The sequence below is a fragment of the Podarcis raffonei genome, chromosome 2 (genome assembly GCF_027172205.1).
Source record: "Podarcis raffonei isolate rPodRaf1 chromosome 2, rPodRaf1.pri, whole genome shotgun sequence".
Classification (NCBI taxonomy): Eukaryota; Metazoa; Chordata; class Lepidosauria; order Squamata; family Lacertidae; genus Podarcis; species Podarcis raffonei.
In genome coordinates, this window is record NC_070603.1 from 34976190 (window position 1) to 35097500 (window position 121311).

Consider the following 121311-nt stretch of genomic DNA (forward strand, 5'->3'; position numbering starts at 1 on the left):
ACTGTAAGTGACCTGCAGGTTTTGGGAATGGTTTTGCAAGGTGACCAGAAGAATGCCAATTACAAGTGGAATGGAGGCTCTTATTCCTAAGAGTAAAGGTAAAGGTAAAGGGATCCCTGACAATTAGGTCCAGTCGTGACCGACTCTGGCATTGCGACGCTTATCTCGCTTTATTGGCCGAGGGAGCCAGCGTACAGCTTCTGTGGCCAGCATGACTAAGCCGCTTCTGGCAAACCAGAGCAGCGCACGGAAACAGCGTTTACCTTCCCGCTGGAGTGGTACCTATTTATCTACTTACACGTTGACGTGCTTTCGAACTGCTAGATTGGCAGGAGCAGGGACCGAGCAACAGGAGCTCACCCCGTCGTGAGGATTCAAACCACCACCCTTCTGATTGGCAAGTCCTAGGCTCTGTGGTTTAACCCACATCGCCACCTGCGTCCCTCAATTCCTAAGAGTGCCTGCCATTTTTGCCCTCATCCAGCCTGCAGTTGACCTCTGATCGCAGAGCAGCATTTCCTGTTGACCACCCACTCCTTCCATGAGCGACATTAAACCTCTGTCTTCTATGGTCGCCCTTCTTCAGCTCTTCCCCTCGCCTAGCAACACCATGAGGCGCATCCACAGCAGAGCACTGAACAGCTGCTCCAGAGCCAGTTCACTCCACTCCTTTGGGCATGCTCAGCAGCAATGGCCCATCCCTCACTTGCTCTGGTGCGTGTATTTGCCTCCAATCCACCTGAGACGACTCTGGGTGTCCCTTCCAACTCTACTATGAGCCTATGATTCAGTACGGCAGATCTGAATAAAATTGACATGAGTAGCAGCCTCTTCAGGCCTTTTATTAAGGGTTCCAAAGGTTCAGAGGGTGACATTTAAATCTAGACAGCTGAGACACAGTCACAGATGAGTCATTTCCAGTTGCTTCATTTGCCCCAAGAAACTCAAATTTTCAGTGCATGTAAATATTTCTGCAATTTGTCCACTCAACTCTCTATCCTTGAGGACTGTGCAACGGAACCTAAATATTTACTAGTAAGGAAAACATAAAGGTACAACTTCCTCCCCCTTGTAAAGTTGCCAGTTTTCCAGATGTTCCTTTCTGGGAAAGAAAGGAGCTGGAAAGAAGAGGTCTACAATTTATTTTAGTCTGTTAGAATGGAATAGAGGTTGTTTTTTAAAAAAACCATTGTGTTTTGTTGGTCTTTGTTTAGAATGTTATTTAATGTATGTGACTCTGAAGTGCCAACATCCTTGAGCTTTCAAAAGAGTCACAATAAAATATACCCCAACAAGTCCTGTAGGAGGACCAGCTTACATCTGAGTATTAGTCAAGGACAGGCAACATACTTTATACCCACAAAGAAGAGCTCATATTTTCCTTTACTCCAAAATACCTGATTATTGGGGGGATGGGGACACGGGTGGCGCTGTGGTCTAAACCACAGAGCCTAGGGCTTGCCGATCAGAAGGTAGGCAGTTTGAATCCCCGTGACGGGGTGAGCTTCCGTTACTCGGTCCCTGCTCCTGCCAACCTAGCAGTTCAAAAGCACGTCAAGTGCAAGTAGATAAATAGGTACCACTCCAGTGGGAAGCTAAACGGTGTTTCCGTGCGCTGCTCTGGTTCGCCAGAAGCAGCTTAGTCATGCTGGCCACATGACCTGGAAGCTGTCTGCAGACAAACGCCGGCTCCCTTGGCCTGTAAAGTGAGATGAGCACCGCAACCCCAGAGTCGTTCGGGACTGGACTTAACGGTCAGGGGTCCCTTTACCTTTACCTTTATGGGAGGGTGAATTTCCTGATACTGACATACCTCTTAGCTCTGATAATTTGCAGATGACTGCATTAGAACATCAAGAGAGCCAGTGACCCATGTAGTCCAGCATCCTGTTCTCACAGTGGCAAACCAGATGCCTGAATGAAACTCACAAAGTAAGATTTGAGCACAAGAGCACTCTTTCCCCTCTTCTGGTTTCCAGCAACTTGGTATTCAGAAACACTGCTGCCTCCAACTGTGGAGACAGGACATAGCCATCATACACACAGTCTCAACACAGCCCATTTGAATGGGAATGCCCATCAACTTTGTGGGGGTCCAGCACCCTCACATGTTTTATTGTGGGGGCCAAAGGCTAGTACCAACTGATAGCCTACTGATAGCCCCAGGGCAAGCAGGCTTTATAGAGCTGCCTCAGAAACGGGGGCCCACCTTGCTGCCATTTCAAGCAGCCCTAAGCAAACTTGGGTTTAATTCTGGATTGTGGTTTATTACCTTCTTTTATGTATGATATGAGGTAGTTTTGTGTGTGTGTGTGTCTATTACAAGCCTGGAGGAGAAATGCATTAACCAGTGTGGTAGCTAAGCGGGGGCTAGCCAGGTTTTTTGTTTGCCCTGGGATGCTATTGAGATTCCCAGTCTCTCTCTGTGTGTACACAACTGCATGTGGGTTTTTCTTTTTCTGCCAAACTGGCTCTTTGACCCGAGTGAAATAAAGTTTCACTAGTTTCGCCCCTGCATTAACTTACCTATTACTGTAATACTTATTTCTTCCTGAGCTGGGAAATGTGTGTCTGGGCTGCGAAGCAAGGGTTGTTTCCCTCCAACAATAGGAAACGTGTGATGCTGGGAGCAGATGGGAGGCAAGGTCAGAATCCTGACATGCTAGTTTTCTATGTGCAGCGACATTTTGTTTGGTGCGGAGTACCAGTTCCATCAGAGAGTGTGCTCTACAGGGGTGTGGAGTTGAATAAAATATTGAGGGGGGGGGGAGAGGAAGGTAAGCCCCGCCCCGCATAATCGATCACATGACATGGCACACACCCACACACCTCATCTGAGTGGGAATTCCCCTTAACTTTGGAGGTGCCCCTAAAATATTTTATTGGGGGAAAGGGGTGCCGAAGGGACCCCTAAGATTTGGCTCCTATGGTGCTATAGCAGCACTGGGCTTCTCCCTGCTCAGTTATGCAGTTCAGTGGGTGACCTTCGGCCAGTCCCTCTCCTCCCCCCCCTCTCGGCCTCACCTGCATAGGTGAAACGTGCGTAAAACGAGGGAGACGAGAACCACCTTTAGCGAGGAGGAAGGGTGAGATAAGCACGTACAAGTCCCCCACCTGCAACCTGAAGCGACACACAGACACAGGCTTGCCACCTCCATGAAATCTAGGACCTTGAAAACAACTTTTGGAAACAGATCTATAAGGCATGCGGGGCGCGGGGGGGGGGTGAACCAAGGCAGATCCCACGACCCCAATCAAATTAAGCAAAAGTAACAATAGGCTCCTCTCTCCTCCTCGCCACCCTATTGAACAGGACCCGCCCTCGGGGCTCCTCGCCTGACCTCGGCCCCCTTTGACCTCAGCCCGCCCCGGGCTCCTCTGGCAGCGCGCGACGCTCTCGGATCTCCGGCTTCCAAGTCTCCTCCTCCTCTTCCATAAGCAACCGAAAGGGAACCGGAGTCGAGAGCTCGGCCGGCCCTTGGAGGAAGTGGAGCGGGGTGGAGAGCGGAGAGGAAGGGGCCACGGGGTCGCCCCTGGGAAGGGAAGGAAGCAGCAGCCCCGCCTGGGGGGCGTGAGCAGGTGAGCAGGCGGCGGATCGGCTGGGGAACCCGATCAAGATCACTACGAGACCGCGGGAGGGTGGAGGGGGGGAGAGTTCTTAAGATCCCAGCCTCTGCCCTGCACTTCCTTATGGGGATTCTTCGATCACCCTAGCTGAGGCCAGAGGGGGATCCCTGGGGGGAGTAAGGATGGGGGTAAAGCGCAGAAAGGATCCCCTTCGTGATCGAAGGACACTGGATCGAAAGATGCCTGGTTTCGATTTCCTGTTTTCGAGAGGGAAAGGAACGACGACGCCCCCTCCCCTCCGCCCCCGCTGACACCTGGTCCGAAACCGGAACAATCCCTTTCTCGGGCGACACCAGAGTTGAGAGTTGCTATAAGCCTTCTCAGGATCCCCGAGGCGTGCAGGGATCTCTCTCGGGTGAGCCCTTGGAAGGAAGCTCCGTTTCGAAATTGCCGCTGCTTAAAACGGCGCGGGGGTCGAAGCAAACCCACCCCTTTCTAATACCGCTTTGCAAAAAATCTAAACTGAATCGGACGCTTGTCTGGATGGCCCTTTTTCTGATTCCGTATAGACAGGAAAGGAGGCAGCCCTGAAACTGGCTCCAAAGAACCACATGGGTTGGTTTGAGCAACAAGTTATGGAGTTCCCGTTTTGTATCGCTGTTGGTGTTTTTAAAGAGGCAGCTGTTGCAGCTCATGACTCCAGAGATGCTGTGTTGTGTACCGGCAGAGAGCCAGAGCAGTGAACTTGGGCTCAAATTTTGTCTCAGCCTCGAATTCACTAGGTCTCAATTCTCTCGTCTGCAATACTGAGATAAGAGCACTGGGCTTTCTTTACAGGTAAAGGTAAAGGGACCCCTGACCATTAGTCCAGTCGTGACCGACTCTGGGGTTGCAGTGCTCATCTTTATTGGCCGATGCCGGAGAGTGTTTGTTGTGGGGGAGGAAGGGAAAGGAGAATGTTAGCCTCTTTGAGACTCCTTCGGGTAGTGATAAAGCGGGATATCAAATCCAAACTCTCCTCTCTTCTTCTTCTTGTCCAATCAGTTTTCAGCACCATAGCTAAGAAATAAGGGGATTTGGTGTTCAGGTTCAAAAGAACCTCCATAACCCCTGCCTTGGGAACTTGCTGTAGCAAAGCACCAAGGAGGTCACAATGTTCTGCATTCAGCACCAGCGTTACTATGAAGCAACACGAAATGGGCATTTCAGGCTGCAGAATCCATAGAGGGTGACCACCTTCCTGCTTTTGATTCATTTACGTGGCATTAAAAATTAACTACCACTACTTCTGGTGAAATTTTGAGGGTTGGAAAACAGACTGCTGGCAACACATGATCCCTTAAATACCTAGGGGACAACTACACTGGCTAGTTTATGGGACTCAGGGGAGAGGAACATACAGAAGAAGGCCTGACAGCTTTTAGGCATGCATCCCAACTTCTTCCTCCGACTCTGCCAGCAAAATGCCCTGTCAGGTGTGGCAGTAGAATAGTGGGCCAACCATGCATTTTTCAACTGGACCAGGCCAGTCCTGACCCTGCTAGAGGTCACCTAGATAACACCCGTGTTCCTTTGTACCTGCTTCTGCTGACCATTAGTAGCTCAGAGTAGTGAGGGCACCACATATTTTATCTGATGGAACAAATATTGCATAAGTTGTTTCCCCGTGTTCACTCCTGCATAACTGAGTGGGGCATTCCAAAGGAAACAACCAGTGGTCTCATTTATTTATTTATTTATTTATTTATTTATTTATTTATTTTGGAGGGCACCTCCAAGTTTCCACTATTTTGGGGGGCCATTCACTCACATACCGGCAAATGCAGGTTACAAACTTGAGCAACAAATCCCCTTCTCAAAAAGACTGGACATTTTTGTGATGGGGAAAGAAAATGCACTGGGATGGGTGGGAATAACACTTGCTTTGATGTAACATCAACTAACCTCCCAGAAAACAAATCGGGACGAATGCTCAATAAACAGGTCACCTGGAAGCGCCCTGGACCCCTGGAGCTACCTGAGTTGCCCATGTCTTTTCTTTGCTGTGGAAGCCAGTTCAGGAAAAGGGCTCTCCTTAAAGTGGTTTCACACCCAATGCTTAAAACAACCTTTTTTGGGGGAAAGGGATCTCTTGTGCTTTTTATGTAGGCTGGACGGGAGAATAAATGCATTTTGTAGAGCAGGTGTAACTTGCAGACATTGTAAATATTACATTAGAGTTAAAGCAAATATAAAAATCAATGCAGATGTAACATGTGGACATGTCCTAGGGGCCTTTCTCTCCACTTGAAAGTGAAAGGCACTTTCTGTTCTATCCTGGGACAAACAGGGCAACTCGGACAGGAACCTGTGCAAGAGCAGTCATTATAGCCTAATTCTCAGCAGAACTGTATAGACTTTACACTGGGATTGGCATTTACGGGCAGAGCCTTCCTCTCTTGGCACAAGAATTTTATGACATTAGATAAAGGCAGCAAGGGGATTCCACTGACCAAAAGCAGGTGAAAGGGAAAACTGGCAGGGTGCTGGTGCTGAGTAATACCAGCTAGCTCTTTCCTCACTGGAGGTGTGTCTAACATTATACCTAGAAGCATTCATAATCTTGTGAAATAAAAGGAGACGACAGACCTTTCTCAGGCAGGCTGGCGACACCAGAACTGAGAAGCTCTCTAGAGTAGCACAACAAATTCTTCTATTCTTCAGCAACTCTTTTTTTTCTGTCTTCTTTGCAGCTGCTGCATCACTTTCGTTTGTGCATTTTCCTCTAACGAGGCTTGCTCAGGAAAAAAACAACAATGTCCAAAGAAGAAGAGGCAGCCGCTAGGATCTCCAAAGACCAGGATCGAGGATGGGCGTGGGTGGTCTTAGTAGCCACCGTGATTGTTCAAGGGCTAACGCTGGGCTTCCCTTCATGCACTGGGGTCTTCTTCAAGGACCTGCAGCGTGATTTCCAGGCTAGCAACAGCCAGACATCGTGGTTTCCTTCCATCATGACAGCTGTGCTCCATGCAGGGGGTGAGTGTTTGCTTTTACTTATATGAACATCCTTCGCAAAAGGCACCCAAAGTCAGTGTTTGAAACTCCCATTGTTCTAGGCATATTTTGTGACAGGGAATTTCATTAGCACGAGCAGTTTCTGAGCTCTGGGCACAGTACTACGCCTAAGATTTCGATTAAAACTGCAGAGTGGAAGGAGGACCTTTTTCTGCCTCCCCACTTCCAGCTACTCTCTGGACACTGGAGAAGAGACCCTCTTAAGAATATTAGGGGGGTAGGCAGGGGAGGGACTAGACCATGTAAAAAGCAAACATAATATTTTAGCTGCAGTTCATTCATTTTCAGCTTTGTATTCTTGTTATAAAAAAAGCATGCCTAGCCATTCCGTTGTTGCGCCCATAAGCTAGGTTTAAGGCGCAATGAAGCTCCTAGCTTTTATATCTCAGCTTCTGACACAGCCCAAAGTACAACTCACGGAAAGCCCTCAGTCAATGAAACCCATCTAAAAGGTGTTGCTGGACTGCCTTTAGCTTCCTGATCTGTACAGACTTGTCTGTTTCAGCCCACTTCACTATTACTACACAGATATCAAATATAACCTGGAGACATAAGGAGAGCCCCGCAGGATCAGGCCAATGTCTCATCTAGTCCAGCACCCTGTTCACACAATGGCCAGATAGATGCCTTTGGGAAGCCTACAGATAGTTCTTGAGTGCAACAGCACTCTCCCCACTTGTGATTCCCAGCTACTGGTAGGGGAGTGGGTGGGGCTGTGGTCTAAACCAGTGTTCCCCAACCTTGGGCCTCCAGCTGTTTTTGGACTACAACTCCCATCATCCCTCGCTAGCAAGACCAGTGGTCAAGGATGATGGGAATTGTAGTCCAAAAACAGCTGGAGGCCCAAGGTTGGGGAACACTGGTCTAAACCACTGAGCCACTTGGGCTTGCCTATTGGAAGGTCAGCGGTTCAAATCCGCACGACGGATCAACATTCAGCTTTATTGAGTGGCCTCAGGTTCTAGAGCAGGCTTCCTCAACCTCAGCCCTCCAGATGTTTTGAGACTACAATTCCCATCATCCCTGACCACTGGTCCTGCTAGCTAGGGATCATGGGAGTTGTAGGCCAAAAACGTCTGGAGGGCCGAGGTTGAGGAAGCCTGTGCTAGATGGGAAAAAGGGAAACAAAATTACAGAACATCCAGTGCTTACCTGGTTTTATTGATATATGACACCTCTATACAACAGATTCCTGATAAATGCAACAGCATGTCTTGAACATGCCATTAGCTTACTGTTTCCTCAGGTTAGGTATTAATCTGTGCCTTTGGCTACTATGTATTTTGCACCTCAAGCAAAGGATGGAGGCCATAAACATGCAATGAAGTTATAGCACAGAGAAATTAAATATTAAGGTGGTGAATGGGCTGTGGGAGTGTCTGGAGGCAGTGGGAGGATGCGTGGCAGCTAATGGGATGAGGTTGCACCTTGACAAGACAAAAGTATTGTTTCTGGGAGACAGGGAGCAGGTAGGTATGAGGGACTCCCTGGTCTTGAGCAGAGTAACTGTGCTCCTGAAGGACTAGGTGCACAGCCTGGGAGTCCTTTTGGACTCAAAGCTGTCCATGAAGGTTAATTCTGTGTCCAGGGCGGCTGTCTACCAGCTCCATCTGGTCAGGGCATAGCTAGGTGCTCCAGCACCTGGAGCAGCGGGGGCGGTGGGGATCCGCCCATGGGGGTGCTGCAGTGATCCATGCATGGGGGCACTGCGGCGAGCTGCCCACAGAGCCCACCTGGTGGACGCAAGCCCCTCGCTGCCATTTTGGGCAGCGCGGGGCCCCAAGCCACTGTGTCACTCCCAGGAGAGACACGTGGCTCGGGTGCGCTACATGCCAGGCCCCATGGTAAGTGCCGACCCCTGTGGTGTGTCATTTTGTCACCCCCTCAAGGATGACACCTGGGGCAGGCCATGCACCCCACACTCCCCTTCCTATGCCCCTGTATCTGGTGCACCATCTGAGATCCTTTCTGCCTGCGCACTGTCATGATAGAGTGGTACATGCTCTGGATATCTCCCACTTGGACTACTGCAATGCGGTCTATGTAGGGCTATCTTTGAAGGTGACTCAGAAACTGCAACTAATCCAGAATGTGGCTGCCAGACTGGTGACTGGAAGCGGCCGCCGGGACCATATAACTCCAGTCTTGAAAGACCTACGTTGGCTCTCAGTACATTTCCGAGCACAACTCAAAGTGTTGGTGCTAACCTTTAAAGCCCTAAATGGCCTCGGCTCTGTATACCTGAAGGAACCTCTGCACCCTCTTCGTTCAGCAGGACATTGAGATCCAGCTCCAAGGGCCTTCTGGCAGTTCCTTCAGTGTGAGAAGTGAAGTTACAGGGAACCAGGCAGAAGGCGTTCTCGGTAGTTGTGCCCACCCTGTGGAATGCCCTCCCATCAGATGTCAAGGAGATAAGAAACTATATAACCTTTAGAAGACCTCTGAATGCAGCCCTGTATAGGGAATGGTTTCTTTTTTAAAAAATGTTTAATGTTTTATTATGCTTTTATGTATGTTGGAAGCTGCCCAGAGTGGCTGCCCAGTCAGATGGGCAGGGTACAAATTAAATCATCATCAAAAATTCCTGCTGCAATCAGAGCAACTTTTTCCAGGGAGAAAAAACCCTTGAAGGATTTGAGCTCTTAGGCTACCCAGTCACACTGACCTGGCACTGCCTGCCACATTGCTCTGTTGCTGCAGCACTCAGCGTAAATTTAGTCTGCTCTATATATGTACCCTCACAGTCCACATGACTAGGAGGTTTACATAAACTAGAGATAAGGTGGAAGAGAGATTTAAGCAGTCACAGTGATTAATCATGTAATAGGATCATGTTGAGCTGAGCAAAGGGAAAACACTCAGATTTCTTCAAACAGCAGCGTGAGTAGGATTGCCAACTTGTTCCTGGCAAGGCTGCTGTGCCTTTAACACCTGGCAGTTGAAAGCACAAAGCCCTGCCCAGAGAAAAAGTTGGCAGCCCTATACCCCATTCACTTAACCTAGAAAATGGGTAAAAGTTTAACGTCACATAAGAAAAATAAATGTATACCTGGCTCCTGTGTTAATCTGGGGTTGGCAATGAGCCAGAAAAAGGGACTGTGCCTTTAAAAGAGTTATTTACAAATCAGTGGGTGACCACGTATGCCCTGAGGTCTGTCTAGGGTTGCCAACATCTTTGTTAGCTCCTATACATTTAACAAGCAGGATGTTTCCCAACACCCAGAAGCTGTTCAATGTGCTGAAATTTCCTAAGGTCTTAAACTCTTAAACCCTGGCAGGAAAACAAACCAACCCCCAAACTTTTCCAGTCCAGCCTGTGCCTCTATGTAGAGAAAGCTAAACTCAATGCCTTAGGTACCTTCCCTCCTCAGGGTCAGCAAGAGCAGGGTTCAGATCCTGCACTTAGCCATGACACTCTCTAGGTGACTTTGGGGTCAGTGTTAGTCTCTTAGCCTAACCTCCCAATAAACCAAGTAGTTTTGTTGTTCTATAAATCTGCCCTTAAAAAAAAAAAGTTTCAGTTCAAGCTATCTGTGTGCAAGGGTGAAACCAATCCACCCATCCCCAGGACGACATCCACCCTTCCTTTGTGCTGACTAATTTTTATTCATTTTTGTCTGTGGGTGTTTCTTCCCTGTGCTCACTCTGTAAACAGCGTGAGACTAGGGGAAAGGAGGCAGGTGACACCTGGGGCTGAACCTTCCCCTTCATGCTCACCAGTCCTGGGAAACGTGAGCAGTTAGGAAATCCCAAGGCCACTGAAATATACTCAGAGTCGCAAAGTGATTTCATGCTCTTTATTCAGCTCATAGTGGTGAGGAGGAATGAATGAATGTCCCCTCAAAGTATCTGCTTTATATACATTATTTACACAATGGGCTGCACATGATTGGCTAATTCCGGAATTCTACTGTAAGCCAATCAGGTTGTGGATTCACTTCTATCTGGAGCATGATTGGGTGGTTCCTGCCAACCAATCATACTGCTGCATTGTTCTAGGACCAATCAGACTGCTGCATTCTGAATCCTATTGTTCTAGGACCAATCAGACTGCTGCCTTTTGGATCCTATTGTTCTAGGACCAATCAGACTGCTGCAGTTTGGATCCTATTCAACTCAGTACATAACAGCCACACAGGAAGAAGCAGGCTGGTGCTTGATCTGTTCCAACCAGGGCCCCGCAGATGAACTGACAACCTCATAAGGAAGAAACTACTCACTGGTGTAAGAATTCAAGTCCGTACAGCATTGCTGGGTCTGAGCAGAACCTGCTCCTGCGCCTTTAACAGGGATCTGGCAGGCAATTTCATGAAAAACAAAGGGCTCCCCCAGGCAACCTATTTATCAAGCATTTGCCTGGGTTGCCCACACAAATGTTAGATTATATCTGCTATTTTATTGAGCATTTGTTCTGATTTGATGTGGGGTGCTTAGATGATAACGGGGGCATTTATTCTGATTTGTGTTAGTCATTAGTTCACCCTGTACTTTTCTTGTTGTGCTTTCCAACCTGCAAAAAGTCCTGTTGCTTTGTTTTGTTTTGTTTTGTGTTTTGTTTTGTTTTGTTTTGTTAGCTGGGGCTGATGGGACTTGTAGTCCAAAGCATCTGAAAGGGCATCAGGTTGGCAAAGGCTGCCCTAGAGAGCATAAGAACATAAGAAGACTGTGCTGGATCATACCAGTGACCCATCAATTCCAGCATCCTGTTCTCACAGTGGCCAACCAGATGGCAATGGGAAGCCCGGAAGCAAGGACCCAAGTGCAACAGTGCTTTCCCCTGCTGCAGTTTCCTGCACCTAGTAGTCAGAAGCATTCTACCTCCAGACATGGAGGCAGAGCATAGTCATCATGACTAATTAATAATAATAATAATTTTATTATTTATACACCGCCCATCCGGCTGGGTTGCCAGCCAGACACTGGATCAATGGCTAGTGGCCATTGATAGCTTATGTGCACTTCAATCCACTTTAATTGCACATATTTCAAGCTCCGGTAACTGCCTGAATCCCTCTTGCAAAATACTGGCAGCCTGGAGGCACTCATCACCTGGTTATTTCTCCAGATCAGACCTCTATTAAAAGCTCAGGAGCAGCCAGGCTAGAGGGCAACCTTAAACGTTAGGCTTTGCGCCAGCTTTTGACTCACCCTTCTTCCGGGTATTAGGTAAGAATTAATTTTAAAAGCCTCTTTATGAGGAGTTGGGGTAACGGTCCATCTAATTTAGCACTATAAATGAATGGCAACAAGTCTGAGATCTTTTCTGGGCCTAGCGGATTTTATGCTCCTTTAATAGTTGCACAAAAACCTGCTGTTAAAGGTACAGGAGCCCTGCCAGGAGTATTAAAGCTCTTAACAACCCTAAATGTGCTCATTTGATGGTACTGGGGTTGTTATACATGATCCCACATTCAATGCTGTTTGCACTTGCAAAAGTTTTTGGGGTGGGCATACTGCTTCATTTCCAACCAGTGCGTGTCCTGTAGCTTCCTGCTGAAATCTTCTAACTTTTCATAGCATAAATGTTCCTGTGTTGTTGTTAGTTTTTGTCCCGCTCTCATTGCACTGTAGTGCAAGACCCAAGTGCCCTTCCAGGCAGCAGTAATGTGGCATCTTTGAATCTCTGAGGAAGCATTGCAGAGCAACTAGTAAAGTGAAATTATTTGTGCGTGGCCCAGTATATGTTCACCTCCAATACACAATTATTGTGTCAATGACATGTTTCATAGAATCATAGTGTTGGAAGGGACTCCAAGAATCATCTAGTCCAACCTCCTGCAATGCAGGAATCTTAACACGTGGTCCCCGATCCAATTTGAAATGGTACCGGACCCTGCTTAGCTTTACAAATGTGCAAGCAGTTTTATTGCTGCTCCACTCTGTTGCAGAATACATCTGTCAAACAATTTTTTAAAAACTCTGGATGGAGGGACTCTACAGTTTTTCCAGTCACAGACCATGCTTCTACATCCTTTTTTTTTAAAAAAATAATTTTTAATGAATGATTTTATATTACAAAAAACATTACAACCATACTACCACAAAATACAATTGAGAAATAAAAATTACATACATCAGTATTTTGTTTATTCCTTATTTACCATCTTATTTCCTTCCAAACATCCCATACAAAACACACACACAGAGAGAATAATAATGAAAATAAATATTTCCCCCCTTTTATCTTACAAAATCTTTTCTTCAGTTTTGACTTCCTGTCAAGTCCCTTCACATATGTTTTATCTTACAATTGAATGTACACAAAGCAATAAACCTTTCTATATAAATTTTCCAATACATTCAGAAAACATAATAAATCCTTAATTGTTATCCACCTCCTTTTACTTCCTTTGTCACTTGAATGCTAGCACGGAGTCAAAACTATTATTGTATTTTTGAACATATCTTCTATAATCATCTCATTTTTCCGCAAATTTTTGCTTTGAGTTTCCTCTGAGTTTGCTAGTCAATTGAGGACCATGCTTCTACGTCCTACTTCCTCCTACATGAGGAAGAAAAAAGGGGTCTCAAAGGTCACTGACTCCACGCTATTAAGACTTGCTCATAGCATTCAGGCTATGATCCCACCCAGGCACCAGAATTTTCCAAGTCAGAAGCTGGTGGCCTGAGAGCAAAGGGCCAGCCCATGCCCTTGTGTCCCTTAAAAACCTAGAGATCTTAAAGCAGAGATAAAACCTACAACCTCATATATGCAAGGCTATATATTCAACCAAGGAGCCTCAATCTGTGAAACTGAGGTTGCCCAAGGAGTCTTCTTAGGAGTATTCAGGCAAACACCCCCTCACGTGCTGAGGGGAAAAGCTGGACTGTGCCCCACCAGGAACATCTCACCTGTTGGTTATGTATGCACTGACCACACCTCTGCTAGTCTGTGAGGACCTATATTGTAAGAGGGCTCATTTGAAACCCCCCCCCCCAAAAAATGTCATAGCCAGCTGCAAATGAAGCCTCTTTGCTTCAGAAAATTGCCTTTGGCCACGCCTCTCCTGGTATGTACCACAGAGGAACTTACGGTCTTCAAATAAAAACATCCTGAAGGTCCCAGGCCACAGAGAGGTTAGGCTGGCCTCAACTAGAGCCAGGGCTTTTTCCGCTGCGGCTCCAATCTGGTGGAACGCTCTGTCACAAGAGACTAGGGCCCTGCGGGACTTGACATCTTTCCGCAGGGCTTGCAAGACGGAGCTGTTCCACCAGACCTTTGGTCAGGGTTCAGTCTGACTCCCTCTCCCCTTTCATAAGAACTTGCATGAAAGTGGCCTCCCAATTTTTCTCACAGGCCCATATAAGTTCAGCACAAACAGTTGGGCCTGGTGAGCATTTAAGGTCCCCAATGCTAATCTGCGGGTTGCCATCTGATCCTGCTCTGATTTGAGGATGTATTTTAATTGATTGTCTGATTTTATGTTAATGTGTTATACATTTGATGTTAGCCGCTCTGAGCCCAGCTTCGGCTGGGGAGGGTGGGATATAAATAAAAATTATTATTATTATTATTATTATATAAAAGTAATGAGAGAAAGCTTTTCAATAAATGTCGGGGATGGGTGGGAATATGTTGGGTTATTGACAGGATTTGAATGGGGCTGGGATCTATTTCCTCTGAAAAAGATATCTCCTTCACACACAAAAACACAAACACAGAGGAAGGTCACGTTTAAACAGTAATTTAAGCCACTGAAAAAGTCACATAAAGGGCACACGCCACTTCCTGTTCTTCTCCTGCTTACCTGAGAACTTGCTGAGGAAATCAAGTCCTGGGGGGAAATTCCTGTTGGACCAAAAAAAGCTATGGTATCTTAAATATGCTACTGAATATATTATGTACCCAGGTAGTTGGTAGCCCAGTTGTCATCATTATACAGTACTGTATATATGTAAGGCAGTTCACAGACCACAGCCTTCCTCTCTTTCGCTGAGGAGCATATTTTGCTTGAGTTTGTTTAGATCTTGCCAAACAAATCACGCTTATTCAGATTGCTCCCCAGCTCCCTCCTGAAAAGCCATATTAGTTTACAGAAAATATGGATTCATCCCTTCCTACATCTCCCACACTGAAACCCAGCTCATTGTTCACCACACGGAGGCTTCATTCACATGTCCTGTCTTGCCCACACTGTAAGTGCTGCTACCTGTTCCCCTTGGCATTTGCTTTTATTCTGAGTGGTTTGTACACAAATTGCGGTCCACATTATCTTCTCTGCCCCCGCCTCCAACATTTTCCCACTTTGGACTAGGCCTACTGCATGAACTTACCAGCGAGAAGGCATAAATATTTGCTTTGGAACATTAGTGTTGATACTCTGACCAGAAAGTTTAGACAGTGGTGCAGGAGTATCTTCTTGCCCTTTACAATTCTGTTTTTGCATAACATAGCCTTGGGTTATGTGGGTGACGACTGCTATTACCTGGGAGGGGCCCACAGCATTGTATTTTGACAGCGCTCCTCCTGCTCTGACTGACGCTGAGGTTTGCTTTTTCAGGGCCTCTCTGCAGCATTTTGGTAGAACGATTTGGCTGCAGGACCACTGTGATGCTTGGAGGCCTTCTCAGCGGGGTGGGCATGGTTGCCAGTGCTTTCTCCAAGTCCATTAGTCACCTTTACATAACAGCAGGATTCATCACAGGTGAGTAGAGCCTCCAAGTGGGTTGGTATGCAGAAGCTTTGTCCTGGTTTTGTAACACTGGTGCCCCAGTTCACATGCAGCACTCAGCCAAGCCGTGGCTTAGCACAAATGAGCAAATGTGTGGGTTCCCAGACAGGAGATGGGGGCTGCTAACCAAGGGCTTAACCATGGTTTGGCTTAGTGTTATGTTCCAAACTGGGCTTGTGGTTTGCCTCTCTCAGTAGAGACTGTAACCTTGGTTATAGCTCATATTTTGTCTGGAATGAAAGATTTACAGTGGTACCTTGGGTTAAGTACTTAATTTGTTCCGGAGGTCCGTTCTTAACCTGAAACTGTTCTTAACCTGAAGCACCACTTTAGCTAATGGGGCCTTCTGCTGCCGCCGCTCCGCTGGAGCACGATTTCTGTTCTCATCCTGAAGCAAAGTTCTTAACCTGAAGCACTATTTCTGGGTTAGCCGAGTCTGTAACCTGAAGCGTATGTAACCTGAAGCATATGTAACCTGAGGTACCACTGTATATGTAACGTGAGGCCAAACCATGGCTTAGCCCTGGGTAGCACCATAACAACAGGATTGGGGAAGGAGCGCAGTGTGCCAGTGGAGGTATACATTCACGGAAGAGAAGGAGAGGCGATTCTTGCCATTTGGGGGACCCTCCACAACAGATTTATTTTGGGGAGGTGGGCATTGCTTGAAGGATAGGGAATAGTCAAAAATTCCCTCGCCTCCTCCTCCATATGCAGACGCCTCCTGGTAGAGCAATTAGTGTCTGTTGTACATATTTTTTCTTATAAGCCCATCATATTGTAATTGGATTTCAACACAGCTCTGCTCAATGAACTGTCCTTGAGGATAGTTTAGTTTATCATACCATTTAATAGTACTTTTCAATATAATGTGGAACCTTGGTTTTCAAACGTAACCCGTTCCGGAAGATCGTTCAACTTCCAAAACGTTCGAAAACCAAAGATCAATGGCCTGGCTGCAAAGTTGTTCATCTTCTGAGGCGCACCCGAAAACAGAAGTAATTACTTCTGGGTTTTCAGCATTTGAGTTCTGAATTATTTGGCTTCCGAGACGCTTGAAAACCAAGGTTCCTCTGTAGATTGAAAATAATGGTATCATATTTGGAAATATAAGACCTCCTATTTCATAAGATTTTTGTCTAGTGGGCATTGTGACTTGCGTTTTCTCTTTTCTGTTTTTGTCCAAGCATAGAAAAGTGCAAATACTTTTTTCTTTTTTTTTTGCTAACCTTTAAGTGCATTCATAAATAGGAGAGTTCTTGACCATATACATTACTATTGTTTCTATAGTTTTGATTGTGTACAACCCTTGAGGTGCTGTAAAATATAGCTGCTCTTGAGTAAAGATCTCATGTGGTCTGAAAACTGGGGCAGGGAGACTGTTTTGCCTCCATCCTCCTTAGACTGCCCTGGCCTTAGAGGGCCACTGAACTAATTCATGGAATGTGTTCTGAACACCTTAAAAGTGCTTGATAAACACACAATATATCTAAAACTCCAGCATTCCAAATTCAATTCTTGAATCTCTTCTTTCTTTAAAGGCTTGGGGTCATGTTTCAGCTTCCAGGCTGGAGTCACTGTGCTTGGCTACTACTTCATACGCCGTCGAGCCCTGGCCAATGCTCTGGCCTCCACAGGTGTCTCCATTGGCCTCACACTCTGGCCACTGTTCTCCCAGTACATGCTTGACGAGATGGGCTGGAGAAACACTTTCCTCATCTTTGGCGGGGTGCTGCTGAACTGCTGCGTTTGTGGGGCTGTGATGAGGCCGGTGGTGCCAGACCAGCTGCCTGCCCCATTATTGAAGCCCTACCCTGAACAGCCACCTGAAGGGGCCTATTTGTCTAATGGAAACACTGTGCATCCTGAAAAGGAGCTGCCCCGGCCCAGGTGTGCCGCTTGCATCCAGACCCTACAGAAGTACCTGGCTTTTGACGTCTTCTGCAAGAACAAAGGCTATCAGATCTACACCATTGGCGTGTCTTGGATGGTGATGGGTTTTGTGCTGCCCCTCATCTACCTGGTGCCTTACGCCATCTTCAATGGAGTGCCGGAGCGCAAGGCAGCCCTGCTCATCTCCATCATTGGGTTCATCAACATATTCATGCGCCCCATGGCGGGCCTGCTCTCAGGCCTCAACGTCTTCACTGGCCGGAGGATCTACCTCTTTAGCCTGGCTGTCCTCCTCAACGGCCTGAGCAACCTCATCTGCGCAATCTCAGCTGACTACACCGTCCTTGTCTTCTACTGCTTGGTCTACAGTGTCTCCATGAGTGTCATCGGTGCTCTTCTCTTCCAGGTGTTAATGGATGTGGTAGAGATGGACAGGTTCTCCAGTGCCTTGGGTCTCTTCACCATCTTGGAGAGTGTCACCATTCTCATTGGACCCCCTCTTGCAGGTAAGATGTGGGCAGGGCCTGAGACATTGGGTATTCCGCAAGTGCAAGAACTTCAGCAGAATTTGGCAGGGGTCATAGACTTCCCTGCAGGTAAAACTACTACAACCTTGAAATGGCAAGCACTGAGGCACAGTGGTTGCTTTAGACACTCCATGTTGGCTATCCCTTCTTTTGATCAGCCTTTCCCTAACCTGGGATCCTCCAGTTGTTTTGGACTCAAACTCCTATCAGCCCTGCCAGCCAGCATGGCTAATTGTAAGGGCTGATGGGTGTTGTGATCCAAAATATCTGGAAGTTTGGGAAGGTTGCTCCAGATTGTGGAGTTGTGCAAAGAATTGGCAAAAATAACCTTTCCCCCACTTTTCTGTAGGTGGGTGCTGGGAGTGCTCTTTCTATGAGCAGAACTCAGCTCATGGGAAGTTTGGATTCAACCCTACATGTTTACCTTTGTATTTTAATGTACTTGAGGAAGAGCTGAAAAAGTTCAGGCCAGTTCCATCCTAGTACAAAAGAACCGCTGTGGATAGTTCCATTCCCCACCCCCCCTTGTTGCCTAGTGCGTTTCTCCTATTCCTACAATTTGTGCGTTATTCACTGCAACAACTGTTTGGGTACACACATCCAACACAATTGGCTCATAGTATGAATCAGCCATCAGACACTCTGGCTATTCTTGCCTGTTGCCATGCGGTTTGAGAAGCCAGATGGCTGTTTTCGATTATCTGGTGACCTTTCAGAGCCAGAGTTTCAAGGCTCTATGGAGCAAGCAAACATGTGAAATTCAATGCATTTTTTAAAAGACGTCAAATAGAGATAATTCTTTGATGAGCAAACTATGATGCAGCAGTTTTACCAGGCCTTACAAAAATAGACCAAAGGGAAGGAAATATCAAATTGGTTGACTGCCCAGGGTTTTCTATTACATGCAAGGAGCCTCCATGAGTACAGGAGACTCCCTGCTTCAGAAGTTCACCTTCCAACTTGTGCAATGTGATGGTGATGTAGGGAGGAGGCAGAACTTAACACACTTGCCTCCCCACTCAGCTCTTGGGTTTTATGTTTAAGCAAAATGCCTGAAAAGGGCTACTGGTGCAGAATAATAATAATAATAATAATAATAATAATAATAATAATAATACACTTTATTTTTTATTCTTTATACCCAACAGAACATTAAAAACACAATAAAAGATCAAACATTTAAAACTTCCCTAAACAGGGCTGCTTTCAGGTGTCTTCTAAAAGTCAGATAGTTGTTTATTTCCTTGACATTTGATGAGAGGGCATTCCACAGGGCGGGCACCACTACTGAGAAGGCCCTCTGCCTGGTTCCCTGTAACCTCACTTCTTGCAGTGAGGGAACCGCCAGAAGGTCTCAGATCTGGACCTCAGTGTCCGGGCAGAATGATGGGGGTGGAGAGGCTCCTTCAGGTATACTGGGCCGAGGTCGTTTAGGGCTTTAAAGGTCAGCACCTAGCAACATAAAATAACCATCTCACTCACATAAGAATGAAGAACAACTGTAGACAACCAAACCCTGACCATTACTGCCATCTAAATATCTAGGAGAATGCAAATGTCTTAACTGAAAGGATGATAAAGACTGTGCTAGGCATGCCTCTCTGGAGAAAGCATTCCACAATTGGGGGGGGGGGGAGGCACTTACAGAACAGACACGTTCTCTCCTTGCCAGCTTCCAAATGTCTCTTGGAAAGAAGCAAACAAAGAATCACCTATTGGGCTGTAAGAAAGTGATGAGGCAGTGGTTGGTTGCTACCAACACCATGGTGGCAAAGAACAGATACTAGGACCAAAAACAGTTTGGTCCTATCTTCACCACAGACTTATATAACTAGTCATTCCCTTGCCCTAGGGATCCTGGAAACTAGTTCTTCTGGGAATGGGGCATTAAGATTTGGAACAGATCTGAGCAGATTCGCCAAACCACAATTCATAAATATATATTGTGGTGGGTGGGGAGGCAAAGACAGTTAAATTGGGATCATGTTTATAGTGTAGATATACCTTTCAGGTGGGGAGACCAGAGGCAGCTGCATTTGCTGCTGGATGAAGTCATCTGTACAGTGAGGGGGGAAAGTAGTTTTTTTTTTTGTCCCTGACATCCTTGGACAGCTCTTTGGTCTTTGTCATGGTGGCTAGTTTGGAATCTGCTGGATTGTTGACAGGTGTCTTTTGTACAGGTACTGTAATGAGCTGGGATTACAGGTAATACCTCTCTCTCCTTTACAGCAGGTGCTTCTAATCTCAGCTCGTTATATACAGTGAAAATACCAGGTACCCTCACATCTGGCTGGTTGATAGGGGATCAAATACTTATTACACTGATTATAATGCACATCAATCTCTAACTTTCGTCTTCTGGGTTTCTGGGGGTTTTCCCTGTTGTTATTCTGTCTCTCACAGCTACAATAAACCTACCATTACAATTATGGACTGGTCATTTCTTCGTCAGAGGGCAAATTTAGCAGGGGATCAAATACTTTTCCCCCTCACTGTATGTGGTTGTGAGCATTTTGGAGGAGAATGGAATCCTATTAAAAAGCGGAAGGTTGCACTTTTGCATGCCATTGAGATTTGAACTTTTTTTCTGTTCCAGGTCTTCTTGTGGATATCACGGGCCACTATAGTTACGTCTTCTATGCTTCCACCTTCTTCATGGTAACGTCTGCTCTCTTCATGGGTCTTAGCTTCTGCACTATGAAAGCAAAGAACAAACTGAAAGAGACCCATAAGCTGCTATCCCCAGAGGTCCCCTCCAGGGGAAAATACATGGAAGTGCCAACAGAACAGAGGCCAAACAGAAATGATCCTCCTGCAGTCATCTATATAACAAGCATCTGAGTCCAGATGAGCTGGAGGGACATTGGATTTCTCACAAATGAAAAATATCTGGAAACAGAAGGGGGAAAAACAAGTGCCTCATTTTTCTGGTTCTCCCGTCCTCCCTACTGCGACCTCCTACTCAGCTGTGCTGGGCTCATATGAAGGATCTAGGTCAGAGGATATGAACTCAAAGCTATCCAGAAATCTAAAGAGCACTTTAAACAAAACATACATGGTGTAAGCCATGGGGCCAAAGAGGGACATTGCCCTGTGGCAACATCTGTATTATTACTTGAAGCTTAATAATTTTTATCACCAGGTTTTCTTTATACATTCCAGTTTTTCAAGCTGGAAGGATTTCTTCACCCACTGGGTTATATGAATGACAATGGAACCTGTAGAGAAGGGCAAGTAATAGTTATGCGGGACTTGTTTCCGAACATGTCCATTTGCCACACTTAAACAGAGCAAAGTCAACTAATTGTCTGATTCTCTCCTAGTCCAAAAGAAAAGTTATTCATTAGGGAGTTTTACTGCTGAACATGAAGGCTTTCTTTCCTGTTGCATAATCTCAGAGCAGTTGCTGTTTGACCATATTACTTATCTCCCTTACAGCAGCCAGATTGCGGATGAGTAGAGTTGTATGTGCAACTAAGCAAAGTGAATCATTTCTGCATTTTGAGGTTATTTTTTTTGGGGGGGGGGGATAACAGATGCTCATATCTTGAAGCTGGAGAGCTCCAAAGTGCCTATATATTCTTGCCAATAGTGTACTGAAATCCTTTGCATTCTCCTTTGAAATATATGCTGCAGTAAAGAAAAGGTGATGCTAATTAAAAGAGGTGGCTATTCTGTCCACCTCCACAAGGAACAGCAAATGCGAATACAATGGCATTTTAAGTTTTATCTCCAGTGGGCATTCCTCACCATTGTAGGCTTCCAGTGTCTTATAGAGCCAACTCAGAATGGGTGTATAAGCTATAATAAGGGTAATATGTTACATGTTGGCAAACTGACATCTATGCAGATGTATGTTGGTGTAAAGAAACATGAAGAATGGCAAGTACTACCCTTTGCTGCATGCCTAAAACAGCAGGTCAGATCAAGACCATCTCTGCTTTGGACTGAAGGTCTCGTTTTTCTTAAGGATATGCAGAGAAATATAATTAGGAAAATGGCACTCCAGTCTGGAATCTTCTTCTTAAAACAATAGCTTCATGTTACTTTGTGTTAAGACAAGCCTTGAAAATGACCCAGGATGCTTACTGTGTTGGCTGGGGAAATTGCAGCTAACTTTGCCAAATCTTCTGTGTTTGAGCCATTGGGCCTAGGCTTGTTAAAACAGCCGTGTTTGACCTGGAACACAACTGTGTTTTAATTCTGATACACTTGCTTGCTTTTCGTAGTTCCAGCTCCCCAGCTCACATTGTTCTTCTGATTCTGGTATTTCTTTCTAAACACTAACTTTAAGGTTTGTGGAGGATGTGAGCCAGATACAGCTTGGAATGGCAGGGATTTGTCGTCGATGAACTCCAGCACTTTCAAAACCAGAAAGCTTTAAGAATATGCATGAACAAGAAGTTGTACAGTTGTAGGGTTCCGACCTGACAAGTCTATATTAATCTATTCAAATGACAAGGAACAAACCAATGAAATGTTCATGCAGGACTGAACTACAATGGTGCACTGAAAGAGGGAATCCAAGTGGGTATTCCCTGTCTCCAGCCAAGTAACATGGGGTGCAATTCATTTCTCCTGCACAAGCTTCAGTAACATGAGCGAGAGCTGTTCATACTCTTCTCCTTACAGAGGAGCTTCTCTTCAGACGGGCTTTAAATCCAGTCCACTCCCATGCTATCTGTAACGAGTGGGGGATCTGCGGACCTCCAGATGTTCTTGGACTACAGCCCCCACCATCCCTGACCATTGACCACGCTGGCAAGGCTAGATGGGAGTTGCAGTCCAGCAGCATCATGGGGAAGGCAGACATGCATAGAAGCCACTAGAGAAGTTTAAAAAGCAGACAGTACTCAATTTCCTCTGGTCTTTTGTGGGGTGAAAGGATTTGCCATGTCTGAGAAGCATATGACCAAAGTATAAATTCAGCTGACATGCACACAAACATAGTTCTGAATACTCCTGTTCTATAGAAAGCCAAACCTCTTTTGGATTTGGGGCATTATAGTAGATGGCAGCCTATCGCACTATTTGCATTTAAATATTCCTGACCAAATATACCAGGTAGAAAGTAGAAGAGAAGCATTTAAAAATAGAGTGTGCATATCCATACCATGTTCAGGACTGACATGGGACGTGCAAAAATGTGTTTTACAGGCAAATCTGGTACAAATTTTAGCTGCTAGCTTAGATGGTTTTTTAAAGGTGTGTCAGACAAATTCACGAAGGATACTGCTAAGAATGAAGTGGGGCTTCCTAGGACACTTCCAGACTGTTGCTGTTTTCAGATGGGATTCAACCACATACTTGCAATTTCAGGTTGCACAATTATAGCTGACGGGGCAGTCTTGCACTACAGAACTGCTTCATCCAAAGATGGGTCATTTCATGATAAGGAAAATGAAAAGCACTGGGAAATCCGAGCAAACAGATCAGAAGGTATGCTCATTAAGTTGCCAGTGTCATCTAATCTTCCTGCAAACAAGCTAGGATAAATGCTCAATAAATAGATTGTTTGGAAGTGTCCTTAGTCTACAGGTAGGATACCTACCAGTAGTGGAGAGTTACTGCCTTTATGTCCTACTTTTAAATGTCTCAAAGTCATCTGGCTGGCTGATGTTGTAAAACTAGATGGACCTTTGCATAATCCTCTTGGTCTCTTCCTATGTTGCTTCCTTAGGTGTGTGTTTCGTTTAGCCCAATTTATCCCTTGTGGGTTAGCAGCTTTCACTAAGCATCTCTAGATAGACTGGGCTCCTTAAAAGCACTGTAAGGAAAACACACACACACACACACACAGAGACAGACAGACAGACAGAGAGAGAGACAGGCAGGCAGGCAGACAGACAGACAGACAGACAGACAGACAGACAGACAGACAGCATATTCTCAATCCTACTCCTCTCTACATTGGTGAAAACAGGTTCAGAAATAGAATATAGGCAGCTAGATCTCCAAAGTATCCAGCATGGGGTGAGTTTCCTCAAATAAAAAATATCATTAATTGGGTGCAAATTGCTCAGTATCATTTAATTCCACTCCCACCCCCCCGATGCTGCAGTGGTGTTTAAGTAACATACACTGAATGAAGCACTTTTTATTAAGACTTCAATCAGAGGAGGCAAATCTGTGGCCTTTCAGGTGCTGTTGGATGCCAAGTCCCACTTGTCCCAATGGCATAGTCAAAGATCAGGGAAGATGGGTGTTAATAGTTGTCCAACAATCTCTGGAGGACTACAGCTTCCCCATCCCAGTCCTAAAGAAACTGACAGTTGGACTAGAAGATTGGCATCAATTTAGGCCACTGTTGTAAAGCAATTTCTTTGCAATTTTTTGATCTCAGGACTGTGGCCAGTTTGTTACAATATGCTCTTGAACAAGATTGCTGCATTATTGCTTGGATATATACGTGTAGTCTTCTTTTTTAAAAAATAATAATGTATTGATCCAAATGCACTTGGTAACTTTTGTAAAGCTGATAACATTAAAGCAAATAGGCAGACTTAAGGACTTTGAACTGTAATGCACACCGACTTTTGTGCTTCCTTCAGGAATTGTGGAATGCTTTTTCTTCTTTCAGAATACACCATTTAAGAAGGGACCAAATATTAGCTTTTTCTATCCTTGTCTGAATAAAGAAGCTAGGAAGTAAGACCTGTTTTGTTTAAGGCATTTTTTCGTTCATGAACTCTCAATAAAAATTTTAAACTTAGTATTTTAGATTCCCTGTTATTTCTCCATATCATTTTCCTCCGGATTAAGGGGAAACTGTTAATAAGGTTTCACATAGCAACTGATGTTGGTAGCCGTAATGTTGGTGGAGGAGGAACAAGGGTAGAACTGTTTCTGGAGCCTCTTGAACTAAATTCAATGTTGATTCTAGAGGAGCTCTATACGTTTCCTTCTTGTCAATTACAGCTTTCATTTTGCTCCTGTTGGCAACGGCTGCATGAGTTTCCTAGTTGGCAAGAGGAGTATTAACATTCCTGGCTTCATAACAAAATTGGTGGAAACACAGCAACTTAGTATTTAGTATTTAATAACTTGAGACTGCTGTCCTTTATGCACTTAACCTGGAAGTAAGAAACACTGAGTTCAATGGAATTTACTTCTGGGTAGGCATGCCTAGGATTGCACAGAAAGTAACATTAAAATACTGGTTGTGTTAATGGTGGGGGGTATTGTGGTTTCAAATTCACTTACGACGCACCCCTTCCACCTCACATTAAATTCTTTCCCCCTGCATCACTACTACCTCCACATATCTTTACCTCTCAACATGATTGATTTTTTTCCCTAAGTGACAAATTACAGTACAACAGCTATGCTCCTACAGATTGTTTAAAACCAGTAATTTCTCTATTGCATGAGCACAAGTATAGTGCTGGACATCTGAGGTTTTAAATAAAATGTCTGGCAAAGGTAATAAGTCACAAAGATTTCTTTCCTTAGATTTATACCCGTGAAAGGCAAGTTCTGCTTGGTCACTAAGCCATGGAACAGAACTGGCTTCTTCAAGACTTTCTGGGTAGGAAGTCAGGGGAATTAAGTTTTAATTAAATTCAGAAGCCAGGGAACACAAACACAGCTAGTTTTATTATACAACATTGAAAGCTAGCTAATCTGGAGAAACCAGCCAATAAAAAGACACTCCCATTCTCCATGACCTTCTTTCATGCTTACTATTCCCCTCCTCACCCCCCAAAAAAGCATTATAGGCAGACTATTTTCTAGAGAAGGCATGTTTCTCAAATAGCACAGAACCGAGACAGAAAAATATCAATTGTTAAACTACCTAGGGATTATGTCAGTGTAGATGATACTGTGATGATGGATCATTGAGCTGCCTCTGTAAGGCAGCTGCCTGTGTTTCTAAATTAAAGTTCATTACTTCTTAATAAATATTAAAAGTTTCACTGATGTTAAAATAAAAAGGAACCTTATGTGTCACCCCTGTGCAGATAAGGTGGGGTTGCTCTGAAACATACCCATAGGAGGACTTTCTTCCTCATCTACAACTAGTTGCCCAAGAAACCGGAATTAACAAACACCTATTCCTCACCCAACTTGCTCTGAGAGCAGTACAAAAGACTACTCCCTCCTCCTGCCTCTTCTAAGAAGCTCTCCAAAATATGCCCATTTCCTGTTCCACCCCACCACGCTACCAATTAGTAGGTCACAAGTAGGAACCTACTCAACAGGAACCTACTCCTGGCTAAGTGCTTAGGCAGGCCTTTCTCAGCCTCGAGTCTCCAAGTGTTCTTGAACTGCAACTTCAGTGCTGGGTAGCTCAGTAGGTAGAGCACGAAACCCAGCCAGAGGGGTGGGGTAGAAATAATAAATTATTATATTATTATATCTTTTAATCTCAGGGTCATGGGTTTGAGTCCCACATGGGGCAAAAGATTCCTGCACTGCAAGGGGCTGGACTATAGGACACTGGTGGTACCTTCAGTTCTACAATTCCATCATCCCTGAACACTGGTCAGATATTTGGGGACTCAAGGTTAAGAAAGGCTGGCTTAGATTCTAGTGACCATAGCCTCTTGCTCAGGTGTGGGGAACCTTTGGCCCTTCAGATGTTGCTGATCCTTGACCATGCTTGCTTGAGCTGATAAGGAGTTGTACTTCTGCAACACCTGCCCTCTCCTGCTCATTGCTTCCTTGTTCACATTCCAGAAAAGAGATCGCTGTTCACCCTCTTCGCAACTGGACCACTGTTCCCTCTCTGGTTCACGTGACTCGATTCCTTACCTCATCCTTCACACTTTCCCGCAGGAGGGATCCCGTTCCTGGGTCTTGTGGCTTAAGAAGTACCCTCCCCAACCACATACTGTTTTTGCAGATCCACGATCAATTTCTCAAACTGATTCTGTGTCACTGTAAACCACCTCCCCTAAATATAAAATATATACATGCAGTGCCTAGAGTGGATGGGAAGATTGTGAACTTTATTTTAATACTTTTGATAATGGCAGAACATTTCATTATTATACAAATTCCCAAAAAAATTATTATCATACCCCCCACTGCCTCTTGAGTACTTAAAATCTTAAATTTTGTCAGCCTATAAGCAAACAGGTGAGATCCTTAGATAATTAAAAGGAACGTCAAGGGTGACACTGTTTGGACTGGGCTGACCAGCTCAAATTCTCTTCCTTGTTCCACACAAGTAAATCAACCAAGGTAAGGGACTGTTACTCCGTTAACTTGTACTGGGAAGACAGTGGCTGCAATCATTACAGATGCTTGCAGGGAGACACAATTGTTCCTACAATTTATTGTCCAAGCTTTTGAAATGGAAATTTGAGGACAGCAGCTCTCAAATCCCACCCACCTTGCAGACCACTCAGAAATTACTGGCTGTCTCAGTGGACTGCTTAGGCTGCAAAGTTATACCCAATTAGCTAGAAGTAAGCTACCTTGAAGTCAGTAGAACCGAGTATAGCTATATGTAGAATTGACTCAAAACTTCACACTAAACAATTCCAAAGAATTTGGGTAATATATTTGCATCAGCGCATCATTTCTGTTCACAATCACTTTTACAGCTATGATCCAACTGCAGGAATTCATTCATGTTTCAAAATAAACAATTGTGCTTCATTCAGTGATTAAGCAGACACACGCCAGAAATAGACATTCATTTGTCTGAACAGTGACCTAGATGTTTCTGCATAGGAAGCAAGAATATTGTTCATCTCTGAAATATTGTCTGAAAGCAGGGATATATTTCGCGACTGGACTTAATTGCCAGGGGTCCTTTACCTTTATACACGATTACCAGCAAAACCAAAAAGAAAAAAAACCACACAACTCATATATGAAATGTTTAGGGCAGCCAAGACTCACCAAAACATGGCAAATTTTTGGAGTCGTTGCAAGACCACTTGTGCTAAATCATATGCTAAAAGTTGCATTAAAAATCAATGCAAAAAACAATACGTAATCTTAGGTTCCCTCAGACTCAAATCCTTATTCTTATGGACATTACATGCTCTCTCCCAAGAACTCTCAAGTTAATTAAGATAGGACTTGCTCAAATCCCGCTGAGTAGTCCAAGCCCAAACACGCCTGTAAGAACCAATGGCATGGGAGCACAGTCATCTAGTCCATTTAGTCAGGTCTCTGTCTTTCCTCAGCAGTAGAAGGCCAATTACGGGGCTGTTTTCTTCTGCGCCAGCTCAGCCAGTTGCTGCTGGCGCCTCTGCAGCACCTCCTGGCGTTTCTTTTCATAGTACTCATACTCCCGGGCACGGATCTCCTCTACCTCAGGGAAAAACCGATGTCTGCAGTAAACAGAGGCAAGAAGAGAGTTAAGCAAGCCATGCAGCCCAACTCCCGACCTTTGCTTATCAGGCGTCCCTCAACAAAGCTCTATCCTGCCACCCACAGTGCATGTTAGTACAGTACACACAACCCATTCCTTTTCTGGTTGGGGAGGTTCTAAAACATAGGACGAGTCCTAGCTAGCAAAGAACCACACACCGAAAAGTTCTTGGAAAAGAGAGTAATAAAACTTCCTACGGCCATTAGACTGATTGAGACTTCATAAAGAGCTATGAATCTGTGTGGGGTGGGAGACTTGGGGAAAACTCCAGTCAGTCTTATGCACGTTTACCCAGCAGAAAGCCCCACAGAGCAATGGGGCTTACTCCTAAGGAGCGCTGCAATGGGTTTGCAAACCTGTTTCTGCAAAAACACAAAGCCTTGCAAGACTCGAGAGACCAAACAGATTGCATATGGCACAAACCTTCCGAACCGAAGGAAAACCCAACCCAGCAAAAGTCTGTATCGCAGCAGATTCGCTAGCTTTTAAAGGCACCACAAATACACTTTTTTTGGGGGGGGGTGTCTCCTTTGTGAAGTCCACAAAAATGGGATCTTGCAAGAGGACTGCCGCGGACTTTTTCACGGTGCAATCCTATGCGTGCTTATGATGCAAAAGTTCGGCGGGGATCACTCCCCAGAAAGTGAGCCGAGGGCCAAAGCCTTAAGCTGAAAGGTCAGGGAGCTGGAGAAGCTTTCTGGACTGTGCACTTTGTTTCCGACCTCAGCACCAACCCCTGCCAGGCTCCTTGAGCTCCTCCTCCCTTTGGACTCCTGCCCAGGCCCTCTCACGGCACCTGTACACGAAGGCGGTCGCCAAGGCACAGAAGATGCCCCCAAACAACAAGGGCTTGGACAGACGTTTCTTCGCGGAGAAGCCCGCCATGGCTGGAAGGGACTCGGCGGCGGAGCGGTAGAGCGGACTCTCCCACCTCTAAAGGGTACTTGTTCCCCGCTAGGGTGCTGCCCTTAGTGTAACTCTTCTGCCCGTTCTTCAACGCAACATCCGGTTTCCTGCGCGTTCCTGGAGTTTTTTTCCGTGCGTGCCGGCGTGTCTCGTCCGGAAGTTCCGTGCGAGGTTTTGCTGTGCCTCCACCGGCTGGGCGATAAAGCGAGGCCGGTGCGGGCAAAGGAAGGAGCCATCCAAGGGCAGCAGGTAACGAAGTGGGCGGGGAAACGAACGGAAATACCCAGGGTTAGATTCCTATGGCAATATCCAATCCTAGACCTCGGTTTACCTGTAAGCCGCCTGGAGTCCCTATCAGGGGGAAAGACGGAGTACAGTATAAGAAAATACAGTGGTACCTCGGGTTACAGACGCTTCAGGTTACAGACTCCACTAACCCAGAAATAGTACCTCGGGTTAAGAACTTTGCTTCAGGATGAGAACAGAAATTGTGCTCCGGCGGTGCGGCGGCAGCGGGAGGCCCCATTAGCTAAAGTGGTACCTCAGGTTAAGAACAGTTTCAGGTTAAAGACAGACCTCCGGAACGAATTAAGTACTTAACCCGAGGTACCACCGTATAGACGACTACTACCACCACTATTAGTAGCAACAATAATATGTTAACCTAGGTCTTTTTCAGCCATGTTCTGGTCAGGGCAGCCTTCCAGGGATCAGAAAGTCTTCCAGAATAAATATGGGAAACCTGATCCATCATATGACATGTTTTCCCATGGTGGGGAGGACACCCCAAAGGAGAGGGGAGTGGCAGTTGTTTCATGGGACCATTAGATCATACACACGGGTGACGCTGTGGTCTAAGCCACTGAGCCGCTTAGACTTGCCAATCAGAAGGTTGGTGGTTCGAATCCCTGCAACGGGATGAGCTCCCATTGCTCTGTCCCAGCTCCTGTCAACCTAGCAGTTCAAAAGCACACCAGTGCAAGTAGATGAATAGGGACCGCTGTGGCAGAAAGGTAAACTACATTTCCGTGCGCTCTGGCTTCCATCACTGTGTCCCATTGTGCCAGAAGTGGTTTAGTCATGCTGGCTACGACCTGGGAAGCTGTATGTGGACAAACACCAACTCCCTTGGCCTGAAAGTGAGATGAGCACCGCAACCCCATAGTCGCTTTGGACTGGACTTAACCATCCAGGGGTTCTTTACCTTTTACCTTAGATCATACACAGGTAAATACTGGAGAAGTGGTGTTTTAAGGACACATCTACACAAGTCGCAAAGTGTTGCCCTGGTGGAGTGGTAGGTTATAGTCACACAGGCTCATTTATTTTACTGGGAGCTTTTCCATAGTTATGTGGAGGAACTGGAGAGTAGGAATACTAGTTGGTGGGGGCATCGATTGAATTTTTGTATGCCCTGTGTCTTCTAGTTCCCTGTTTAGTTAATATTTAAAAGAGGAAGTAGTGGGTGTTCTTTTAAAGGACATCGGAGAAATTGGCAATATTTTTTGCTGTAATTCTGAGTACACAAAGGTGAGGAGCCTAGTCATGCTTAGAAAATGTTTTATGTCAAATGGTTTCCTGCCTCACTGAGAACCTAAGAGTTGTCCTGAACAAGCACATATCAACCATATCCGTGTTTTAAAATACTAAGGGATATGAACAGAGAGTTTGTCATACGGCAGTGTAGGAAGCTTGGAGGGAGAATGTTATATGCAAAGATCTACCTTGGAAAGTTTAGCTTCATGGTTTGTTTTCAGGTCAAAAGTAGATTTGATTCTACAGACATGCGGAAGTACTTTTTTGAGGCAGTGGGATTTTCCTCATTTGGGAGATGGAAAATGCTTTTTCCTGAACGAAAAGTAAAATGCATTTAGGAAGCCTGCCCAATTCTAAGAATAAAGCTATAGTTTATTCACTGCTCGTATAAAATTATTAGCTTGAAATTATACGTAGTCTAAAGAGGCTAAACATTAAAGACAAGGAAGTTGGGATTGAAAATGGAGAAGAAATCTTTCACAGAACCTTTCAGGACTCCTGTAATAGTACGTCCTTCAGAATATTATTTCAAATGAAACTCTGCCTTTTCTTCTAGCAGCATGTCCCAAAACCACAAGGACCTACTTGGTCTGGGTCGCCTTGAATACCTACAGGCCCTAGTCACTGAATTCCAGGTGACTGAGAGCTCAGGTGAGTATAATTTATTGGCCACTAGCTGCTTTTGTTCTATGTGTATAAATGCCTTGCCCATCTTAGTTGCTTCTTTCCTCCTCTCAAGCGTTGTTGCTTTGGTAACACAGTTTTTATTCATTTTCATCTTTAAACTGTTTAACACGGTTGCATTGTATATATTTTTGTTTGCATTAGAGCATAGGACATGCAATATTACATAAAAATCAAACAACCACAAAAACTCAAATAAACGTTTCTGAATATATTAACAAAGTTGTGTCAAAATTTATATACCAAAAATATTACCTCAAGAGTTGTTTTATATTATTTCAGAAGCCAAGGAGCAGGTGTTGGCCAATCTAGCTAATTTTGCTTATGATCCTAAGAATTATGAATATCTCCGGCAGCTGAAAGTATTGGACCTGTTCCTAGATATGCTCAGTGAGGACAATGAAACGCTTGTGGAATTTGCACTTGGTAAGGCTTGGGTTTAAGCTTGATGCTTACTATGAATTAAAGCAATTTTTAAGAGCTTCTCTCGGCCTTCACACTTGAAATTATACTCCCACATCACTTTAGGGATAGTCAAGTTAGTCAGTTTTGGTACATGGCAGTGGTTTTTTTACCTTTACCTTTATGGTAGTGGTTACAATGGTAAGCTGGGAAGGCCTCGTGGTTCAGCCATTAAATCTCTAACTGTTCAATCCTGTACATGTCTGCTCAGACCTATGTCCCACTGTTCAGTGGGGCTTCCTTCTGGGTAAGCAAGCATTGGATTGCAGCCTGTGGCCTTAAGTAAACTTCTCTCTTTCTCTCTCATCAGCCTCAAACCCCCATTTAATGTTGACCTCTCTTACAATGTGTATAAAAGCAGGATTACTAAGAAAATGTGTGTGAAACATTTTAGTGTTCAATGCACTATATAAATACTGAATATCATCATTATTAAAATCTGTATCCTCTGTGGGGGCAAGATAAATCTTCACAATTAGAAGAAATTTAGTCAGAGCAGCCAGCTAACATTGTAAACTTAGGAAAAGAGCAGTTACTGTGCCATTCCAGTTGTTTTTGGACTCCAACTCCCCCAGCCAGCACGCTCAATGGTCAGGGAACATGGGCGTTGCTGTCCAGCAAAATCTGGAGGGACATAGGTTCTCCATACCCATACAACAGTATCACTTGTTAAGAAAACACAATGGGTTAAATGTATCGGCCCACACAGTGTGGGAATAATTGTTTACTTTTATTATCATCATGCTAATTACTCAGCATCCAAAATCTTTCAGCAAATGATTCAGTTTTATTTCTCGAAGCCATGAGCAAAACAGTTGGTCCCCATAAATCACAGGACCTGTTAACATACAGGATATCCCACTTCTTGTAAAAGGCTGCTTAGTCTGATATGCGGAGTTGAAGGAGCAGGTGAGACACTGCTGAGCCAATAAGAGCAGGAAGCAGACGAGTTTTGAAAACAAAGGAGCATTCTCTTATGCAGAGGCTGCAGCACTTACAGGAGTGCAGAGTGCCTTCTAGTGTTGTGTGTGGGGAGTTAGTATGAATGCTTTGGTTGGGGAAAAAACAGGAAGGCTTTATCAGAATGAAAACAAGGTAAATAATTGCAATCAGAGGGAGTTGTTATGCGGATAAAGAAAGAAAACAAAAAAGTTTTTAAGTTAAACAAGAACCCAGTGGTGTTCTTTTATTGCAGATAGCTTAGTGTGTAACCCCGCTGGGTTCTTGTTCCACTTGTTTTCTTTCTTTTCCCTCTCATAAAAAAACTGTGTGGTAAGCTAATGAGGAACCTGTGGCAGAGTGTGAAAATAGTTTAACATACACTAGTATTGCCACCAGTCAACTTTGCAAGACATAAATTACATCGTTCCCAGCCCATAATGCCCTATGCCTCTTGCTAGTTCTTCCCTTCAGCATCTTGTCCTTTGCCAACAGATTCCAAATTCTTCTTAATCTCATTTTGTAAGTGGCAGATCCCCCCTTTCCCCCCAATGTGTGCAATGTTTACAATTAATTCTGATGACAGAATCTGAATATATAATAGAAGTTTTAACCTGTGTCTGCCCGGCTACAACTCCCACTGAAATCTCCCCTCCCTCTAGTAACCACTGCCTTCGTTGTGGATGTTGGGGAAAGAGGAAGGGAAAGTCAGGACAGTGCAGAGGCAAGCATGCAAGCTACATAGGGAAAGACTTAGATATGGTTTCCCAAACTTGGGTCTCCAGCTGTTTTTTGGACTACAGTTCCCATCATCCCTGACCACTGGTCGTGCTAGCTAGGGATGATAGGAGTTGTAGTCCAAAAACAGCTGGAGACCCAAATTTGGGGAACCCTGACTTAATAATAAAATTAATTTATCCTGCCCATCTGATTGGGTTTCCCCAGCCACTCTTGGTGGCTTACAACATACATAAAAACATATCAAACATTAAAAAACAAAATATGCTGACAAGCAACAAACAAACCACTAAATCAATAGAAACCAATAACAACAATAATAAACAGTTTACAGTTATACCCAAATTAAAATTACCGCCAACTTCAACTAAACATTTAACCAACACCAACCCAACAAAAAACTGAGGAACCAAAATTAGAACAGTTTAAAACATTTTAGCCAGTTGCCCCAGCCCAAGAGTTGTTCCAGCAATGTCCCTCCGGCCTCACAGAAGCCTCTTTTAGCTGTTCCGGGTGAGTCTGGGTGACTTCGATGAACCTGGTTGCCTCAATACCTATGGCAGTGATAAATGTGAAGTAGATGAGAAGGCTGGTCCTGTCTTTACTATCTCATTCTCGTACTTTAGGTGGCCTTTGTAACCTCTGCCTGGACAAAATCAACAAAGACTATATCTTGGAGGCAGATGGTGTCGCAGCCGTTGTCGGTTCCCTCTCCAGCTCCAATGAAGAGACTGTGATGTCCGCAGTCACTACTTTAATGTACTTGACCACCCCCCAGTCTCGCCAACAGATCACAGCTCTTCCCGTAGTGGAATGCATGCTGCGCTTCTCCCTCTCAGCCAACCGGAGGCTACGAAACCTGGCAACCATCTTCCTTGAAGATTACTGCACCCCTCATCAGGTAGAGGCGGCCAAGGCCCTGACCGAACACACCGCCCTAGGGATCCCCCTGCCAAAGGACTGATGTGGCACGGAGGGCAGCTGGAAAGCTTTTCTTGGAAGAAGCAGCAGCCCTTGTGTTGGAAAAAGCCAGCCCTCGGGTGAGGAAAATCATCCCCAGAATCTCACTTTAAAAAGAGACTCTTCAGGAACTGTTAAGCACCACGAGGCATGCATCCGATGCTGTCATTTTTAGGGGCTCCTGAAATATTTTGGCATCTAGTCACATTACACCATGCTTTGGTGGGAGGCTAGATTACGCCGAGGTGTCCTGCTGCCTAGCTCTCTTGGGTAAGCCAGCCTTCCATCTGCTGGGTGGGCTTCTCACTGGCACAAGACAGCAGGAAGCCCCAAAACAGGGCATTGCAAAGGCAAGGAGGGGCAAAGTTGAGCCAGTCCAGGATCTGCTGGATCCTAAGCTGGTCTTAGTACCAAGATGCAGTGCATTCAAGGTGAATCTGGGCCCACTTCCTACACTGACCTGGAGATGGTGCAGCGATCTGGCCCAGTTCAAGCCTTACTGTTCTCGCCCCCCCCCCCCCCCGCTTTGCAGCCAAAGTGAGCTGCAATTTTACTGATGCAGTATGGGCTCTATTGCTTGGCCAAGCCCTGCCAGCAGGGTTGGGAGTTTAGATTGCCCCTTAAGCTTGTCTTTCATTCTACTGTAATGAAAGTCAGTCATTCTATTGGAATGAGCGTGGGATTCCTTGCCAATAGAAGTTCAGCAGGAATCAGGAGATGTACCACAATTATGCTTAGTTGTCTTGTTCCGTTTTGTTATACATCTTTAAAAATCCCAATGCATTTTTACTTTCTTCCTTTTTTATTTTTTACACTTCCTTTCTTTTTTAAGGAAGCTTGGCAGAGTTCCATTACTGCTTTCTTTCGATTGCCTTTGCGAACTCTGCATTGTTCAGACATGCTTTTGGAGTGTGAATTTTTTTAACCAACCAGATTTGATTGATGGCTTTACTGTTGTGGTGGTATTTTGTACCGCCTTGTTATACTTTCTGTGAAAGCGTGGTTTATAAATATTTGAATAAAGAACAGAGATAAAATATTGTTATCTGGAGATTTAAATCCTGCTACAGGACCCTAATAGCTATTATAGTGGATATACCTTGGAGCAGGAGAATACAGGTGGGACTCCTGTTGCCCTCCAAATATAGTTGGGACTCCAATTCCCATCAGCCAGTGCGGTCAGGAATGATGGGTGTTGAAACATTCGGAAAGTCATGGGTTGCACATCCCTGCTTTAGCTGGGCTTTTTTTTCTTTAAACAGCAGAATGAACAGAAGACAGGTGAGCAATAGCGAATGGCTCAGTTGGTTAGAGTGTGGTGCTGATAATGCCAAGTTTGCAGGTTTGATCCCCGTATGGGACAGCTGCATATTTCTTGCATTGCAGGGAGCTGAACTAGATCAGAGCTTTCCAAACTGTGTGCTGTGACATGTTACTGTGTCAGCTGCAGTGTGTAGGTGTTGTTAGGATCGTCCTACTCTCGTGTAGGAACCTGGTAGAGACACATGCCCGACTGGCATGTTCTCTCCCTCCTGGTCGGTCGTTCGGGAGCTTCAAAAGCTTTCTCCAGCCCGAACATCACAGCGACTGATACCAAGCATCAGCACACTTAGGGATTCTGCAGAATATTTGCAGTTTGCGTAACAGACTAAATAGCTCAGCATCTTGGCTAATGTACGTTTATTTACATATAATACACTCGGAGCATTCTGCCTTAGCTCCTTCCTCTTTCTCATCAGACAGCAAAGAGAGAAGGAACAAAGGACAATAGTCCCACTTTCCAGAACACAGTAATACCAAAACATCCTGTCTCCGTCACTTCCCACTATGTGGAATGAAAACATACACCGTCATGTGACAGACAACAATCTCGTGACTGCAAATACGGAGCAAGAATCCTAACAGGTGTGTCACACGAATGCTCCTCCCAGGACTGGAGAGTGGTTAGTTTAACCTCCGGTTTGCTAATAAAACTAAAGTACCGTGTCACAAAATGATGCATGTCTAAAAAGTGTGTCGTCAACATGAAAAGTTTGGAAAGCTCTGGACTAGATGATTCTCAGGGTCCCTTCCAACTCTACAATTCCACAATTCTATTATTGTACCCTAAAATCTTAGTGCTTTGAGGTTCCCCCGTTACCTTTCTGGCCCTGCCGTATACCAGCTACTGATCGTTTGCACTTTTATTTATCTAGATGCATGACAAAGACTCCACACAGGGATTTAACATCTTTATAACTCACATTGTTGATGTTTAATTAGGACAAAACAGTATTCTCTTGCAAATAGGAAATATATTTCCATCTGGGCCGGCTCACTGGGTGGGTGTCTTGCTTCGTTCCAGTGGAGTTTAATGACCAGTGTTTTGGGTCACTTTCACTGCCTGTTGAAGTAGACACCCCTTTCTTCAGCCATCACTTGGAGCGCTTGCTCTCCAGTATTGCCCTCCAGTCATCAGTCCAAGACTCGAGTCTCCTTCGTGGGGGTTGCAGCTTTAGATGCTTGTTATGACAGCAAGAGAACAAGATGTGCTCCCAGCTCGGATTAGGCTCAACCCCTGAGAAGAATGAGAATGGGAAATTGCAAGAGCGACCATTTCATCACTGGAGCAACGGTAAAGCGTTTGGATCTGAAAACCTCACTGCACATTCTCGTACCTTTAACGGCATCCTTGTCATCAAAGAGCAGATCAGCAGACACAACTGTTTTATCTCTGGTCAGAATTATCCGCTCCACAAATTTGGGACCCAAGTGCTTTTGAACCCAGCTGTACTATCAGGTGAAGAAAGATCAGTATCAGAAGAATTTTAATTACCGCCTTTTACCAAAAAAGCAAAGAAGCCAAAACACTCGACTATATCCGACTGGTTATTTAGACAGGAGAGTCAGAGAAGACGTAAAATTATAAAGCTGGTATGAAATGTTTTCTACAGCCTTTGACAGACATTTTCTCATTTCACAAATTGCTTAGGCTGCAATCCTGAACACACATACTCAGGAATGAATGCAGTGGGGTGTACTTCTTAGTAAACATGCAGGTGATGTCTTTTTTAATTGGGCTTGTAGAGCAGAAGCTGGTGGCTTCCTGAAGCATCTGAATACCCATAGCTTAGGGGGTAGAAATTCTTGTTAACATAGGTATTCCAATCATTGTACATTTTGGTCATCCAACAAAATGCAGATTCTCATGGGGTTTTTTTCACAGAAAAGGGGAAAACATTTAAATAAATTGGGCCAAAGGGCAAAAAAATGCAAGATGTTTTGTGTTACCTACAAGATTCACAACACAATCTTGTGCACGTTTACTCAGACATAAGGCCCCCTGTGTCTTCTTCCTAGAGTTTAAGAACGGACTTCCAGTATGGATTAAGTTCATAAACCAAGGTACCACTGTACTATAAAAACTATATGCTTGTGTTTCGTGGGGGTACATATCCTACTTTTATAACCAGCAAATACATTTGCTCCTTTTCCAGTGCAAGGTGCAATAGACTGTTCAACTGACTTGTGCCTGCAAGTTACCATTCCAAAGCCTCTGAAATACTGCCATAGGTGGGAGATCTACATCAGAGCAGGTAACCCAATGGTGTGGAAGGGACATGAATAGAGCCTCACCTCGACAATGAAGCACATAAGCCACTAGTATTGAAGATGAGGAACATAGAAGCAAACGAGGAAAAAGCAAAAATAAGGAATCTGATGGGAGGCTCTGCATAACACAAGGTTGGAGTCAGGGTAAGCAAGCAGAACAGAGAGAGAGTAGGGGACAGCAAACAATTGCCAACCTTCTCTTGAACGCAGTATTCATATTTCCGGATAGGGCTTGTGCAAATAAACACTTCTGTGCTGAAAAGACATGGGTGTTATTAGTCACTATATGAAAATAAACCATGGGGGCTAATCGCAAACCATTCTGTGTTCCGAATGGGCCTTACTTGGGCATTTGAATCATCTCCTGCATTGCTTCGATAGCTCCTGGAATGGGATCCAAACCCAGAAAGAAGCCTGGTGACTCGTACACACTGGCTACCTTCACCTGAAACCAGATGCATGGAATTACACTTCTAGTCTAAACAGAGCTCACCTAGTTGCTTAATATTCAATCTACTATGAGGAAAATAGAAGAAGGCTCTCTTCTTCCCCCCAAGAAGGGCTCAAGAACTGCTTTAATTTTCAAAACCACATCCCATGTACGTGGTCAAGGAGTGCCTTCTGGAGCAAGGCACTGGGGCTGCCGTAGAAACCCAGGCTGGGCAGCAGAGGGGTTGAACTGAGCTGCAGGACCACTGCTGCTTCCACAGCCATTGCACGCATGCCAGCTGGGATGGGGTGGGCTTGCAAATCAAGCCACAGCAGCGGGGCTGGCTCAGCTCTGTGAGCTGCTGGAGGGGGGGGGTCCTGTTGGCAGTACATGCCCCCCACCTCTTTTAGCAGGTAGAAGGGAGAGTTCTGGGACACCTCTGCCAAATCCAACTCGCCAACCCTGCACAAAGGGGGTTTGGATTGCAGCCTAAGACTGCTTTATTCCTGCAAGCTTTTTATTGGATAACGTTTCTGTCATGGTGAAGACTTGTTCCTAGGTATATTTCGCATTTCAATATTTTTTCATGGTTGGGGGAGTGATTGTTTATATAAACCGATTGTTTAAAATGATATTTCTTGTACTGAGAAACTTGGCTGAAAAGTGACTGGTTTCAGATAACTTTTTTGGGAAAGCCTCTCACTTTCCAAGCCTATTTAGTAGTGGAAAGAGAGTGTGTTGATCCTGTAAAGAAAAAGATATAATTGTTAATGCAAGTTGCACTGAGCCCTTTTTTTAAAAGAAACCTACAAACTACAAAACAGCTTTTCAAAGTTACTTTGGATGCTACCAAAGGATTGTGTCTCCATTTTCCTTCATCTGTTCTTTTGCTGCTGTAATTGGTAACACCCATGATTCTTCGCCATCCAGAGAATCTCCACAATTGGGTTTAAAAGCAAGATTGTAGCCTTAATGTTTCAACTTGAAGAAATGAATCATTCCATTGATCTGCATGTATGGTTTTTCTAGTGGAATGAAATATGCCTACCACAAAACTTTTAAAAGACACATGAGACCTACAGAGGAGAGATGGGGTGTGGTGGAGGAATAGAGGGCAGCTCTGAAACTTTAGCTATCAACTTCTGGCGTTGAAGATAGTTTGATGCTCTGCGTCACTAAATGCCACCGACGGGGCGGGCAGGGGAGCGCGCGTTCTTCTTTGCGGCAAAGCTGTTGACTCGAGCTTTTAAGGGGTAAAAGTCCACTAGATCCAGCTTTTCCTCCTTGCTGCCAGCTGAAATTGGACTTTTTGCCCATGTCATAACTGTTTTAAAGGCAGAATGGGACCGCAATGCCCCCGCCGGTTTTTCTAAAGTTTCCTGCTGCGTTGGATCTCGGGCAAGTCTTAGCACTCGAGCTCTCCCAAAAGGAGCCGGGCCTCTGCTCCCTCTTCCCCTGTTCCCCCCGTCATCTTCCGGGAGCAGCTCGGGTCATGGGAGCTGTCCAGCGCCGGCCCCCCGTCCCGCCCGCCGGATGCTCACCCCCAGATCCTCCCGGAGGGAGCGGTATTGCTCCACTGCCAAGAAGCCCCTTCGCTGCTCCAGTTCCACGCGAGGCTCTCCGGGGAAGGCGGCGGAAAAGCCCCGCAGCAGCGCGCCTTCGAAGTCCGCCAGGACCCCGTCCATGTCCACCAGGACGCGCAGCGGGCGAGCCGCGGAGCCGCCGTCCATTCTTCCCCGGGGGCGCACGTGGGACGCTGCAGAGCCCGGCTACGCCAGAGGAGGCGCTGGGGAGTCGGAGAGGCGGAGCCTGGGGGGAACTTCGGGCGCCGGCGACCCACGAGAGAGGAGTAATGGATACTCAAAGGGCGAGATCTAACCCGCTCAGGGGCGCATGAGCAGAGGGCGCACGTGGGAAGCGCGGCGCTTTGTGGGAAAAAGTGGGGGAGAGATTTCTCCCCATTCTCCGGCTTGGAAGGGCGAGGAGGAGGTGGCTTTTCCCCTTCCTGCTCAAACCAGGAGTCCCCATTTTGCATTAACTTTTTGCTGTTATTTGATCAGCGTCTTGTGTTTCTCAATCTGTGGATCTCCAAATGTTGTTGGACTACAACTCCCATCTTCCCTGACCACTGGTCATGCTGGCTAAGAATGATGGGAGTTGTAGTCCAGCAACATCTGGGGACCCACAGGTCTAAACGAAGAGATCTGCACTTGAAGCAATGTTTTCAGCTATCCAAGGTCGCTCTAAAGTCAGAATTGTAAGGAAACGCCCCCCCCCCAGTCATCTGGTCCAACCCCCTGCACTGCAGGAATCTTTGGCCGAACGTGCGGCTCGAACCCACAACGCTGAAATTAAGAGTCTTGTGCGCTACCAACTGAGCTACCTGGACACATTTGTTCAAGCAAGGGTTGCGAGTTACAGGCATGGCTTTGAGTTTTCTTTATATGGTAACTGAGCCTGGTCAATAGCAAATATACAATGAGGGGTGGATGTATTGGGTGGGGCAGGGGGAGAGGGAAGAAAGAGTGAGAGATGAGCTTTTATCAAGAATTAGGGAAGCTACAAGAAGAATTGGGACACGGGTGGCGCTGTGGGTTAAGCCACAGAGCCTAGGACTTGCCGATCAGAAGGTCAGCGGTTCGAATCCCCGCGACGGGGTGAGCTCCCGTTGCTCGGTCCCTGCTCCTGCCAACCTAGCAGTTTGAAAGCACATCAAAGTGCAAGCAGATAAATAGGTACCACTCTGGCAAGAAGGTAAACGACGTTTCCGTGCGCTGCTCTGGTTTGCCAGAAGCGGCTTAGTCATGCTGGCCACATGACCCGCAAGCTGTACACCGGCTCCCTCGGCCAATAAAGCGAGTTGAGCGCCACAACCCCAGAGTCGGTCACGACTGGACCTAATGGTCCTTTACCTTTACAAGAATTGCTCAGTATGTTGCTCAGTTCACTCTGTTCTATTGCAAAAAAGCAGTCAAACACTTGAATTCTACACCACCACTGTGGCATTATAATGGTGTGTTACTACCAGATAGAGAACATACCCAAATGATTCCTAAGCTATGTTGAAGTGAGAGCTCAATCCAGGATAGCTTCTAACATTTTGACCACATTGCAGGATTTCATTATTACATAAAATTGCAATGTGTGGTAAAGTTCAGAATTGGGACATCCAGCAGAGCATGGTGGAAACCCCTCATTATGATGGAGATAAGCAGACACTGATAAAGTGTTTCTCTCTGCAACGCTAAGAATGTAGATTAGATTTTATGGCACACCATCACAGGCCATATTGCACAACAATGATGTGTAAGAAACTATTTGCTTCCCTTCAATTAGTGCAAAGACTTTCTTTCATCTGTATCAGGTTGCAATAGTTCCCAAGCTCTTAATGGACAGCCAGCAAACAATGGGCTAATACCAAGATCAGTATCTGGGAGCTAGAGCACACAAGAAGAGCTTTGCAGACAGGGCACGGTTTCCCCGATTCTGGTGCTTCTTGGCCTGGTGCTTCCAGACTGTAGTGTGGAGGACTTCTGTAACTCATTGTTTAATGCCTCTACATGAAACTACTGGGACCAATGATCTGACTCTATAGAACAGAGCACCCTATGAAGACCTTTTATTTTAATTTAGGTTGTAGGCAGCCTTGAGCATTTCTTACAGCAAGTAGCATCCTGGCCCATTCAAAGTGTATCAGGTTTGAGGTAGTAAGGTTTAGTTTTTGTTTATTTGCACAATATGCATCAACATAGTTTTGCTAAATAAACACTAGGCAGGTTAAAAAAACACATTCAAATAGAAATGCTTTTTTAAAAAATAGGTCAAGTATTGGAGCTGAAAACAGGGATATAGACCTGTTTGTTCCAGATCTTAGCTGTTTTAGACTTAGAACCTCTTTTCCATTTAAAAACCAACCAGTAGGAAAAATGGATGCAACCGATCATGAGTTCTTTATTACAGGATTCCTAGAGTACCCAGGAACAGGCAAGTCAACAATATTGGATCTATGGCATATTATCCAGTTACGGACCAGTTGACAAATTTTCAAAATATTCTCTGTATTCAAGATAGGAAGTGCTGTTCAATGTAAGATGTAAAACTTCTTTGTTATGCCCAGCTGCTACTCAACCTCTGAAATGTGTTCCATTTTCATGTTTTAAATATTATGGTCAAACTGTTCCATCTGTAATTACTAGCCATTTTATGTACAGCAGCCTTTGAATAAGAGATCTTGTTTAGCATCCCTTAACGTGTGTAAAAAGCCAAATGAAAGTGATTTAGTTTCACAACTATCAACGCTGTATTCCCATCTCTTAAAGCAGATATACCTCCATAGTTACCGCAAAGCATGATGGCTACATGACACTTGATTACACTTCTAGTATAATGGCACTAATTAGCAGCAACCTAGCATGTTAACATTGCTACAGCAATGGCTGTTTGTTTGGGAAGTGTATATGGAAATGTTCTATGAAACCACCCAATTTCTCTTCCACGTTTTTGTGGATTTCAACTTGATATTCAAGTGATGAGTAGGCAGCATAGCAGACCCTGAAAACAAAGCTCTGACACTGCTTCAAAATTTCTATATATTTTATTTAAGCAACAATCCAGCTTTATCAAGATACAACACACATTTAGAAGGATGAAACTCTCACCTCATGGTCAAGCACCAACATGATCATGCATAGCACAGGAATTGTTTGAACTAGAATGCCTCTTAAAAGAGATTGTTCCTGTCTCCAATACTTACTTCTGCAAGATCCACTCCACCTTGACTTCAGGTGGGTCCCGATACTGGGGCAACAGAACAGCATCTCAAATTACTAGCCCTGTCATTTGGCACTGGTCCCAACTTGATATGCCTGAACCAAGATTCTTCTTGTTTGAAGGCAGCATGGTAATCGCTAGCACCATGACTCTTACTGTTCAGAAATGCACAACAGGGCTTTCGACATTTACCAGTTACTGAATGATACCTTGGATAACCAACTAGTATGTGTTGCAGGGATGGGTAGGAAAGAGAGCACATTTGTCAACCGTCTTCTGATCTGTGCAACCCTGGACTTTCAACCCTTCTTCTAAGCTAACTAAGGGGTTTCTACAAATTTCAGGACAAAATGCCATCTAACACACTCAGAACCAACCAGCCTAGGTTATGATACACTACTATATATATATATACCTTAGAAATTTTTCCATCAGCCATGGGCTGCATAGGAATGCCACTGCTCTACGTCTACCACTAGGAAAAGAAATCACACATTCCACTTCCAGTAGACCCAAGGGAGACAAGACAGAAGTTGAAAAAACCTTCCTTTAAAAAAGATGAAGTACATAAAGTGCTTCTTTAATGACAGTTTGAGAAGAAGTACAGTCAGGCTCAAGTTGTGCAGTTCACAAGTATGGAAGGAAAACAAAGATGACAGACATGAGTTCCAAGTAGTTAGGAGGAGGAGCAAAGGAGGAATAAGTTTAACCAAGGACTAGGCTGGACTTTCCGCCAGGTGGATTTCTCCTAGATGGTGCAGGTGCTGCAGCTACGGGGCTAGGAACTGGTGCAGCCGGCACAGGCTTCTCTTCACTCGGGCCAGAGGCAGCTTCTATTTCAACCTCTGTGTTTTCTAAAAAAGGAGGAATAGGAAAAAAAGAGGAATGCTTCAATCTCCAACGTATCAAAGTTATTGCTGGACAAACACTGGCTCTGTGGCAAATCTTAAACAACGGAAGTAGAAAAGGCTGCCGCCCAACAGCTCTATCTAGCAGATACACTGCTCTGGGCTTGCATCTTTTGTGGGCTTCACTTGTACAGGACTGTCTCTGGGAAAGGTCCAGGGTTGCCTCTGGATGCTGCTGAACTACAACTCCCATCATCCCTGATCACTGACCATGCTGGCTGGGGCTGATGGGAGTAAGCAGAATTCTGGCAACATCTGGAGGGCCACAGGATCCCCATTCCTCAGCTGCATGTATAGCAAAGCACAAATTATTTGGAGTCGGACCCAAGCAAATTCCTTTTCTGTTTAAGTATTTCCAAGTATCAAGAGTAAATTAGATTTACTGAGGGGTGAACACTAGTCAGCCCCAATGTCCTATAGTAGCATTATGAATTTGTATTATTGTCCCCATTGTTATATTTTGGCATTATCGCTTTTCTTGTGTTTTCTTTTTGTCTCCAACAATATAAAAACCCAATTTTTAAAAGTAGGAAAAACAGAAGTTAATGCCAGCGAATTTAGCAAGGAAAGAGCATCAGTCAATCCATGTTATGCATATGCACTTTAGGGGAATATTCATTGTACAAGGAGCCTTATTATCACATCTAACCATTTGCTTAATTGAAGCACCTGCTTATGGTAAGCAGATCCAACAAAAGCAGAACACACTATATGCAGAAGAGTAAGGATTAATGTTGTGTTGTGAAATTGAATGCAGGCAGCATGTCGAACAGGATTTAATGTGCCATTTGGCCACAGAACTAAGTACATCATACATCCTAGCCAGATAGTTTAGAAACTCCTTGGTATGCAGCTTTTCCAAAGATGTTTCAACCAAAGCTTTCAAACAATCTGCCAAGCCTGGTTATTACAATCTAGACACCACACTAATGACTGGCTGCACGGAGAGAATTCCTGCATATGCATGTAATTAAAACCATTATTGTTTAGTCTTTACTCAGGAACTCCTACCTGCCAACATACAAATAATTCACTGTCCTAATACCATCACATTTCCAGGAAGAAAAATCAGATAAACTAGATTTTTCAAAATTAATGTAGAATAGGTTTCCGAACTGTAGCTGCTTGCTATCTTCAAGCTCTTTCTATAATCTTTCTGCTGTAAATTCATCCAGCCACCTTTGCTGTTCATTTCCACAATGGCTATTAGTCTCAGACATTAAGCTACCCAAGGCTCAGATCTGCTAGTTATCAGTGGCCTTACACCTGCCCTTCCTGTGGCATGTTACAATCCCATTCTTGGACTATAAGGTGTAGGTTTTAAATGGGAGTGCCAAATTGGGGTTTATTTCACTTTCAGGTTGCCAGGTTGTCTCTCTGACCTTGATTCTGAAATCTACTTCAACTGGCAGATTTCTGGATGATTAACCACAGGTTGAAAAAAACCCCTCTATCCAGCTCTTATAAGAAACATTTTCACTGAACACTGATTGAGGCTAACTATGTTTGGAGTGCATTAGACAGCTAAGGCTATCTGCTGAAATTCTGAAGATCAGTCATCTTAGAAAGCTGTCCCATGCATATAAAAAGTCAGCTAGGAGAAGGCAAAGGTCTACAAGAATCCTGCAGAGAGATCAAGTGAGTAATGATAACTGGCTACCAGACAAAGAGGCGTGCTATTTCACAGCTGATAGAAGCTACTCATGTGCACAATACATTAAGCATCATGAGTACCTGTTCTGCTTGAGAGAAAACTGGACTAATTCCATTCTATTCACTCCATTTCCCCAACAAAATGAGTGTGGTAATTCTGGATTGCTTTAGTATAGCTAGGAGCCTTCACATGGTAGCTGGGGCATTTTTTGTGCCATTAGCAGACAAACCACCACCAACAGGAACTCTACAGAATTAGGGGAAGGACCCCAATTCGTTAAGGCAGGTTTTCAAGTTGGAAGCCTCTTGCCTAAGTTGTTGGACAACTTGTAAGTTACCCAAACCCACTAGTCACATCACACACTCACATGCAGCCTTCTCAAAGTACAGTTTATGTTGTAGGTCTCATAGAGTTATGGATCTACAAATGACAGCTCTGGAAGCTTAGCTCAGAAAACACACACTTTATTCACCACACAACGTTGGGAGTAAAAGGAACACTCAACCTTAAAGGTGCTATGGAAGTCTCTCTCTAGCTTCACTCTTAATAGTTCCTCATGTTTGAAAACAAAAAAACCCACCCCTCCCATTTCCATTCTGCTCCTTTCTGTGTAATTTGGCAGCAATTTCCTCTTAAACTTAGTTTCAGCATGTCTGCCACCATACACAACACATACACGAATTGGACATATTTACGCCATTCTATATTCACAAATCCCTACAGAACTCCAATGAATCATGCCTGCTGAGGTATACATGCACATTCTATTCACTTATTGTATGTGGTGGCAGGTGCACCCCAGCTACACCTAAGAATTAAAATGTTTTGCATTTATTCATGTGTGAACTGCAACCAGGTAAAATCTTATGCAAGACCAAGAGGCCACAGAGCTGATAGGTCTTCATTATGGAGACACCTCTCCTCAAAAGTCATCTTGATCCACATTTATCCTTTCAGACTCCAACACACATCAGTGTACACATCCACCCAAGCCGGAAATGAATTTTCTTTTCGCTTATTTACAGGCAAGGAGGAGAAAGTACTTACCAGGAGCCTCACCTTCCCCGCCCTGCAATAATAATAAAAAAGGCCAATGTTAATTCTACCTTTGCTGACATCAACCAACAAAGATCACTTCTTTAGCTGAGCCAATATAAAGTAAGCATATTTGTCAATAGCAGAAACCTGATTTCTGAAACAATGACTGTAGTTTGAGTTTTATGGGGAAAAACTCAATCCTGGTGGGGATACATTTTCCAATTTGTAAGACAGGTACCATATATACTCGAGTATAAGCCAACCCGAATATAAGCTGAGGCACCTAATTTTACCACAAAAAACTGGGAAAACCTACTGACTCGCATATAAGCCGGTTCACCACACCACAAACCTGGTGGTGGCGGCAGTGGCGGAGGAAGAACAAGCAGCCCAAAAGGGCTGCTTTCGGGCTGCTCCTTCCTCCGCTGCCGCCACCGACAGCGGCAAAGGCAGAGGAGGAGGAAGGAGCAGCAGCCCAAAAGGACCCTCACTTGAGTATAAGCCAAGGGGGGCTTTTTCAGCATAAAAAAATGTGCTGAAAAAGTCGGCTTATACTTGAGTACATACAGTAATTTCCAATCTGTGAGTTGAGGCATACTAACATACCTGGAGGAAACTGCTGATGTCCAGAAGAAACCAAGTGTCTGTGAGACTTGAATACCCATTTAAGAGAAGAAACTGACCATTGCATGGCTATGTTTTACTGATTTTCCCTGCTGCCTACTTCCAGTCAGCCTCTACAAAGGGCTGGTAATTCTGCAGCATCAAGAATGACTGGCTCATTCATCCAGTCATTTCCCATGTAGAATAACCTACCAGTGAAGGTACTCCCATAACAGGCCACCAAACATACCCAAGGGGGTGGTTTCCTGAAGGTCACTTCCTGACTTCAGCAACATGTGCCATAAAGGAAACTTACAGGCCCATAACAAAACATACCAGCCTACCACTAGTTGAGAATCAGGATGAAAATATGCTAGGAGCAGTACATCCCTAGTATAGGCTAACCTATGATTACTAATTACCTAGCAATCTGATAAATAAACCCAAATTTGGGGGTAGTTAACTTATATTCAAAAAAGCACTAGCATACATAGGAGCCACCTTGTCCAAAATTAGAGGAAACTCTAGACCCATACATGTTGACTGAAGTCACAACTATCAGTTCACATGTTAACTAGTGTACAAGGTACCATCAGTAGGAAGCAAACACTCCTAATACTCAAAGCAGGTATTTTATGCTTGTGGCTGATCACTATGAGAACAGGATGCTGCTGGTGTATATGGGCCACTGGCCTGATCCAAAGTGCTATGAGTTTGTTTTAGTTTTATGTTAATCTGCTATACTATTAATTTCTTTGGAGTTCTGCTTCAAAAGGCAAGCAAAGGCAGTGTTTTCAGAGCAGCACTGTGCTTGAAATCTAATTATCAAGAACTAGGGATATCTTCATGTATACCTTCCTTTGAGGAGGAAGGTAACAAAATAAGAGCAAAGCCAGCCCTCTGAAGGTTGAGCAGCTCTGCCACCATTTTAATATTCTCAATTTACAGAAAGAGCAGCTCTTACCTTTGGATCCACGAAGTCACCAGAGATTGCATCAGAAGAATTTCTTCTTTGTGACCCAGGAGCTTCGGAATTTTCACTGACATCGCTGGGCTTGGCTGCTGTGAATAAATTGTCACTGTAACATGTACTTAAAGCAGATACCCCAAATAATAAAATCATGTACAATATTTCTAAGCAACAACCAGAGACAATGAACTGGCCCAAAAATTCTTTGTTACCTGCTTAACACATACCTCATCTAGCACAGTCCCAACACCTCCCTATTCAAAATGTTTCTGAATCTTGAACATCTGCTATGAGTTTAAGCTTAGTACAAGTACTTTTGCACATTCAACCAGTTGACCTAACAATGACCCTCTTGACCTGTTCTGTATCGAAATTTCATGCAGTTTTCTTCATTTATAGAGACACCCTCATAGGCACATTAGAAACAGATTGAATGCTAGTATTTACTCTGCCACTACAGCACCATTAATGTTTTCCCAATGCCTGCCGAGTACATGCAGCCAGTTCTGTAAGTGAAATAGCCACTGGTGTGCTAGTACACCACGGCTTAGAACAGGGTCACAGGAGTTAGCATGTAAACAGGCTAGGACTTGCCCCAGTGCCAAGAGATTGTGAACAGGATAAACTGAAGCCAAAAATTGCTCAACGCTACTTCCACATGCTGCAGCTCCTCCTAACCGAGGAAGTAGTTCATGCTTCCACCCATCAGCGACTATTCAAGTACAGACAAGCCTACACTGCAAGTTATCCTCTCTCCAGTTATTTTTTAAATTGTTTTGCAAAGACTATTTTACAGCTCCAAAACAAGGCCAGGAAGCACAGTCACAAAACCCGAATCCAGATATTCAACCATGGGCACCCCTTTAAAGAATCAGAAGTAGTTGTTTCACCTGTTGAGCTAGCCCAGGAGGATGAATTATCTTCTGGAGTCCCAAAGATATTGGATGCCATCTTGTGTCTTCTTGTGTTTTGGTGTTCTTTTGGCAGATCAAATCCCATGTTGAACGTGGAACCACCACCTGGTGGACGAAGAACTCTAGAAATAGAGACCAGAGGGTTATGTTTACAGCACTGTCATCTGCAGTGTAGCCTACCAGTGCAAAAAGAGGGCATTAAAGTAGCAGGTTAGCCCAACTATTTTCAGAGTAAACTGAAAGCTGTTGCTGAAACTTTCCAAAAGTGGGGCACTTAGTATCTATGAGAAAGAAGCAAAGAAGGACAAGGTCAGACTGGAGGATAGTTCAGGAATCTGAAATTTAAGATCAGTAATTTCTAATCCCCATGCTGTCCTGATAACATGCCTTAGCTATAGTCTGGATCAACAAGCAACTCACTGTGCCATACTTCATGCCTGACTTCAGCAGCATTAAACACTGCTAGCCTTGCAGTGTGCATTAGAGGGTGGAGTGTGCATTAGAGAGCATATCACTGTAGGTCCTTTGAACTAGATGTTAGATATAGTGTACTTCAGGTGTTAAGGTTTGCACATCTTGTCACTGAATACTCTTATGGCACAGCTAACATCTCTAGGTCATGCTGCAAACAATTCACATGCCTGCCTATTAACCCGCAGAATAGGAATTCTACTAGGGTATCTTTTTTGGCTGTGTCATCCACCTGGATGTTGGAAAGGCAACACACCACCTGGCAAAGCATCATCAACACTGCCAGGGTCTGTGTCCCTTGTATGTTGGAGTTACCTAGTACACACCAATCACACACCCTTGACTAGTTACATCAGGAAAACGAAATCATAGACCTGTAAGTTAGAAGGTACTCTAGGGTCGTCCAACCCCCTGCAATGCAGGAATCTCAACTACATGACAGATGGCCATCCAACCTCTGTTCAAAAGTCTCCAAGGAAGGAGAATCCACAACCTCCCATGGGAGTCTGTTCCACTCTCAAACAGCTCTTACTGTCAGAAAGTTCTTCCTGATGTTTAGTCAGAATCTCTTTTCTTGTAACTTGAATCCACTGTTTTGGGTCTAGACTCCAGAGCAGGAGTAAACAAGCTTGCTCCATCCTCCATATGACTGCGCAATTTCGTGGGAGTTTAGCATACATACCTTCTATAGAAGCCTATTTTAGATGCGTTTAAGAATGCTCTGAGCACACAGCCAAGAGCAAACATATCAGACTAGACAAGAAAGTTGTACCTCCCAACAATTACCAGTCAATTTCATTAAGGCAACTTATTGAATTAAATAACAAGTGACTGTGACAAAGTAAGGTTTTTGACCCATACATGAGCTGTGCTATTATAAATCCAATCCAAGGCAATTTGGAAGTCGTCCACACATTATATCATATGAGTTGTTCCTAAATGAAATGAGGGATAAACCAAACTTTAAAAGTAAGACTCATCTTACTTAACAACCGACAGGTGGGTGGAACCCGACTCTGAGTGCAAAGAGAGCACTCAACGCAAGCACTGGAAGGAACCCTACATATATTATTCTTAAAAGAAGTACAGTAGTTTCTGCAAGGGAATCCATGTACCATCACCATTTTTCTTGCAATGTGTATTTAATATCTTCACACACAAGAAGCTGTCATAAGCTTACCTAAAGCTCATATGTTCCCCAATGGGAGATACTCCACAAAGGGAGAGTACTTGTGGAACTCATTTTTATGCAGGAATGTTTCAAGCTAAAGTGGAAAGGGCTCAGCAGTCAACCAGACAAAGCTAAAGAATGAATGGAAGGGCTGCTTCGGTGGACTCATGCCTTTACCATCAGCTAGCTTCAGAGTGCACCTGCAGATCCTTTATGCCACCCTTCCCTTAGAGGCAAGAGCCTGGAACTTGGACTAGAGCCAGTGTGGTGTAGTGGTTAGAGTGTTGAACTCTTAATGCCTGAGTTCATGCTTACCTCCAGCATGGCATAGTGGTTAGGGTGCTGGATGAGGACCTGGGGACCTGGGTTCAAATCCCCACTCAGCCTGAAGCTCACTGGGTGACCTTGGGCTAGTCACTGCCTTTCAGGCTACCTCATAGGGTTGTTGAGGGGATTAAATGAAGAGGGGAGTAATATACACCACGAAATAATAATAATAATAATAATAATAATAATAATAATAATAATAATAATAATATTTTATTATTTATACTCTGCCTTGGAGAAAAGGTGAGATACAAATGACACAAACAAACTGCTGGTGACTAGAAAACGCTACCACAGAAAACCTCCCCAATTCCAAATTACATCTTTCAGTAGATTTAATTGTAGGCCATTTTGATAGACAATCCTGGATAAAACGTAGGGCAGTGGTACTAACAACCACCAACCAGACATAGGAGAGGAAAAAACTTTCAGGCATTAACAAACTTACGTTTATCAAATGTGACTTCTGCCTTGTACAATAGTTACTGTCTTACAAAGAAAGAAACCAGTGTTTTTGTGAATATGCGTTCAGTCATTTATGGCACAAAAGAAGGGTGTGTGCAGAAAAACAAGTGTAATAAACCTTTCCAGTCTTGTTGCCTGGAGGCTATTCTTATTCACCAGAGGTGTCTGTACAAGTGCTTTTTTAAAAAAATAAAATACTGCTTCAGTTGGTTTCTACTGCAGATGTGTACAATCTGTTCCGCTAGAGCTGAACTTGGACTCCAAAACCACCATCCCCAGTCAGGAAGGGAAATAATGGCAGCTGTAGTTTGCAACATCTGGAGAACACAAGTTCTCCACTCCTGGTGTGGAGTGTGTGCGCGCAATGAAATAAGCTGGAAATAAATGATATACAAATATGGCACACTACAGAATTTCCTCCAGCTTAAGGGAACTTAAGATGTTATAGAAGTCAAATTAAAAACTTACTTTAAAAAAGCATATTGTGGCACCTTTTGTTAAGCTGGTAAATTAGCTTTTAAAATGTATGGATTATGTATTGATTATATAGACCTTTGTTTCCTCCTCCTATAACAGACATTTTAGGGTACCTGTCTGTCAACTGAGGGGGTCTTAGGAAGCAAGAAACTGCTGCCTACCAACCAAAACAGGCCCATGTAAATGCTGACTAAAGTGGTACCTCGGGTTAAGAGCTCAATTCGTTCTGGAGGTCCATTCTTAACCTGAAACTGTTCTTAACCTGAGGTACCACTTTAGCTAGTGGGGCCTCCCACTGCCACTGCGCCACCACCGCACGATTTCTGTTCTCATCCTGAAGCAAAGTTCTTAACCCAAGGTATTATTACTGGGTTAGCTGAGTCTGTAACCTGAAGCGTCTGCAACCCGAGGTACTACTGTACTGCAGAAAGGTGCCACTGGCTAAATTGCTCTACTACCAGAGTTCAAGTGCAATTTGTGCAAATCCCAAAAATGGGGTGTAGTCATGGACAAGGTATGGACTCAACACACACCAGATCCAACACCCCACTCCAAGGACATGCCAAAAGCCTACTCTGGGGATGAGGATCCTCAGATCTTGAGCCTACAGTGGCCCTCCAAGCCCTTTTATCTGCCCCTTGGGCATCTTCCAAAAGTACAAGGCCTTGTACTGTGATAATGCCTCTCGCCTGCCACATCTGTTGCTGGCTCCATCTGCCAATGGCATAAGGTCCTGGGGGGTAGCCTAGATGGAAATGAAACCTTTGGAATGAAAAAGATCCCCCACCCATGGTCTACGCCATGACAGAACCTGGTGCAGTTAATTCTTCTCCCACTGACTCCCATGGGAGCTAACAAGGCAGAAAACAATTACTTCTCCTGCCAAGCTTTTTATACTACCTCTTTACACATAAACTAGGGGCACTCCGAGTGCCACATTAGAGTTTGGGGCCTTTGGATTCCCAACCACATGACTACTTGGCCTCTCTCTCAATTTTGCAATGCAACGGATAATAATTCAGCCCCCAACTTAGTTCCTTTGTTCACCAAAAAGGCATTTTTTCAAAAATCAGTTCTGAAAAACCAGAGTTATTTCATTCACTTCCAATGCCCCCACCTTGTAATCCCAAAAGCAAGACATGCAGCACTGCAGAGTACTGACCAATACAAAAGATATTCAAAGTTGCAGCACCAGAACATGCTTAAGATCTAATCCATTTAAAGCAACAGTGTGCAATAAGCTCCATACACCTTCATGCCTTTCAAGATCAAGTCTTCCTCTACAGGCAGAAGTTGGACCAAAGATAGAGACAGCCTTTCAGAGGATTACAGAAGTTGCTGACTTGCTTCCGGCTTCTAAGCCTCGAGTTAACAGGTAGAGATGGTCATAGATGCTAGACAATAGAAGTGTGCTCAAGCCCCACCCAGCGCGAGGAATCACTTACAGAAACCACGCCAGATTAAGATATTCGCTGCCGAGATCTACAAGCCAGACAAAAAGGAAGCCAAGAAACGGTGCCAGGGGTGACGCAAAAGGGTTTTGGGAGCACCTAACCCTGTTGATCGGGGAGGGGTAGCAGCCTCCTTTGTTAGGCTGGGAAGCAAAAGCACACGGATCAATCTGCTGAGCGAGTCTGACACAGACTCAAGAGCGCGCCCCCGCCCCGCAGCTGTTTCTTTGGGGAGAAGAAGGGAAAGAGCTGTGGCAAGCGAAAGGCTCCGCGGCCCCCGAGCAGATTCCGGGCTGGGTGCGGCTCCCACCCTCGCAAGCCAAAGAATCTTATCCGTCGTGGCGGAAAGCAGACAGTACTGTACTGTACTAAACTAAAGCCTCGTGGCTAATCCTCTTTTTTTAGGGGGGTATAAGAGGCCTATTCTCAACATGCACAAAAACATTCCCCCCCAATAAAACTATCCTCTTATAAAAGCTCCAGTCCCCCCCCACCCCCAAGCAATATGGTGCGTCATTTCTCCGTTTCCCAACAATCTGCAGTTCCGAAGCCGAGAAGCAGGGGCTTCTTCCGACGATCGCAGCGTACAAAGGGGAAGGCAAGTACGACACAGGTCCGGAAAAGCGAGCGAGGCCTCGAAGGAGAGAAAAGGCGGGCCGCTGGCTCCCCATTTCCAGAAGCGGAGAGCTGGACGGCACCACGCCTGTCTTCTGGGCATCCTGGCAGACATAAAAGGGAAGGCGGCTCCTGCCTGCCCACCCGCCCCAGAGACGCATCCAGGCGGTGTGTGGGTGTGGACCGCCGGGAGGAAAGTCCCGGAGCCGCGGCATGACAATAGGCCACCCGCGGTCACTGCGCGCCTGAAGGAAAGCGCCCACACCCGTGTAGTGGCCTCGTGCGGACGACCCCTTCGCCACCCAGGAAAAGCCTCGGGCGGCCGCGAACCGGGATCCCCGTTTCCCAAGCGGAACTGGCTCCCAAGACCCTCCCAGGCCCACCGGAGGACCCCCCTCCCCAACACCCTGTTCTCTAACTCGCGTTGGTGGGGGGCTTCACGTGTCCGGCAGCAACCACGTGTGAACGGAAGAACCGCCACCGCCGCCAACCCAAGAGACATGGGCTCTGGCCCGCTCCCCACACGGTCCAGGGAAAGGAAGGGGGGAAGCGAAGGATAGGAAGCGGCGACGTATATATATATATATGAAACCAAGGAAACGGTCTAAACCGACCTGGAACTGCTTCGCCCGCTGGGGTCCATCCCCTTGTAGGTGGTCGTGGTGGTCATGGCGGGGAAGAAGCCGGGTGAGGAGCCGCCCGAGGAAGAGGTAAGCGGAAGGTCTTATTCCCGCAAACCAACACTGTACTGCTGCCGGCGTCAACTGCAGTAGCCGCTTGGCGCTGGCAGCTCCTTTTATACCCGTCATGGCTCGTGCCGTCGTATTGGACAGTTCAAAACCGTTCTCCCAGCGTCACTTGCCGGCCTCGTGCCACTCCAGAGATCGTCCCGCCTCCGGATGCCGGAGACTGGTCCAGCCACAAGCACGCCCCGCTGGACTGGACGAGAGGTACTTTTGCTCAGCGCTTATTGGTTGTTCCAGAGCGCTCTCCCCCTTTGTTTCCGATTTAACGGTGTGGCTGCCACTCAAATCAATTGGGTGCTGATTGGCTGGGCTACACATGAGGCAATAACAACTTCCTTAGCCTTTCTTTACGAGATAGCAGTTTAAGGGGATCCCTTCATAGGGAGTGGCATAGCAGGGTTGCGTGAAGAGGTGTTTGGTCGCGCCCCGGAACCTGAAATAAACCCGGCACGTCCAGGGTTTGGCCCCCATAATGTATGAAAAGAAAGTGCCGCTCTTCCCTTTCAAACTACTGTACACAAAACCGCGCAACACAACAAATCTCTGACAACTCACTACTTCAGTACAATGCCCCGTAGTTTTGCTGCTTCCAGGATATGATTGAACTGGGTGATGCTAACATTCCTACCGCATGAGCGGGCAAAAAATAAAAATACTTGAATATAGAAGTATGCAGTACAATGGTATCACATTATTGCTTTGCGATGTAAAACCACGATGTGTAAGAGGGTAGAAAGGAAAAAGCTGACATCTCTCTTGATGCAGGCAGCATGACTGGGCATGAAATAGGCAGGTTTCCGCATGAAGAAAAAGAAATTGGTTTTTTTCGTGGCGGGGGGAGATAAAGCATAGTGCTTGACTTTTTACTAAAATGTAGGTTCCAGCAGCTGCTTTGCAAAGCACTTGGTATTTAAACATGCCAGTATTTTTTTAATGCTTTGATGTTTTAGATGAGGACTCCTCTCCAAACGCACCTTCAGTTTTGCTCTAGGAAAAATAGGGTGGCAATTTACCATGCGATCATAGCGGCCAGCAGACTTTTTATTCTACAAAGCTATGAAAGTATGCATGTACATGCATGTTTGAGAACATGAAGCAACAGTCAAGTAAAAAAAAAAAATTTAAAGCCAAAAGGGCACTATAGTTCTATCTCAAGGTTTTGTTATTCTATGATATGACATAATCCTACCCAGTACAAAAGAAGTGCATCATTTACTTTTTTGGGAATGGGAACACTTACAAGGTGCTGGTCTCAAGTGTAGTAGCACTGACACAATGCTAGCAAAAGGTAATCAGTGTGAAATCACTTTAAGCAGGGTTATCAAGTAATACTAGCTTCTCACATTTATAGAGTACTGTCTCCTCAGTCCCGCTGTTGAAACAAGCATTTCTAATCACTTCTCCATATTGAGACATAGACCAGGGGGGAAAACCTATTTCCCTGTTTAAAGTCATTCAGTTAAGGGGGGGGGAGAGAGAAACACTGTAACGAGATGAGGTCATGGCTGTCTCAGTAAAGGTAAATTAAGGGGGATGGAACTGAAACCACCCAGTCAAAACACTTAACTCTCCACACTCCCTTGAAAGCTTGTTATTTCATGGAAGTTGTCTTCAGATAATTACCCTCTTTGGCATCCTTTACTCCTGTGTTCTCTCCTGTGAATGACTGCAGTCTCTTACTCTTGGGAGGGTGAAAAGAGCAACACATAAAGTATCTGCACTATCCCATCCTTTCATACCAGAATTTGCCCTTGGTCCTACTTGGCACCAGGCACCCATTTTGTATAGAGGCCACCCCGTAACACACCAATTAAGTAGATAGCTGCTTTCATAAATTACTGAATTTGTGGGGGCTCTCAGAAGTTTTTTTATCTGTACTACAGACTAAGACAAGTTACTTCCCCTAATTATCTGTATAAACCATGATAGTATTTTTGTTCACTGGGCGACGTAAACAGGCATGAAGCAGCACTGGAATACCACATCCCTTTGAAAGCAACTCCATTTGGTTGAGAGGAAGCTATGCCCATGGGAATCAATCTAGAAAATGATAATTGTAGGTGTTCGATTCCAGATGATCAAGTAGGAAAAATAGGTCATCATGAATCCAACACTTTCCTCAAGTACGGTAAATGTCCCATTGCTGCTGACACAAATATATTTCTGTCTTTCTTAAACTCATCAGACCATGTATTTAAATCTTTGAAACAGATGGGTTATTTTTTGAACATACCCCTCTTCACGTTTGCAGAATGGTAGATATGCAATTTATCAAATATTTATTAGCTAGCCCTGTAAATACAGTGCATTTGCAGAAGCACTGGACAGTGTATATGCCATTTCAGAGCTACAATTGCCCCCTACCACCCTGTTTTTAGAAAATATGTCAAGGCACATCTTCCTAATTTGAACTTCTGTATCTTTTAGTAGTACTTGCAATGTTTTTATCACATTTTTATTTTTAATACACTGCCTTGGTAGTTTTCAGAAAGGCAGTACAAAAGTAAATAAGCATAACATTTCTGGAATACAGATGCTCTTGCTTAACTCCATTCCAACAAGACAGTAACAATTTCATTTTCGTAATAAATTTCTTGAGATTGCCTTGTTTTAAAATACTTATAAGTACATACTATCAGGTGAATCTATACAATTTCGGATGGAGACAAAATCTTAAATTTAAAAATACGTTAAAAAATATACCCCAGTATTCTTAGGACATTCTTAAAATTTGGATTTCATCAGCATGCGTAGAACTGAAATTATGACAATAGATGCTGAAGCCTCTCTCCTGCTTCTCCTTCCATCTCATCTCAAGAAGCCCCATACCATGGATTTTTAACAGTAGAAGCAGAACCAGTAATATTTACAGTAAAATTACAATCTTAAACCTGGCTGCTCTGAACTAGATACCTCAACTTTATCACAACTTATGACCGTGGGCTGACAGTTTTGCACCAGCTCCTATGGCTCCTATGAAGGCTTACCTGAATCTCCACAAGGCAACAAGAGTAACTTAACTGCCCAGCTGCAGCAGGGTTCTGGAAAAAGTAGGAAGGCAACTGCATATATGGCAATTTCTGCACTAACAACTTCTCAGCACTAATTAGGCCTTCACACTAATGCTAGAACCCCAATGTTGTATTCACATAAAAGATTACAAGACTAGAACAAACTACAATGTCTGTTTTCCCATTCCACAAGGAATACTGTTGTTTTTGATGAGAGTACTGCTTTAATCACTAAATGTGTAAAATAATCTCATAATATCCTAACCATATTTTACTCCCTAGCAGATGAAAAACATGTAAATCCTGAGCCCTCTATTAATGTAATAGCTTTATCCTTTTTTATAACTTAACAGCAGTTTATTGTAAGGAACAGTACTTTATATTTTACAGATTACTTTGTTATGAACTTAAGTAGGCAAAACTAATGTGACATAGGAGATCCACTATCCAGTTATTTTTAATAACTGATCCCAAGCAACTACTCCAAAGATAAGGGAAATGATGTTTCATCCCCTTTCATCTTAGGCTATTTCCCCCAATCTAAATCAGCCTTCTCAAGCTATTCATTTATTTACCGTATTTTTCGCTCTATAACACGCACCCGACCATAACACGCACGTAGTTTTTAGAGGAGGAAAATCTGTAGGCATGCCACCCGTAGGCATTCCCTCCATAACACGCACAGAGGAAAAAAGTGAGTGCTATGGTGCAAAAAATACGGTATATGCCACCAACTCATATTTCAAGGCAGAGTACAATAATATATACAACAAAACATAAAGCACCATAAAAACAATATAAAATGATTATGAAAATGACTAGCTAATCAATAAAGTTTTAACAGCTGCACAGGTCCTAATGGCATAAAAAGATCTTTATGAAAGTACTAAGAGTGCCTGCTAAATCTCTCCTGAAATAGTATTTATTCCACAGGTCAGATGTGGAATGTCCATCTTCTAGCGGAGACCAGTCAGTCCTCTCTAACATGTGGGACAACTAACAGCGCTCTTCTGGATGATCTGACTGATTGATCACCAATCACAGGTTCAGGCAGTCCTTAAGATATCCTGGACCCAAAGTTGTTCAGGCCTAGTCCAGGAGCATATGCGCAGCCAGGGCAGAGGTTTTAGCAGAGGTGCTCCATGCTATTGGCCATCTGACACCATCAGCAGCCTAGCCCCTGCATTCTGCACTAGCTGGAGCTTCTAGACCAGGCCCAAGTGCAGCCCCACATATAGCCCACTACAGGAATCCAGTCTCAAGGTTACCACTAGCCGAGCCAGCCCAATCCTGATGCGGCCAAAACGGTTGTTCCAGAGAAAGCAGGTAAAAGGCACTACTAACTACACCTCCAAGCTTTATACCTGCTTCCAGAGGAGTGCAACCCCATCCAGAACCGGAAATTTGTCTTGATCTTCCAGACCCATAAACCACCTCTCCATAAAGCCTCCATCTTGCGTTTCTCCCCACAAAGTTAATAGCAGGGTGATGGGTTGCTTTTTAGATAGGGGGAATGTGAGGGAAACTGTATGTGAAAAAAGGGTTAAACATTTCACCAGCACTTCAAAGTAGCTGTGTGAGGATGGATAATCACTAAAAAGCCTTGAAGGAACCTAGCCACAGATCACCCACATTACATATTGTTTGACCTTGGTCTTTCAGAACAGCCTGTCAATTATACACAAATATAAAGGTGCGTGCCAGCTGGTTTCCTTTTGTATATACTTGGGATAGCTCAGTTGGTAGAGCATGAGACTCTTAATCTCAGTCATGGGTCTGACCCAACGTTGGACAGGTTTCCTGCATTGCAAGGGGTTGATCTAGATGACCCTTGTGGTCCCTTCGAACTCTATGATTCTATGAAACACAAGCAAAACATTTTCATCTGGCTATCTATTGTAGAAACCTTGGCATTTCTTTCCAAGGTTTCCAGTACAAGAGCTATTCTTTTTTTAAAAAAGGATAAAAGTCTGTCTCTCTGCTTCTGACAATTTTACTCTGCTCTAGACAGTAGGGGGCAGCATAATAACTGGGCAAGCAATTTGATGAAACAACAGCAAGTAACTAGTGGATTCAGTGTCTGCCACATCAGCTGACTCATCCCAAGTTTAAATGTTATCACAACACAGAAAAATAAGCTTATTTTAAACAAGAAGTTTATTTAAACAACAAGACGCTTTACTTGAAGGGAAAACTATCCAAGATCAATTTTTTGTTTAGAGTAATTTACCCCTACTTAAAGACAGATTGCTCTACATGTAACAGCTACGTACAAAAAAGTTATAAAATCGTCCTTGGTTGTACAACGATAAAAGAAAAACATTGAAATTATCCAATCAAATAAGGTATGCAAGGTTTTTGTTTTTCAACAATGAGAGCAAAATAACTTACTGGAATATAAAGATAAAAGTTAGAGGAGCATGCCATGGAGGAATGGGGCATTTTCACAGACCAGTTTGTTTTTACCACCCCATCTCCATATGATGTTGATCAAAACATACCATTGGCCATTTAGTTAAAAAAAATATGCATGTCTGTGCACATACACCAGTTACGTTATGTACAATAGAAGGAATAGGAAAAGAAATCAAAGAGAGAAAGCTATACTGCAGTAGTCAAGATGTGGCTGAACCAAGTCTCGTTTTTCTAATTGTGAATGTGTTGTCTGTGGGAAAGGGAGTTTGGTTCTCTTTTAGTAGACTCCTCCTGTCTGCTGCTGGAACACATCAATTGTATCTTCGTCCTCCATTTCCAACTGCATTGAAAAGATTTAAAATTCAATTCAAAATACAACAAATGACACAATCAAAACATTTTTATTTGCATTTCTCCTGCTCTAAAGAGAACTACAAGCAAATACAAGAGCCTAAAGATTGCACTGTGGTTGTAACACGAAGTCCACTAATATACCTAAACTAGAAAACAAGGTTGCATTACAGAATGAGTGAACTGAATTCTGTTGGTGCCGCCAGACTCAACGGATTGGATCAACAGAAGCACAAATGGCACAGAGCTTGTGCAACGGGGATTTTCTGGTTTATCTTTCCCAGTGGAGTCCCAGATGTCTCTCAAAAGCCACTCCATGGGGAGCAGAGGCCCCTCTAGAATGGCATAGTATGGGCATGCGGGGGGAAGGGGAGAGCGCTACTGCAGGATGGGAAGACGGACAGAATTCAGGAAAGGCTATCTTGTCTGCATGCAAGTGTCTTCTTTCCACTTGTGTGAGACACTTTTGAATCAAAGCCAACAGAGATTAATAATCCAGAGTTAATTATAGTAAACTTAAGTGCATTTTCTGTAATTAAGACAGAAGAATTGTACTATTCACTTGTCAGGATGGTGAATCCATAACAATAATAATGTATTACTGTACAGGGATCAGATTAAAACTCCCTACACCTGCAATGAAGGCTAAAGTATTAGGATGGCACAGGGAGAATTGGGTAAAATTCAAATTGTACTTTTAGGTTGTCGCAAACTGCATGCAGGACCCGATTATCAAGAACTAGGGACATAAAATCTAAAAAAAATAAAAATTGTTGCATTTGGCAATTAACTGAATAAGTGTTCTACATACCACAGTGTTAGTTGCATATCAGCATGACCTACCTATTAACATGGCTAAGATTTAGTATTAAACTATTTCTTAGCTGATATTTGTATTCTTATTTTCTGTTTTCACTCTAGCAGAAACATTAACAGCTTTTTTCTTACCTGTGCAGGTGTATCTGTTTCATTGATTGGCTGCCCATCAAACCGGAATCTGATTTGCCTCATTGACAAACCCTACATAAATAAAATTTTAAAAAGAGTCTAAATTACTTATCAGCTGAGCCAAACAGCTACCACAAGCCATCATACTTATTTTACCAATCTTTGCATTTAAGAAAGGAACACCAAAATACACATTATTGAGCGGCAAATTAAGTGTTGCTTGTGTAATAAAGGTGTTCAGCAGTGCCCCTACTGGTAGCATGTAGGAGATGCTTGATACATTTTCAAGTCCAAAAGCAGTGATTTGAGATCACAATTGGGAGTAAACTTGAATGAGACTTTAGTGTGGCAAGTCTCAGAAGGACTGACATTTCAGAAGGGTTGCAGGATTCACTTAATGTATCCCATTAGTGGAAGCCCTGTGCAAGGACTTCCTCTTGTATGACAGGTCTCTCCCTCCCCACCCCTCAAAATTGGCTGCTGGTGGTAGAACCTCACAAACAGCATGCTTGCTTCTGCAGTCATAGTATTTGTAATAATGCTACACTGAATTTCACCCACAGCCAAAGCAGAGAAACAAGAATATTTTTCTAGGTTTATTGCACTGCATTGCAAACATCTAACAAAACCGCTGTTTCTGCACTTATGAGTTCTGCAAGGCACAACAAAAGCATTTCAGAGTCAGAGATGTCAAGGCTGTATATTAAGTTTAAAACTCTCTTTTTTCCACTTAAGTCCAGTTCCTCTCTCATTTTTTTGGTTATACCATCATTTTGGCCACTAGGAAGCTTCAATTATCAAAACAGAAGCCAATGTTTGCTCCCAAAATGTTACATGGGCTAGACATCTTGAAAAGTTATAAAACTGATCCTATTAGGCTGTGCATACTAAATATGCCTAATTATTATTTGGGTATGTTTTTGAAACAATGGGAAGATGAGATAGAACCTTAGGTACAAGCATTGCTACCTTGAATGCGTGTGCATTGGTCCTTACTGCCAGCTAGTCAAGAAGTAAAATAAACTATCATGACTAAGCCCATATACTGTAAATCCAAACTGCTCTGCCCTCTTTAACCCATTGCTTTGCTGCATACTTTTAGGGCTGCCACTTAACTACATGAACTGACACGTTCTACCACAAGTAGAAATTTGTCACTTGTAACATACTGTACTTTAGCCCAATTGTTACTTTCAGCACCAAAGGCCAAAGCTACATTTCTTGTGTGCTCATTTTATAACTAATCATGCTTTATTATTATTATTTTACTGTTTTAATTAAACTGCTTAGAGGTTTTCTCTAAACCATGCCAGATTTTTTTAACCCCACATTTTAGACTAGAAACAGATTCTCATAGGTAAGACTGGCAATTTAGAACTTTTTAAAAAAACAAACACAAAGCCCTCTCACAATTTTCTCCAGTCAAATTTGCAGTAATCAGGTGTGTGCTCACCTTTCAATATGGCAGCAGTGAGGCCCACAAGACTTCCACATTTGGACTGTGTAGCCTTTGTGATCAAGCAATGTTTACTTGCACTTGAAATCATACATGACATCAGGCATGGTGCAGGTAAAGGGTCAAGGCTAGCAAGACATCATGCCTTTGCTCTTACGGTTTGATATCAAAATGCATGGGCAAAAACAGGTCACAGGACATCACCGTGACATATTAGGTGATTGATAGGTGGTCAGCCCTGTCAAACCTAGCCCACGGGGTCAACAAGCATCCAGCTCTGACTCCTGCAACACGGGAAGGAATCTTGCATCTGACATACACTATGGGTCGGGAACAGTCTTCAGCTCTGGAATTCATCCTTGTTGTGCAGTGCTTCCAGAACATTGGGAAGGCCCAGCAAAGCACAAAGTAGTCCCATCTCTCCTTCCAAGCTTGGATATAGGGACAAAAAAGAGCTTGTCTCACTGTGCATCAGAGGTGTTGGGGCTACTTATGCTTGCCATAGCAAGAACTTGTGGACCTCTGCTGCGTACCATGCATAATTATGTACCTGCTTGATCCAATGCATCAATGATCCTGTCTTACCATTTTCCTAAGTTTTTTTCCTTTGTCCTCATGAAATGCTAAACCTTAGTCTCATCATTTATTTGCATATTTTGTATTATACTTTCAGTGTTTAGTGATGCTTGGATATACAGTGGTACCTCGGGTTAAGAACTGAATTCATTCTGGAGGTCTGTTCTTAACCTGAAACTGTTCTTAACCTGAAGCACAACTTTAGCTAATGGGGCCTCCCGCTGCCACTGCACGATTTCTGTTCTCATCCTGAAGCAAAGTTCTTAACCCGAGGTAATATTTCTGGTTTAGTGGAGTCTGTAACCTGAAGCGTATGTAACCTGAAGCGTATGTAACCTGAGGTACCACTGTAGAATATCTTTAGCAAGCATTATGTTGGAAGACTGCCATGTTCTTGCTCCTCAACAATTACATGAAAGTCTACTAAAATGAGGTTGAATGTTCCACTGAAGTATTCGCAGAATGACCAACAGTTTCTTTCATCCAAAAATTATCCCTCATCCTCAGCTTAAGACACAAGCTTCTGCAAAAGACAGAGCTAGCTTAGGAAGTAGAAGGCTCTTCATCCACTCTATCGTAAAGCCACAACACAATTTATGAGAAGACTGTCAGAAGGACCTGCAGTGTAAGCACTCAGTCTAGCACAAACCTTAGGGTGAAGTCTGTTCACAGTCCTTCAGTGAAAACTTAACAGGATAACTATTGTTCACAACTTGCATCATATTTAAAGTTTGTGAATATAAGTGCTATGCCCTAACCATGTTAATAACAAGTAGTAGAGCAAGCTAACTTCAGAGACCAACTTCACCGTGACATGTACAGAATCTCAAAATATTCAACTGCTTTGTGTTAATATTCTTACATTGCCTTATTACTATGGAAATTGTTCCCATTTTATTTACTAGGTTGTGGTAGTCTTAAGTCTTCTAAACCTGCAATATGGAAGTATGCACCTTTTGAAGCAGATTTATTTCCAAGCCAGAAAAGTGGGAAAACAGACCATAAGATGAAAACACTGCATAACTTTCCCCAAACTCAACTGCAAAAACAGGTGTCATAACTTAATACTACCTCAACCTGCTATAATAAAATTATCCCAAACAATACAAAAGCAAATACTATAAAAGTTAACTATCAGCACCAAAATGCCTAGACTTGCTTTCTTCTGTTTTGTTTTCTGTTTTTGCTTCGTTCACCAAGCTGGAAAACTCAAAAAGGAATGTAGCACTTATCTTCTAAATAGGTGGGAGCTACGGAGAAAGCTGAACTGAGAATGAACCTTTTCATTGAGAGTACACTGGTACCTTGGGTTACATACGCTTCAGGTTACAGACTCCACTAACCCAGAAATATTACCGCGGGTTAAGAACTTTGCTTCAGGATGAGAATAGAAATTGTACTGTGGTGGCGCGGCGGCAGCAGGAGGTCCCATTAGCTAAAGTGGTGCTTCAGGTTAAGAACATTTTCAGGTTAAGAACAGACCTCCAGAACGAATTAAGTTCTTAATCCGAGGTACCTCTGTACTGAAGATCATGAAAGGATGCACTTTCATTACATGTACAATTGTACATGTTTATTACAGGGTTAATAGGCATGAAGGTGCCTCAAAATGTTTCTTTGAGTATTCATACAGTCTTCTCACCTGTCGTTCACAATAGGCTTTCATTAGTTTGCTAAGTGGTGTATGCCTTTTAATCTTAAACTGCACCACAGATCCATCTTGCCCTGCAACCTTCAGATTAATGTGGTCATTATTTTCAGTCTTCACACCTTCCTGTAAGGGAAAAAAAAGCATAATGATTTTAAAGTTATTCCATCTAGTAATGAATCCTCAAGTTCAATACGCATTATCACAACCAGAGTTCTCAAAGACTAGCCACTACAGCTCTGTTTCAGAAATATCATTCATTAGTAAGTGGTTTTAGTGGGCTGTTGCCAACTAACAAATGGTCCATAGTAGACAGGTCAATTAGATCACTGCAACTATTTCTATGCTTTGTGTTCTGAACTAAACATAGATTTCACTTGATTTATCTACTATACAAGATTCACAACAATACATGGCAACACTAAAACTAACAAACCTCATTAAGTTTGCAATTCTACACAAACGTACCTGGAAGTAAGCACAAGTGAGCTCAGTGGGGCTTACCTACGCAGACATTTCATTTTAAATCACCCAATAAAACTGACCAGCACCATATAATGATGAATTTAAGAGCCCAAGTGCTCTTGACTTACTATATGGGGAAAGAGTTTTAAAGGTTAAGGCAGCAGCATGCAGCTGTAAAGAGCACAATAGTTAATTTTATCCTTCTTAGGAAAGCTACAGCTATTCTTGGAGCTTTAGCTACAGACCTGACAATTACCAACACCTCTCTTGCTTTATTTAAACTAAAGGCAAGCATTAAGTTATTGTTCTAGTGTATTTATGTACACAACTCTGAAGCACAGCCTCATAATGCATGCAATTATTGTTTTATTCTGTCCCTTTAGCATAATGAGAACAAAACTACTTCTCTTTTTCGTTCTTAAAATAACTCCACCACTGCAAAAAAAGGGGGGGGGGAGAAAAAAGACATTTTCTTAGCTAAGTTTTGGATCTGGGTTTAGGGTTCAAATCTCCTCTGCCATAAAGTTCACAGGGTGTTATTGAGCTAGTTACTGTCTCAGCCTTAAACTATTTCACTGGGTTGTTATGGGGATCAAATTGGGGGGGGATGCAATCCACCTTAAATTAATCGGCAGAAACACTGGATATAAATATAATAAATAAGAGGAAAAGAAAAATAATGTATCTTAAAATGTGCTTATCTTCTCTCACTCAACAGGGTTAAAAAACAACTACCACCACCACCATGAAGACATCTTAAGAGCTTTTTAGCTTTTATCTTAAGGAACTTAAGAAACAAAAAGTTACTTTGCAAGCATGCCCACCATTTTTTAAAAGTACATAGCACCTACTAGTCTGGGTCTGGGTAAGGTTCCTCCATACTATACTGTAAGCTATGCAGGTATGCTGGGGTGCCACTTAAAAGGGCATCGTTTGACCTTAGGAACATTCCCTATTTCTGATCGCTACGAGCTCAGAGCCTCATGGAACAACTCGTACCTGTGAAGAACCCATGACTATGACCATCCCATTAAGTTCACAATACGCCCGACTCCACACAACAGACGTTCCCTATGGCCTACTTCCGATGCACCTAAGACACACGCACAAAAATACAAAAACCATAGGCGCCACAGGCTGCAAGGCTTTGCAGAGAGCTCCTGGAAGGCGCAGCAGCGAAGTCCCACACCTCCGATCTCGCCCTTGCACACTCCTGCACACAAAGCGAACTCCATCCAAAAGGCACGCACGCACAGAACACCACCACCGTCGCCCCCTTTTGTAAAAAAAAATAATAGTAACGTTCCTCTGTTCAACCGCCTTGAGCGGCGGGCGGGATCCCGCGGAGTCCGCGAGAGGAAAGGGGTTTTTCGCGCAGCCAACGTTTTGGCGCCTCCGAAGTCACATTTAAAACGAGGCGTACGTCGGAAAAGGAGGGAGGGAAGGAAGGAGGGAGGAAAAGGAAAAGCCAGGCCAGCCAGAGGCCAGTTACCTCCGCGGGAAGCGGAGAGAGAAAGAGGGGTTACCTGCCGCCCAGGGGCCACTTAGGGAGGACAGCAAGCAGCGTGCAGGGCAGCCAGGAAGGAAGCGACACAAAGAGGGGCCTTCCCATCGCCATCGCCACCCCCCTCGCCGGTCAATAAAGCTGCGGACGGCGCCCAGCACACGAGGGACTAGCGCCTCTTTCTTGCAAAGGGAGGGGGCCACAACATCAACAACAGAAACCCGAGAGGGAAGGGGCCGTTCCGCAGCCTTCCGCAGGGGCAAGGGAGGCTCGCCGCTGTAAGGAAAGGCGAGCTCCTCGAGGGGGCACCCCATCCCTTCCTCCCCCTCCCCCTAGAAAGAAATCCGATTAAGGCGGAGAGGGGGAGAGGGTGGAAAATGGCGCGCAAGAACCGGCGCGGCGGAGCCGACGCTGCGCCGCCTCCGTCCCCGCCGCCCGTGCCGGCTCCGTTGCCTCCGCTCCCCGCCGTCTTCGCTCACCTTGGGCTTCTCGTCAGCCATGGCGAGTTCAGCGGGGGCCGGTCCGCTGCGAGCACCTCACGCGAGCAAGTGGGGGGACGGAAGGATGAAAAAAGGCGACCGCGACGGCCGAGACAGAAAGACTGGGGGAGGGGGCGAGTGAGCGCGCACGCACTGCCGCGGGGCCGCGCCTGAGCTTGCGAGAGCGCGCACGCACGGCCTCCCCCCTCCCCCTCCAGTCCGCTCGCCATTGGGCCTCGGCGGGGCGAGAGCGCGCAGCGCCGTTACATAACTCGGAAGAGAACGGCGGAGGGAGGAGGCAATGGCTGCGTGCGTGCGCGCACCCAGGGGGCGTCGTCCGCGCCCCTGCCCAACGTGCGCGCGCCCCGCTGGGCGCAGCGAGCATTGCTCTTGCTCGTGAAGAGGGTATTGTCTTTTCAAAATGGCCGCCGGGCCTGGGAGACTGCAGAGATCTCCAGCTAGCCAATTTGCACTTTCCGTCAAGTTACCATTGAGATGATTTACATGGGCCTGCTAAACAGAAAATTTCTCTGCCTTTTCAATTGTTCCTTTTCATTTGGTTAATGAGCTAGCCACGTTAATCCTTGTTAGATTTCTGTGTACAACCATTCTATCTCTGTTGCACCAGATATCAACCAAAGAAGGTCCCTACTTTCCCGGGTGTTAGCTGAAGTTTTCTTGTACCAAGTTCGTAATTTCTCTTTGTATCCCACTAAATAAATTGTAATTCATGCATATGTTAAACTGCTATTACACTGAAGTGTACCTATCTACTAATGAAAAACTACAAAATATCAGATTTCCTCATTACCTTACATGGAAACTTAACTTGTACACTTTACTAATATTCACTGATAATTTCTTTGAGAGTGTCTTAACCTATAGTGTATTATCGTGGTATGGGAGCAGCTCTGAAACGGATAAAAAAGCTTTACAGAGAATAATTAAAATTGCCCAGAATGTTATTGGGCTCCAACTACCAACCCTGGATGAGATCTTCACGTCTCGCACTTTGAAGAAGTCACACAATATCCTGAGAGATCCCACCCATCCTGCTCACAACTTCTTTGAACTGTTGCCTTCGGGCAGAAGATATAGGACAATGAAAACACGAACCACACGCCTTCTGAATAGTTTCTATCCAAGAGCTCTGATTGCACTAAATAATGATCTTAGGGCCAGTTGCAAGAAATAGCAAGCAGGAAGTAGGAAGGAATGAGATAGGTTTTAGGTTATGTTATGCCTTTAAATAGGTTATGTTATATTCTGGATTATGTTATGTTTTATAGATTATGTCTGAATAGGATGAGAATGTTGGAGATACGTGCAAATGTGTATGTGAACCCGGTCTTTGGGTGGGTGTTTGATTTTCGTTGTTGTGTATACTGTGTATATATGGACAATGACAATAAATTTATCTTTATCTTCTTTTCACTTTCCAAATTAACACACCTTGATCTCAAATGTCCAGAAAGAAAAGCACACTGGTTCTGGAATAAACCCATCACTGATGTTTTAAGAAAGGATGTTTACATAATCCTCCATTATAACAGGAAAATTGTGTTGCTATTTTCATAAACTTGTTTTAATCCCCTGAATATCCTAGTGGAACAGTGCTTTCCACTGTGTTCATTTATCAGGGGTCCCTTGATGAGAAGGGCAGATAAGTTTCCTTGAAAAAACTTCACTACTGTTTATCTTCCCTGCATAGTGCAGTCACTGGGAAGTATTGAGTGAATTCTTGGTTCACCTGGGGCCCAGCAGACCTGCCGGTTTTCCACACTGTGTGCAAATAGAAATTAGAAGACAATTGATGCGTGTGATAGAGAATAGGCATAAATGCACAAAAAACAACTGGTCAACTATTGTATTTTTGGGCAGAGCAATGCTATAGCTTTGGTACACCAGAATACCACTAATGTTGTTGATGTAACATAGTTCATATTTGGTCCCCACTCTGCGCTTCTAGGAACCAGTGGTTCCTAGAAGCTGTCAGCATATGACGGCGGCCACACCCTAAAAAACAGCTTCCACTGACCAGCTAAACCAGATGAGGGTAGCCAGTGGGTCTCAGCCCTCTGTTAGGGACTTTCCTATGCATGCAAACACAGCCTCCAGTGGACTGAGCGGACGAGACCAATAATGGGACCAACAGTAAAAAAGGTGATTTCTGCATGTGCTGTAGAGGGATGTGAGGGGCCGATGAGTCTTGTCAACCTGGGAAGGTAGCCCATCTAGGAGAAGGAAAACTCTGATCCTAAACCTCTGCTGCCTTGCGGGATATCTTTGGGAGAAGAAAAGGCTAACGAGTAAACCAAACACAAATCTGGAGTGGAGTCCCTAGAATGGTTGAAAAATGCCTTGTATGCCTTCTGGCAACTCCTGCAGCCAAGCTGGTGCCAGACGTATTACTCTGCTTTCCTTTACATCACAGCAGTGAGGCTAAGAGGAGGGTCATGTCATCAGGGCAGTCTACAACCTCTATACACACTGTCCAAGCTTGTGCCCTGAGGAGGTCACTTCAGTGCTGCTAATGCAGCAGTTTGACTTCACCCTTGCAGGCGCACTTCATTTTCTCTCAGGACAGAAGGATATCAACAAGAACAATTCTTGCTCAGCTCGAAAGATGAAAAGCACAAGTCCCCCCCAATCACAGAATGGACCACTGATGATGTCCATACTTGCAGCCTCCATGGTAGCACTGAGGACTTCCACTAATCATGTGTCAGCCCTATGACAGTGCCTCCATAGAAGAAGCCAATCCATTCACAGCAACTAATTGACATTTCCATGACATATCCCCATTTCACTCTGCACACGACACACCTAGCACAATGACACCACAGCAGCAGCAACTGCATAAATTAATATACACAAGTAGGAATAAATCAATAACTGGGAGTTCCAAGAGATCCTCATACACCGGTTTGAATCTTAATTCCACACAGGTTTTCATGGCACAATACAGTGGTACCTCGAGTTAAGAACTTAATTCGTTCTGGAGGTCTGTTCTTAACCTGAAGCACCACTTTAGCTTATGGTGCCTCCTGCTGCCGCCGTGCCTCCACTGCACGATTTCTGTTCTCATCCTGAAGCAAAGTTCTTAACCCAAGGTAATATTTCTGGGTTAGCGGAGTCTGTAACCTGAAGCGTATGTAACCTGAAGTGTATGTAACCCAAGGTACCACTGTAGTTCAAGACTAACAGGGTGGGGGATAGAAGCCTTTTTGTAGGCATGGAAAGGAACTAGGAAAGCCCCTATCGCACACAAGAGCAACTTCCATTAGCTCACTGAGAAGGGCATGGAGTTGAGAAATGAAACACGAGTTCAAGTCCCACTAAGTGGATCTGGAGTGAAAAGGTCCTCCTCACCTTCTGAATGCCAGGCTGGCAACAGTCGTATAAGAGTGAGAAAATGAGAGAACCCCTGAGTCAAAACCTCTGCATATTCTTCAGAGCAGGTCTGTACCTATTCAGCTACAACAGGAGACAACCAACACGGCCAATTTATCACCTCGCAGCCGTCGGCATGGAGAGATAGCTCAGGTTTCACATGTAAAGGTAAAGGTATCCTTGACTGTTAGGTCCAGTCGCGGACAACTCTGGGGTTGTGTGCTCATCTCACTCTATAGGCCGAGGGAGCCGGCATTTGTCCACAGACAAATGTGGCCAGCATGACTAAGCCGCTTCTGGCGAACCAGAGCAGTGCACGGAAACGCTGTTTACCTTCCCGCCAGAGCGGTACCTATTTATCTACTTGCACTTGACGTGCTTTTGAACTGCTAGGTGGGCAGGAGCTGGGACCCAGCAACAGGAGCTCACCCCGTTGCGGGGATTCGAACTGCCAACCTTCCAATCGGCAAGCGCTAGGATACCCCCGATTCAAACCCAGCATTCGAATCCACTGATATGGGACCCCGAAAATGGGGTGCCTTAGCCATTCAGCTATTTTGGTTCGTCTCTGTTAATGGCAACCTATACTGTTCTGTGTGTCAGGCTAGTTATCATTTCAGTAGGCCTCATTGTTCTACCAGTTATCCCATACATACGGCATAGTAGCATCAGTCATCCCACTTGTGCCCTCTGAGAGGCCATCCGGCTTACAATGCAGAATATGAGTGAGCAGAGTGTCAGGGTGACTCACCAGAGCCTTTGCAGCAACAAGGTTCCAACAAGCCCCAGCTGAAGTGAGATTAAAATAAGGAGAGGGGAGGGTATCCTAGCAACAAAGAAACAGCACAACACCTTAATTAAAGCTTGTATTGAATGGTATCTGGGATGGAGTGGGTTCTGAAAGTCAGAAGGGCACAGGGGGGCAGGAAGCTGCCAACTAGTCATCACAGCAAAGCTCCTCTGCCTTTGACAGCTGAATAAAATACAGCAAAGTAGCAAGTGTCTCTCATGGCTCAGTTTCCTTACACAACTGTGGCACGGAGCTGGCAAAGGTAACAACGGAGCTGGCCTGTCTTTAACAAGTAGGTTTGGCAACGCAACCCTTCAGAAGTACAGCTGGAAGTCCTCTGACGATTGCTTACCAGTCACACCGAGCTGCTGTGGAGAGCGAAGGGGGAGAATGAAGAACAAGCAACTGCCATCACGTTGGTGCCCAGAGTCCCTAGGCCTCGATGCATAATAAGTGTTTGTGAGGAAGTTTATAGAGGGAGAGGCACCACTTCAGCGCTGCTCCACTTGTATCAACCTTTCCCCCACTGTGGGGGAGTGGGGAATACAGTGATTGAGTAAATACTTACCTCTTCCCTGTAGGGAGTTGCAAACTTGATAAAAGCTTTGCTGGTTCAGAACAAAATTCCATCTAGTCCAGCATTTTTCACAGTGGTCAACCAGACCACAGCAAGACCCCGCTATTGTAGTTGTTCTCCAGCACACATTATTCAGAAGAATAATGCTTCTGATCATGGTTTAATATAGCCATAATGACCAGTAGCACCTGGCAGCCTTGTCTTCTTTTAATGCCATCTACATTGTTGCTCATTGGCACATCTTGTGACACCAAATTCATTAGTGAATTAGTGAAGCAGTGCATGAAGAAGTATTTATTTTTGTCTTTCCTCTATATCCCACCTTCCACCTTCACTGAATGGCTCTGGGTTCTAAATGTTTCAAAGAGGAAGAAAAACCTTTGTCCCCTTCTCCACATGTCTCTCTCATGCCCCTGTCCTTTTATTTTTAAAAAAACAACCCAATGTCAGGCCTAGCAATAGCGGTCGCCATTGGCAGGTACTTACCAATGGTCCATGCCTACTGGAAGGCACATCAACTGATTAGCCGTCTTGTTTAGCCTGAGAGGCAGTAGCCTAGCAACAGGGGTAGATGGAGAGGCAGGTCCTTCAGCAAGTGGAACCACTGGTGCTCACCAGTTAAAATCCTCCACGCTGTCTCTGGAACCCCAAGGAACATTGCTAAAATGATCCTACACTCTTGGGAAATGCCCCAGAGTTACTGTGGTACCACCAGCAGCCAGTGAGACTAAATTTCCCCCCTGCTGCATGCCAGGCTTGGTACCCACCTACTTCAAGGTAAGGGGGAGCCATCTCTACCACCCAGTGAGACAGGGCTTATCTTCAACCACCTGTTTCCATGGCCCCTTTAACTGCTACCTCCTTGGCTTCCCAACTTGGTGGTCAGCCTTACTGCCATATCTTTCCCCATTTTAGTTGAAGGAATTGTTTTGGAACATTTCTCAATCCCTTTTTGGTTTTACCACCCTGAATGATATGTCATTCATGAGCTTTGCCAAATCGCCATGTCACCTCTTATGCTTAACTCAGTTTCATTTATGAGCATGTTAAAAAGCACCAATCTCACTATAAACCCTTTGTGGGGCTGGGGTGCATATTACATCCTTCCATTGTTAGAAATCTACATTTATCCTTGTTCTCTGTTTTCTGTTCTCTTTAACTAGTTACCGATCCATAGGAGTATCATATTCCACAGTCTACATTTATTCAGGAGACTACAGTGAAAGTCTTCCTGCTTCTTTAAGGGGATTACATTCTGCCTCTCAGGGCAAAGCCTGGCCAAGGTGGTTTTACAAAAGTTAATTAGCTTCAAACAACAACAATTTTATTATTTATATGCCATCCATCTGACTGGGTTGTCATATAACACAATAATTTTCCTTTAAATACAAAGCAAGAACATTGTGCTTTCAAATAATTTACAGTACAATCTACATGTAATGTTTTTAGTCAAGGTCTTCCTATAAGCTTCTTTCTGTCTATCTACCTATGGTCCCCACTGCTGCCTTCTCTTATCAACCAAAGTTGTACTCGCACATTATAGCTTCCTTCACCTGCTGCCTTTGATGGTCCAATGTCTCCCTTTGTGCTTGCACTAATGATGAAAATATTTCGGAATCTGAGTAGCCTTCCCTTTCAAGCATGGCTCATTAGATTATCTGGACTTTCTGTTCTCCAAATCCTTTCAAGGACTCTCATCTGCTGGAGTATCCAGGCAACTGGAGGAGTAACCATGGAGGGGCTGTTCAGAGGAAAGGAAACAAGCCCACAGGAGCCAAGGTTCATATGTCACAACAAATTGGAATCTGGCTTGTTTAGGGTTCGTTTCCACTCCTGACTCTGCACAGCACAGTCAGGAGCAAGAGAAGAATAAAGTGTTCATGCACATTAAAGATACTTTATTTTAAATGATGAACATAAACATAAGAATATATGAAGAGCCTGTTGGATCAGGCCAGTGCCCCATCTAGTCCAGCATCCTGTTCTCAACAATGGTGATCAGATGCGTATGAGAAGCTCACAAGCATGACCTTGAGCACAACAGCACTCTCCCTTCCTGTGGTTTCTAGCAATTGGTATTCAGAAAGCATATGGCTTCTGACAGTGGAGATAGAACATAGCCATCAAGGTTACAAGCCATGATAGCCTTATCCTCTGTGAATTTGTCCAATTCTGTTTCAAAGTCATCCACAGATTAATTAAGTGGATAAACTGGACCTTTCCCATTTGCTTGCTCTCCTTCAAACACAAAAGAGTAAAACAGATTATGGGTTGCATCCAGAGAATTAGGTAGAACCCACAAAACACATTTAGAACACACTGTTCTCCCCAAAGAATCCTAGGAACTGTAGTTCACAAAGGTGCAATTCCCAGCACTCTTAACAAACTACAGTTCCCATAATCCTTTGAGAGCCCACAAACAACAGCATCTCCCGTGACACAGATAATCTGTTCTTGTTCCCAGCGTACTGAAATCAGAGCTATACTACCTCTGAACATGGAGGTGTAATTTAACTGCTATGGTCTATTACAGCCTTTGATAGACGTGTCCTCCATAAATATGTCTAATCCTGTGAAACTGCAATCTGAAGTAAATCATTGGGTATTACCACAGGTTCCATAATTCTGCACTATCTAAAGAGGTAATTACTTTGGACATGTCTAGATCTACCATTAATCAACTTCAGTGGTTGTCTCATAGTATTCTAAATATGGCTACATCACATAATTACTAAATCACTTTTATACCTGCTGTTCCTCACTACTTGAAGAGAGAGGAAAATAAAGTGAAAGAAGCTAAAAGCACTACTGCTATGTTGTTCTGCAGAAGTTTTTGGGAACTGAAATTCACTTTATCCACCCAATTGTCAGCTATGAATGAAAGAGATCTGGATAATATAATATTAGTTAATGCAAACTGCATGTTCAAGATTATTTTTCTCAGGTTAAATATTTATCCTGTGTTTATTTTATAGTTTAATGCTCTTTATAAAAAGTACGTGATTCAGAGTTAATGAAAACAACATTTTTAGAGTGTTTTAACCAGAATACGCATAAGCATGTTTTTAAAAAATTGTTATCTACTATGGAGAAATAGGAAAAGAGATAAACATAATTCACATATTTTCAAGTGCTAACGTAGCCACGCCATGATCCTATTAAGTGGAGGTTGCCAGGGGGTGGCCCAAGGTGTTGCGGCACCTGAGGCGAAATGCCCCTGTGATGAAGAAGCTCTTGTGGAGAAGCCCTTGTGGTGTCTCCCACACAGGGAAAGCTGAGGTCATTTATGGGTCCCCCTCCTTCCCAGCAGTGGGGTTTTGCACTGGCTTCTCCCTATAGGAGAAAAGCCCCACCACTGCTGGGTGGTGAGGGAAGATCTCCCCACCACCACCACCTAGTGACGAAGCAAAAAGTCTTCCCTCTAGCCAATTCAGCAGGAGGGGAGGCATTCCACAGAGCTTTGCCACCAGTCTCTCTCTGCTTTGCCCCTAGAAGCCAAGGAGACTGGCAGCAAATGAGGTGCCACTCCGACAGGGAGCCAGCAGTAAATTGCACCAAGCTAGTTGGAGTTAACTCTTTATTAGCACAAACAGGATCTGTTCAGTGGTGTCAGGCCTAATAAGCACAACACACATCTCCAGCAGGTCTTGCCCTTATAAAGCATTTGCTGAGACTGAAGGTCCTGCCTCCCTACCGCTGCCTAAGTCCCCTCCTCTCCAGGGTTTCCCCCAAGCAATTTGAGACAGTACCTGTGTGAAGCTAACATCTGCTCTGCCCTCTTCATGCCTCTTCTGGGCCTGGGAGACCAGAGGGGAGGGGAGCTTGTTGCAGCAGGAGGGGGAAATACCTGTGCCTCTTCACCAGCCAGACTCATCTCTGCCTCTTGGCTTCCCTCCTCTACTGCTTTACCTTCCGTCACTGAGTCTGGACTGCTTTCTGCCACAGCCTCTTCCTGCTCACTAAACCCTGTTACCTCTTCAGCTTCCAGGATCTCCTCCTCCCAGCCTGCTCCCTCTGACCACTCATTGTCATCCCACCACCACTCCCCTGGCACTAAGCCAGCTTTGCTTCCCTTGGGTGTTCCCCAGCTGGTTCCTCCCACCAAGAAATACGTCCAAACTAGTTCAGTGTCACATTTCCTCAGATAAGTGGTCTACAGAACTGTAGCCAAAGCACTATTCGAGTAGATATGTTAACTCAAATATCTCAGGTCCAAGGCCAACACGTGTTCACGCAATCAGTTGGGAGAATATAAAAGAGTTTGGATTGCATTAGCTGTAGGCAATAATCCAACAGGCAATCCAAGGGTAAACAGTGAACCAGAGAAAACCAATTTTGTGATTTGGTTGTGAATTTATACCCCCACTGTGGGCCAGCTAAGACTTCTAACTCTTGTTACCAGGAAGGGACAGAGCCTTAAGCAGAAGAGGAGAGCCTGGCAGAAAAAACCCAGCAGCTTGGGGAACCTCATTGCGAGAGGCAGGGGCAAAACTAGGCTTTATTTCACCTGGGTCAAAGGCCCAGTTTGATAACCCCCCCACACACACATTTGCATGCGCACATACACAGGCAGGGAGCCTCAATGGTGCTCCTCTGGAGGCTTCACCTGGAGCAAAAAAACAAACAACCCCGTAGCTAAGCCTCTTGAGTGAGGTTACTAGGGAACCAGGCAGAGACCCTTCTTGGTATTCGAGCCCACCTTGTGGAATGCCCTCCTGTCAGATGTCAAGGAAAAAACCAACTACTTGAGTTTTTAGAAGACAGCCCTGTTTAGGCAAGTTTTTAATGGTAGATGTTTTATTGTGTTTTTTATGTATTTTGTTGGGAGCCGCCCAGAGGGCTGGGGCAACCCAGTCTGATGGACAGCATTTAAATAACAAATTGTTGTTGTTGTTGTTTCTGGGCACAGAGTTTTAGGGAGTCTAGATAGATAGATATTGCAGTTCCAATATATATTGGAAGAACTGCAAGGACAAGTGAAAGCTCTCTGCTGCCACGACTACCCTAACAGCGCTCTTTCCAGCTCCACCACCCCAACTGCAACAACATCGCGGCGCTGCTGTCTCAACCACTTATATAGTTTCCCGCCGAGTCGACTTAGCTCTCTGAATCAGCGCCGTTTAATTTTGAGGCCCTGCAGAGTGCCTGTCTCTCGAGCACAGCCGGGCGCCTCAAACCCGGACCCTTTCCACCTCCCTCGGCCTTCGGAAGACGATATGCGAAGGAGCAGCAGGAATTGCATTTTAAAGGGTTTGAAGTTAGGTTTTAAATAAAAACAATTTAAATGAAAATCCTACAGGCAGCTTGGAGGACAGCCCCCGAAGCGGGGAACGAGGCATCGCTAATTTGGGAGAGGAGGAACCTAGAATTACGAATTTTTTGCATCAGCGGATTCCTTTCCGCGTCAGCTTTTGCATTGCTCCCGGAATGGACATGAGAGATAGCGGTGGAGAAAGAGCCCAGATTTCTCTCTTATGTTTCTCTAGCGTCAACTCTCTCTTCAGTCCTGAGGAGCAAGAGGAAGGGGGGGGGGCTTTATAAATGAAGTTCTCTCTGAAGCGCTGTTGTAAACGGAGAGGCGAGCTCCTCTATAAGTTTCCTATCTCTAGGGGTGGAAAAGAGGCGGCAAAAAAACCCCCACATATCCCTGGGCCCTCCTCCCGTACGCATGCGCGCGAGTGGCATGGCCATTGGCTGGGCTGTCCCAGGGAGACGAGGAAGCGGCTGCTCGAGGCTGGGAAAGGAGCGAGGGCAGAAGCGGATACTGGGAGTTTGTGCCTCGGCTGAGCGGCATGGAGGAGCTGGACGTGGAGCCTGCGGTCACTGTGCGTCGCTTAAGCGTGTCCCTCCCTCCCTCGCTCGGGGTGTTTGTGGGTCGCGTGGAGGGAAATGGGATCTGGGGAAGGAGGTGGGGCTGCAGGTGTCGGAACGGAAGGCTCTGATTTGGGTCCCTCCCTCTCATGGGCAAGGAACTTGAGAATTGTAGATTTGGAAGGGACCCCTGAGGGTCATCTAGACCGACCCCCTGCGATGCAGGAGTCTTTTGCCCAGCGTGGGGCTCGAACCCACGACCCTGAGATTGCTCTACCGATTGAGCTGTCTCCATTCGCCTTTGTGTTGGAATAGGCAGGTTTAATAAGTTTCCTCCTCCACCAACACCACCAACCTCCTCTGCAAAGTGACCAGAGGCAGTAACGTCGTAACAGGGCCAGTTTTATCTTGACTCTGGCCTTTCTTGCAAGGAGCTGAAGGCAGCATGCTGTGGCTCCCCCCCCCCCCAATATTAGTTTTACAGTTATAACAGCGCTGTGAGGTAGGCCTGGCTGAAGGATAGGGGCGTTGCTCAGTGAGCTTCATGGGGTGTGTGTGGAGGATGTTCATTCACATGCTTAGCCTGACCCCAACCACTCCACTTCAGAGGCTTGCTACAGTGGTACCTTGGGTTACATACACTTCAGGTTACATACACTTCAGGTTGCAGACTCCGCTAACCCAGAAATAGTACCTCAGGTTAAGAACTTTGCTTCAGGATGAGAACAGAAATCGTGCTCCGGCGGCGTGGCGGCAGCAGGAGGCCCCATTAGCTAAAGTGGTGCTTCAGGTTAAGAACAGTTTCAGGTTAAGAACAGACTTCCAGAACGAATTAAGTACTTAACCCGAGGTACCACTGTATTTACCTTACGCCCCACATCTCCATCCACTTGTTGCCAAAGAAGCATATAACAGATCCAAAGCATGAACAAACAAAATCCTGACCGGTGGCCCTGTTCCTCAAGGCTTGGCCACTGACCAAACTGTGCCTCCTTAAGCTGTGCAGATTTAAGGGCAGCTGGCAGCTGGATCCAGTTTGCTTTTTCTGGCAGGGTGCTGGGAAGCCAGCTCCCCACCTTGTACTCCTTTGGCCAGTGGATGGGATCAGGCCGGTGTACCTGGGAGGCAGGGAGTGCCAGTGGCAGAGTAGTTAGAGCAGTGGTTCTCTTAAGTTTTTTCTCTGAGCTATGCTTTCGAAATAAAAATTTGCTCATACCACACCAAATTTTTTATTGGTGGTACAATGGGGTCTCTTGTTCCAAAAACTCCCTTTATTCATTCTTCAGCTCCAACACCTAATTAAAAACAATTCTGCCGGACAGCCAGCAAACCTCTGAGTGCAGGAAATGTTTTGGTTCCATGTCTTTGCAGAGTCAAGCAAATAACCGTGTTTTTTAAAATTTTTATTTCAAAACCAAAAAAAAATTACAAACATCAAATTCAAAATCCATATTCATTTTCTGACATAAGCCTATTACATAGATTACCTAAATTAAAATATATCTAAATGCTCTAGGCTTCCTTTTGCTATATGTAAATACAACACAATTAACAAATTATATTATAAATGATGTTATAGGTTCCCATATACCCCCACTCCCCTTCACCCATTTGTGATCTCAATATTTTACTTCTTCCATCTTGTTGTGTTGTTATATCAAATAACTCTGTTTTTAGTGGTTCTGCTTTGATAAAATTCACAATGTACACAGCCTGATCTAGAACCAAGTTCAAATCAGCTACAAGGGTCTTGGTGATTAATGCCTCTGTGTAAAAAAAAACCTCAGTGATTTAATACTACATCTGGATTTTTCTGTTTGATGAGTGCCACTGTCCTGATACCGCAGTCCAAAGATGGGCTCTTGGGAGTGGTTTGGTGCAGGCATTATTATAAGAAAGAGTTAAGTTTACAGTAAGTCACCCAGCCAGGCCTCACTGCCATTACAGATGTGGAATGGACACTGCAGCAGTGAGAGCTTGCCGTGACTTGTCTGCACTCAGGCAGATGTTTATACAACCCTTATTCCCAAAGCAGCATACTCCGTTTGCCCCAAACCTCCCATCAAAGCTGGCTAGTGAGGCCACACATGGCAGCTATCCAAGGCTTCTCCCCTCTCTGGGCCTAAAGCCCAGCATCTCAAGGACTACAGATAAGCACAGCATAAAAGCAAGTCAATTAACATATATCAAAGCAAGGAAACATAAACATATATGAGCTCATTCTTGCAGCAGCTGCTGCTCATTATTTCGGCTGGTTATCTTGACTATCAAGATGGCATTTGCAGGCTTTCCAGAACATTTCACTTTGGTTCAACACAGCTACCAAGCCTCTCATATTCCCCGTCATACATGGTGCTCCATCTGAAAAAATTCCAATACAAGAATCCCATGAAATCTCATTTTCTCCTGCCACGCTAGTGTGGCGCACCACACCCTTTGAGAACCACTGGGTTCCTCAAGCTCAGGGGTCGGAGCCCAGAGCCCAGCAGGAGCGACAGCTCCCATCATCCCTGACCGTTGGCCATGTTAGCTGGGACTGATATCACATGGCAAGGCAAGGCAAGGCAAGCATGTCCAAGATCGTAGTAGGCAGTTGGGTTTGGTGTTGATTGAAGATGTAAGGGTGGGTGTGTTTTTTAATGGATAGATCTTGTGAGATGTTCTTCAGAAGAGGGTCACTCTCTTCATTCCAGCTTTTGCTGCTGTCAGTGTATATACAGTGGTACCTCAGGTTAAGAACTTAATTCGTTCCAGAGGTCCGTTCTTGACCCGAAACTGTTCTTAACCTGAGGTACCACTTTAGCTAATGGGGCCTCCTGCTGCCGCTGCGCAATTTCTGTTCTCATCTGAGGTAAAGTTCTTAACCCGAGGTAGTATTTCTGGGTTAGTGGAGTCTGTAACCTGAAGTGTCTGTAACCTGAAGCGTATGTAGCCCGAGGTACCACTGTAATTTAAGTTGCAGTTTTTTAAAAAAAAGTGTACTTCGTAACAGATGTGTTTTGATTTCAGCATTGTTACCATATTTGCCTGTCTAATTCCCTTCCTTCCTTCTGTTTCAAACAGCTGATTCCAGAAATAAATTCTGACAAGAAACAGTTATGTTTCGAGTGGGGACCTGGGGAGATGCTGGTGTGTGAAACATTGTTTGGATCAACAGGTTGGTAACCTCTGTTACTAATGTGCATGTTTTTGATGAATTAATAGTAGTGAATGTCGGAATCTCCACTCGGCCAAGCTGATAAAGCTCATCTTCTGGCCAAGTCTCCGAAATTGCCCTCCCGATGAATAATTAACGACCTCGAGCCTCTGATGAGGCTCCAAGGCGCGTTCTCATCCAGCAGAGAATCCAGCACAGGGAAGTGATGAGATTTATGGCTACATCATTATGCTTTATGTCTTACTACGCAGAGAGCAAAGAAAAATACATCCTCTCTCTTCGAAAACAGAGAGCAACTGAAACAAAGGAAACAGGAAACCAGTAAACATCACATCCGTCTCCTGCCTCCGTGAGACTTCCAGCAGCCTGGAAGGTCTCTGGAATGTAAACAGAGTCCGGTGACTCCAAGCAGCTCCTCAGTGGCAAGCAGAAACTAACAGTGAATAGGCCCACACAAGTGCAGGGATGGAAAACCTCTGGCTTAGGGATTGAATGTGGCCCTCTGGGCCTATCTGCCTGCCCCTTGGAACCATCTCCAAGCGTTTCTGCATGGCAGGAATGCACCCCTGAACTCAGTTAATGATTTCTCTTGCATGCCTGGGTGGAGACAAGAGAGGGATGTCTGAGTGTTGTAGACACTAGCAGACAGTACAAAGGTGAGGTTGTCATTTGTCGCTGCGGCTACTTTTAGTTTTGGCCCCGCTCATCACTGGTATGTGGCCCTTGGAAGATCACCCAAACGGAAATGTGGCCCTCTGACTGAAAAAGGTTCCTTCTCCATCCCTGCCTTAATTCTAGCAGAGTGTTGATGTGGAATTGCATGCGGTGGGCAGGAGCATCCCAAGACAGCAAAAGTTGGTTAGAATTAGCTAGGAAAGAGAGATTAATTAGAATAAAGGTGAGAGAGAGAACAGAAGGACACAGAAATAGAGATTTATAGTTTTAGACATTGCTGGTATTAATCTTACTGGGAATACTGGTTAAAAATCATTGTCTGGTTATTGTTTAATTTTTCAATAATTATTTATAACTACTTTGGCATTCAACTACAATCACATCTTTTTTGTCCCTCAAAGTAGACTTGCTAACTGGTCCTCCTGATGCCCACTGATGTACATCAAATATCTTGGGCCACTGAACTTTCAGCACAGGCTGTATTAATGAATTTCAGACTCAAAATGCCTGGGTACATGTACGCAACACTTAACATGGCTTAATTTAGTTCAAGGGCTAGGGAACCTTTTTCAGTCCATGGACCACATTCCCCATGGGCAAGTTGCCAAGGATGGCATCCCTGTGGCAGACAGAGCCTGAGGCACAGGTGTCTGTGGTTAGAGGCAAAATTGGGCAGAGAAGGTGTCACCTGGACTGAGAGAGGTGGCCTGGGGAAGGTCCACAGGGCCAGATAGAAAAGCCTGGAGATGTACATTTGGCCCCTGGGCCTGAGATTACCTTCCTTGGACTATATGCTTTAAGATAGGAGTGGCAAACCTATCAGTACCTAGGTGGTAGCCCATGTTGGAATCCCATGAACGTGGTTCTGAACTCTTTGTTAGATCACTGGGACAAATTGGAATGAATTAAACAGCAGCCTTGTTCAGATATTTGCAACAGTAGTTTTCAGACTGTGCTTCTAGGAAACCTGTGAGATTATCAGAAATGGCAGACAAACTTCACTACATGACATTTTGTCTGAGGCAGTGGCATGGCCCAATAATCCTGGCTTAACACCCCACAGGAAAACATCCTACACAAAGCTTCAAGGGTGTAAGATTCCCCCCCCCCAGCATATAAATCATGGCAAAAAAGATCCTAAGAATGAGGTCAGTTTAAAAATGAAACGAAACACTAGTACAATAATGTGTGTTAAAAGCATTCATGCCCTTGCCTTTACAGAGCTTGCATGGAACAGAGGGAATGTAGAACTACTTTGGAATACATATGCACCCAGATAACCTCAGCGTTTTTGTCGTGTCCCACTGTGTTGTGGGGCTGATGCACACATTATTCCCATGGTGAACTAACGGTGTTTGGCTGTATTAAAACTTCTGTGTGATTTGTTTCAGAGGGTAAAGAGAAAAGGCCTGACTGCCCCTATGTCTACGTTGTTCGCAAAGATCTAGATATATACTCTCAGACTTTGAGGAAGCTTTTCAATGAATCACATGGGATCTTTGTTGGCCTTCAGAAGGATGAGAAGGAAAAGCTTGGGAAGTCAAGGACTGCCCAGTAAGTGATCTAAAAATCTTCATGTTCTGAGATCATCCAGGTCGGGCCAGGGTGCTATAGTGATTTACTATTTGATTTGCAACAAAACCCTATGAGTGTGAGTGTGCATAGCATTGCAGCCTCAGCACATTGACCTTATTTAATCTGAATGTTTCTTCTGTAGCCACTGCTATTTTCATGAATGTTCATTCACTCGCTGTCTACCAGAGGGATGTAACACCCTAAATAATGCTGAGGGATACCAGTGAGGCAACAGAGGGTACATTTAGTTCATACTGCTTTACAAGCTCATGCATGGTGCTTGGAAAGGGTCTGTCCGTAATTTTTTTCTTTTTAACTCATTCTAATCAGACTCTTCTACTTTTGTCAGGTTGGTTCGAGTGAGCAAAAACTACCGCTCAGTCATAAGAGCCAGCATGGAAGATTCTCATCAGTTAGCTAGTAAGTTGTCCTACAGTGTTAATGTGAAATGTGGTGGACTCGAGTCCACAATATATGCATTTTTTTGTTTTGGCAAGCTGATCCAAACGTATGAATTTATTGTGTATACTTGTTTATAAATTCTGTTGATTTTATTTTAAACAGCTTTATTATGTCTTACTTGTTTTTGAGATTTGTTGATTATATTTTGAGAAACGCTATTTTACGCTATTTTGTGTAAACTACTTAGAGATTTTTATCAAGTGGTCTTTATGTAGGTTTTGTAATCTATGCTCTTCATTCAGTGAGCTACGCTACTAAGTGGTCTGTATGATATAATTTGTGAGATGATAACAATAAGAAAGTAGTCTGAATGGCTCATGAAATTGAGCTGGTCTTACAAGAAGTCAGTTTGGAAATCTTTTGAATCCCAGGCTCCACTGGGGCCCAGAAGGTTCAGGTGATGGGACCTTGGCACAGGAATTAAGAACTACAGCCTTTTGAATGTAGCTGATAAAAGTGCTAATTAACTAAGTACACTGAAGAATGTACAGTGGTACCTCTGTTTAAGAACAGTCCGGTTTAAGAACGAATCAGTTTACAAACTCTGCAAAACCAGAAATAGTGTCCCAGTTTGAGAACTTTACCTCAGTCTAAGAATGGAATTTGAACAGTGGAAGGGCAACGGCAGCGGGAGGCCTCATTAGGGAAAGCGCGCCTTGGTTTAAGAACGGACTTCCAGAACGGATTAAGTTTGTAAACTGAGGTACGACTGTACTGGTCTCTCCATACAGAATGGTAGATCTGGAGTGTAAATGTTTCTTTGGCTCAGAGAGCTAAGAAAAAGGAGAAAACCCTGACTTGTATATTTTTCTTTTGTTAGTTTCAACACAGGACCCAGCACTCCACATGCAACACAGCACTGAGGTAACCTAAATATTTTTTTTGGTCACATTTGAGAATAACTTTTTTGCTAGCATCCGCCACAGAGCTTTGCAGCACTGCTAATTTCTATTCAATTAGTTTTTTGGATTCTGTCAGAATCCCAACTGCTCTTGTTGCTTAATTGTCTTGGAAATGCAGGCCTACCTTGGAAGAGTTGTGGGTTCAGTTCCACACCACTGCAATAAAGCACTGACAGAAATTTTCCAGAAAGAACAAGTGCCGTGATAACTTATTGTTATCTAGCACTGTCAGCAACTGCAACCTGCCATAAACTCAGTTCTAAGCTGTATTCTTATTTATTAAATTTCTGTCCCTCCTTTCATCTGAACGTCACAGAGCGGTTAGCAATATATTTAAAGTATTGCGATATATTCTGTAAAGTGGAGTTCATCTAGTTGTGCACAGGATATTACTCACTGTAGTTTGATCTTTGTATTTAAAAAAATAAAAGGAAATATTTAGTGCCTGTGGAAGCAGCCAGATACTAATAAACCATGGCAAAATCTTCTGAAGTGATATCCTATGCTACCAAAAATGCTTGCTGTTCTTGGTGGCCAGCCACGCAAATTTGTTCTCACCACTGAGATTGCCTCTTAAGAGGCGTAGGGTCTTGTGTAACACAATGCTGAGTTTCAAAGGTACTCAAGACAGCAGAGGAGCAAGCACAAACCTCTGGATGAACCACTTCCCCACCTCCAGGAAAAAGAGGGAGGAAGGGATGCTTCAGATTCATGCCTACAAGGTGAACTTTAAGAACTGGTGTAGTATGTGCTCAATCATTTGTGCCAACCAGCACCCTGGCTGCTGCATTCAGCACTGGTTGCAGCGTCCAAACTCTCTCCAAGGGCAGCCCCACGTAGAGTGCATTGCAGCAGCCTAGCCTTGAGGTTGCCAGAACATGGATCCCTGAAGCCAAGCTGCCTCTGCTCAAGAAAAGCTGTAGCTAACATATTCATGTGAAGTTGACTCCAAGCTCAACACGTTAGGTGTGTCATCTTTAAATTGGCGTCTGTTTTCCTCAGGTGTCCACTTTGTCTGCGATGGAGTTGATCTGGAATCTTTGTGAAATCATGTTCATCGAAGCAGCACCAGGTGAAAATTGGACTAAAATGAAGTCAAAATGGCATGTTTTTTGTGTTGGAAGTCTCTGCAGGTTGCTTTTTTAAAAAAAACAAGAGATACAGTGGTACCTTGGTTTTCGAACGTAATCCGTTCTGAAAGACTGTTTCAGTTCCGAAACGTTCAAAAAACCGAAAACACAGTACAGAAGCCTCAAAATGGAAAACTCAAAATGGAAAACTCAATATGGAAGCTGCATTTCAAGTTTGACTTCTGAGGCATCTTCAAAAACCGAAGTACTTCAGGGTTTTCGGTGTTTGAAAACTGAAACGTTCATCAATGGAGATGTTCGAAAACCGAGGTACCACTGTACAAGAAGAAGAAGAAGAGTTTGGATTTGATATCCCGCTTTATAACTACCTGAAGGAGTCTCAAAGCGGCTAACATTATCCTTTTCCCTTCCTCCCCAACAACAAACGCTCTGAGGTGAGTGGGGCTGAGAGACTTCAGAGAAGTGTGACTAGCCCAAGGTCACCCAGCAGCTGCATGTGGAGGAGCGGAGACCTGAACCCGGTTCTCCAGATTATGAGTCCACCGCTCTTAACCACTACACCACACTGGCTCTCATGGGAATGTCCTCAAAGTTATCTCCTTCACTGCCCCCTTATGTGCCCAGAGATGTCACAGAGTGAAGGAGAAGCCTTGCCTTCAGAGCAGTGGCTGGTGCTTCAAGGATTGGCACTCTTCAGGCAAGAAGGGGGGCAATCTAGATGGGATAGATTGGATGGAGGCACTTCTAAGGCCTCGTCCAACTCCAGCCTTGTTTCAGAGCTTTCTGTAGTGCTGCAACCAACGGCCCACTGTCAGAACAGTGCCAGCATATGCCATGGACCACGTATTGGGGGTGGAGGGACGAATTTGAGGTGAAACTTCCCATGACATGTATGCCCAGTGAGTTAATTCACATGTGAGCTCATTACGGTAAACCTGGACAATCTTCTGTGTAGGAAATGGGTTTTTGTTTGAAGTTGCCCACAGAGCACCAGCAAGTAAGTAAGAGTGACATTCTCCAATAACATTAGCTAAGGCAGAGCAGACAGCATTTATTCTCATCTGGTTAAAGTAGGTTAAAGGAGAAGAGAGTAAAAGCATGTGAGTTTATGCACCCTTTTCGGAAGCATAGTCCCTTAAGCTCAAATATTTTTGTTTGGACTTGATATTCCGCCTTTCACTCCCCTTAAGGAGTCTCAAAGCGGCTAACAATCTCCTTTCCCTTCCCTGCAACAAACACTCTGTGATGTGAGTGAAGCTGAGAGACTTCAGAGAAGTGTGACTAGCCCAAGGTCACCCAGCAGCTGCATGTGGAGGAGCGGGGACACAAACCCGCTTCACCAGATTACGAGTCCACTGCTCTTAACAAATATCTTTTTTGCAGCTGGTTCTCTCCTGCGTCACCTCCTTGACTGGGTTCGTCTTCATGTGTGTGATGTGGACAACATGCTTTGCGATGTTCTGAGGAGCGAAAGCCCTGCAAAACACAAAAACTTCTGGGATGCGGTGAGTGAGGAATTTTCTTAGCCAGAAAGCGTTTGCTTCACTTCCCCCAGCCCCCAGAAAGAAACCTAGTTCGAACCAAAATTAAAGGGCAACTAGGAACGATTTCTATGAAATGTGCGATATCTTTTTAGTTTAAATCAAACAGAATCATCATGAGGAAGGAAGACAGTTACATGTTAAGCATCTGTCAATGTAAGTTGGAAGTGCTATGTACCAATAATATTTTTTTGAGCTGATGTTTCAAGACCTTTCCCCAGCAAGATATGCACAAGGGATTTTAGTGCAAGGCAGTAGTTTGTAGCTCTGTGATTGCGATAGATCACTCTGGGTGCAGAGTGAAGCTGGAGGTATCGATGCCGATGTTCTATCTAGCAACAGACGCACGGTCAGGTCTGCATAATGGCAGCATGTTTTTTTTGTGGTAGGAAGAGGAATAGTCCTTTACATTCGTGCTACTTCATGGCTTGGTCGATTGGACTAGTCTCTTCTTTAGGATGCTTTTCATAAGCTGCTGTATGTGCCACTGCAGCTGCATGCATATCGATTTAGTATGTTAGTATTAACATGTTGGTGCTTTCTTGGGTTCAACTCAGTTGCAAAAACCTTGCTTTTTGCTTTTGCAGTTAACTATCTTGGTGCTGCAAGGTCGGATGGACGAAGCTCGGCAATTGCTTTCTAAGGAAGCCAACACCAATCCCACTTCAGTGGGCATGTGCAAAATTTTGGATGAGTTGATGAAGAAGATGCCTGTTCTTTGTGTATGTAAGATGTTCTTCTCACGCGCAGTGCGGTTTGTTAATTCCGTCACTTGGTGAATCGTCCGAAACCGGTTTGGTGGTTCAGATCGCGATACCAGTTTCAGACATTTTGTGTTGGCAATACATTGCAGTGGTCAGGGAGCCACGATGTCTTCCCAGCTCAAATTGCATGCTGATGGCAAAGGTGCAGGCAGGCAGAAGGAGCCTGAGAAGGTTCTTGGGCTCCATCTTCCTGTGCCTTTGAGGAAGTGAGGAAGCCAACCCCCCAAGGTGGGGAGGAAGAAGCAGCCGAGATACATTCCAGACATCGTAGTATATCAGCATATTGCACTATTTAGCTGCTGATATATCACAACGTTGAAAACCAAATATTGCCCAGCCCTACCTGCCACTCTTCCTCAGAAGAGCCCGGGGTGACGTGTGCAAAACATGCAAACAAAATACAACGCAACAGCTGTCTGCTGAAAAAAATAATTGTAACAGATTAATTAAAACAAATGCGTGCACTGCTTATTAGGAGCACACCTCTTGCTTATGGAATTGAGAAGGGCTGGCAATGTTCTGCTTGGCCGGTGTTAGCAGCTCATGCGTGTGCCTGTTTTTTGATTATATGAAGCTGCTTTCTTTTGAGTCAGACGATTGGTTCCTACAGCTCAGCACTGTGAGGGAGCTTTGGCAGGAAATCTCCAAGTTCTCCGAACGAGTTTTTTCCAGCCACGTTACCTGAGATCCTTGGCAATGCTCAAGGTTGAAACGGGGACTTTCTGCAGCTGACAAGGATTAGGTCATTCTTTTTCATACTGCTTTCATTGTTGTAGGAAATAGGTTTATTTTGTCTCTGTGAAATAGTCGTGTAACCTTTGGTGCACTTTCAAGAAGAGAGTTGCTTCTGGGTTTCTGATATGGGCTTATGTATTTCCAGACATTGGATGCAGAAGTGGCAAGGGGAGGGGGGAGTGCAGTACATATTTGAAAGGAAGTTCTATTAACGTGAATGAAATTGATTAGGTAAATGTGGACAGAGGTGCTTGTCAGAGGAGCGTTATCCTGTTGTTGTTCTCCATCCCAAGAAAGAAGGTTAATGATACAGTGCTTGTTTTGGCGTTCCAACATGTGTGCCCCATTTCATTGGATAAAACAAAATTTCAAAAAACTTTCTGTTCATGTAGAGTTGTTTGAAAGCACTGTAAATTATAGTGTAAGAGAGATCTAACACTAGGAAAGTAGGAAACCAAATTGCATGTTTGTGTCTTCCTTACCAGCCTAGCAACACCCAGACTTTGACGGAGATGGAGCTGAAATGGCAGCATTGGCATGAGGCATGCGAACGGTTCCTAAAGGATGGGACATTTGCTTCTAATCCGCACATAGAAACCCTCTGCAAGGTGGGTAAGATTGAAGAATGAAATATTAAGGTTGACCCCATTATTGAGTTTAAAGCAGTTTGGGGTATAGGTTCTGCAATTGCATTGAAGACATTTGGAGCTTGAATCGTTTGGCTGTATTCTTTTCTGTCATATGGTGATCTTGGGCGAGTCACCAATACATCAATATCTTGATTTCACTCGTTTGTATGAGTCATAAACCCAACAAATGGGCTAGGACAAAGTGTTTGTGCGTGCGTTGGGTCCCTGTTCTGGAGCCAGGAGGAATGACAGACTCTCAGAAGTGGTCTATAAAACCGTAACAGTTCTTACTAAGGCTGAACATCCTTACTGAGGATGATTCAACATCATGCATATTCTCGGGTGTAACAATTTGGGGCTGCTTATTAAGCGGCGCTCTCTGCTGAAAGGTTGCATTGCTAGTACAGCTAACACTCTGCTGCTGCACCCAGAAAAGGCTACCTACCTAGTTTTGAAACATCAGAAACACCTGTAACTGAAGGGGGAAAGCTAGGAGAGCTTGCTCATGCCCTTTCTGGCACAACTGCCTTATAGAGTTAGCTCAGTTGGATCTGTTAACAATCCCCCAGACTGGAAGGAATACTGGGGTGCCCAAGGAAATACTAGATCCCAGGTTCTTGAGACAAGATGACCTGTGTTTTCCAGCCAGATACATCACTTTCTCTTCCTTAACACACCCAGTCTTATATTTCTGTAACATGAGCCCTAGCAGTCTAGGCTTGTTGGCTATTACCAGAATCCCTAAGCTTGACAAATACTCATTCCAGACCCCAACAGCCCATGAAGCTTTATTCAGAAGATAAGGAGGAGGAGGCAGGAAATTGACGAAGCAGGTTAAAAATAAACAGGAGCTCTGTGGGTCAGATCTAACCATGCTGCGCGAAGAACTTAAAAACGGGTTTCTCAGTCTACTCACCTGTAACAGAACATAGTTGATCAAATGCAGATGGTGGATGATGGGAGGGAGCACTGAAGTGGTTTGTTTTTTCTTCGTCAAGATCTTGGTGGGAGATGAGAGCGCCATTTTAGAGAAGAAAGACCTAATGACTAATTGGTACCATTTTCTGGTAACCCGGCTGTTGTACTGCCACCCTACTGTGAAGCATGTGGAACTCCATCTCTACGCACAGGTAACTCGGGGGGGGGGATCACTTTTAGAGTAGAGAGGGCCACAACCTTTGGGCCACCCAAATGGAAAAGCGGCTGGCAGTCCTGTCCTTTTGCTCCACCCACGGTTTGCCATGCCTTCTGGCTCATGACGGTGGGAGGAGGAAGTGTTGGGACTGTAGGTCCACGATGCTCAAGTACACTGGGTATATCCCAGACAGAGCCATCTGCGCTTCCTGCCACCGACACTCATGAGAAGCTTAAGTAGCAAATTTTTGAAAACCACCACACTTGGTACCAAATCCTACCTGATCAAAAGAGGGCCTTCATTTCATAATTGTGCTTGCCTTGACCTGGGAAAGTGAGCATCCTCGGTCTTGAGTAAACCCTACCCCTTTCTGTATTCTGCAGTCGAGCATGGACCTGTTCCTGGGAGCAGAAAGCAGCCCTGAGCCTTTAGACATCATCTTGCTGGCAGCCTTTGAATTAGATATCCACCAAGTGATTAAAGAATGCAGGTGAGTATTGCCATTCTTGTCTGAGAGCTTCACAGTCCGGTATTGAAAGGCTAAGCAGTTGGCTCCTTACCTCTCTCGCCCTGACCTAGCCACTGTGATCCACGCGACGGTCACCTCCAGACTGGATTATTGTAACTCGCTCTACGTGGGGCTGCCCTTGAGACTGACCCAGAAACTCCAGCGGGTGCAGAATGCTGCAGCGAAACTCCTTACGGGGTCCTCGCTGCAAGATCACATTCACCCGGTGCTATACCAGCTTCACTGGCTCCCGGTGGAGTACAGGATCAGGTTTAAGGTGCTGGTTTTAACCTTTAAAGCCCTATACAGCCTAGGACCCTCGTACCTACGGGACCACCTCTCCTGGTATGTCCCACAGAGGAACTTACGGTCTTCAAACAAAAACATCTTGGAGGTCCCAGGCCACAGAGAGGTTAGGCTGGCCTTAACCAGAGCCAGGGCTTTTTCGGCTGTGGCTCCGATCTGGTGGAACACTCTGTCACAAGAGACTAGGGCCCTGCGGGACTTGACATCTTTCCGCAGGGCCTGCAAGATGGAGCTGTTCCACCAGACCTTTGGCCAAGGCACAGCCTGACCCCCTCCTTTGGCAATTCTTCACAGAACTCTAGCCCAATGGTTGCCATTAATTTGATTTGAATTAATTTTAGAATGAAATGATTTTAGAATGTTGTATTATTTGATTGTTGTTAGCTGCCCTGAGCCCGGCTTCGGCTGGGGAGGGCGGGATATAAATAAAAAATTATTTATTGTTGTTGTTGTTATCATTATCCCAAGTATTCTAAGGCCCAAATGAATTCTTGCAGAGTAAGTTACCGCATCCAGGCCGGAGCTTGAGGCTTTTCATCGGGGGTTCAAAATCTGTTTCTTGCGCTGCCGCTCGATCCCGTCCTTCCTGCCCCTTACCTTTCGCTGAGGCGGGGAGAACAGGAGAGCCTGCAAATCTGCCTGCCAAAGCTCTGCACCCAGAATTCCCTTTGGGGCTTCTTTTGGGGCGTGCAGCGCTCTTGTGCTCTCCCCAGGACCCTATCAACTATTGAGCCTTTCCCGGAGGTTAAGGCTCTCTCTCCATTGCCATTAGCGGCCTCCCCGGAAGTCCATATCCCAAGTATTCTAAGGCCCAAATGGATTCTTGCAAACATCGTGGTGGGTGCATAAACGGGAATGAAAATGAAGAGCTGGTGGAGCTAAGAGCTTTGTGGCAAAAGCATGCACAGAGAAAATGAGTTTCTCTTAGGTGCGATAACGTTTGGTAAATTGGGCTGGGGGAAACGTGTCAATTTTCAGAGAGCAAAGAAATAGTTTTGTGTGTTCAATTATCATTTTGCCTTCCCTCCCTTTCACTCCTTGTATATACAGCATTGCCCTGAGCAACTGGTGGTTTGTAGCCCATCTGACAGACCTGCTGGATCACTGCAATCTCCTCCAGTCACACAACCTTTAGTGAGTTACCCTTCCTTGGTGTTTTTGCGTTTTATCTGTCAGTGGTCAGGCCATCCCTGTGAGTGTGGTGTTTGAGAGATCCCTTGGCAATCTTGTGGCAACCAGCAGTTCAAAGGCAAACATGTTTATTACCTGTCAGATAATAACTAAGATGATTCTTAATCTCTTTGCTTTACTTTTAAAAACAGCTTAGTTTTAAGTTTCCTTTTTTATGGTAATGTTTGGCATTTATTTAGCATTTTAAAAGTGCTTCATCTAAATTACAATTTTATTAATCGTTTTATATATCTGGGACTGAGACTGAGAGTACACAAGGTTGCCTAAAACAGTTTAATGAACTGGAGACACTTCACTCTACTAGCTCTTACTGACAAAATGAATCTAAAGTGCTTATTCTTTTGGAACTGTCAGCAGTGCTGTGACATATATGACAGAATATCGCAGGGCAAATCCATCTGCCTTTGTTATACTCCCTAAGGGATGGTTAAGCTCTTAAACTCTCACTAGAATCTTGTTCGAATAAAAATATTTTTTTTGTGGGGTGGAGGTTGTTGTTACATCCTGTCCAACAACTGCTGAGGTCTTTTCGCAACCAATTGCTTTGATCATAGTGCCTAGCAGTTCATGTTATTAGTCAAGAACGAAGGATTTTGAATGTGGACTATACTTCTACATACGCATTCATCTTGGAAGGTTACAAAAGTCACAGATGCAGACTTTAAATTTGTTCATTTTCCCTTCCTGAAAGCAGTGATGGAGAGAAGTGTAACTTGGTCTTTAGACTGAAATGTAGTCAACCTTCTGTTTCTTCCCTTCCCAATGATGGCAGAAACCTTTATGATGGACCCTTTGTCACTTTAATTCTGAGTGATTTTGGTGTTCTCTAGGAGGGAGAAAATCACTCAGAATTAAAGTGACAAAGGGTCCATCATAAAGGTTTCTGCCATTTTCTCTTTTCTCAGCTAAGTGATGTAAGTCAGTCATCATTGGGAAGGGGAGCAACAGAGGATGGAGAAGGGGATGCGGGTGGCACTGTGGGTTAAACCACAGAGCCTAGGACTTGCCGATCAGAAGGTCGGCGGTTCGAATCCCCGCAACGGGGTGAGCTCCTGTTGCTTGGTCCCTGCTCCTGCCAACCTAGCAGTTCAAAAGCACGTCAAAGTGCAAGTAGATAAATAGGTACCACTCCAGCGGGAAGGTAAACGGCGTTTCCGTGCGCTGCTCTGGTTTGCCAGAAGCGGCTTAGTCATGCTGGCCACATGACCTGGAAGCTGTACGCCTGCTCCCTCGGCCAATAAAGCGAGATGAGCGCCGCAACCCCAGAGTCGGTCACGACTAGACCTAATGGTCAGGGGTCCCTTTACCTTTTACCTTAGAAGGGAGAAAGTAACAACAGAAGCTGTTTCTTGATAATGGTTAGGGTTAGCTCAGTGGTTGCCACTAATTAGTGATTATGTCCGCCGTTTCATTCTTGTTTCACTATTTGTAGAATATGAAACATATGTGAACTACTCTTAACGGTGCAGAAGTGATGTTGACACAGAAGGAGACTGGGATTTTAATAACTTTGACAACAAAAGGACTAGCCGGAGCAGCCCTAAATTCAGTAGAAGTGATTACGTGGAAATGGGAATTTTTAAATAATGTGTTCTTCTTTTAGTTTTGGTTCCAATATGCGTGAATACCTCCTGCTGGAATATGCTTCTGGACTCTTCTCTCATCATAGGTAGCAATTTTGTTTATTTATTTTTTTTAAAAAATGTTATAGTATTGTGAAGCAGGAGGAGAGATTCTGTTCTGAAGAAAAAGAATAGTAAGACTCTGAAACATGAGGAAGGGTTGGTTATGCTGTATTAAACTCATGACAGTCGTTTAAGCCATTTGATGATAAATGCTACTCTACCTCTCTTCTTACAAATTTAAAATACAGTACTGTATGTTGTTACTGGTATATTATTTTACAGAGGCAGAAAATGGCCCATTAGATCATCACTCTCTTAAAGAACAGAGGCCAGGGTAGTATTTAGAATAGCAGTTACCATCAAATGGCTTCTAGAGAAGAGTAAAAGCCGATTTAAACCCAAAGCTAACTTAACGTAAGGTTCCCCTGCTGCATTATCACCAAGTGCCCTGTAATTTTTAATATACATGCATTCATGTTAGCTTGAGCACCAAAATGTTTCACTTGCAAATTTTTACTTTCCAGAAGCTTGCAGGTCTTGTTGCATTTCAGACTGGTGAGAACTCTAAATGTTCCTCGCATAAGGGATTCCAATGTAGAGTAGAGGAGCAATCCAGACTAAAATCCGAATTCTTTTTGTGTATGCTCAAGGCATTTCTCAATTTGCATCTATTGAAGCCGAGCATATGGGAGCCTGACTGCAGTTGCTCTTCAGCTTGAGTGATTGATTGATAAGCCTAATTGGTCAAAGACTTGGGAGTCAGGCTTCTAAACATAATATATCTGCTTCAATTAAAGTTAATTGTGGCTAACAATGCAATCTGAACCATGTCTACTCAGAAGTGTCCTTATCGAATTCAGTGGTGCTTATACCTAGCTAGGTAAATAAGGTTAGGATTGCAGCCTTAAGTCCCACTGAAATAAACACTACAAAGTAATCTTGACTAGTTTAAGTTCTATACATCAATTGTAATTTGTTTTAACTGATATTAACTAATGTTTTTAAATGGTTACAAATATTTTTTTAAAAAAATATAAATGATTGTAACTGGTCCTTGCTCTTTGTGGTAAAGCCCGGGTAAGATTTCTAATCCATAATAAAATAGTAATTTCTTTAGTGGGACATGGTACAAGTAACTATATCTGGATATTAACTTTATATTTCAAGATTTAAACAGTTTTCATTGACTTCAGATTTCACTGAGTATTTTAAGGAATGTGAGGCTTTTCATGTTCACAACTTGCGTAACCCACAAAGGCCAGAATTTTTAAAGTTCAATTTCTCATTCTTTTTATCAGAAGTATCACTGCATGGACTAAGGACGATGATCTAGGGGAGGAAGTGCACATGAAAAGTGTTGAGCGTACTTTTTTCTTTTCAGAGGCTGCTCCCACAGAATTCCACGCCGCCATTTTAGCTTTTCATTTTGAAAAGCTCCCACTTCAGTTTGCCCTGTGAGCTTGGTAGGGTCTGTGAGGGCAGCTTCTGCAAAAGGAAAAGCTGGAAAGAGTTTGTGCGCAGAATGCGTGAAGACAAGCCTTTGGCTCGTGGTCTGTGTGTCGTGAAATGGCTTCTAGTAAGTTATTTTGTGAGAACTGCCTTCTGAAAAGAACTGTTCAGTCACTCACATTTCTCCTTTGTAGCTTGTGGCAGCTTGCAGTAGACTATTTTGACCATTGTCCAGAATTTGGCAGAGCGTACTTGGAGCATCATATTGAACGGATTCCTCTGGACACAGAGCATAAGGCCCTCAAAATACTGAGGATCTGTGAGCAGAGAATGATGACCGAGCAAGGTACCTTTCTTCATATATAAATGTATGTATATTTTTAATCTGTTCATATAAACACCATTTACTGAATGCATCTCTTTCCCCTCCCAAGTCCGTAGCATCTGTAAGATCATGGCTATGAAAGCCGTCCGGAACAATCGCCTCGGCTCTGCCCTGTCCTGGAGCATCAGAGCAAAGGATGCTGCCTTTGCTACCCTCATATCAGACAGGTAAGTCTTGGGGAGAGCCATTTTGTCCAGCAGCAGTAACAGCAGACTATTGGAAGACCAACGCTTTTGTTCAGAATTGGCTTTTGCACCTGCATGTTAGAGGTGGGTTGGGCAGGGTCCCTTACACAAAAGAGGGGTAAGCTGCAGAGCACATAACAAAAGGTAAAATGGGAGCTCACCCTGTCGCGGGGATTCAAACCACCGACCTTCTGATCGGCAAGTCCTAGGCTCTGTGGTTTAACCCACAGCGCCACCCGCGTCCCATTAACAAAAGGTATTGCAGCATTAATGTGCACATAGCCCTTCAGCAGCCATTGCACACAAGAGCAGAGTGGGACGGGAGTGGCACTATGGTCTAAACCATTGAACCTCTTGGGCTTGCCGATCGGAAGGTTGGCGGTTCAAAGCCCTGCAACCCACCTGCAACGGGGTGAGCTCCTGTTGCTCTGTCCCAGCTCCTGCCAACCTAGCAGTTTGAAAGCACCCCAGTGCAAGTAGGTAAATAGGTACTGCTGTGACGGGAAGGTAAATGGCATTTCCATGCGCTCTGGTTTCCGTCACGGTGTTCTGCTGCACCAGAAGCAGTTTAGTCATGCCGGCCACATGACCCGGAAAGCTGTCTGTGGACCAATGCTGGCTCCCTCGGCCTGAAAGCGAGATGAGCGCCGCAACCCCATAGTCACCTTTGACTGGACTTAACTGTCCAGGGGTCCTTTGCCTTTCTTCTTCTTCTTTTACACAAGAGCAACTGGGTGAGGAACTCTGAGCTTCATTTCTGGAATATTGCTGTTAACCCAGAACAGGATAACAGTGTCCATACTGTGTTGCTTCTCCTTCCAGTGGAAGTCATATGCTCCAGTGTGTAACTTTGGAGAGAGTGACTGCACACAGAAAGGGGTCCTGGTCTTGCTAGGCTGTGACATACCTGCAAGGCAAGAAACCTCCACTTCCAAGCTGTGACCTGCATATGCTAATGACCAAGCAGCAATCAGCATTCAAATACTACACCCAGGGGGTTAAACTGGCTCTTTAAAAAAAGGGGGGAAGTATACTGGTACCTCTGGTTGCGAACGGGATCCATTCCGGAGGCCCGTTCGCAACATTAAGGAACGCAACCCTCAGCAGCGCGTCTGCGCATGCACGAGCAGCGAAACTTGGAAGTAACCCTTTCCGGTACTTCTGGGTCGCCACAGGACGCAACCTGAAAAAACGTAACATGAAGCAAACGTAACATGAGGTATGACTGTAGCTTGAGGCTCGAATTCCTCTGAAACTGAGAGACACAAAGTACTGCACTCAGGGCAAATCCAAGTTCCCATTTGCAAGCCCTCACTTTGAGGGGAAATGCTTTTGTCTCAATCCGACCCGCGGATGGTCCAGGAATCGCGTGTTTTTACATGAGTAGAATGTGTCCTTTTGTTTAAAATGCACCTCTGGGTTGTTTGTGGGGCCTGCCTGGTGTTTTTACATGAGTAGAATGTGTGCTTTTATGTAAAATGCATCTCTGGGTTATTTGTGAGGCATAGGAATTAGTTCATTCCCCCCCCCTTCAAAATATAGTCCGGCCCCCCACAAGGTCTGAGGGACAGTGGACCGGCCCCCTGCTGAAAATGTTTGCTGATCCCTGGTTAAGCAAATCGGAAAAGCTTTTAAAGATCATTTGCTGCTCCTACCTGAGGGGGTTTGGTCGGGTAAAAAGACAAAACTATAGTCATCTCATAGCTTATTATACCAGGGGTAGGAAACGTAAGGCCCATGGGCCGGATCGTTTAACTGGCCCACAAGCTGCCCCCGAACCGAGCCGCCCACTTGGTGAGTCTCCGCGTGCTGCGCTAAACCAGCACAGCGCGGGGACTCGCTTCCACAGCGCCAGAAATCGCATCTGTGCAGACGCTGGAAATCGTGTCTGCGCCGAGGCCGGAAATTACAGCAATCTGGCCCACAGAGGGATCTCTACTGGAGTGAACTGGCCCAGGCAAGGTAAACCCCTGGTTTATACCATACCTGAGGGTTGGTTTCTGGAATTTCGTTCCACTACTTCATCTTTAATAACAAATAAGCTCTCATAGGGCAATTTTGGGAAGGGTGCTTTCTTGGCCAGTGATTTCCAAATTGCTACAACTGGTACGCCAGGAGAAAAAGAAAAAAGGAAGCATCCAGCCCTGGCTCTGCCTCTCTTTCTAATCAGCCTCTGTTGAGATGGATAATTCTGCCTTGGCTGTACAGCAGGTATGACTGGCTCATTTCAAAATTGCTCAGAGGCAGCAGAATTAGCTGCCCTTAGAGGACGCTCTGTCTGTAAAGTTTCTCCATTCAGTGTTGAAAACAATGACTCCTGAAGAAACATGGGGTGGAGGGAGGGTTCCTTTGAAGGCAGGCCTTTGCACGCACTCTAAAAAATGAAGCTAATTTGAAGAGTTAAGAATGAAGTGTGCCTCTCAGTTCAATTCAGGGGAATACATGTGACTTGATTATTAAAAGTTTAGGAAGCACTGTTCTCAATTCCAGGCGGCAATTCCATTCACAATGGCAGATTTTGAATCTATAGAATACTTGTTTGTAAGAGGATGGCATGTTGAAGTAACAATATGTACACATTGATGGTTCGGAGTGGTAATAATCTTCCCACCTATTCCGTCCCCTCTAGATTTCTGAAGGAGTACTGTGAAAGAGGCTCTTTTTCAGACTTGGATCTTATTGACAACTTGGGACCATCCATGCTGCTTAGTGATCGGCTGACATTTCTTGGTGAGAGCTACTTCTTACAGCCTCTTTTAAAAAGTAACGGTATGGTGCGCTGGGCGATGACACCACCACTTGAGGAAAATGGACTGAAATTCATTTTGAAGTGCATACGTGAAGCAGTGCAAATTCCACATCTCGGAACAACCATGAAACCACTTGTTATAGCCTTGCTTAGCTGGAGGACATAACAGTAGTCTTATCATGAGTAACTAGACAGACTTTCTAAGACGTTTTCCTTTTACGTCACAAAGGGCATATTTGTTTTTTTAAAAACCACAGGAAACAAATGCTTCCAGATGTGGTAACACTAATGTTGCTGGCTTGTATCTCAGACAACCACAGGAACAGATCCTTCCTCTGTGGGCCTTGCATCAGTGTGATGGCGAATTGAATTGAGGTTTTCTTATTGATAATCCAGTGGAGGTTTCAAGGATTCCAGGGAACTAATAATAAAATAGGACAACGTGGCAATATGTAACTACTGATTTCTTTTTTTAAACAGAAATAGTTAGAGGGAATGTGACACAGCCTAATCATTTTACCAGCCTGAAGGCACTTTGAAACTAGATAAATTAATCTTGCAAATGCCCTGAGTACAGAAGTGCAGCCATATAATGCTGAAGTTGGCATCAGGGTGAAATTGAAAACAGAAACCGTCTTTAGCTTCTGAGTTTCTGCCTGTGTTTTCATGTTCTTATTTAGCTTCTCTAAAACTTTAAGGTCTTAATAAGATTTTTTTGCTTACTAAATGAAAGGGGATATTTTCAGGGCTTTGAAAGCTGGTCCAGTTTGCATCAATAGCTGCAAATACTTTTTTAAGACTCCCTGAGATGTAGTGATTGTTTTCGCTCTTTCTCAGCCATTGCCATCCTGGTGACTTCCAGATGTTTTGACTGGCAGGGTTGATGGGAGTTGTAGCCCAAAATATCTGGAGGGCACCAGATGTTGGCAAAGCCTGCTCTGCATTATGGAAACAGTTCAGTAGCAATTGATCATGAGTTGTTCCATTGACATGAATGGGGCTTAATTAATTTTAGTAGTTGTTGGTTGCAACTGCCTCCTTTACTGGATTGCCACCAGAAATTTCAGCTTCCCTAAATGACCAAGATGCTAGGTGGTCATAATGCAGTTTTAATGGATCAGTCTTAAGAAATGGCTTTGCAAGCTGACGGTGTGGTATCCTGAAAAAGTGACTGGGCTGAATTAATGTTTGGATACAGGGAAGTACCGGGAATTTCATCGGATGTATGGCGAGAAGCGATTCTGTGCAGCGGCTAAGCTGCTGTTGACATTGATGACAGCTCGTATTGCTCCTTGCTCCTTCTGGATGACCTTACTGACTGATGCACTTCCGCTCCTGGAGCAGAAAGAGGCAAGTGTGATATTTCCGAACAGTAGAAATACCTGCCAGTGGTGGTGATGGTCTAAGGAATGTCCCCACTTTCCTGGGTAAACTAATCACTTGACAGGGAAGCATGAGACCCTGTGCTCCCACCCCAAAGAGCTTTCAGCAAAAGCCCAGAGAGCTCCAGAGCTGTATGGTTGTGAAGATTCACAGTGGCAGCAGATAGGCAGCCAAGTGCACTCTGTGTAATTGCTAAAACTCCATCTAGTGTTCGCAGGGGAGATGGATGTGTGACCTTCCTCTTTGATCATCTGCTTCTTCAAAGAAACAGACTCATTACTGAAAGAGCTTTAGCGTTCCTGCAGATGGGTTCAGTTAACCTTGATACTAAGCTGTAAGTCATGAAGTTTCCCCTGAGGTTCACTCTGCCCATTTCTCAAGGGCTTGTATTTCAGCAAGCTGGTTAACTCTGAATCCTTTTCAGTTGGACAAAAATGGAAATGGTGCTCTACAGAAATCAGTTGGCCTTGGTCCACAGCACCCAACCATCAATTTGCAACACTTTTCCTAAAAGCCACAACCAGGTTGAGGAAACCAAAGTGTAGATATTCAGCTTTTTAATCTCATTGGTCACTGAGATTACAGCTTTCACATTTAGATGCATGACCTGCCACACATCAGCGGCTCAAAAGTCCGCCTCCAGTAAATAAATGCTGGAAGAAATTGCAGTTGTATGAAGGTAACTACTGTTTTCCTCCAGGTGATATTCTCTGCGGAACAGACATACGAACTGATGAAATGCTTGGAAGATGTGATGGCAGCAGAATCGAAAAACCAGAAGCTCCAGGTAATCTTGTCCCAGACCTTGGCTTCATATCATGGTTTGTTTGGAGGGAAGCTAATCGGTCTCTGATTCATAAGATAACACTAAGCCTTGGACCTTGGTTTTTTGCTTCTTGGAGAAAGAATAAAGCAGGAGTCACCTGCATGTTCACAAACTATTAACTATGTTCCACCATGATGTGTGGATGCAGCCTCATCCTTTTCCTTGAGCCCTTGAAGAAGTGCAGAGGGCTCCGAAAAATGACCGGAGTTTTCTCTCACGTGGTGTAGCTTGAGAAAAGGCCGAAACAGCAGAGGAAACATCTACTGATCCCCGCAGCCTAAGAGTGTGTTATGAAAAGAAGTTTTGGTCTCAAGGTAGAAAAATGGAAGAATTCATAGCAAGTTACATGATATATGGCTATTTCTAGCAGGTTGGAACTTAGCCATTTTAGAACAAGAGAAAGAAACCGAGGCACTTGGTTCCATGCAATCCTATTTTCTGTGACTGTAGTCATAGCCCCTTGAAAGATGCTTCCACGTGTTGAATGCAAACTAACAGGAAGCGCTTTCTTTCCCAACAGCCATAAAATAAGCTGGCAGAAGAATGCTTAGTAATGTGTAAATTGCAGCTCACATACAAAATATCAGTTTAAATGACAGTAGATTAGCATATTTCAGGGATGGGGAACCTCTGGCCTATTTTGGTCCACCAGGAAAGCCACACACATCTGCCTTACATATGACATGAAGTGTGGGGCAGATAAAGGCAGGGCTAATTAAATGCTGTCCAATTTGGTGAACTCCTAAGATTCTTTGTGTTTCCAGGAGGATGATGCTGAGACCATGAAGGTGGAAATGCTGAGAATTGGTCTAGCACGAAACCTTGCACGGGCCATTGTCAAAGAAGGCACATTGGAAGAATCGTGAGATCACTTTATTGGAGCAGCTCACAAACTTTGCGTCAATTACTTACTGTACATATCATGGCTGTTTTTTCTAGGAATAAATGTCATCTTTTGCACTTTTCTTTTTAAAATTGCCTTTTGTAACATAAAACAGTAGAAGAGGAAATTCCTTTCTCCAGTGAATTCAATGGAAATTGAGCTTTCTGCTCTCCTAGACTTCAATAACTTAAGGTAAGTAACCTCCTAATGTGACCTAATAATCAACATCTAGATCTAGTCCATTTGATAATCTAAAACCAACCCAAATCTCCATTCATGCAGAATCGAGGAACAAAAATTATTTAAAACTTTTCTTACCCAAGAAGCAGCTTGTAATTCTAATTTGCAGGCACAGAAAATTTTCGGCATCCTTGCTTTCCCCTCATTCCACTGAATGAAGCTGTGCAGCTCAGTTTTTAAAATAAACCACACAACTTTCATCCAAGCCCCCATCTCCTAAGTAGCAGCCAACCTGAACTCTGAGCATTATTTAATCACAGGATGCTTCTGCTTTGGTGAAGGATCTGGTTTTATTCTGACTGGTTCTTAAGAGAAACAATACTAGGTTGAGTCCTAGGAGTTAGGGATGGGGGGGGGGGGGAAAGACCCTACAGTATTAACTGGCAGCAAGGCAGGTGAAGCAGAGTAGAGAAAGCAATTTTATTGAACGTGCAGAAAAACAAGTACTTCGGAGACATATTTACAGTCTTTTGCGTGTTTGGTAGGAAGCTGCAACTTCAGCCTATGAACAAGTAACATTCATAAATAACTTCTGAAGCTTCTAACAGTACATTTCCACACAGTGAGACGACGGGATCTTGCTACTGGGCTTGTACAGCATGGGTATGGCAGCACTGCTGACATTGAGAAAGCACTTGTGCTTCCCCCCTCCCCCCTGGTTTCCTCAGTGTGTGAGAGAGAGAGAGAGACTTGCTCATAGGCAAGCTGTAGCAGTGAAACCAGCTCTCTATAGATATGCTGTGGCAGCTGGGCAGCCTTGCTAAGCAAAAACGAGACAGCAGAGAGACTAAAATACGGGAGAGGACCAGATCAAGAGGCAGAAGAAATGCCGCCCTGTTCTCAAAAACATAGCGGACGCTTTCCTCCCAAGTCTCTCCTTTTGTTCATATGGACCATGTCTGTCCCTTTCTGGACAGTTCCAAGTCTGTACACAAGTCTGAACCCTCCCAATAACTGCTGAAGCTCTTTACGCTGCAACAGATTAGGTTGCACTGCCTATAAACCCTTAGCCCAGTGAGTACCCCAAGCCTTTGTAGGAGACAATTGTTCCAGGTCGCCGTTAAATCTCTTCCGTGTTAAGTACAAGGTGTCCAGAAAATTAGAACGGCTGTTTGTAAGACTGGCTGAGCTTTTAAGAAACGTAATTAATTCAGCTTAAGCCAGATTTCCACCTTCAGATCAGAGTGGCAAGAAGTACTTAAAATTACACCTAGCAATTCTTAGCCTACTTGAGTTTAAATTTTTTTTCTAAACAGCCTTTTTTCTTCATAACCAAGCAAAATGATTAGTTCAGGACAACTGTTTTTTTGAAAGGATATTTCAGATCAAAAATAATTGTAGTAGATCAGAGGAAGTGACTACTAGACCCAAAGCAGTGATATTCACTTTATGGCTTACGTGCCATATGTTGGACTATTAGTCCAACTGCCTCAACACAGGGATCTCCTCCTGGAGACAATTGCACTTAACCACTTAATATTTGGAATGAATAAAATACAATATAATCAACTCAGCACATGCATTGTCATGGCTTCTGTTTCCCCTTATCTGTAGGTCTGGTGTTTTCCTATAGCACTATGTACATTGTATATTCCTAACTACTAATACTGCCTTTGAAAGAAGAATCAAGGTCTTAGCTGCATCATTTCCTACCTTTGACCCTGATCGACAGATGCACCAAGAGTGGATGCCCTCACTTTCTCCCCAAGCTCCCCACTTGACCAATGGACAAACTGTGCCTTTGTGACTTTGTTATAGTTTTTACCCCTCCCCCCCCCATGGAATACAGTTGTTGAATGCTGAGGGAAAACTGACTGTAGAGCCATGTGCGTCCAAAATGTAGCAGCTGCCTAGAAAGCGCACATTGCAGAGTCAGCTGGAAGTATAAAATCAAAGGCAGCAGATTGAGAGCTATGTGTTTTTACGCTCACATGTGGCATGTATAAAATAATACAGCTTGTTGTTCACCTGTATGAGCTGTGCTGGCTTTTGGGGTAGATGTTGCCTTACAAAAGAAAACGGGAGTGTCAGGTCATGGCAGAAACCTCCCCTTGTGGAGCTTGTGTTTATTACCCAGCAAGCCTGCAGGTGGTCCTAAGTTCTGGCACCAAGGAGGTAAAAAACAAAAACAAAAAAACTGAGCACAGGAACATCTGTTAGGGCTCTGCCCCAAAGAAACTTACGAAGGCATCATAGCCCTTTGTAGACATCTGGCCAACACTGAGGGAAGAGTGCTCCGTTTCTGCTTACGAAGCTCACCAGAATGATCAGATTTCAAGTTTAGCAAAGTGGAAGATAGAACCGGATTGGCCAAAGTAAAGAAACCATCCAGGCCTCTACTTGTGGCTGCCTACACAAGTTCATGCCCCCGACTGCTTCACCCCAGAGTGCAGGAAACATTCTGGACTAAAGCTACAAGTGGAGTGGACAGGACATGTTAAACAAAGCTCAATATCGCTGCCGGATACCACTTGCGCCCTTTCCATTTCACATTCGTTCCAGTCCCTTTGGGGTGCCTCTGGGTCATAGGTTTCCCCACTGCTCAACCGGAGGGAACTGATCCACCTCCCCCACTTCTGTGCTGGGCTGGTCTCCTAACGTGAAAGTCAGTCGGTACCTCAGCCTCACCTTCTCCTGCAAGGAAGAAGGAAACAACATAAAGCTGCAGTCAAGAATACAGAGTAGAAAGATGGAGGAGCCTGGAACAAGGTTGGCGCGTGAGCACTAGCAGGGCTGAGCAATAGTTTGTCTGATACTTTACGAACCGGGGCAAGGAATTGCTGGAAAAAGAACAATGCACAAATCCTATATCCAGTTCTGTCCAAAGTTGTAAAGCTGAAAAACGTATTAGGCAGAAGAAAAGCAAGCATGGAACATCCTTTCATATTCCCTAAGTGTGGCAGTAGGCAGAAAAGAAATCTGATGATACAACAGTATAATACAGAATTGTAGAGAGAGATACAGTAGTACCTCGTTTTGTGACGGATCCATTCTGGAGCCCCGGTTGCTGGCCGAAAAGAACGCTAGACAAAGTGCCGCTTCTGCGCATAGTGCGATTTAGCGCTTCTGCGCGAGTGGCGAACCCAGAAGTAACCTGTTCCAGTACTTATGGGTTTGCCGCAGACGTTCAACGGAACAGGCGCTCGACGAGGCGGACGCTAGACGAGGTACCACTGTATGTGTCTCTCCATCTTACAAGTAGAACCATAGCTCTAATTCTCAGACTATGGACTGTGCAACACAGCTGTTTCAAGGAAGATGTAAGATGTGCACCAGTCTTTCCCCCTTTGAGAGTCACAAATGAATAGTGACTTCTGCTTGTGCAATGAGACCATGCCCCCCCTCTCCTGCACACACCCTACATTCCCCAAAATTGGCAAGGGGGGAACCCCCAGAAAAGTACACGGGGAAGAGGAGAACTGCCTGCCTGGCAGACTGAAATGCTTTGCCTGAGGAACCTTAGTATGATGTTGAATTCCTCCTTTCAGATCAGTAACATCCTAGATTCTAGAAAACAGCACTTTTATCTTCCACCAAGCTCAAGACGACCATGAGCAGAAACCGAACATTTGATCTAAATGGTCTCATTGTGTAGAAAAATGATGGCAATATCCCTTCTCTAAGAAAAGGTGGAGAAATTGTGAATGCAAGTCTTCTCACCTTCCTCGGATTTGCCAGCAACATGACCTGGGTGATAGCAGCTGGTGGCTGGATGGGATTGAATGGAGCTAGCTCTGTCCCCGAAGGTGGCTGCAACTTCACTTTCATGGACTGTGGATTAAAAAGCAAAGGAGAAAATCTTAATAGTCACGTTGCATCACTGAACACAAATATATTAAGGGAAGTGGGTGTGTTTACTGAGCACTGACTAAACCATAAAAGCAAATATTTGTCTAGTGGACTTAACCGGATGGAGACACTAACTGACACCTTAATTCTAAACTCATTACATGGATGCAAGCCCCATGGATTCGGTGGAATTTAATTCCACTCAAAGATGCTTAGGGCTGAGGCCTAAGACAGTAGCTTGCAACAACTATCCTGTAATGTTGCAGCAGATAAAATATGCCTCTCGATAGAATCAGCTGGAAAGTAAGTCTGGTCCCAACCGCCTGACCCAGCAGGATTTGCCTGGATGAGCAGCTCTTGATCTCTCCTCCAGCAACAAGAGGATGCTGGTCTCTTCCCCTATTGGTGCTTGAGAACGGCCATCTTGGTACCTTTGGCACTGCTGCTTGTAGCACAATGTTCTTGATAGGAAGGGGCGCTGTGTTTAACATCGAAACCACCACTACCAACACATCGGGCCGCCCGGGGGGGCACTCCTTGGCAAAATGCAGGAGGATGCGCAAACCATTCTTGTCATAAGCCGTCACAGGAAGAGCGCTACCTGCAAGGGGGAGAAGGTGCTTACATGACACAACAATGCAAGTGAAATCTTGGGAGGGCACCGGGTTATGCTTGGAATGCTGGGAGCTGTGTTAAGAGAATCTGCAAAGCCTCTATTCTGAACAAAAGCATCATCTCTAAAGCGGATGCTGATGAGATGGTCCCTAAAAGTAGGTGCAAAAACCTCTTGACTTTCATATATTTCTGTTTGGGCAGATTTTGCCCCAGAGAGAAATAAGTCTGTTCCAGATACACCAGTGTCCTTGAAAGGTTAATTATACACCTTCCTTAGATGTGATCCTTCTTCCAGCCTGGATTGTATTCTGGCAGGAAACCTGGGATATTGCACTGTAGTCTAACCCACACATCCTACTAATACCACTAGAAGATAGGAAGCAACTTGAGGCAAATGTGAAGATGTACTAGGTGAGACCAACACAGCTGGAGGCTCACAGGCTCCCCATCCCTGCTTGAAGCAAATACTGGCTAGCAGCTTTCAAAGCTTTTCCTTTCAACCATAAGATCGTTGTCACACTAAAAGCCTGATGCTTCTCCTTGAGGGAGGGGGCCTAATAGGGAGTGGAATGGAGCCGTGCAGAGTCCCCAAACCCCTCTCCCTCTACACCCCCAAAAGACTTCAGGACAATAGTTTGCAAAAAAAATTATTCCTAACTCTCCAAATTATGAAAATAAGGAGGCTTTGATTGATTAACTGATTGAATTTATATTCCGCCTTATACCTGGAGGCCTTAGGGCGGCTCACAAAACCAAAACACAAAACCACAAAAGATATAATCAAAATAAAAACAACAACCCAATAACTCCCCCCCCCCAACCCCCCAGATTTTAAAAGGGCATGAACTAAATGAACTGAAACATCCAGGATCAGGAGTAAGCAATAAAAAATATTTGTGATGCCTACTTGGCTTAATGGACTCCAGTGGGACGTGAACGTTGCCCAGGGAGATCTCGGGTCCTTTCAGAGGACTTCCCTGCTGCTGGAAGGAGACTGGCTGGAAGAGGGGGCTTCCTGACCCGACAGGGCAGCTGCCTGGATATGGAAGTGGAGGGACTCCTGGAGCTGCAATGGGCAGCCCTGAAGCGGATGTAAGAGGTGCAGCAGCAGCAGCGGGCAATGCAACTCCACCAGGGAACACAGAGGCACCTAGGTTTGCTTGAGCTGAAGGTCTGGAATGGAGCGGAAAACAAATGCAGGTTAAAAAAATAAAATGAATGCAAAGAAATATATTGAATGTCTCTGATACCTAGTCTGCACCTATCCCCCGCCCGCTCTGTATAAAGAACTTGGGAGTGAGCATGTGTAACTGCTCCCTCCTACAAATAGCAATTGTCCTTTGAAAAGCCAGTGTTGCCCACCACTGCCTGGTTCTGTGTCCTGCAGATTGATGGGGCTGAATGAAGAAATGAATGCGTTCTGCATTAACATGGGGAGGCAGAGTGCCTGCCTGCCAAAATCCCTCTAAGTAAAATCTCCAGCAGCATGGCAATGAGATGCCACAAATGATGTCCATGTGGGGCAGGTACTTGGCTCAGTCAAAAAGTGTTTGCTGGCCCCACCAGTCAACCGATAGCAAAGCCCTGTGCAAAGTTACCCACATGGTTATCGGGCCTCTCACTTCTTTGCCTTGCAAGACCCAGCCATCAGCTCATCAGTTGCGGTTTGTGGACTGTGCCTTTGCTGGCATGGCTACATGTGGAACACCCTCCCTTCAGATGTGAAGGAAATAAGCAGCTATCCTATCTTTAAAAGTCATCTGAAGGCAGCCCTGTTTAAGGAAGTTTTTAATATTTAATGCTGTACTGTTTTTAACATTTGATTGGGAGCCGCCCAGAGTGGCTGGGGAAACTCAGCCAGATGGGCGGGGTATAAATAATAAATTCTTCTTCTTCTTCTTCTTCTTCTTCTTCTTCTTCTTCTTCTTCTTCTTCTTCTTCTTCTTCTTCTTCTTCCTCCTCCTCCTCTTCCTCTTCCTCTTCTTTTTCAAACATGGCAGGTGAAAGGCAAAGTCATTGTGCTCTCAGGTGACCGAGAGGTGGGCAGCCCTGGAGCATGGGGGAATTGGCCAGATACAGTTCCCTACTCCCAAGGTAGAAGAGGTGTCCAAATCTTCTGCCCCAGGGCAGAAGCAGCCCTTCATTCAATCTGCCCTTGATGTACGGCAAAGGCAGAGAATCTGCAACTCTTCCCATGTTAAGATTACAGGTCTCATCATCCCTGACCACTGGCCATACTTGCCGGGACCAATGGAAACTGAAGTCCCACCTAAGAGCAGGGGAGGAAAATCTGATTCATGGCAGCAATTATCTCCAAGCAGAAAGGAGGAGAAAACCTTACCCTTTGCTTTCGTCCAGATGTCCTATGGGATCCATGTTGTGCAGATCACCACTTCCCATAGCAGAGCCCAGGTACCCAGGGGCACCTGACATTGCATTGGACGGTCCCAGTGGTGCCGCAGCAGAGAATATGAAAGTGGCTGAGGTAGGGGCAGGCTGCGGGGCTGTGAATGTGGAGGCAAGAGAGGCTGACGTTCTACCCGCAGGCTGCGACAGGGCAGGGAGAAGAGGTGAGTTACAGGCAACAGAAGCTGGTTTTGGGTTCAAAAAGTCCAGATCGACTGGTTCATTCTGCAACGGAGGAAACAGGTGAAAAACGGTGCTTTGCAACACACTGATAAATGTTTAACTTTCCTCCTGTTGTTATTCTCACTTGCTGTATTTTACTATTTAGCAGACACACAATGACTGTTAATTCAGAATTTAAAAAAAACACCACAATTTAAAATCAGAAAGTCAACAAAAATGTGGCCGAGACATATAAAAAGGTGTCAAGTAAATGCTGGAAATGTAAGCAGATAGAAGGGTCGTTCCTCCATCTGTGGTGGACGTGTAAAAAATTGAAAGGCTTTTGGGAAATGATAGCTGGTGAAGGCAATAAGGTATTAGTGTAACTGGTATAATGCAAGCATAATAATGAAAGTGGGGGGTGGGGGTGGGGGTGACATGCCCTAAAAGGGAGTGAGAACTTAAGGCCAGAAGCAGGACAGATCACAAAAGGCACCACCTCATTTCAGTCTAAGAAAAGCTGTTGAAGGTGTGTGTTGGGGGAAAGAGGGAAGCTGATTTCTCCCACTGGGAAAGGCAGGCTGGTCTTTATTGGTACATCCCCTCATGACATTACAAGCTAGAAAATGAAAGCAATGTTCAGCCCGGGACAGATTAACATGCATTACCAATCCTCTGGCTCACAGACCTTCAAAAAAGGATAAGATCTTGGGAGGGCAAAATTATTCACACTGACAAAGTGCAAAGTACCTGGAACAAGTTCCATTGGCTGCTCTCGGGAGCTTCTTTTGCTGCAGTGGGAGCCGGGTCATTCAGGCCTAAGCACAAAACGACATTTTAGGGAACAAAAGGACCTCTCTCACCACCAAAGGAATGCAAGTGAACAGCAAAGAACCTGCACAAGCAATGCTGACACCAAACCCTACATACAGAAACATCGCCACCCTACCCCACCCCCACCCATCTTTCCCCCTTTTCTTCCTAATGTCTCAACAAATGAAACTGATTTGTAGAAATGTTACATGGGGGAAAAATATGAGAGACATTGCACACACTTTTGTAAATCAACAAAATCTTTAATAATAAAAAAAAAGGAACGTGCAAGCAAAACATGTAAATAAGGGAACGATCCCAGCTGAACTGACATTTAACTATTCAACGGATTGAGATGGGAAAGGTCCACCTGAGTGCAAATCCACCCTCCATATGGTCACTTCTGAACTTTGCTCTAGTCTGACTGTAAGATTGAATTTATTATGTAACAAGCCAGCGGTAAGCAAGCTCTGCATTCTATAGTCATTCATTCCTTCATTCATAGTACCAGCACTTTTTTAAAGGAGGTACTCAAGGGTACACAGTACCAGCACCTCTTTTTGTTGTTAAAAAGTGTGGCATTTACTGTAACAACTTCATGGTGAGGGCTGGCACCTCTTTTTCTAGGGGGGAAAGCACTGCTTAGCACTTAACACGCCTCCTTTCAAGGCAAAGCCCTCCCAAGGCAGCATTCAAAAGATAATTAGGCTTATACTCTGCTTCCTGAACATAGCAGAGCTAAATCTAGGCAAAATGGTGTCTGGATGTTCCTGCTTTCCCTTCTGGTGGCCTCACCAATAGCAGCTGGCAGTAAGGAGGGGTGTGAGGCACTATGGAGGGGTGTCCAACTTCTGCAACTTCTCAGATGGTGCTCTTTCTCCTATTCAGTGGTATCTCCAGAACAGGTAAGGTTAAATAATCTGGTGATTATCTAATGTTTATTAGATGGATTTCCCCTAAATTGATTTCTGAACTTTGAATTTTATTGTTATTAATGTTTTTATACTGTATTTTATGCTGCTTTTACAATTAAGTATTTTAAATTTGTTGTTAGCCGCCCTGAGCCCGGTTTTTGAATCGGGAAGGGCGGGGTATAAATAAAAATTTATTATAATTTATTATGGACTTGCCACTCTCTGTAGCTCTCAGTGATAATCCAGTCCAGTAAATTCAAGTGGAGGGACTTTTTTTATTTCTTTCTGGGGAGGTGTGGCGGGGGGCGTTTTCTGAACAACAGACACTCAGCAAAAATACTGGCAAACCTTTGTGCAGTAGCTACTTAGCAGTGCCTTCCACCGAAGCCCTTAGGAAAAGGCGAGAGATTTGTATGATCTGAAGAGAAGCCAGAAATCTTCCACAGCCAGTGCACCCAAACCACACCTGCCTTACCTAAGCATAGCAGTTCCTCATCAAGCAAGGAGATGGAATTGGCTGAGCTCGTCAAGAGAGCAGAAGTGGCTTCTGCCTGGCTTGACGAACGACTCCGGGAGTGACCGATGGTCTGAGGGGGAGGTGGTAGGATGGGGATTTCTGACGAGGCTGGAGCTGGAGTTAATGTCGGTGCTGGTGTCAACGTCGTTGGGGGAATCGGTGGTGGCGGAGGCGTACTAGAAATGTCCAGTCCCGCCAAGTCAATGAGTGTACTGATGTTAACGGAAGAATCACTTCCTACAGTGATGAGGAGAGAACATAAAATATGGCATGGGATGCATACAAACAATATAACATATTATCCTAATCAAGGAGGGCAGTGGTGGTGCAAATGCCTAGATGCTGCTGAGAATAGGATCGGTTTTCAAATTCTCCAGGCTATGCCTCCTGTAGTAAACCTTCAAACATGAACTGCCGGTCCCTCAAGCTTCCATGAGTGTGCACACCATTATCCTCAAGATACCCAGGTCTAAAAAGCGACCGCTTTTGCCCAAATTTCTTGACTAACACCCTTGCACAGTGTTCAAGTAGACACAACGGACAACACCCAGTGATGTCCAACTCCTTAACAGAAACCTACTTGTACAATGGGATGTCAGATTCCTGCTCTCCAGAGTGGGTTTTTGAGGCAGAGGGAGGAGAAGCTAGAAGCCTCATTGTGTTGAGTGGCCATCTCACCCAAGGGGCCAGGTTTCATGTCTGAGAAACTGCTGTACCAGGGCAGAATGTATTATGAGTTCTTTATGTAGGTAAAGGACACCTGGATGGTTAGTCCAGGACTCTATCCAAAGCGGGTTACAATATTTTTCTTTTTTTAAAAAGAAAGGACACTAAAGAGACAACAAAGGGAGGGGAGGGATATGGAAACAGGGGAAAGACAAAGTATGCCTCTCTGTATAGAAAAGAAACAGACTTCCCCTAACTTCATTAAGACGGTCAAAACAGACTTTTGGCTGCATTCAGCTCTTCCCATTGGTAGTACGAACTGAGAACTCTTGGCCATTTCCTGGGCAATTTCCTCTCTCTCTAATCTTAAAGAAAATTATTGATTGATAATTAACAATGCTGCGATAAACCCCCATATTCTGATGTAGATTGACAGTGCCACCTGGGATTCTTACCCCCTGCAGTTAACCCTAAATGTTGAGCTATCCTCCTGCAATGTCTCTGAATATATATGCTCCACTTAAGCCCTTCTAAACAATGGCCTGACTGGTCTGAACTGGCCAGGCCTTTTGTAATGTAAGTTCAGAGTAGTTAGGGAGGCTCTTGGCAATTTTCTGGTTAAGAGATTGCTGACATCAGAGATGGGGCTTATTTTTCAGCTGGAGCCAAACAATGATCCCCATTAGAAAGGAGGCAGCTTTTACCTGGCTCAGATTCCCATGTGAGCGTTTACTCTCAGTCTTTGTCTTCCTGGAAACCTGATCAGGAATGCAAAGATGCTCCCTCTTAGAACCTCTCAGCTAATCAATGTCTGTTACCAACAACTAAACACCAACTTAGCATCACCTGTAGCTTTCTGCATTTAATTTCCTTCTGGCCACACTGTTGACAGCTCCCCCCCCAACCCCCATATGTTTATAACTCAGGATAGCATTTCATGAATCTTCAATGGGGATTTAGTGCAGCTGGGGGGCCCTCTTTCAGCAAGCCCCTTTGAAGGTGCACTTTCGCAGACTGAATGTTTTTGAAGTGGCTCACCTTGAGCCTCGCTTTGTCTGTTTGCAGGTGCAGTTTGAATCCAAACAGGCCTGCAAATGAACTTCAAAGGGGCTTGCTGTTAACTGCTAATCAGCTGGCATCATAATGATGTCAGGTGACTGACAGCTGGGCAACCGTGCCCACCTGTCAAAGTTAGCCTGCAGAGGGTGGAAGCCAGGATCCAACTCCCTGCCCCTGTTGTAAGTCAATGGTTTCACTCTGGAATCCTTTGTTCAAGAAAGGCCACTTGACAATCATGAACAGAAGGTCCTCGGAAGCTGAAATGTTCTCCCTCTCCCCTCTGAATATTTGCCCTTTCTGGTGCCAGTTTTGCATACACTTTTTCTTTTGCATAGAGGCATCTTCAGACACTGCATATATATATATATATATATATGTACATAGAAAACATTTTATCTATACCCATAAATCATTTCTGGGTATATGTGTCAGTGTTAATCTCAGAAGCAGACCTGTGGAGCTCCCCTATGAAAAACCACTTTCATTGCAGCTGGCCCTGTACAGAGGGATCTTGAAGGAGCAAAACATATCCATGCTGAGATATCCTGATTCCACTCCCACCCACTGCTTCAAAGCACACTGTATGTATCATATAAGCAGATTGAATCATCTTAGAATTGCCATTTCTCTAGAATATCCCTGTCTTGTCTAAAATAGCGTGATCAGATAGTTGTAAGAAGACACCAGCATCCTTTTTGGAGGCTTAAAGACAATTGTGTTGCCACTGAACTGGGGCTAAAAGTCTCTGCTAAATTCTTCACCTTGGGATTTGATTACGGTGAGCAGCGATCCAGAAAGGAAGAGTTGTTATTTGTAAAAAGACTTAACAATTTAGAACAAGGGATTAGGAAGTACTTCTGTATTGTAAGTGACATATAATTTTAAGATTATACAAAAGCTGGGAAACATGATATTTCATAGAAGGGCCGGTGTTGCTCCTGAAAAATATGACTCACCATCTGTTGGAGGCAGCCCAGGAATATCCACTTCACCATTGACGACTTGCCCCTCAATAATTCTTTTATAGGAATTTATTATGCGTGATAAGTTGTCACTAGCCTGCAGGATGTCGCCTGTAACGGAGACACAAACAGTAAACAACCAATGTAAATAACTTCATCTTCAGCAATGCTTTCTCAGGCTAGGAACGGGACCAGCTCATTTGATTTCATTCATTTCCACGACAAAGAAAACCACCCACCCCTAACAGCACTGCGGTTATATGCTTCTCTGGCTTTTGCCACATCCATTTCTGCTATCAATATTTAGGATTTATGTACACAAAGGAAGATTTGGTGGTTGGGGGAGGGCCATAGCTCTGTGGCACAGCCCTGGCTTTCCATGCAGTAGATATCTGGCTCAATTCCCAGCATCTCCAGGTACGTCAGAGAGAGACTCCTGCCTGAAACTTTGAAGAGCTGCTGCCAGCCAGTGTAGACAATATTGATGCAGATGGACCAGTGGTCTTACTCTGTATAAGGCAGCTTCCTATGATATATATCTGATATTCTATCCAACACCTCTGACTTACCTATATGGATTATAGATTCTTTTCAGCTGACATTATACATCATATCCAGGCTTTTAACCACCTATTAAGGCAAAAGCATGTCCCAGTTTACCTCCGGTCCTGCAAAGAAAAACTTATTGTTTTACCCAGAGTGCTGTCATTATCCTCTGTCTCGCTGGCCAGTTTGAATAACGTCCGCCTCTTGGTTTCACATCTGTCATAGAGCTCCTGGAGAAGGGTGGGGAGAAGGTGAGAGATAGGGGCCAATGAGTCAAAATGGATATGTGCAAGCCTTTGTACTGAAACCTCATTTACTTATGCACAAAAGCCCAAGGCATCACCACTGCAAAGGCTTGACGCAAGATTTCGATACAATATTGGTGGTCCAAGATGTGGACACTTGCGCTAACAGAAAAATTGATGCAGAGACATTGAGTCATAAGGGGTGAAAGCAAGAGAGACATATTTGCCAACACTTTTAAATTTATGTAGCGGGTCAGAGAGTGCTGTGCAGACACCACTCACTCAGAAGAACTTCTAATTGGCATTATTACTGAGACACCTTTTCTCTTGAATTGCTTCTGGTGCCTGAAGAGAAGTTGGTGTTACCTGAGTGTAAACGACTGCCTCTGGCTATTCCTCCTTCATGTTGGCGATAGATGTGCACTGTATTGTTATAGTTATGCATTTTGGGTTGTTGCTGTTTTTAATGTAATTAACGTACCCCAATGTTGTATACCTGGAAATATCTTGAAAATAACCAGTAATCATTAAAAGTCTCGTTTGTTTTCCTCAATTGCCTTCTTCTTAGCTGAGTGATGCTGTCAGTTTGCATTTCTTAGTGCAGAAAGTATTGATCTGATGTGTAGAGATCTTTCTTATTCTAATTCATTCAAGAGGTTTCTGGAAGCTTCTCTGTATGAAAGAAGCTTCATGATTGTTCAGGTTATAGAGAAGCTGAGTACAGCTGGCTTGAACTGGTTCTTTTATCTTTTCCAATTAAGATCTTGTTGACTATAAATATAAGCCAGAAGGAGCCTGGGTTTTACTTTCACTTTCTCTCTCCTTTGTTCTGGTGTCCTGTTCTGTATGCTATAGTGTTAAGGTTTAGTCTTATTATACGTTTTTGTAAATTTTATTGTAAGTGCTGCAAATCAATTTTTATGGACTGTGCCAACCCTGAATGTACTGGATTTGTGACCATTATGCTCATTTGCCTTCAGTAGAAGTAAATCTCCACTGGATGAAGTACAATTGCCTCTGGTCTATTGTCTGGAAACTCTGCTATGTGTTTAAGTTTTTTCCTCCCCAGAAGAAACTGGGGCGACAGGTGCCTGCACCTATTTTTGCAGGGGAAGCTGGGCTATAAAATTCCTTCATGTTGGGAGATGGAAGTCAAAAGAAAACCAGAGGGTAACAAGCACTCACGGTTCTACCAGCAGAGAACTCACACTCACCTTCATCAGCTCTTTGTCAGCCTCCGAAGAGTCTTCTTTGCTGTAGTGAACCAGCATCTCGTTCAACAGCTTCACATTGTTGTTCACCTCCTCCAACGTGTGCATGCGCTTTGTGACTTTCTGTATGCGTGCCTCATCCTTCAAATTTTAAAGCAAAAGAGGTAATATGAGTCTTTCCTTTGTTCTTCCGCTACTGTCCAGGACAAGTTGGCTTGAAGAATCCAGAAGTCTGGTTACTTATCACCAGTGGTTACAGAATTCTGTCTACAGAGCCCCTACCTTCTGCTATCAAAATAGTCCTGAAGTTTTGACTTCTGGGGATACATTTGCAAAACAGGCAACTCTCAATCCATAGTAATAAGACCCCCCACCCCACCCCACTCCTTTATTCAGTGGGATTTACTCCTAGGAATGTTTGCACAAAATTAGGTAAAATGGTAGGAGCAAATTATATATTGAACTAGAGGGGGAAAGGGATACATAGATCATGGGGAGAAACAGGAAGCCATGCAAAATGAAGCGAGGATGACCAAACGAGCAGGAGAACAAAGCTCTTGTAACTGGAATCGTTGCCTAGAAGAGGGGAGTTTTGGCAGGTGCAACTCACTTTGCAGGAGTGAGAAAAGGTACACTTGCCCACATTATCTCTTCCAGGCAGCCATTAAAGGCACAGGTGCTCTTGTCCTTCTTTGTCTGGTCTCCGCAAGAGAAGCCTTTTAACCCTGAACAACCAGACAGCTCCTCGCCACTTCTGCTCCCTGAGCCTTTCAGAAATGCTGCATGTCTATTTTCAAAGCAGCTTTCATGCTTTGCTTTGGGGGGGAAATGCAAAAGGCCAAAGTAAGATCAGAGGAAATCAGAGACAGGAATGCCATACCCAACGAAGACAAGGACAGCCTGTGGCACTAGAGGAAAAGGGAACTTCTGTCCTTGCAACTTGCACCCCAAACCCAATTCTAAACACAGCTGAGTTAGGCATGCCTAAGCCCACCAATTTCAATGGACAGAAGCACACTTAGCTCTGCACAGTGTAGGGCTGTGACTGGGAGGATGAGCAGGAAAAGGACTAGGGCATCGGCAGCTATCAGTAACCCCAAGGAATACCAAGCAAAGGGGGGCTATAAATCACTGAGCAGCTTTTCTTAGTTTACTATGCTAACTCGAATTGCAGCATCAAACCTGGGTAAGAACTTTCACTCAGGAAGGAAACCAGAGCATTTGTTTACAGACAGCACAGATATTCAGGTCTTCTGACATTATAGCAGCCCAATGGTATGGCTCAAATATTCTAAAAACACTTAAAATTACAAAACAAGCCCCAAACAATGATCACCCCTACAGATATGTTGATTAAGTGCTCAGTCTCACCTCTTTCACCATAGATTTAATAAGCTTGTTTGCCTCTTGCAAATCATCTGGATTTTTGCTTTTTAACAGTTTAGCTAAAAGCTGCAAAAAGGGAAAAAAACTTTTAGGAAAAGTGTTTTAGGAGTGACAGAACTTTTCCTGGTTTTGCAGATTCTCAGTTGAGGAATTGATACCTTATGCTTGCATTAACCAAGTTTTGATTTGTCTTTGAAGCATCCAACTTTTGGCACTCTGATCATGAACACATTAGAACAGAAGCAAGAAACGTGGATGCTATTGGAACGTACATCATATTAACTTGCTCAGGCTAGTGGTTTCAGTGCTCCGATAGGGGAAGCTGACAGCACTTCATCACCAACTACTTCAGAATCAGGACCGGGGTTGGAGGGAGCCAATGTTGGATTGTCACTGGTCTGCCCCAACCTCAGCATGGTTGGTGCAGAGGCACTCTATGACAACTACAGCTAGGGATGAGGTTCATTTAGCAAGAGGAGTAAGACAAGAAAGTGCACTTTAAATTACTCATCTCAGCTTTAGAGTGTCCATTTGACACCCACTTCTATTCCGTCCTCTCTCGAGACAGCAGCAGTCTACAGCAATAGTCCTTCTGGGTTGCGTCCAATCCTGTGCATGCAGAGTTCTATTCACACAATGGGACTTCCCCTTCTTCTCCCCACACATCCTCAAAGTCTGCTCTGGAGGGTGAGGGTCTGTGGGGAGCTGCAGGGGAGAGCAGAAGAGGGAAAAGTTCCACTGTGCAAGCAGAAAGTCTGTTGCAATAGCCAAACAAGAAGATCCTCAATGTGCAGAAGTGCTGGAATCTGCACCATGTTCAAGAGCATGAGCCGTGACTTGGAAATCCCTGCTCAGGCCTAAACTCACTGAATGCTCTAGGTGAGTCACTACTGAGAGTATAAGTTCTTAAGTTTCGCTCCAGTGAGGTGGCAATGGTAATCAGAAAGAGTCAGACCAAAAATAAAATAAAATGGAAAGATCTATTTAACTCAAAGCATAGGAATGATAAAACTATATAAACTCAGCAATAACTAGAGTTTGAAAATGTATAAATGGAATATAAGAGGAGTATATAAATGGAAAAAGAATACTAACCAAACAGCCACCAATTGAGCATGCACATTACTAAATCCTAAATTGCATCTTTCTAAAACTTCCACCAGTACAAACTAGTTATAAGGTTTCTAAATTCCCAGCCTTAAATTAGTTTAACTCCTCTCTCTCTCTCTCTCATCTGCAAACGGGGATAATAAGACTGGTTTACTTATAGGAGTGTTGTATGGATGGCAGGGGAAATGAAAGTGAAGCTCTTAAGTCCTTAGGGAAAGTGCTGTACAAATACCATTATTATTATTATTATTATTATTATTATTATTATTAATGTGCAAACTTCATCATCCTCTCCTGTTCACATACATACACAACACATCTTACATTTTCTTCAGTGAAGCCATGCAGGGCTTTCCCAGGCTTAATTTATTTCATAGTTTAAAGACCATAACATGCTCTTGCCCCCTTTCTTTCAGCAAACAGTAAAGAGAAATTTAAATGAAGCTAATCATAGAATTGCAGAGTTGGAAGGGACCCCTAGGGTCATGGCTGGCTAAAGTCAGCCGAGTATTCCTGAGAGATTCACTGCTACTCTACATGCAGAAGAGGCAAGCCTCCTCCGCCCTCAACACAAAGAGGCAACAAGGAGTTAAACACATTTTGTAAGATACAAAAGCATTTGTGAAAACTTCCAAAACGTTAAGTTGTGGTGCTACGACACTCGTGAGAAATAGGAACTACTCAAAACATTTGAACCTTGGACATTTTTTTAAAAAACTATAGCAAACGAGATTGAGGGGTGACGGTGGTTTAGATCTTTATATTTGCTATCCTTTGTCAAGCGCTAGAAGATGCCTCAGCTGTTGCCAAGTTCTAAGAATTACAGTGCTAATTTTTGCAGTTAGCTTTACCTTGGATTTCTCTTCATCATCAAACACAGGGTTTTTGGGACGAGCTGGAGGGGAGGGGATTAGGGTACTCTCTGCAGGAATTACAGGGTCAGACAGCACAATGCCTGGATGCAAAAAGGAAGAAAAACATTGTCACTCTTTACAGGAAAGCTCTCTGGGTTTGCTTGTTCACTGCCAGTTGCCTGCACACAAAAAACCCAGCAAGCTCTATCCTATTAAAGCCATCTTAATGCATTGAACTAGGGTCTGCTACCTGCAAATGGTGCTCTTAGTGGACTGCCATCTCAGAAGGTAGGTAAAAGGCTACAGTGCCTTATACAATTAGCAGACAAGAACCAGACGCTGTTCTGAGTCTCATTCCTACTGACTGTCAGTATGCAGCTCACCTGCTGACAGGCTATGATGGGCTTTTCTGTCTGCAGCTGAACTCCTGTAATTCACTTTGGGGTGTCTTTAAGACTTGCTCCCTCTCGTGATCTTGTAAGCCCATGTTTGTGCCCTTGAGCGTGTGAGCTTGCCTTGGGTTCTCTTACTTGCCTGACACTTCCTGATTATCATGTGACCTCAAACAAAGCATTAGGAGCGAAGGACAAAAAAATAAGCAGCTGGTGTATGGGTTGGAAATCAATGGTAACAAAATAGGCAGACAGGGCCATAATCATCACAGCACTGAACTCTACGGCTCAGCTAAGATTCTGCAATGGGCAGGATAAGGCAGCATGACTCTTGATCAAACTGGTTCACTGTCTAGGTGTGCAGAAGCTACTACCTCTGAGGTCACAAAATTATAAAGTGCCGCTGAACAGCAGTTTAATGAGTATATGAAAGGCTGAAGAAGGAAATTGTTTCCCACCTTGTCTTTTCAACATGTAGTAGGCGTCTTTGATTTTGGACTCGTCTGGCAGAGCCACCGTCCAACTGTACAGCAGCTCAATTATTTTGCTTTTGACCTTCTCTGACACTCTGTCTCCCAGGTACTGCAAGAATAGCCAAGAAGGTGAACGATGTTGGTTTCTCTGTCCTCACATAAAAGAACCTACTTTGAACCATTAGGTATGTGAGTTGTGGGGCAAAACAGTTTCTGTGTCTGAGAGATACAGGCTGTGTACATATAATATTTTACTCTAGGGTCCATGAAGACAGAGCACTTGTTTTTTCTATGTAGTCCAAACATGATTCGGATCTGCTGCATATTTTTTGCCCCTGAAAAGCTCTTCTTGAGAAATTGGGTCTTGATCTGAAAATACATCTTGATTTTGCAATTTTGATTGTGTCCATTTAAAAAGAGATGAAAATGGATGCAGGCAGTGCCAGCAAGGCAGGGATGTTGCACAGTGGTACCTCAGGTTACGAACAGTCTAAGTTAACGA

At 44.4% G+C, this 121311-nt stretch overlaps 7 protein-coding genes and 1 long non-coding RNA gene across 17 annotated transcripts in view; 3 read left to right on the forward strand and 5 right to left on the reverse strand.

Moving 5' to 3' along the window:
* The first annotated feature begins 3244 nt into the window (after positions 1 to 3244).
* On the forward strand, positions 3245 to 21006 carry SLC16A5 (solute carrier family 16 member 5). The gene is made up of 5 exons (XM_053375840.1): positions 3245 to 3579; positions 6300 to 6582; positions 15123 to 15266; positions 16835 to 17692; positions 20310 to 21006. Exons 2-5 carry the CDS (start codon positions 6363 to 6365, stop codon positions 20552 to 20554), a joined length of 1467 nt encoding a protein of 488 aa, XP_053231815.1. The 5' UTR covers positions 3245 to 3579; positions 6300 to 6362; the 3' UTR covers positions 20555 to 21006.
* A 6193-nt stretch (positions 21007 to 27199) lies between these two features.
* Positions 27200 to 33940, reverse strand: LOC128407471 (uncharacterized). The gene is made up of 3 exons (XR_008328809.1): positions 31967 to 33940; positions 28840 to 31933; positions 27200 to 28002 (listed from the first exon to the last, which is right to left on the reverse strand). It is a non-coding gene; the product is annotated as an uncharacterized LOC128407471 (long non-coding RNA).
* Positions 29101 to 35305, forward strand: ARMC7 (armadillo repeat containing 7). 2 transcript variants are annotated; one of them, XM_053375852.1, is made up of 4 exons: positions 29101 to 29198; positions 31042 to 31136; positions 31452 to 31595; positions 33935 to 35305. In XM_053375852.1, exons 2-4 carry the CDS (start codon positions 31046 to 31048, stop codon positions 34270 to 34272), a joined length of 573 nt encoding a protein of 190 aa, XP_053231827.1. In that variant the 5' UTR covers positions 29101 to 29198; positions 31042 to 31045; the 3' UTR covers positions 34273 to 35305. The 2 variants fall into 2 exon arrangements, with proteins under 2 accessions (XP_053231827.1, XP_053231828.1); XM_053375853.1 differs by having other exon boundaries at positions 31455 to 31595.
* Positions 35306 to 36490: 1185 nt separating this feature from the next.
* Positions 36491 to 40161, reverse strand: NT5C (5', 3'-nucleotidase, cytosolic). The gene is made up of 5 exons (XM_053375851.1): positions 39831 to 40161; positions 38204 to 38304; positions 38054 to 38114; positions 36926 to 37040; positions 36491 to 36825 (listed from the first exon to the last, which is right to left on the reverse strand). Exons 1-5 carry the CDS (start codon positions 40017 to 40019, stop codon positions 36683 to 36685), a joined length of 609 nt encoding a protein of 202 aa, XP_053231826.1. The 5' UTR covers positions 40020 to 40161; the 3' UTR covers positions 36491 to 36682.
* A 2703-nt stretch (positions 40162 to 42864) lies between these two features.
* Positions 42865 to 54907, reverse strand: JPT1 (Jupiter microtubule associated homolog 1). Of its 2 annotated transcripts, none has more exons than XM_053375858.1 (5): positions 54738 to 54907; positions 49123 to 49268; positions 48227 to 48321; positions 46669 to 46690; positions 42865 to 43913 (listed from the first exon to the last, which is right to left on the reverse strand). In XM_053375858.1, the coding sequence occupies exons 1-5, from the start codon at positions 54791 to 54793 to the stop codon at positions 43765 to 43767; spliced, it is 468 nt and encodes a 155-aa protein (XP_053231833.1). In that variant the 5' UTR covers positions 54794 to 54907; the 3' UTR covers positions 42865 to 43764. The 2 variants fall into 2 exon arrangements, with proteins under 2 accessions (XP_053231833.1, XP_053231831.1); XM_053375856.1 differs by having other exon boundaries at positions 48227 to 48324.
* Positions 54908 to 60019: 5112 nt separating this feature from the next.
* On the reverse strand, positions 60020 to 67912 carry SUMO2 (small ubiquitin like modifier 2). The gene is made up of 4 exons (XM_053375860.1): positions 67723 to 67912; positions 65269 to 65400; positions 61595 to 61666; positions 60020 to 60635 (listed from the first exon to the last, which is right to left on the reverse strand). The coding sequence occupies exons 1-4, from the start codon at positions 67741 to 67743 to the stop codon at positions 60573 to 60575; spliced, it is 288 nt and encodes a 95-aa protein (XP_053231835.1). The 5' UTR covers positions 67744 to 67912; the 3' UTR covers positions 60020 to 60572.
* A 10236-nt stretch (positions 67913 to 78148) lies between these two features.
* On the forward strand, positions 78149 to 102526 carry NUP85 (nucleoporin 85). The gene is made up of 19 exons (XM_053375870.1): positions 78149 to 78307; positions 81357 to 81450; positions 83517 to 83679; positions 84050 to 84120; positions 84983 to 85026; positions 86067 to 86136; positions 87539 to 87660; positions 88284 to 88418; positions 89681 to 89803; positions 90823 to 90954; positions 91343 to 91449; positions 92824 to 92907; positions 94568 to 94633; positions 96233 to 96384; positions 96473 to 96590; positions 99238 to 99338; positions 100556 to 100707; positions 101441 to 101527; positions 102331 to 102526. The coding sequence occupies exons 1-19, from the start codon at positions 78275 to 78277 to the stop codon at positions 102430 to 102432; spliced, it is 1956 nt and encodes a 651-aa protein (XP_053231845.1). The 5' UTR covers positions 78149 to 78274; the 3' UTR covers positions 102433 to 102526.
* A 2526-nt stretch (positions 102527 to 105052) lies between these two features.
* GGA3 (golgi associated, gamma adaptin ear containing, ARF binding protein 3) overlaps positions 105053 to 121311 on the reverse strand; it is a 28371-nt gene continuing 12112 nt past the window's right edge. For 7 of the 8 annotated variants that reach the window (XM_053375865.1, XM_053375864.1, XM_053375863.1 and 4 more), the window contains 13 exons: positions 120795 to 120918; positions 119942 to 120045; positions 117966 to 118046; positions 116598 to 116735; positions 115287 to 115368; positions 114587 to 114703; positions 111864 to 112142; positions 110412 to 110479; positions 109435 to 109724; positions 108001 to 108266; positions 106910 to 107079; positions 106350 to 106460; positions 105053 to 105323 (listed from right to left, as the gene is read on the reverse strand). In XM_053375865.1, coding sequence (XP_053231840.1) covers positions 105213 to 105323; positions 106350 to 106460; positions 106910 to 107079; positions 108001 to 108266; positions 109435 to 109724; positions 110412 to 110479; positions 111864 to 112142; positions 114587 to 114703; positions 115287 to 115368; positions 116598 to 116735; positions 117966 to 118046; positions 119942 to 120045; positions 120795 to 120918 — 1941 coding nt within the window. In that variant the 3' untranslated portion in view covers positions 105053 to 105212. The remainder of the gene's footprint in view (positions 105324 to 106349; positions 106461 to 106909; positions 107080 to 108000; positions 108267 to 109434; positions 109725 to 110411; positions 110480 to 111863; positions 112143 to 114586; positions 114704 to 115286; positions 115369 to 116597; positions 116736 to 117965; positions 118047 to 119941; positions 120046 to 120794; positions 120919 to 121311) is intronic. The other variant, XM_053375862.1, reaches the window with a different exon arrangement.

Coding starts and splice junctions, on each gene's coding strand:
- ARMC7 (XM_053375852.1), top strand. CDS start 31,046: ATGTCCCAAAACCACAAGGACCTACTTGGTCTGGGTCGCCTTGAATAC. Junction 31,137..31,451: donor CCAGGTGACTGAGAGCTCAG/GTGAGTATAATT, acceptor ATATTATTTCAG/AAGCCAAGGAGCAGGTGTTG. Junction 31,596..33,934: donor GCTTGTGGAATTTGCACTTG/GTAAGGCTTGGG, acceptor CTCGTACTTTAG/GTGGCCTTTGTAACCTCTGC.
- SLC16A5 (XM_053375840.1), top strand. CDS start 6,363: ATGTCCAAAGAAGAAGAGGCAGCCGCTAGGATCTCCAAAGACCAGGAT. Junction 15,267..16,834: donor AACAGCAGGATTCATCACAG/GTGAGTAGAGCC, acceptor CTTTCTTTAAAG/GCTTGGGGTCATGTTTCAGC. Junction 17,693..20,309: donor CATTGGACCCCCTCTTGCAG/GTAAGATGTGGG, acceptor TTTCTGTTCCAG/GTCTTCTTGTGGATATCACG.
- NUP85 (XM_053375870.1), top strand. CDS start 78,275: ATGGAGGAGCTGGACGTGGAGCCTGCGGTCACT. Junction 99,339..100,555: donor TGATCGGCTGACATTTCTTG/GTGAGAGCTACT, acceptor GTTTGGATACAG/GGAAGTACCGGGAATTTCAT. Junction 101,528..102,330: donor CGAAAAACCAGAAGCTCCAG/GTAATCTTGTCC, acceptor TTGTGTTTCCAG/GAGGATGATGCTGAGACCAT.
- JPT1 (XM_053375856.1), bottom strand. CDS start 54,793: ATGACCACCACGACCACCTACAAGGGGATGGACCCCAGCGGGCGAAGC. Junction 46,691..48,226: donor GTGACTTCGTGGATCCAAAG/GTAAGAGCTGCT, acceptor TTATTATTGCAG/GGCGGGGAAGGTGAGGCTCC. Junction 43,914..46,668: donor CGGGGAAGGTGAGGCTCCTG/GTAAGTACTTTC, acceptor CTCCTTTTTTAG/AAAACACAGAGGTTGAAATA.
- NT5C (XM_053375851.1), bottom strand. CDS start 40,019: ATGGACGGCGGCTCCGCGGCTCGCCCGCTGCGCGTCCTGGTGGACATG. Junction 38,115..38,203: donor GAGATGATTCAAATGCCCAA/GTAAGGCCCATT, acceptor ATGTCTTTTCAG/CACAGAAGTGTTTATTTGCA. Junction 36,826..36,925: donor TGACAAGGATGCCGTTAAAG/GTACGAGAATGT, acceptor CATTCTTCTCAG/GGGTTGAGCCTAATCCGAGC.
- SUMO2 (XM_053375860.1), bottom strand. CDS start 67,743: ATGGCTGACGAGAAGCCCAAG. Junction 65,401..67,722: donor TGGCTGACGAGAAGCCCAAG/GTGAGCGAAGAC, acceptor TTTCCCTTACAG/GAAGGTGTGAAGACTGAAAA. Junction 61,667..65,268: donor AAGCCTATTGTGAACGACAG/GTGAGAAGACTG, acceptor TTATTTATGTAG/GGTTTGTCAATGAGGCAAAT.